This window comes from Chiloscyllium plagiosum, unplaced genomic scaffold (genome assembly GCF_037043375.1).
Source record: "Chiloscyllium plagiosum isolate Xiang-an unplaced genomic scaffold, Cpla_swu_hap1 HiC_scaffold_15, whole genome shotgun sequence".
Lineage (NCBI taxonomy): Eukaryota > Metazoa > Chordata > Chondrichthyes > Orectolobiformes > Hemiscylliidae > Chiloscyllium > Chiloscyllium plagiosum.
Window position 1 is genome coordinate 70,620,219 of NW_028270153.1, and position 102,607 is coordinate 70,722,825.

The 102,607-nt window shown below is 45.8% G+C and overlaps 1 protein-coding gene across 1 annotated transcript; it reads right to left on the minus strand.

The window, feature by feature from the left end:
• Positions 1 to 19,966: 19,966 nt before the first annotated feature.
• On the minus strand, positions 19,967 to 102,311 carry LOC122547152 (RNA-binding protein 38-like). Its single transcript, XM_087995021.1, has 4 exons — positions 102,024 to 102,311; positions 92,840 to 92,963; positions 86,884 to 86,938; positions 19,967 to 21,643 (listed from the first exon to the last, which is right to left on the minus strand). Exons 1-4 carry the CDS (start codon positions 102,222 to 102,224, stop codon positions 21,352 to 21,354), a joined length of 672 nt encoding a protein of 223 aa, XP_087851147.1. The 5' UTR covers positions 102,225 to 102,311; the 3' UTR covers positions 19,967 to 21,351.
• Between the last annotated feature and the right edge of the window lie 296 nt (positions 102,312 to 102,607).

A 102,607-nucleotide genomic window follows, 5' to 3' on the forward strand; every position in this document is an offset into this window, starting at 1 on the left:
AAAGCCCCGCTCCACTGTCAACTCAGAGACCCACTCCACTATCAACTCAGAGACCCACTCCACTATCAACTCAGAGACTCGCTCCACTATCAACTCAGAGACTCGCTCCACTATCAACTCAGAGACTCGCTCCACTGTCAGCTCAGAGACTCGCTCCACTGTCAACACAGAGCCCCGCTCCACTGGCAACACAAAGCCCCGCTCCACTATCAAATCAGAGACTCGCTCCACTGTCAACTCAGAGACTCGCTCCACTGTCAACTCAGAGACTCGCTCCACTGTCAACACAGAGACCCGCTCCACTGGTAACACAAAGCCCTGCTCCACTATCAACACAAAGCCCCACTCCACTATCAACTCAGAGACCCGCTCCACTATCAACTCAGAGACTCGCTCCACTGTCAACATAGAGCCCTGCTCCACTGTCAACCCAGAGCCCCGCTCCACTGTCAACCTAGAGCCCCGCTCCACTGTCAACACAGAGCCCTGCTCCACTGTCAACCCAGAGCCCCGCTCCACTGTCAACCCAGAGCCCTGTTCCACTGTCAACCCAGAGCCCTGATCCACTGTCAACCCAGAGCCCCGCTCCACTGTCAACCCAGAGCCCTGATCCACTGTCAACCCAGAGGCCTGCTCCACTGTCAACCCAGAGCCCTGTTCCACTGTCAACCCAAAGCCCTGCTCCACTATCAACCCAGAGGCCTGCTCCACTGTCAACCCAAAGCCCTGCTCCACTGTCAGCTCAGAGCCCCGCTCCACTGTCAACCCAGAGCCCTGTTCCACTGTCAACCCAGAGCCCTGATCCACTGTCAACCCAGAGCCCCGCTCCACTGTCAACCCAGAGCCCTGATCCACTGTCAACCCAGAGGCCTGCTCCACTGTCAACCCAGAGCCCTGTTCCACTGTCAACCCAAAGCCCTGCTCCACTATCAACCCAGAGCCCCGCTCCACTATCAACCCAGAGGCCTGCTCCACTCTCAACCCAAAGCCCTGCTCCACTGTCAACTCAGAGCCATGTTCCACTGTTAACACAGAGCCCTGCTCCACTGTCAACCCAGAGCCCTTCTCCACTGTTAGCACAGAGCTCTATTCCACTGTTAACACAGAGCTCTACTCCACTGTCAACACAGAGCCATACTCCACTGTCAACACAGAGCCCTGCTCCACTGTCAACCCAGAGCCCCACTCCACTATCAACTCAGAGCCCCACTCCACTGTCAACCCAGAGCCCGTTCCACTGTCAACCTAGAGCCCTGCTCCACTGTCAACCCAGAGCCAGCTCCACTGTCAAGCCAGAGCCCTGTTCCACTGTCAACCCAGAGCCCCACTCCACTGTTGACCCAGAGCCCTGCTTGACTGTCAATACAGAGCCCTGCTCCACTGTCAACACAGAGCCCCGCTCCATTGTCAACTCAGAGCCCGGTTCCACTGTTAACCCAGAGCCCTGATCCACTGTCAACCCAGAGCCCTGCTCCACTTTCAACACAGAGCCCTGCTCCACTGTCAACCCAGCGCCCGCTCCACTGTCAACCCAGAGCCCTGTTCCACTGTCAACCCAGAGCTCAGCTCCACTGTCAACCCAGATACCCATTCCACTTTCAACACAGAGCCCTGTTCCACTCTCAACTCAGAGCCATCCTCCACTGTTAATCCAGAATCCCATTCCATTGTTAACCCAGAACCCCATTCCACTGCCAACACAGAGTCCCGCTCCACTGACAACACAGAGTATTGTCCACAGACAACACAACAATCCATGTTGTGCCAGACTGGCATGTACCTTGAGTTTCAAATCCCTGCATACTTGAGTACCAGATGATCAGATACAACAGTACTGGATTAAACAAGATTGAGATAATTACAAAGTGGCTGTGTAGACAATAGACTCCCGATCAATTACAAATCCACCCAGTCCCACGCTCACTGTTAGACTGTTTGGGATGTGTTAACACAGAGAGTCTTTTCAAAGACTCCCTCAATATCCTATTATCTCAGGGATGTCTGTTTGAAGACTGTTAACTCTATTATGGATCAAGAGAATCCACTTCCATTTCCATTCTTGAGTTGGGCCAAATAGTTTGCGGAGAATGTGGGTTCAACTGGCCACAGCTCAGGGAACCTGACTGGTGTTACATCCCACACTAAAGAGAAAGAAAAGATTTATCGCTGACTCTCTGGTTCTGATTTCTCTGACATCTTGTCTGGCCTTTAGTGGCAGGTTTGAGTGTGGGCTGATGTCATCCAGCAGCATTTCAAGTCCTTAAAAGGAAAGTCAAAGCCCTTAGCAACCACTTTGATCCTTTGTTCATTGGGAAGGATGCTCAGATCAACATGGGGGAAGGCAGGCAGTGTTCTCTATATTACTGTCATGGATTCAACACCTCAGTTAATTAACCCTTTCTGAGCCAGATAAGAATATTGGAATCTGTCAGGGAGCCTGTTCTGAACTGGCACCTTATGTGCATTCCATCCAGAACTATGAAAGGAATACAAGTTTTCAAATGCAATATGTTTGAAAATTGAGTGAAACTTATTTACTACAACTGCTTTTGTAAACTTGCTCAGCGAATGAGGATTTTTAAAGCACTGAAGGCTTTTTCATTCTACATTGTTTCACATCATTGGTTACAAATTGGAATCCATTCGAATGGTTTTTGAGTTTTAAAAACATTATCAGCAGCATTGTTATCTGAAAAATGTTCCAGTATTCCTGAAAACTGGAAGAAAGTCACTGTTTTAGAATGAAACAACTCTTTTCCTTCAATATACTAGGCCTCGTTCCTAACCTAAGCTAAAAGGCTTCACAAAAGTTATAATAATTCATATTTAGCTGTAAGATTGATGGTGAAACTAACAGTGCTCACTGTGATTAGATGCTCTCTTTGCCAAGGGATCAGGACCAGTCTAACATGGAAATCAAGAAGTTACAAAGTCTCCACAGGCACTTTCCAAAAACAGCAAACCACCATCTGATTCACCCTTCGAATGTATTAGAAGGTGTCATAGATGAAACATTACCACTTTTTGGTTTCAATGATAAGTTCCAGTTACTGACAATTTCTCTCACACTTTCACAAGTATCATAGAACCTCGACAGTGTGGAATCAGGCCTTTTGGCCCATTGAGCCCACACTATGATCCAGCCCCCTACTCTATCCCTACATTTCCCATGGCCAATCCACATAACCTGCATATCTTTGGATTGAGGGAGGAAACTGGAGCACCTGGAGATAACTCATGCAAACACAGGGAGAATGTTCAAACTCCACACAGACATTCACCCAAGGGTGGAATCAAACCTGGGACCCTGGCGCTGTGAGGCAGCAGTGCCAACCACTGAGCTATGGTGCCAACGTATGGTATCTCATTCTTTCAGATTTTAATTAGTGTAGGAAACTCTTTCAAATTTTATATAAGCACAATGTCTCATTGCTCCAGCATTGAATTATTGGTTGAAGATTCTATTAGGATGACGTTTTGTTTAATTTGATCTTTGTGCTTATTTTATCTTTGTCCCTTGATTTAATTTTTTTAACCCTCTTTGCTGTTTTGCTTTCAGCATTTGATTTGAGAATGAATTTTAAAATAACTGAAATTTCTTGGCTTTGACTCTGCAAAGCTCATTTACAATTCTTCAATTGGATTGTATCAGCAGATTCAGTGTTGCTGCCCTGTTCACATGGTCATAGATACCCTGAACAGTGTGGATGTTGGACCGACAGAAATTTGGTAGGGCCACCTTTGGAGTTCAGTGTTCAGCTCTGATGACCATACCATCGGAAGGACATTTCAGTGATTGTAATCAGCCAAGTGGACCTCACAGAATATGAGTTCCCTGATTGGAGCTGTTAATCTGGTCCAGTCATGGAGCCCTGACTGACAGATCAAAACAGGAGTGTCAAACATCTTGTTCACTCTGAGAGCTGGCTCTGAGGGAGCTGGATCAGTGTCAAGGACTTCCCGCTTGTAAATGAAAGGTGACTCGATGACAGGATGCCAGCCTCTGTGGAGTTATTTCACATATTATTAAATTGGAAAGGGTGCAGAAAAGATTCACAAGGATGTTACCAGGATAGGGTGGTTTGAGTTATAAGGTAAAAATAATGACTGCAGATGCTGGAAACCAGATTCTGGATTAGAGTGGTGCTGGAAAAGCATAGCAGTTCAGACAGTATCCAAGGGTTTGAGTTATAAGGAGAGGTTGGATAGGCTGGGATTATATTCATTGGAAGTTAGAAGAATGAGCGGGGAGTCTTCTAGAAACATAAAATTATGAAGGGAATAGATAAGATAAAAGTAGAGAGGGTGTTTCCACTGGAAGGTGAAACTAGGACAAGAGGGCACAGCCTCAAGATTAGGGACAGCAGGTTTAGTACTCAATTGAAAAGAAACTTCTTCATCTAGAGGGTTGTGAATCTATGGAATTCCCTGCCCAGTGAAGTGGTTGAGGCTTCCTCGGTAAATGTGTTTAAAGCTAAGATAGATAATTTGTTGAACAGTAAAGGGATTAAGGGCCATGGTGAGAGGGCGGGTAAGTGGAACTGAGTCCATGAAACGATCAGCCATGATCTTCTTGAATGGCAGAGCAGACTCGAAGGGCCAGATGGCCCACTCCTGCTCCTAGTTCTTATGTTCTGATGATCTTCCTTCCCTGCAATACCGGAGGCTGAGGGGTGACCTTATAGAAGTTAATAAAATTGTGAGAGACATAAGAAGGGGAATAACCAAGGTCTTTTCCCCAGGGTAGGGGAGTCCAAAACTAAAGGTCATAGGTCAGGGTGAGAGGGGAAGGATTTAAAAAAGACCCGAGGGACATCGTTTTCACGGAGACGATGGTTCGTATGAACTGCCAAAGGAAGTGGTAGATGCAGCTACATCTCCAACATTTAAAAAAACATTTGAACAGGCACATGAATTGGAAACATTTGGAGGGATATGGGCCAAATAGGATTAGTTTACTTTGGAAACCTGGTCAGCATTGAACCAAAGGGTCAGTGTCTGTGCTGTATGGCTCTAGATGCTGTGCAAATGTTTAGATTAGATTCCCTACAGTGTGGAAACAGGTCCTACGGCCCAATAAGTCCACACTGACCCTCTGAAGAGTAACCCACCCAGTACCATTTCCCTCTGACTAATGGGCAATTTAGCATGGCCAATTCGCCTGACCTGCACATCTTTGGACTGTGGGAGGAAACCCATGCAGACACAGGGAGAATGTGTAAACTCCACACAGACAGTAGCCCCAGGCTGGAATCAAACCTGGGACCCTGGTGCTGTGAGGCAGCAGTGTTAACCACTGAGCCACCATAAAGGCTTACCTAAATGACCTGCATCTCATGAGATTGGTTTCAAGTCCCTTTTCCTGCTGTTTGCTCTGAAAGTTTTGCCTATTTCTCCTTTCATTTCACACTACCTATTAATTTTCTAACAACAGACCAAACCCCTTCCTGAATTCCTTTTGGCTGCTTTTGTCAAGTCTTTGAGAGATTTGGTTGGAACCCTCATCAATACCCTTGAACAACATCACAAAACTAAATTACCCGGTTGTCATTATAGACGTTTGAATCGAGCTGGTCAGGAACACCTCCAGGGCAGGTGGCACTTGAACCTTAACCATCCAGGCCAGAGATAGGTATACTACCGCTGTTTATTACAGGCTGTTTGTGGGAGCATACTGTGTGCAAATTGGCTATTGTGTCTCTTAAATTGTCAGAGAGACAACACTTTAAAATACTTAATTGTTAAGAAAGTGGTTTGGAACTTCTTAAGATCTTTTGAACACAATGTTCTCTCTCCAGAGATGTCAGTGAGATCGATGACCCACCATCTCCAACAAGGGATCTGCGATGATGCTGTAGAGACCAGCAAGAAAGCCTGTGAAGAACACCCTCTGGCACAATATTTTCCTCGTCCTGAATTATTTCAGAAGTAGTCTTGCAGCATGCTTTACTAGATTCACGGGTTTCTGGAACAGATTTGAATGCCTGAGAAAATAAAACACAGCAAATGTTGGAAATCCAGTGAAACACAGAGTTAACATTGGTCAATGACCTTTTATCAGCCGTGGAAAACATTAGAAATATGATTGTCCTTATCGAGATAAAAACTAGGAAGATGGAGAAAAAAAGAACAAAGGAGAAGGTCTCTTTGAGGGCAAAAGTTGGGGGGGAGCATGGCCTAGTGGTATTATTGCAAGACTATTAATCCAGAAACTCAGGGAATGTTCCAGGGATCCAGGTTCGAATCCCACTGCAGCAGATGATGGAATTTGAATTCAATAAAATACCTGGGTTTAAGAATCAACTGATGACCTCATGCCCATTGCCCATTGTCGGGAAAACCCATCTGGCTCACTAATGTCTTTCAAGGAAGGAAACAGCCATCCTTACATGGTTAGGCCAAACATGACTCCTGACCCACAGCAATGTGATTGGCTTTCAGTTACCCTCTGAAATGGCCTAATAAGTCATTCAGTTGTATCAATTATTGTGCAATCTCAAGAAAGAAATGAAACTGGATGGGCCATCAGTATTGACCTAGGCACCAGGATAGACAATAGAAAAAACAGCTCTGACACTGCAAAGTCCTCTTCATTAACACCTGGGGCTATTGCCAAAATTGGGAGAGCTGTCTCACAGACTAGTCAACCAAATGCCTGACATAGTCATTCTCATGGAATCATACCTTACAGATAATGTCCCAGATACCACCACCGCCATTCCTGGATATGTTCAGGGCTCAAAATGCACTCTGGGTTGAGGATTTCAATGTCCACCACTAAGAGTGGCTCAGCAGCTGGGGTGATTGAGTCCTAACGGACATAGCTGCTAGACTTGGTATGAAACAGGTGGTGAGGGAACCAACAAGAGGGAAAAACATACTTATACCTTATCCTTACCAATCTGCCAGCTGCAGATGCATCTGTCCATGACGGTATCACTAAGAGTGACAACACACATTACTTGTGGAGACACAGTCCCACCTTCACATCGAGAATACTCTCCATTGTGTTTAGATGCACTAGTACCATGCTTAATGGGACAAACTTTGAACAGGAGAAAGTGAGGACTGCAGATGCTGGAGAGTCAGCGACAAGAAGTGTGGCATTGGAAAAACACAGCAAGTCAGGCAGCATCCAAGGAACAGGAGAATTGCTGTTTCCGGAATGAGCCCTTCATCAGAAATGTTGGAGGGGTGGGGCTTAAGGAGGCTGAAAGATAAATAGGATGGGGGGTGGGGCTGGGGGGAAGGTAGCTGGGAAGGTGATAGGTAGATGCAAGTGAGGGTGATTGTGATAGGTCAATGGGGATGGTGGAGCAGATAGATGGGAAGGAAGATGGATGAGTAGGTTGAGTCAAGAGGGCAGTGTCAAGTTGCAGGGTTGAATCTGGGATGAGGTGGGCAGAGGGGAGATTTGGAAACTGGTAAAGTTGATGTTGATCCTGTGTGTTTGCAGGGTCCTAAGGCAGAAGATGAGATGTTCTTCCTCCAGGCCACAGGGCAGTGGGGTTGTTTGCAGTGCCCACTGCCCTGTGTCCTACCACTTCAACTCCCCCACCCACTCCGCCATGGACATGCAAGTCCTGAGCCGCCTCCACTACCAAATCCAAACCACCCGATGCCTTGAGGAAAAATGTCTCATCTTCCACTTTCTGACCCTCCAACCACATGGCATTAACATCAACTTTACCAGTTACCAAATCTCCCCTCTGATCACCTCATCCCAGATTCAACCCTTCAACTTGACACTGCCCTCTTGACCTGTCCTACCCATCCATCTTCCTTTCCATCTATCTGCTCCACCCTCCCCACCGACCTATCACCATCACCCCCCACCTGCATCTTATCTAGCGCCTTTCCAGCTACCTTCCACCCAACCCTTCCCCCTCCCTTCTATTTATCTGTCATCCCCCTGCCCACATTCCTGTTATAAGGCCTTATGCCTGTAACGTCAACTCTCCTGCTCATCGGATGCTGCCTGACCTGCTATGCATTTCCAGCGCCACACTTTTCGACACAAACCGCAAACAAATCTAGCAACTCAAGATTGGGCATCCATGAGGCACTGTGAGTTCTCAACAGCAGGAGAATTGTGCTCCAGCACGATCTCTAACTGCATGGCCTGGCATATCCCCTACTTAACCATTACCATCAGGCCAGAGGATCAACCCTGGTTCAATGGTGATTGCATGCCAGGAGCAGCACCAAGCAAACCTGAAGATGAGATGTCAACCTGATGAAGCTACCAAACAGGACTACTTGCATTCCAAACAGCATAAGCAGCAAGTGATAGACAGAGCTAAGCAATCTCGCAACCCTGCCAGATCCAGTCACGAATGGTGGTGGACAATTAAATTATTCAATGACAGGGGAAGGTCCACAAATAATTTCATCCTCAATGATTGCCCAGCTATGTCCTACACAAAAAGCAGGACAAATCCAACCTGGCATCACCGCTGCATCACTTGATCATCAGTAAAATGATGGAGGGTGTATCAAGCAGCATCTGCTCAGCAATAACCTGGTCAGTGACGCCCAGTTTGGGTTCCGCCAGGACTACTCAGCTCCTGACCTCATTACAGCCTTGGTTCAAACATGGACAAAAGAGCTGAATTCCAGAGGGGAGGGGAGAGTGACAGCCCTTGACATCAAGGCTGCATTCAACTGAGCGTAGGATCAAGAAACGTGGAATCAATTGGCCACAGAGGGCAAACTTTCTGCTGGTTAGTCATACCTGGCATATAGGAAGATAGTTGTGGTTGTTGGGAGTCAGTCATCTCAGCTCTAGGACATCTCTCCAGGAGTTCCTCAGAGGAGTGTCCTAGGACCAACAATCTTCATCCATCAATGGCCTTCTCTTCATCATAAGGTCAGAAGTGGGGATATTCACCGATGATTGCACAATGTTCAGCACCATTTGTGACTCCTCAGAAGCAGTCCATTATCAAATGCAACAAGATCTGGTCAGAATCCAGACTTGTGTTGACAAGTGGTTGTAACACTTGCACCACATAAATGCCAGGCAATGACCATCTCCAATAAGAGACAAATTAACCACTGCCATTTAACATTCAAATGTGCCACCATCCCTGTATTCCCTCCTATCAACATCCTGGGAGTTACCACTGACCAGAAACCCAACTGGACTCACCAAATAAATACAATAGCTGCAAGATCAGGTCAGTGAAGTACAGTGGCAAATAACACACCCCTGATTCCCAAAACCTACCCACCGTCTAAAAGGTAAAAGTCAGGAATGTGATGGAATACTCCTCACTGGCCTGGATGAGTGCAGATCCAGTTGATGTGGTTTACATGGACTTCATTAAGGCCTTTGACAAGGTCCCAGTTGGAAGGCTGGTCCAAAGATATGAACCTATGGGATCCAAAGCAAGTTGATAAACTGGATGTAAAATTGACTTGCAAATGAGAGGCAAAGGATGATGGTGGAGGGTTGTTTTTGTGATTGGAAGCCTGTGACCAGTGGTATACCACAGAGATCAATGCTGGGACCCTTGCAATTATGCTCATTAATAACGTTCAACAAGGTTCCATATAATAGTCTTGTTAGTAAGGTTAGATCACACAGAATCCAAGGGGAGCTAGCTAAAAGGATACAAAATTGGCTTAAAGGTAGGAGACAGAGGGTGGTAGTATAGATTGTTTTTTGGACAGGAGGCCTGTGACCAATGGTATGTTGCAAGGTTTGGCGCTGGGTCCACTGCTTTTCGTCACTGATATAAATGATTTGGATGTGAGCATAAGGAGGTATGGTTAGTAAATTTGCAGATGACACCAAAATTGGTGGTGTAGTGGGCAGTGAAGAAGGCTGTCTCAGAGTACAATGGAACCTTGATCAGATGGCCCCATGAGCTGAACAATGGCAGATGGAGTTTAATTTAGATAAATGTAAGATGTTGCATTTTTGAAAGACAAATCAGGGCAAGACTTATACAGTTAATGGTAGGGCCCTGGGGAGTGTTGCTGAACAGAGACATAGGGATGCAGGTCTTGAAAGTGGAGTCACAGGTATAAATTTGTGGGCATTTGGTATGCTTGCCTTCATTGGTCAGAACATTGAGTTTTGGAGTTCTGATGTCATGTTGCAACTCTACAGGACACTGGTAAGGCCACTTTTAAATACTGAATTTATCGCTGGTCTCACTGCTATAGAAAAGATATTAAACTTGAAAAGGTCAGAAAATATTTACAAGGATATTGCCAAGGTTGGAGGGTTTGAGCTATACGGACAGCCTGAATAGACTATTTTCCCTGGAGCGTCAGAGGCTGAGGGGTGAACTTATGGAGGTTTATAAGGGGCATGGAGAAGGTGAAAAGCCAAGGTCCTTTTCCAAGAGTAGGGGAGTCCAAAAGTTTAAGGTGAGACAGGAAAGATTTATAAGAGACCTGAAGTGCAACATTTTCATGCAGTGGGTGGTGCGTGTATGGAACAAACTGACAGAGGAAACCATGGAGGCTGGTGCAATTACATTTAAAAGGCATCTGGATGGCTACATGATTAGGAAGGGTTAAGAGGGATATGGGCTAAATGGGACAGGATCATTTTCGGATATCTGGTCAGCAAGGATGAGTTGGACAGAAGGGTCTGTATCCATGCTGTCTAACTCTATGATTCTATGATCTTGATGTAAACGTTTAAGATATAATTAGTAAGTCTGCAGATGATCCAGAAATTGGTAGTGGTGTTGATACTGTGGAGGATGGTCTCAGACAATTGTCTGATATTATTCAGCTGGTAAATTGAGCAGAGAAATGGCAGATGGAATTTATCTTGATAAATGTAAGGTGATGCATGTGGGGAGGGTGTAACAGGGGAAAGGTGCACACAATGAATGGTAGGTCCTGAGGAATAAAAGGATCTCAGCGTACAACCCCATAGATCCCTGATGGCATTAGCACAGGTAGACATGGTGGTGAAAAGGTATACAGAATGCTTGCCTTCATTAGCTAAGGCATATAATACAGAAGTAAAGAAGTCTAGTTACAACTTTATAAAACATTGGTTGGCCACAGCTGCAATACTGTGTTCAGCTCTGCTCACAACACTATCAGAAGGTGTTGTTTGCACTGAAGAGGTTGCAGATTCACCGGGATGTTGCTGAGGATGCAGTCTGCTCCAATCTGTGATCTTGACCCTGTGAGCAAAGCATTCTGCAGCAGTTTTTCTGTGTTAGTTGCCAGTGTATCCTGCTGTTAAAATCTGTACAAGTGTATCAGAGAGGTGCCAAGGGTGTGTGGAGATTCAATTAACAGTGAATCGTTGATGTTCTGTGGATTATTGCCTAGTTATCGACGATGAAGGCCTTCTGCCTGCCTACAATAATACGATTGGATCCTAATGAAACTGAACAGTTCGGGGCTGTCAACAAGATCAGGAGAGCGCTTCAGATCTCCAGAAGCCCAGGAGCTTGCTCTGTTATCTGCAGCAAATAGAAGTGTGAAGGGAATCAGTTTACTTTTCCTTGAGAAGTTGGTGTAAGATATGACTTTTAACTGTTAAATCAGAAACTTCAGTAAATGTGAACCAGTTACTCTGTGCCTCCTGCAAATCAGTGGAAACACCCAGAGAAGGAAGATCAAGCAGCGTTCTGATTAGCAGAAGACCATCTCAGTAGACCCCATGAATAGGAACCACTGTCAGTCTGTCCCTCCATCCATAACACCCTTATTTTTTAATATGTGTGTATGTGTGCATGTGCACTGTTATAGGTCGAGGGGGTGCTAATAAGGGAGCTAGATTTGTAACTAGTAGAATTATACGTCAAAGGTTTATAGTGAGAGTCTATTTATTTTTTATCAATAATGATTCTTGTCAAGGTCAGAAACCTGGTCTATACTTTCTGAGTCTAAACATCAAGAGAATTGGAATATTCCAGTTACAGTTAAACATCCATATCTTCTGTTATGGTTCCGGGAACAGTGAGGCTTGATCTTCACTGTGCTACCCCAGTGAGGGATAATAACAACCAGACTCATGCCATAAGTGTATATGTGGTAGCTGCCCTCGACTGAGTAAGTGACATATGGCTTTGAGTGTGTAACAGATACATGGTGCCCATTGAATGTGGCTCATACCAAATCTATGGTTCATGTACAGTTTTTAGGTTTGGGAATTAAAACTTTAGGTGTAGAAAATGGGTTCAGTTGAATTAAAGCAAAATTGTTGTCTATTACACTTCAAAGACTGACATTTAGCAAGGTATGATCATCAAACAATAGGAGGCTATTTGGCTGAACGACTGGAGACATAATACCTGCAATGCTGGCAGACCTGAGAGATTAATTTAGTTCTAACTCCCAGAACAAAGATAAGATGTTTAATGAAATCTGAAGCATTGTAAAATCAATTTACTTGCAACAGATTAAAAGAAAAAAAATGTAGAATAGCTAATTTAAAGATCATTTGAGGACAATTGAGAATCGGCTACCCATTGGGAATGGGTCATACTTTTCTTTAAATGTATTCATTTGTGGGAGGTGGGCATTGCTGGGTGACTAGCATTTATTGGCCATCCCTAGTTGCCCTTGAGAAGATGATGGTAAGCTGCCTTCTTGAATAGACCTGCTGTGGGTTGACCCACAATGCCATTAGGGAGGGAATTTCAGGCATTTGACACAGCGACAATGAAGGAACGGCGAAATATTTCCAAGTTAGGATGGTGACTGACTTGGAGGGGAACTTGAAAGTGGTGGCGTTCCCATATATCTGCTGCCCTTGTCCTTCTAGATGGAAGTGGTTGTGGGTTTGGAAGGTGCTGTCTGAGGATCTTTAGTGAACTTGAGAGTTCTCTGATTTCAGTTTATCTAGCTATGTGCTAGTTAGTTGTAGTTTGGATCTTGTGTAATTTTCACCTCACTGAGAGAAGACAGTCAGTGTAAATGACAGTTAGTTAGATTTGCATTTTAAGCAAATTAAAGCACTAGCATCATCATTGATCCTGTGAAAAGTGGATGAGGTTTAATCTCAGTTTGACTATTTTAAGGAAGGAATAGCTGGAATATTGTCTACTTTGAAACTGATGGAAGAATCTATCAGAGTGAACTCGAGAGTCTTAGGAAACAAAAATAATCTGCGTATTACCTGAGATATTGGAAAAACAACCAGAAATAGGAACTGAGTCCTCCATAGTCAAAATAAAGTAAATCAAAGTTTATCTCTGAGAACAGCTGTAGGTGAGGAGAAGTCTCCAGGAGACCATAGCATGTCAAGGTAGAAGTAAATAACTCTGAGTCTGATGTGAATTATGTGAGGGAAGTGTGAAGTTAAACTGAGTACAACATCATTATGAACTATTTAAAGCAAATCGTGATCGTCTTGTTTAATGCAACAGGTTTTTGTTAAGAAATGCAACAGGTTTTTGTTAAGAAATGCAACAGGTTTTTGTTAAGAAATGATATCTTGTGACATGGTTCTCCTGGTTACTACAAGGATGTTGAGATTCCTTTTTAAATGCTCTCAGTCCTCAACCAGGTTGTAATCGTGTACCGAATGCATGTCCTCGAGTGGATAAACAGACAGCTGGCCTTGTGTGTAGCCATCGACTCAAGTTTGTAACAAATACGTGGTCTCAAATGTGTAACATCCTCTCAAGCCTGTACCAGAACCAAGACTTTGATTGTGTAGCAGAGACACAGCTTTGAGTGTGGAATGAACAAGCAGCTCTGAGTATGCAACTGACAAATGATGTCACTTGTGTAAGACACGAGGCCACAAGTGCATCGGGCGCACAGCCTGGAGTTGCAGCAGCTTTGTGTTGTAACAGTCACACTGCCCCAAGTGGGTAAAGATGCACAGGCTCAAGTGTACAATCAACACATGGCCTTGTGTGTGTGTTTGAGACACACATCCTCAAGTGTGTAACTGATGCATGATCTCCAGTGGGTAAACAGTAGGATGGTTCTGAGTGTTGACTTTTGAATGTAAAATTTATTGTGAGTCCTACCCACCTTCTCAATTGGAAGTCAAAAGCCCCTGGGCATTATTTAAAGAAGAGCAGGGAGAATCAAGCCTGGTGTTCTGACAAATATATATCCGCTAACCAAGGCCACAAAAACAGATCACATTGCTGTTTGCGGAATCTTGCTGAGTGCAAATTGTTTGTCACATTTTCCTACTTCACAACGGACCGCACACAAAAGTACCACATTGGCTGTAAAACACTTTGGTATTGTGAAAAGCACTATATAAATGCAGGTCTCTCTCAGGCATACTTAATCCAAAAAAAAATGAGGGGGCTTCTCCCAAAACCCCAATCAATATTTCTATCTTAACCTACCAAAAACACATTGCACAGTCAGTACCTCATTGCTGTTTCTGGGCACTTGTTGCACTTAAACTGGCCTTCTCATTTCAAACCTAAGAGCAAGAACTCCATTTAAAATGGACATCATTGGCTGTTTGAGGATTCAGGACATCCTGTTGGATTGTGTTAGGTGAAACTCAAATGTAAGTTCTTTCTTGTCCCTAATGTCTGGTGTTAGTTCTTTCATCAACGTGAAATTGATGCAGAACTCGACAGAATGACAAAATACACAGGTAACAACATGTAACTGTTACTGAAATGGGTCTAGTCACAAAGTAAATTGCTCACATAACTCTGGAAAGATGTCATCAGGTAACAAGCTTCCTGTCTAATCAAAAGTATTTAAGCCATCAACTGCCGCCAAGGCGCAGTGGGGAAAGACCACCGTGTAACGTCTGCCTGCCTAAGCACAGGGAGCCCACGTAGTAAGGGGACTCAGCTGACCCCCCTGCTAAATATGTGGATAGTAATCGTACAGACCTGTATATATGAATGATTACTCTGTCTCTGTATGCAAACAAATGGAATGTTTATGTATGTATGGCATGACCAATTGTACAGATCATCAAAATATTTTATGAATAAAGTACATTTTTGAAATAAAAAAAATTTAAAGCCATCAACTTAGATGAATGACCTTCTCAGAACAAGTGCAACCAGAACTTGAAACTCCACTTTCATCGATTCTTCCAATGTCAGTTTGGAAGGTCACTGGCCATATGGAGTCACTCTCCAACACAGATGTGGAGCTAACTTAAAGAGACACATTTTAAAATGGACTGCTCTCATGTAACAGGACTTACAGTAAATGCAAGAGTGGTCTGCTGCTCAGAGGGCTCTTGTGGTGCAGTGATCATGTCCCTGAGCCAGGAGGGCCTGGGTTCAAGTTCCACCTACACCCTGGGTGTGGAATAACATCTCTGACCAAGTCGATTGGAAAAATAGACATCCACAGATGCTCAAGGCTGTGCGATGTCATATTGTTGGAGAAATGCTTTAGGATTATTCACTCAATGATCACCAGCTTATTGGTGCCAGGAGTATGTGCCATTTTGTCAGTGGTCTCTCCTAGCAGCAATATGTCCTGATGGAAGCTGAGGTGTAATACTCCCTTTCCTCAGCCCACAATGGGGATGATTCGTCAAATCCTTACCATCTCTTCCAACTTGCCATTGAGCCTAAACATGGTTGCCAAGGTCTATTCTTGCTGTCTCTGATTCACACATCCACACACCAACATTGAAGTCCTGAATAGCAAGTCAGGATTAGGAAAACCTTCACCCTCCAACTCAGGGCATGGAGACCACATTAGGTACACACTAAGATGGATAATGTTTGCTTGCCGAACACAGACACGGACACATCCTGATCCATCCTCTAGAAATAAAGGAATACGTGCAGACGTGCTTTGTTTTTGCATCACCCAGGAGCTTGGGGCAGTGATAGTTATCTATTAGTTTCTCTATGGCAATAACATAACCAGAGTTGACTTGGCAACCAATCAGCTCTTTATTCTACAGTACAAATGGTTGTGTAGGGTTGAAATTTGACTTTCTTGCATTTACCCTGAGGAGCTGTAAGACACGACTCTTCAACAATACATCTCTCTTCCTGGCAATATAGATCCATAATCTAAAATATTCTTGGCAGGAAGGTCCAGTAGAAAGAACACGCATCAACAAGCATCCCACCTTCCTGATATTGCAGTTTCTTACACCAGTAGATTATTTGTGATTGTCGTAATGTAGCAGAATAGTCACTTTATACACAGTGCAATGAGAGGAGGCCTTATTGAAACATACATGATTCTTAGAGACTTGACAGGGTCAATACAGAGAGGTGGTTTTCTCTTGTGGGAGAGTAGGATCAGAGGGCACCATCTCAGAATGAGAGATCCCCCATTTAGGACAGAGATGAGGAGGAATTTCTTCCCTCTGGAGGGCAGTGAATCTGTGGAAGTCTTTATCACAGGGTGCTGTCAAGTTTAGGACATTAAGTATATTCAAGGCTGAGACAGATTTTTAATCAGGAAGGGAATCGAGGGTTATGGGGAAAGGGCAGGTAAGTGAAGTTGAGGATCATCAGGTCAGTCACGATCTCACTGAATAGTGAAGTAGGCCCAATGGTTTACTTCTGCTCCTACATTTTATAGCCTTACGGACAGTGAGGGAATGGTGATTGTACTTTGAAGGGCAGCAGGGGAGCTTGCCCTATTGAGGACCAATACGTACTCCTCAGTCAAATGCACTAAAAACAGATTTTTCAGTCATCAGGACATTGTTATTTGTGATGTAGGAATTAAGCACATAACTTCATGTAGCACATACTCCATTGGCTAGAATGCACTTTGGGACACAGGAGAGGCTGGACCAGCCGCTATCTCTGGACGAGCTGACCAAGGCCCTCGAGTCCTTCGAAAAGAATAAAACTCCCGGAAGCGACGGCTTACCGGTCAAGCTCTATTCCACTCTGTGGGACTTGATTGGCCAGGACCTGCTGGAGGTGTATGTCAGTATGCTTCTGGCAGGTACCATGAGTGAATCCATGAGGAAAGGCATCATCACCCTCATCTATAAGCAGAAGGGGAAGAGGGAGGAAATCAGAAACTGGAGACCAATCTCACTATTGAATGCGGATTACAAAATTTTGTCAAAGATAATTGCCAACCGGGTCAGGTCTGCTCTGGAGTCGGTGATTCACCCTGACCAAACCTATGCTGTACCGGGCAGGAAGATCGCTGAGAGTCGCACACTCCTCAGGGATACGATCGCCTACGTGCAGGACAGGGGGTTGGACACCTGCCTGATCAGCCTGGACCAGGAGAAAGCCTTTGACAGGATATCACACAGGTATATGAGAGATGTTCTCTCCTAAATGGGCTTCGGGGAGGGAATCTGCAATTGGATTAAACTGCTCTACACCAACATTGTCAGTGTAGTCTCAATCAATGGGCGGGAATCAGATAGCTTCCCAGTCAGATCTGGAGTCAGGCAGTGCTGCCCTCTCTATCCTGCCTTGTTTGTGTGTTGCATAGAGCCATTTGCCAAGTCCATCAGGAAGGATGCGAGCATGAGACGGGTGACTATTCCTGGCAGCGGGGGCCTGCAGGTTAAGGCCTTCCTGTACATGGATGACGTCGCCGTTTTCTGCTCGGATCCGCTGTCCGTGCACAGACTCATGTACATTTGTGACCAGTTCGAACGGGCCTTGGGGGCCAAGGTAAACCGAGGCAAGTGCGAAGCCATGCTCTTCGGGAACTGGGCCGACCAATCCTCTATCCCCTTCACCGTCAGGACCACCAACCTGAAGGTGCTAGGTATTTGGTACGGGGGGGGGGGGGGGGGGGGGGGGGTGCTGGGGCGTGCGCCAAGTCTTGGGAGGAATGTATCAGCAAAGTGAGGCAGAAACTGGGCAGATGGAAACTACGGTCGCTCTCCATCACGGGAAAAAACCTGGTCATCAGGTGTGAGGCACTGTCATTGCTGTTATACGTGGCACACGTCTGGCCTATTCCCAGAACCTGTGCCGCTGCAGTCACCCGGGCCATCTTCCATTTTATATGGAGATCAAAGATGTACCAGGTCCATAAGGGGCTCGATTTATAAAGATCTGGGCAATGGGGGAAAAAAACACACCCAATACCACCCAACGTGTGTGGCTGCATCAAGCTGTGCGTGGATCCCTGGTACGCAAACACCAAGTGTCACTACGTACTGAGGTTCTACCTGTCCCCAGTGTTGCGAAGGATGGGCCTGGCCTCGCTGCCGCGGAACGCTCCGAGTAGTTGGACCGTTCCGTATCACCTGTCCTTCATGCAGAAATTTATGAAGAAAAACACCTTTGACCACAAGTCCATCAGGAAGTGGTCAGCACGTAGTGTCCTTGAGACCCTTCGGGTAAAGGAGAGGGCGGATCCTATCAAGTGGTTCCCTGAGCAGACTGTCAAAGCCATTTGGCAGAATGCCTCATCGCCAGAACTTTCCAACAAGCACCAAGACATGGCTTGGCTGGTGGTGAGAAGGGCTCTGCCTGTGAGATCCTTTATGCACGCCCGGACTCTCAGCCGCACCGCACGCTGCCCTCGAAGCGGCTGCGGGGGGGACGAGACTGTCACACACCTCCTTCTGGAATGTGCCTACGCAGAGGAAGTCTGGAGAGGAATGCAGTGGTGTTTGTCGAGCAGCTCCGTGACGCGGGACTCCGTGCTCTACGGCCTGTTCCCCGGGACGCACACCGAGACGAACATCAACTGTGCCTGGAGGGTCATCAACTCGGTGAAGGACGCTCTCTGGGTGGTCCGAAACCTGCTGATCTTCCAGCTGAAGGAGTTGACCCCGACTGAGTGTTGCAGACTGGCACATTCCAAGGTCCAGGACTACGTGTTGAGGGATGCACTGAAGCTTGGGGCAGCTGCCGCCAAGGCACGATGGGGAAAGACCACCGTGTAACATCTGCCTGCCTAAGAAGAACAGGGGGCCCACGCAGTCATTTGGGCTCCGCTGATGCCTCAGCAGAAGAGCTGGATAGTAAATGTACAGACTTGTGTGTATGAAAAATAAACTTCGATATCTGTATGTAAAGCAATGTAATGTGTGCACAAGAATGGCATGACCGATTGTTTAGAGATCCAAATAATTTTATGAATAAAGTATATTTTTGAAATTAAAAAAAATGCACTTTGGGACATGGTGAGGTTTGGAATGTGTCTTCGAAACACCTTCACATAGTCACCGTCCCAGAAAGATATTCCTGAGGCAATACACAGAGTGAAAATAAAATTTTCCTTGCAAAATGGGTAACATAACATTGGAAAACATGCCTGCTCATTCTCCTTTACCATTGCAGCTGTGCTTTACGGATCTTAAAAGCAACTAGCAAATATTTGCTTTTACATTGAAGTCAGATCATGGGAATAAGTTAAACAAGGGCTTCTCAAAGTAGAGATCAAGGTCAGACTTGCTCTCATTGGACTCTGGTCCCCTGCCTTCATAGGTCTCCCTGCCCCTTACCAATATCCCCACCCACACCACACCTTTTAGCTGTTACTCAGGGGCAGCACGGTGGCTGAGTGGTTAGCACTGCTGCCTCACGGTGCCAGAGATTCGGGTTCGATTCCAGCCACGACAGGCTGTTGGTGTGGAGTTTGCACGTTCTCCCCGTGTCTACGTGGGTTTCCTTCAGGTGCTCCGGTTTCTTCCCACGTCCAAGAATGTGCAGGTCAGGTGGATTGGCCATGCTAAATTGCCCGTAGTGGTGAGCGATGTGCAGGCTAGGATTATTCATGAGAAATGCAGGGTTACAGGGATGGGGTGGGATGCTCCTCTTCAGAGAGTCGCGATGAACCGAATGGCCTATTTCCACATTGTGGAGGTTGTATGACGTCATTACAATTCACAATGGGGGGAAATGTTTGGTGGATGCACCAAGTTAAACCCCCCGTTAAGTAGAGGGATCCATAATCGGCAGAGCAGACCAACAGGAACTCAAACACTAATCTCTGATCTGTGGGTCAAGTGGACAATTAACAGGCAGCCCTCCTTCCATCATCTCATGGTCTCTGGGACCTCAATGTTTCATGGCACCTCCTAGTTAGTTATAAAGCACCGCAGTGTTAGCTGGAAACAGACCACAAACAGGCAAACTTTCATATTTAAGTTCCTTTAATACAACATTGAAAATAAGTTTCTCAGTACCTGCTACAGTCTGATAGGAATGCTGTTTAATGTAATTGCAGCCTTTTGCGTCTAAAATGTTTTTGCTTCTTTTTAAAAAATTATTTTAAAAATTGCATTTGTACCCTAAAATGTCTCCTTCATTTCAGCTGGGTATAAAATATTTGGTATCCAAATCTAACAGGCATTCAGTAGCAGGTTTCTTTCAAAACAATGAGGAAATTCCTGGACATTAAAAGGGTATTAGATAGAATGCGGAGATGAATACTGCATCATTAAGTTGATAAAAATTACCCTTGGTTCATATACAATTAGCTTTCTTTAAACAAAAAGCTCTCTTTTAAAAAATATATACCCAAGTTGAGATGATCTTAAGATTAATTATAAAATTAAGAAAATAGATCAGTGTTCTGACTACAGAAATTTTGCTTCCCTTCCAAAGTTCTCTTTTTGCATATCAAAATTAATTAGCAACCTATTAATTTTTAATCTACTTATAATAATTTATGCATTGGTAGCTGAACAACTAATTTTTCTCTTTCCCCTGTTGCAACTCACAGCTCATCGCAATAAATATTAAAAAGTAGTCACAAATTCTTTTTTTTCTTCCGTAAGGCATTGATAAATAATAGAGGTTTTTATACAACAAAAATAGCGTTTTTGTGTGTGTTCTTATATGTCACTGCAGCATTTCTGTTGCAGTTCGTACCTTACCATAAACAGTCTCTTACTCTTCATTCCGACAGGTGGTAATAGGGAGAGAATATATTGTATAACTGGGGGAAAGAGGCAGAAGTGGGTATTGATAACAAGACTTACCGAGGGACAGAGAGAGGAATAGAGAGAGCGAGAAAGGAGGGTTGAGACTGACAAAAAAAGACTGATAGTATGATGGAGAGAGAAACACAGAGACAGACAGTAATGGAGAGTGACAGACAGAGCTGTCTGCCACTCTGGCTTGGGATTAATGTTCAGTTTCTGATTGGAGGCAATTCTTTCTGAGCAGGTAACCTGATAGAGATGACTAGTCGTGGAGAAGCGCAGCAGGTCAGGCAGCATCAAAGATGCTCCTTGGATGCTGCCTGACCTGCTGCGCTTTTCCAGCAACACATTTTTCAGCTCTGATCTCCAGCATCTGCAGTCCTCACTTTCTCCTAGTCGTGGAGAAGCCCAGTCCCCCGGTGCTTCTATCTGCTCCCATTAATACTTCAAACAACTCTCCATCGTCACCCAGAGATCTGACAGCAACATCCCATGAATCGCTTATGTGTCTTTTCACCTTAGAATAACAGCCCCCTGCAAGTGAATGGGAGCGAGGTCCTTTTATCACTGAACGCTCCTTCCTCAGTTTGGCTCTACTGCATGCGGTCAGGTTGCAGAGGTTGAGAGGGATACTGAACAAAAGCTGCTGTAGCTGCGGTGGTGGGACTCCCACCCATTACAGGCTGCTGCAGAGTGGAATAGCCAAATCCAAGGTAGCCAGCAGCAGGTGAAGCGGCATATGGATACTGATCGTAGGCAGCATACTGTGCGTAGGTAGCAGATGCTGTATAGTCAATGAAAGGCGAGGTCACCGACTGCAGCTGGGATGGAAGGATGACTCCAGGCTGTACAATCGCTTGTGGGTACACATACTGTGTGGTGAGCCTGAAAAATAGAGAGGTGTATGTTAGAAAATCATGCAGGCACTGGCAGAATAGGTACAGGGGGCTGGTGACAGAGTTACGAGTCTAGTAATCTGGAATGCCAGCCTAATGCTCAGGAGTTCAAATCTATCAGGACAGCCGCTGGAATTTAATTAAAAGGACGAACATAAAGCTAGTCTCGGCGATAACAACCTGCATTTTACCAGCAATTCCTGTTTTCAGAAAAAATCTCATCTGGTTCACTAATGCAATTGAGCAAAGGAAATCTGCCGTCCTTACCTGGTCTGGCTTACATGTAACTCCAGAGGGAAGGAGGAGAGGGGGTGGGGGAAGAGGGAGAGGGGAAGAGGGTGAGGGGGGAGAGGGGAAGAGGGAGCAGATAAGGGCAAGAGGGAAGAAGGGCAGGGGAAGGGGGGAGAAGGGAAGAGGGAGAAGGGCAGGGCAAGGGCGGAAAAGGGAAGGGGAACGGGGAGAAGGGAAGGGGAAGGGGAACGGGGAGAAGGGAAGGGGAAGGGGGAGAAGGGAAGGGGAAGGGGGAGAAGGGAAGGGGAAGGGGGAGAAGGGAAGGGGGAGAAGGGCAAGAGAAGGGGAAGGGGGGAGAAGGGAAGAGGGAGAAGGGCAGGGCAAGGGCGGAAAAGGGAAGGGGAACGGGGAGAAGGGAAGGGGAAAGGGGAGAAGGGAAGGGAAAGGGGATAAGGGCAGGGGAAGGGGATAAGGGCAGGGGAAGGGGATAAGGGCAGGGGAAGGGGATAAGGGCAGGGGAAGGGGATAAGGGCAGGGGTAGGGGGAGAAGGGAAGGGGAAGGGGGAGAAGGGAAGGGGAAGGGGGAGGGGGAGAAGGGAAGGGGAAGGGGGAGAAGGGAAGGGGAAGGGGGAGAAGGGAAGGGGGAGCAGGGCAAGAGAAGGGGAAGGGGGGAGAAGGGCTGGGAAGGGGAAGGAGGGAGAAGGGGGGAGAAGGGAAGGGGGGAGAAGGGAAGGGAATTGGGGGAAAGGGTATTGTGGAGAAGGGTATTGTGGAGAAGGGAATTGTGGAGAAGGGAATTGTGGAGAAGGGAATTGTGGAGAAGGGAATTGTGGAGAAGGGAATTGTGGAGAAGGGAATTAGGGAGAAGGGAATTAGGGAGAAGGGAATTAGGGAGAAGGGAATTAGGGAGAAGGGAAGGGGGAGAAGGGAAGGGGGAGAAGGGAAAGGGGGAGAAGGGAAAGGGGGAGAAGGGAAAGGGGGAGAAGGGAAAGGGGGAGAAGGGAAAGGGGGAGAAGGGAATTGGTGGGGAAGGGAATTTGGGGGAAGGGAAGGGGAGGAGGGAAGGGGAAGAAGGGAAGGGGAAGAAGGGAAGGGGAAGAAGGGAAGGGGAAGAAGGGAAAGGGAAGGGGGAGAAGGGAAGGGGAAGGGGGAGAAGGGAAGGGGAAGGGGGAGAAGGGAAGGGGAAGGGGGAGAAGGGAAGGAGAAGGGGGAGAAGGGAAGGGGAAGGGGGAGAAGGGGAAGGGGAAGGGGGAGAAGGGGAAGGGGGGAGAAGGGCGGGGAAGGGGAATGGAGGGAGAAGGGAAGAGGGGAGAAGGGAAGGGAATTGGGGGAAGGGAATTGTGGAGAAGGGAATTGTGGAGAAGGGAATTGTGGAGAAGGGAATTGTGGAGAAGGGAATTGTGGAGAAGGGAATTGGGGAGAAGGGAAGGGGGGAGAAGGGAAGGGGGGAGAAGGGAAGGGGGGAGAAGGGAAGGGGGGAGAAGGGAAGGGGGGAGAAAGGAAGGGGGGAGAAAGGAAGGGGGGAGAAAGGAAGGGGGGAGAAGGGAATTTGGGGGGAGGGAAGGGGAGGAGGGAAGGGGAAGGGGAGAAGGGAAGGGGAAGGGGGAGAAGGAAAGGGGAAGGGGAGAAGGGCAGGGGAAGGGGGAGAAGGGAATGGGGAGAAGGGGAAGGGGAGGGAAGGGCGGGGAAGGGGAACGGAGGGAGAGGGGGGAGAAGGGAAGGGGGGAGAAGGGAAGGGGGGAGGAGGGAAGGGGAAGAAGGGAAGGGGAAGAAGGGAATGGGAAGGGGGAGAAGGGAAGGGGAAGGGGAGAAGGGCAGGGGAAGGAGGAGAAGGTTAGGGGAAGGGGGAGAAGGGCAGGAGAAGGGGAAGGGGGAGAAGGGCGGGGAAGGGGAACGGAGGGAGAAGGGGGGAGAAGGGAAGGGGGGAGAAGGGAAGGGGGGAGAAGGGAAGGGGGGAGAAGGGAAGGGGGGAGAAGGGAAGGGGGGAGAAGGGAAGGGAAGGGGGGAGAAGGGAAAGGGGGAGAAGGGAAAGGGGGAGAAGGGAAGGGAAGGGAATTGGTGGGGAAGGGAATTTGGGGGAAGGGAAGGGAAGGAGGGAAGGGGAGGAGGGAAGGGGAAGAAGGGAAGGGGAAGAGGGGAAGAAGGGAAGGGGAAGAAGGGAAGGGGAAGGGGAAGAAGGGAAGGGGAAGGGGGAGAAGGGAAGGGAAGGGAAGGGGAGAAGGGAAGGGGAGAGAAGGGAAGGGCAGGGGAAGTGGGAGAAGGGAAGATGGGAGATGGGAAGGGGAGGAAAGGGGAGAGAAAGGGGGAGAAGGGGGGAGAAGGGTAGGGAATTGGGGAGAAGTGAATTGGGGAGAAGGGAATTAGGGAGAAGGGAATTAGGGAGAAGGGAATTAGGGAGAAGGGAATTAGGGAGAAGGGAATTAGGGAGAAGGGAAGGGAAAGAGAGAGAAGGGAAGGAGGGAGAAGGGAAGGAGGGAGAAGGAATTGGGGGGAGGGTATTGGGGGGGAGGGAATTGGGGGGGAGGGAATTGGGGGGGGGAGGGGAATTGGGGGGGAGGGGAATTGGGGGGAGGGAATTGGGGGGGGAGGGAATTGGGGGGGAAGGGAATTGGGGGGGAAGGGAATTGGGGGGGAAGGGAATTGGGGGGAAGGGAATTGGGGGGAAGGGAATTGGGGGGGAAGGGCATTGGGGGGGGAGGGAATTGGGGGGAAGGATATTGGGGGGGAAGGGAATTGGGGGGAGGGAAAGGGGAAGGGAATTGGGGGGGAAGGGAATTGGGGGGGGGGGAGGGAATTGGGGGGGGAGGGAATTGGGGGGGGAGGGGGGAGGGAATTGGGGGGAAAGGGAATTGGGGGGGGAAGGGAATTGGGGGGGGAAGGGAATTGGGGGGGGAAGGGAATTGGGGGGGGGAAGGGAATTGGGGGGAAGGGCATTGGGGGTGGAAGGGCATTGGGGGTGAGGGAATTAGGGGGGAAGGGAATTAGGGGGGAGGGAAAGGGGAAGGGAATTGGGGGGGAAGGGAATTGGGGGGGGAAGGGAATTGGGGGGGGGGAGGGAATTGGGGGGGGAAGGGAATTGGGGGGGGGGGGAAGGGAATTGGGGGGGGAAGGGAATTGGGGGGGGGAAGGGAAATGGGGGGGGGGGAAGGGAAATGGGGGGGGAGGGAAATGGGGAGGGAAATGGCGGGGGGAGGGAAGGGAAATGGGGGTGGGAAGGGAATTGGGGGGGGAAGGGAATTGGGGGGGAAAGGGAATTGGGGGGGAAAGGGAAATGGGGGGGGGGGAAGGGAAATGGGGGGGGAGGGAAATGGGGGGGGGGAAGGGAAATGGGGGGGGAGGGAAATGGGGGGGGAGGGAAATGGCGTGGGGAAGGGAATTGGGGGGGAAGGGATTTGGGGGGGGGAGGGAATTGGGGGGGGAGGGAATTGGGGGGAAGGGAATTGGGGGGAGGGAATTCGGGGTGGAAGGGAATTGGGCTGGAAGGGAATTGGGGGGGGAAGGGAATTGGGGGGGGAAGGGAATTGGGGGGGGGAAGGGAATTGGGAGGGGGGAAGGGAATTGGGGGGGGAAGGGAATTGGGGGGGAAGGGAATTGGGGGGGGAAGGGAATTGGGGGGGAAGGGAATTGGGGGGGGGAAGGGAATTGGGGGGGGAAGGGAATTGGGGGGGGAAGGGAATTGGGGGGGAAGGGAATTGGGGGGGAAGGGATTTGGGGGGGAAGGGATTTGGGGGGGGGAAGGGAATTGGGGGTGGAAGGGAATTGGGGGGGAAGGGAATTGGGGGTGGAAGGGAATTGGGGGTGGAAGGGAATTGGGTGGGGGAATGGGGGGGAGGGAATGGTGGGGAGGGAATTGGGGGGGGAAGGGAATTGGGGGGGAAGGGAATTGGGGGGGGAAGGGAATTGGGGGGGGGAAAGGGAATTGGGGGGGAAAGGGAATTGGGGGGGAAGGGAATTGGGGGGGGAAGGGAATTGGGGGGGAAGGGAATTGGGGGGGAAGGGAATTGGGGGGGGAAGGGAATTGGGGGGGAAGGGAATTGGGGGGGGGAAGGGAATTGGGGGGGGAAGGGAATTGGGGGGGAAGGGAATTGGGGGGGAAGGGATTTGGGGGGGGGGAAGGGAATTGGGGGGGGAAGGGAATTGGGGGGGAAGGGATTTGGGGGGGGGGAAGGGAATTGGGGGTGGAAGGGAATTGGGGGGGAAGGGAATTGGGGGTGGAAGGGAATTGGGGGTGGAAGGGAATTGGGGGTGGAAGGGAATTGGGTGGGGGAATGGGGGGGAGGGAATGGTGGGGAGGGAATTGGGGGGGAAGGGAATTGGGGGTGAAGGGAATTGGGGGGGGAAGGGAATTGGGGGGGGGAAGGGAATTGGGGGGGAAAGGGAATTGGGGGGGAAGGGAATTGGGCGGGGAAGGGAATTGGGGGGGGGTAGGGAATTGGGGGGGGAAGGGAATTGGGGGGGAAGGGAATTGGGGGGGGGGAAGGGAATTGGGGGGGGAAGGGAATTGGGGGGGAAGGGAATTGGGGGGGAAGGGATTTGGGGGGGGGGAAGGGAATTGGGGGGGGAAGGGAATTGGGGGGGGAAGGGAATTGGGGGGGGAATGGGGAGGGGAGGGAATTGTGGGGGAAGTGAATTGGGGGGGAAGGGAATTGGGGGGGAGGGAATTGGGGGGGAAAGGGAATTGGGGGGGAAAGGGAATTGGGGGGGAAAGGGAATTGGGGGGGAAAGGGAATTGGGGGGGAAAGGGAATTGGGGGGGAAAGGGAATTGGGGGGGAAAGGGAATTGTGGGGGGAGGGAATTGGGGGGGAGGGAATTGGGGGGGAGGGAATTGGGGGGGGAAGGGAATTGGGGGGGGGAGGGAATTGGGGGGGGAAGGGAATTGGGGGGGAAGGGAATTGGGGGGGAAGGGAATTGGGGGGAAGGGAATTGGGGGAAGGGAATTGGGGGGGAGGGAATTGGGGGGAAGGGAAGGGAGAAGAAGGGAAGGGGAAGGGGAGAAGGGAAGGGCAGGGGAAGGGGAGGAGAAGGGAAGGGCAGGGGAAGGGGGGAGAAGCTAAGGAGAAGGGGGAGAAGAGAAGGGGGAGAAGGGAAGGGCAGTGGGGAGAAGGGAAGGGCAGGGGAAGGGGAGAAGGGAAGGGATGGGGGGAGAAGGGAAGGGAAGAAGGGAGGAAGGGAAGGGGGGAAGGGAAGAGGGGGAAGGAAAGGGGGGAAGGGAAGGGGGGGGAAGGGAAGGGGGGAAGGGAATTGTGGTGGGGGGAAGGGAATTGGGGGGGAAGGGAATTGGGGGGGGGAGAAGGGAATTGGGGGGGAAAGGGAATTGGGGGGGGAAGGGAAGGGAGAAGAAGGGAAGGGAAAAGAAGGGAAGGGAAAAGAAGGGAAGGGGAAGGGAAGGGGGGGAGGGAAGGGGGGAAGGGAATGGGGGGAGGGAAGGGGGGGTGGGAAGGGGGGTGGGAAGGGGTGGAGGGAAGGGGTGGAGGGAAGGGGTGGAGGGAAGGGGTGGAGGGAAGGGGTGGAGGGAAGGGGTGGAGGGAAGGGGTGGAGGGAAGGGGGGAAGGGAAGGGGGGAAGGGAAGGGGGGAAGGGAAGGGGGAAGGGGGGAAGGGAAGGGGGGAGGGAAAGGAAGGGGGGAGGGAAAGGAAGGGAGGGGGGAAAGGAAGGGAGAATGGGGGAGAAGGGAATGGGAAGGGGGAGAAGGGAAGGGGAAGGGGGAGAAGGGAAGGGAGCAGGGAATGGAGAAGGGAAGGGGAAGGGGGGAGAAGGGAAGGGGAAGGGGGGAAAGGGGGGGGGTGAAGGGGGGGAAGGGGGGTGAAGGGGGGTGGAGGGGGGGAAGGGGGAGAAGGGAAGGGGGGGGAAGGGAAGGGAGGAGAAGGGGGAAGGGGATGAGGGACAGGTAGGGGTGAGGAGGAAGGGGAGGGGAACATGACAGTGATGTCATAGTGGTGATGTGACCAGTCTACTAATTCAGACCTCAGGCCAATATTCTTGGAACATGGGTTCAAATCCCAACATGGTACATGGTGAAATTTGGATTCAGTGACATCTGGAAGAGACAGCTGGCCTAAGGAAAACCATTGTCAATCTTTGTAAAAACCCACCTGATTCACTAAGTGAAAGGAAATCTGCCATCTTTATTTGGTCTGACCTCCACGTGACTCTCGACCCACAGCAATGTCATTGATTCTTAACTATTGTCCGGGCAATTAGCAATAACTGGCAGTTAAGCCAGTTTCCCCCACATCCCATTAATAAATAACAAATAAGATGCACACAAATGTGATTAAATCCAACTTGCCCGATGGATGGGCAACATATGTTGATCTTGTCAATGATGCCCACACAATAGAACAAATGGAACAAAAGTATAAATTTCAGGACAACATATATTTCTATCACACCTTTCAAGAGCTCAGTATAGGTTAAAGCAAATGAAATATTATTCAAGTATTGGAGGCAAGGCAGCAGCCAACCTGTGTACAGCAAGATCCCACAGCAATACAAGTCATGAGCGATTGATTTATTTTTCTTGGTGCTGCAGCAAGCTGAAGGATGAGTACTGTCCAAGACAATGGTGACTACTCTGCAACTCTTCTTCCACATGATGCAGTGCATGTTCCCCAAAATGGCAGATTTATGTCTCATCCAAAAAGTGGGACCAACCCCCCCCCAGCAATGTCAGCCTGAATTCTGTGCTTGGGTCTCTAGCAGGAAGCTGGAAAATACAGCATTCTGATAGCGAGCAGGCAGCAACAGGAGAAGAACAGCTGGAAGCCAGATAGGGGTGGGAGCTCACTCAACATTGCTGCATTTATGCCAATTGCAAAAAAAAAAGAAATTGCTTCACAGCTACAATATACCATACAGCAAGGCACATAGCTGGGGGAAAGGCAATTATGATGCGATTAGGCAAGATTTAGGTTGCATAGGATGGGGAAGGAAACTGCAGGGGATGGGCACAATTGAAATGTGGAACTTGTTCAAGGAACAGCTACTGTATATCCTTGATAAGTATGTACCTGTCAGGCAGGGAGGAAGGGGTCGAGCAAGGGAACCATGGTTTACTAAGGAAGTTGAGTCTCTTGTCAAGAGAAAGAAGAAGGCTTATGTTAGGATGCAATGTGAAGGCTCAGTTAGGGCAAACCAGGAATGATCTAAAGAAAGAGCGAAGACGAGCCAGGAGAGGACATGAGAAGTCATTGGCGGATAGGATCAAGGAAAACCCTAAAGCTTTCTATAGGTATATCAGGAATAAAAGAATGACTAGAGTAAAATCAGGGCCAATCACGGATAGTAGTGGGAAGTTGTGCGTGGAATCAGAGGAGATAGGGGAAGTGCTAAATGTATATTTTTCGTCAGCATTCACACTAGAAAAAGACAATGTTGAACTAGATGGGATTGAGGTTCACAAGGAGGAGGTGTTAGCATTTCTGGATGGCATAAAAATAGAAGGGCTTATGCCCGAAACGTCGATTCTCCTGTTCCCTGGATGCTGCCTGACCTGCTGCGCTTTTCCAGCAACACATTTTCAGCTCTGATCGCCAGCATCTGCAGTCCTCACTTTCTCCATAAAAATAGGTAAGTCCCCTCGGCTAGATGGGATTTATCTGAGGATTCTCTGGGAAGCCAGGGAGGAGTTGGCAAGCTTTTGGCTTTGATCTTTATGTTGTCATTGTCTACAGGAATAGTGTCACAAGACTGGAGGATAGCAAATGTTGTCCCCTTGTTCAAGAAGGGGAGTAGACACAACCCTGGTAATTATAGACAGTGAGCCTTACTTCGGTTGTGGGTAAAGTGTTGGAAAAGGTTATAAGAGGCAGGATTTATAATCATCTAGAGAGGAATAGGTTGATTACAGATAGTCAACACAGTTTTGTGAAGGGTGGGTCATACCTCATCAACCTCATTAATTTCTTTGAGAAGGTGACCACACAGATGGATGAGGGTAAAGCGGTTGATGTGGTGTATATGGATTTCAGTAAGGCATTTGATAAGGTTCCCCATGGTGGGCTGTTGCACAAAATACAAAGGCATGGGATTGAGGGTGATTTAGTGGTTTGGATCAGAGATTGGCTAGCTGAAAGAAGCTGAAAGTGGTGGTTGATGGGAAATGTTCATCCTGGAGTTCAGTTACTAGCGGTGGACCACAAGGATCTGTTTTGGGTCTACTGCTACTTGTCATTTTTATAAATGACCTGGATAGGAACGTGGACGGGTGGGTTAGGAAATTTGCGAATGACACTAAGGTTGGTATTAGTTGTGGATAGTACAGAAGGATGTTGTAGGTTACAGAGGGGCATAGATAAGCTGCAGAGCTGGGCTGAGAGGTGGCAAATGGAGTTTAATGTGGAAACGTGTGAGGTGATTCACTTTGGAAGGAGTACCAGGAATGCAGAGTATTGGGCTAATGGTAAGATTCTTGGTAGTGTAGATGAGCAGCGAGATCTCAGTGTCCATGTACATATATAGCTGAAAGTTGCCACCCAGGTTGATAGGGTTGTTAAGAAGACATAGTGCGTTAGTTTTTATTAGTAGTGGGATTGTGTTTCGGAACCATGAGATCATGCTGCAGCTGTACAAAACTCTAATGCAGCCACACTTGGAGCATTGCATACAATTCTGGTCATCACATTATAGGAAGGATGTGGAAACACTGGAAATGGTTCAGAGGAGATTTACCAGGATGCTGCCTAGTGTGGAGGGAAGGTCTTACGAGGAAAGGCTAAGGGACTTGAGGCTGTTTTTGTTAGAGAGAAGAAGGTTGAGAGGTATATATTTGAGATATATAAGATAATCAGAGGGTTAGCAGAGTGGACAGTGAGAGCCTTTTCCCCAGATGGTGATGGCTAGCACGAGGGGACGTAGCTTTAAATTGAGGGATGATAGATATAGGACAGATTTCAGAGGTAGTTTCTTTACTCAGAGTAGTAGGGTCTTGGAATATACTGCCTGCAACAGTAATAGACTCGCCAATTTTAAGGGTGTTTAAATGGTCATTGGATAGACATATGGACGAGAATGGAATAGTGTAGGTTAGATGGGCTTCAGATTGGTTTCACAGGTCAGCACAAAATCGAGGGCCAAATGGCCTGCATTGTGCTGTATTGTTCTATGTTCTAAGCTGGACACGAAGGCAAATGGATTTTTGTTTGAGTGAAATCTCATGCAGCCCAACAAAATCGGCCTCAATGAACATCCCCCTATTGCATCGTCAGCTACCTTCCCCACACACCCATCCCCTTCCCATTTATCTCTCAGCCCCCTTGGGCCACCCACTCATTCCTGATGAAAAGCTTATGTTTGAAACGTTGATTCTCCTGCTCTTCGGGTGCTGCCTGACCAGCTGTGCTTTTCCAGCACCACACTCTTCGTCCCTCATTCAAAGAGGTCCGTGGTGATAATGGACATCAATTAGGTTGGCCTGTGGCCATTGGCTTCTGCAAAGTGGCTAACCTAGAGATTCCCTTCCCCTACCACCCACCATTAAGGGCGCTGCGAGGAGTTACAAGTTGACAATTAACCCTTGTGTCCATATATGGCATGGCCATCTAGTGTAGAATGGGACTTGAACCCACAGCTTCTGCCCTAGGGGTAGGGAAGCTACACATTGCACTGCAAAAATTGTACTTGAGTGTTCCCTTCACACTTTAAATCTTTCTCTGCAGAAGCTTGGCCCATTGTGCGTTGCTGGTTAGTAACTTATGTAACCCTTCCACAATTCCATTCTACTTTGGTGAAAAGCTATCTTCTTGGACTTTCTATTTTTTTTCTCCGCACTCCACAGCTGTGGGTTCAAGTCCCTGCTCTTTCCACTGAAAATATAATTTAATTTGGACAGAATTCAATGTCTCCCTCAGCGACTCCGAGAGAAGGCTGAGCTCCCCCTGTTCCTGGTCTGCGGTACTGCAATGTTGAAAAGACTAAGCCCAGTCAGGTGAGCATCTTCCCTTCCCCCGATCCCCCACTTAATCTCTTTGCCACAATCAATCATTAATTTAGGATGTAGAAATCACAATGCGCTTGAGGGTGCAGCAAGAAAGTTCAAATACTACATCTCCCAAAGTTAGAAAGAACGGGGCTGCAACACAATGCCAGTGAGCATCACATGGCCCAATGAGCATCACATGGCCCAGTGAGCATCACATGGCCCAGTGAGCAAGGTTGACAGTAGCAGCCTTGAGAGAACCTGAATGGAGTGATGCTTTTCCCTTACCTCAAACATCAACAGCTGAGTCAAAAGCCAGTAACAAACAACCACCAGCAATAAATAAGAGTTATACACTACTGGAGTATGAAAACACACCAGATTTATCCATTTATAGTTTTGTTGGAATGAACATAGAGATGTACAGCACGGAAACAGACCCTTCAGTCCAACTCATTATGCCGACTAAGTTAATCGAGTCCCATTTACCTGCATTTGGCCATGTTGTGATGGTGCCTCTCGCTTATACAAGATCACATCCACCTCATCACAATGCAATAAGCCGTGTGCACACTGAGCTGAGCTATGATCCCCCAAAATCTCATTCACCAACAAGCTGGGGATTTGGGTGGGGAGATGAACCCCTTTCACTTTTGATGAAGGGTCAAACAAAAACATTAAATTTCAAACTTGCCAGCCACCTTGGATAGCTAATCTTTCAGTGTTTCCATTGCTTTTCTCATGCAGCTGGCCTTCATTTTACTGTCGGACCAACCTCTTCTCGAGGCCATTGTCAAACTCCTCAAAAACAGCAGGAACAGCAGAATAAACGAGTCTCTCAGAGTGATCACGATGGTCTAGCAGCAATGTGGGAAAACTACATGACAAAGCAAGTACTGTACCCCAATGTTATACAGAGACAGACCCGACCCCACCAGTGCTGTACCCCAGTGTTATACAGTGACAGACCCGACCCCACCAGTACTGTATCCCAGTGTTATACAGAGACAGACCCGACCCCACCAGTACTGTACCCCAGTGTTATACAGAGACAGACCCGACCCCACCAGTGCTGTACCCCAGTGTTACACAGTGACAAACCCGACCCCACCAGTACTGTACCCCAGTGTTATACAGAGACAGACCCGACCCCACCAGTGCTGTACCCCAGTGTTATACAGAGACAGACCTGACCCCACCAGTACTGTACCCCAGTGTTATACACTGACAGGCCTGACCCCACCAGTGCTGTACCCCAATGTAAAACAGTGACAGACCCGACCCCACCAGTGCTGTACCCCAGTGTTATACAGTGACAGGCCTGACCCCACCAGTGCTGTACCCCAGTGTTATACAGTGACAGACCCGTCCCCACCAGTACTGTACCCCAGTGTTATACAGAGACAGACCTGACCCCACCAGTACTGTACCCCAGTGTTATACAGTGACAGACCCGACCCCACCAGTGCTGTACCCCAGTGTTATACAGTGACAGGCCTGACCCCACCAGTACTGTACCCCAGTGTTATACAGTGACAGACCTGTCCCCACCAGTGCTGTACCCCAATGTTATACAGTGACAGACCTGTCCCCACCAGTACTGTACCCCAGTGTTATACAGTGACAGACCTGACCCCACCAGTACTGTACCCCAGTGTTATACAGTGACAGACCTGTCCCCACCAGTACTGTACCCCAGTGTTATACAGTGACAGACCTGACCCCACCAGTACTGTACCCCAGTGTTATACAGTGACAGACCTGTCCCCACCAGTACTGTACCCCAGTGTTATACAGTGACAGACCTGACCCCACCAGTACTGTACCCCAGTGTTATACAGTGACAGGCCTGACCCCACCAGTACTGTACCCCAGTGTTATACAGTGACAGACCTGTCCCCACCAGTACTGTACCCTAGTGTTATACAATGACAGACCTGTCTCCACCAGTACTGTATTCTGGATTAGTGGTGCTGGAAGAGCACAGCAGTTCAGGCAGCATCCAAGGAGCAGCGAAATCGCCATTTCGGGCAAAAGCCCTTCATCAGGAATAAACCCGAAACGTCAATTTCGCTGCTCCTTTGTTGCTGCCTGAACTGCTGTGCTCTTCCAGCACCACTAATCCAGAATCTGGTTTCCAGCATCTGCAGTCATTGTTTTTACCTCCACCAGTACTGTACCCTAGTGTTATACAATGACAGACCCATCCCCATCACTACTGTACCCTAGTGTTATACAATGACAGACCTGTCTCCACCAGTACTGTACCCTAGTGTTATACAATGACAGACCTGTCCCATCACTACTGTACCCTAGTGTTATACAATGACAGATCTGTCCCCATCAGTACGGTAGTTCAGTTTTATGCAGTGAAGTGGAGGATTTGAGGTGATATTGCAATACCTGACTACAGGAGTGTGCGGGGGTGTCTCTGGCCCTCCAGCTTCATCGTGTCATTAATGATGGAACTAAATAAATCAGAGTTAAAAGTCACACAATACCAGGTTATAGTCCAACAGGTTTATTTGGAAGTACTAGCTTTTGGAGTGCTGCTCCTTTGTCAGGTTGCTAGTAGGGCAGGATCATAAGGTAGAATTTATAGCACAAGATCACAATGTCACACATGTAACTGATATGATATATTGAACAAACCTAGATTGCTGTTAAGTCTTTCAGCTTTCAGAATGGGTTGCAGGTTTTGATTCATTTTTCAAGTCACATTCCCGAAATAACTGAAGGTCTTATTAAATAAAGGTGACATCTCAGCTCAGACAATGTATTAAAGGTGTGAGATTAGAGTCTTGAGTCATTCTGCTTCTATTTCCAAAGTAGGAATTTATAAAATGTCACATGGATTGATTGCCTGTAATATCTGCTTGCAGATATAATCTATTTTGCTCAAAAAGCATACAATCTGCAGGCAGTCAATCACCTTTTTAAATATAAAACCTTAAGTTATCTCAGGAATGTGACTTGAAAGAAGTTATGGGATTTACATATTAATCAATCAAAACATCGCAACCTATTCTAAAAGATGAAAATTCAAACAGCAATCTAGATTTGTTCAATAGATCGTATCAGTTGCATGACTCTGTGATCCTTTGCTATAAATTCGGTGTCTTATGATCCTGCCCTACTAACTACCTGACGAAGGAGGAGTGCTCTGAAAGTGTGTGCTTCCAAATAAACCTGTTGGCCTATAGCCTGGTGTTGTGTGAGTTTTAACTTTGTCCACCCAAGTCCAACACTGGCACCTCCACATCATAAATCAATCAGAGCTTGCTGCAGCAGAGGTTTGCTCAGACTGCAGGGACTACAGTCTGACCACCCCACCCACAAAGGAGGACAGAAAATTACCACAAATTGTATGTATTTACAAGGCAGGCATTATGTAACAAGGGGTGCCAAGAGTGTATCCTTCGATCTGAGAACCTTGCGTGCCCTCGTGTTGTAAATAATATCAGACTTCTCACTGGGTTTTATTTTGGCTGTGAGCAAGAGCCTGTTGTTTTGGAAAGTTGTGGACGTAGCCAATGACCCCAATCTGTCAACAGCATCCTTAAACAGTGAGTTCTAAAAAAAGGTCACTGGACCCAAAACATTAACTCAGGCTTCTCTCCACAAATGCTGCCAGACCTGCTGGGCTTCTCCAGCAATTTCTGTACTTTCGAGTCCCTAAACAACAGCATTATCTTGGGGAAGATGATGAAATAGAGAGGAAAGGTTCACGTCATCTGCTGGGGGGCTCTGAAACACTCACGTTGCCTGCAGGTTCCCCTCCAAGCCACTCACCATCCTGACTTGGAAATACATCACCGTTCCTTCAGCATGGATGGTTAAAACCCTGCCAATTCCCTCCCTCAGGGCATTCTGGGTTTACACAAAGCAGCTCACACCAGCTTCTCAAGGGGATGGACTGTAAATGCTGACTAAGCCAGCCACACCCACATCCACATCCCAGGACAGAAGGTGAAAGGCTTTCAGTTCACTGCTGATCGAGCCATCAAGACAAAAACTCTTCAATTTGAAAACAACAGTTCTGAAATGAAATGCTGAAATGAGCATGTCGGTGACGGCTTGAATCTGGCCACACCACCTGCAGCAGCTTTTATTTTATCTGAGTGGGAGGTCGGGCACACCTTATCCAGGCACAAGCTCTCCCCAGTCACTCCCTGCTGCTGACTCTGTAATCTCCTTCCCTCCCACTCTCTCACCAAACTACTGCGAGCTGAAAAGCAACTTGGTCTTGTTCAGGGGAGCGACATGACCTTGGTGAGCTGTGCTCAATGTGAGAGAGGCCTCCCACCACACCAGCTTCTATTTACAGGCGTGTTTCGAAAGACTGCTCTCCGAGGCAGTCACTATCACGTTTGCCCTGTTCTCTATCACAGCCCGGGCTGCTCGATTCTGAAGTGTGTCAGCCTTTGTGACTATACAAGGCTCTGTAAAACACAGAGGATCAACAGCTGGCTGGCTCCGCAAAAGAGATTTTAAACAGGGGAGGGGAGAAAAAAAAGCTCTCTCTCCATTAGGATTGATGAGAGGATTAAATCAGATTTAAGAGGGCAGCTGCTCATCCTGCATTCAGTAGAGTGTGTGAGAGAGAGAGAAAAACACAAAGAAAGAGAGAGAGAGAGAGAGAGAAATACGAGAACGAGAGAGAAAACAAAACAAAGAAAAACCCCACACAATGAAGACAAACATAAAAATAGAGAGGAGGTCAGGTAAATAAATTGGAGAACGAGTGAGAGAGACGGTGACAGGAAAAGACAGGTATACACAACTGAGATAGGAGCAAGTGTGCACACGTGTGTGAGACAGAAAGGGGGAGAGCAAGAGAGATACGTAAATGACGACTGGGAGAGTGTGCGCATATCAGACCAAGATATCAAGTGGTGACAGTTATATGGAAATGTGCGCATACTTTGTGCAGTTTTGGTCTCCTTACTTGAGAAAGGATGTACTGGCACTGGAGGGGGTGCAGAGGAGGTTCACTGGGTTGATTCTGTAATGGAGGGGGTTGGCTTAGAAGGAGAGACTGAGTAGACTGGGACTACGTTCATTGGAATTTAGAAAAATGAGGGTGGGGTGGATCTTATAGAAACTTGTAAAATTATGAAGGCAATAGATAAGAAGCAGGGAGGTTGTTTCCACTGTCAGGGGGAGCAGATATAGGCCTGAGTTGAGGCAGAACTTCTTCACCCAAAGGGTTGTGAATCTGTGGAATTCCCTGCCCAGTTGAGGCTCTCTTGTGGAATGTTGTTAAAGCAAAGATAGCTGGATTTTTGAACAATAAAGGAATTAAGGGTTATGGAGAGCAGGTGGGTAAGTGAAGCTGAGTCCACAAAAAGATCAGTCATGATCTTAGAAAATGATGGAGTAGGCTCGATGGGCCAGATGGCCCACTCCTGCTCCTAGTTCTTATGTATGAGGGAGAGGGAGAGGGACAGAGAGAGAGAGGGACAGAGAGAGAGAGGAACAGAGAGAGAGAGAGAGAGAGAGAGAGAGAGAGAGAGAGAGAAAGAGAGAGAAAGAGACCATGGTGACAGAGAGAGAGAGAATATTCATGTGGAGTGACAGGGAGAGACAGACAGACAATGTCTTAGTTGGACATATGATGCCAGGGGGTTGGCTGTGTTAGAAAAACTATTGTCGTTTTTTTTTAAACACGATATTTAAAGACAAGTAATTGCCAAGCCATTCCCTAATTCCAAAGAAAGAGACGTTGATCGAGAAAAGGGTATTTTAGTTTGTTCTGTTTCTTTTAAAAGTCACCATGGTTACTTTACCATGAGTGTGAAGGATAAGGGCCAACCAATGAAACAAAGCCACCAAAATTTGGCATTCTGTCAGAGCTCTCCCTGCTACTGATTCCCATTTACGGAGTTTTCCACACAGTTACTCTCCAGAGAAAGGAACAACAATTATTTGCCCAGAAGATGGAAATAATTAGTTAAACTGAAAGTCAACACTTCAGTTTATTGTAGCAAATCAGTGAGAATAGACCATGCTCCTTCCCCTGCCACCGCAGGAATTGCAATATCTGCACCCACACCTCCCCCACCTCACCTCCGTCAAAGGCCCCAAACGAGACTTCCACATCCATCAGAGTTCTACCTGCATTTCCACACATCATTTACTGTATCCATTGCTCCCGATGCAGTCACCTCTACACTGGGGAGACTGGACGCCTCCTCGCAGAGTGCTTCAGGGAACATCTCCGGGACATCCGCACCAATCAACCACACCATCTTGTGGCAGAACACTTCAATTCCCCCTCCCACTCCGCCAAGGACATGCAGGTCCTGGGCCTCCTCAATCGCCTAACCACCCAACACCTGGAGGAAGAACGCCTCATCTTCTGCCTCAGGACTCTCCAACCCCACAGCATCAATGTGGATTTCACCAGTTTCCTCATTTCCCCTTCCCCCACCTTATCCCAGTTCCAACTTTCCAACTCAGCACCGCCCTCATGACCTGTCCTATCTGTCCATCTTCCTTACTACCTATCCGCTCCAGCTTCCTCTCTGACCTATCACCATTACCCCCATTTCTATCCACCTATTGCATGCTCAGCTACTTCCCCCCAGCCCCACAGTTCTCCCATTTATCTCTCCACCCTTGAGGCTCCCAGCCTCATTCCTGATAAAGGGCTTTTGCTCCTGCTCCTGGGATGCTGCCTGACCGACTGTGCTTTTCCAGCACCACACTCTCAACGTGTGCAGGAGAAATGTAGCGACCGTCCACTGTACCGAGGAGTTACCATTAGGGTCATTAGGATCCCTCACCAAACAAATTATTGACAATTGCAACTGTACAATATATCACAATTCAAGTACCAGGAAACTTTAAACCATTTTGGTTAGGTTAGTCTGATCTTAGTATAGGATAAAAGGCTGGCACAATATCGAGGACTGAAGGAACTGTACTGTGCTATGTTCTTTCCTCCATGCTTCACTTTTCTACTTCAATGATTGGAATATGTTTTTGAGATGTCTGGGAGGTTGAGAAAGGTGTTATATAAATGTAGGTCTTTTCTTTCTTGCGTGCTCAAGTGCATTGCAAAAGTCATCATTTTCTAATTGGCATCGTTTTCACTGGACATCAACAGAAACCCAAAGGTATCAACTGTGAGCAACTAGTGACCAATAGGGTCATGGCAAATAAAGAAAGGTGATGTTGGAATTGTTTTTCAAATATTTTATTGAAGGAGTTGTCAGTTTGGAGGGAATGATAGGGCATTCTATTTTTTCGGGCATAAGCCCTGAAGAAGGGCTTATGCCCGAAACGTCGATTCTCCTGTTCCCTGGATGCTGCATGACCTGCTGCGCTTTTCCAGCAACACATTTTCAGCTCTGATCTCCATCATCTGCAGACCTCACTTTCTCCTCCATTCTATTTTATAACACCATGATTTGCAACTAACTTGATAGATCACTGAGTTTTTCACCATCTGCAGCATCTACATACAGGTGAGTGAGAGTCAGTGCCATTTCCATGGGGACATAGCTCCTTTAAGTCTCTCATCTTAACCTTCCATTGAAAAAGTGCTTTGTGAGCTTAATGTGGAGTAGAAACAGTTAGAGAAGAGGAGACGGACATAAAGGTAAGGTGTAACTGAGAGAGGAAATGAAGAAAAGAGAGCAGGTGAAGATGGGGAAGAAGAAAGAGCAACTGAAGGGGATAAGACAGAAGGATGTCTGTACATCTACAGTCACATAGATTGCCAATGTTGCCTATTGAATGTTTCCATCGTAAGAATGGTCAATTGAACAGAGCCTATGAAACTATAACCCGTCAGGAACTCAAGTGCAGAACATGATGTGTCAAACATGGGGGGGAATAATGTAGTTGTAAAGGCTTCTTGTGCTGCAATGGTAGTGTCCCTACCTCTGAGTTCCAGAGGTGTCAACATGCCTGAGCTGTTCAATAATAAACATCTTCAATGCAACTTTGGTGCATATCAATGTTAGAATGGTGGTAGTGTCCCTACCACTCAGCCAAGAGTCATGGGTTCCAGTCTTGATGCATATCGATGGTAGAATGATAGTTCGTGGGGTCACTGCCCCATCCTGAGCCGTCTCCTCTTCTCTAGCTGTTTCTATTCCACATTAAGCTCGCAAAGCACTTCCTCAATGGAAGGTTAAGATGAGAGACTTAAAGGAATTATGTCCCCATGGAAATGGTCTAAATACTGACTCTCATTCACCTTCCCATTCCTTCTCTGTATGTAGATGCTGCAGAGTGTGAAAAAGTCAGTGATCTATCAAGTTAGTTGCGAACCGTGGTGTTATAAACTAGAATGCCCATCATTCCCTCCAAACATACAACTGTAATAGATTAGATTAGATTAGATTACTTACAGTGTGGAAACAGGCCCTTCGGCCCAACAAGTCCACACCGACCCGCCGAAGCATAACCCACCCAGACCCATTCTCCTACATTTACCCCTTCACCTAACACTATGGGTAATTTAGCATGGCCAATTCACCTAACCTGCACATTTTTGGACTGTGGAAGGAAACCGGAGCACCCGGAGGAAACCCACGCAGACACGGGGAGAATGTGCAAACTCCACACAGAGAGTCGCCTGAGGCAGGAATTGAACCCGGGTCTCTGGTGCTGTGAGGCAGCAGTGCTAACCACTGTACCACCGTGCTAATCTAATCTAATCTAATCTAAAAAAAACCTCTTTCAATAAAATATTTGTTAAACAATTCCAACAGCTCCCCAACCCAATGCATGCTGCATATCTCCAGCACATACACTGACCTACAGAACACACCATTGTTCTCCCCAAACAGAACAACAGGCCTCTTTAAGAAGAATAAAGGACTGTTACAACCTGCAGATGTATGTGGGGCATCATTGCAGTATGAAAGAGAATCACATTGGTCTGAGTGCTCCTGCAGCTCAATCACAGTAACATGAAAAGCCTGAGACAAGACTCAGGCATGTGTACAGCCACACATGAGTCTTCCACGTACATAAAGGCTCATTACATCAATACCAATATTCCCACAAGTTATAGAGATGCACAAACTGCTACTCAAACGGAGGATATTCAAACATGACACGTTTTTGAAATTAAGTTAACTTGCAGTTGAGCTGAACATCACTATTGCTTCACCAGAAAGATCAACTGTATCATAAAATCCCTACAGTACGAAAGCAGGCCATTTGGCCCATCGGGTCCACATCAACCCTCTGAAGAGAATCCTAACCAGACCCACCCATTCCTATCCTATCCCTGTAACCCCACATTTCCCATAGCTAATCCACCTCGCCTGCACATCCATGGACACTATGGGCAAGCCACATAATCTTTGGACTGTGGGGGGAATCTGGAGCACCTGGAGGAAACCCATGCAAACACAGAGAGAATGTGCAAACTCTAAACCGACAGTCGCCTAAGGGTGGAATCGAACCTGGATCCCTGTGAGGCAGTGGTGCTAACCACTGAGCCACCATGCCTCCTTGGACTGTACTGGGGGGTTTGGGTTCAGGAATTGGAGGCCAGATGGTGTTGCTGTATCATCAACAGTGGAGTCAGAGCTCAGCTCACTACGGGACTGCTTTCCTCATCTCCATTGTGAACAATGAATGGCATGTTGGGGGTGGGGGAGGGGAAATTCCTGTCCTAGAAGTGAGGAAATAAAAAGTTGCAGAGAAAGAGTGTGGGTTGGAAGATGCCAGACTGGTTTGTCCTCCTCCAAGTTCCCAATGTGACTCAGAACAAAGAAATCATAGTTGCTCAGATCGGAATGAGCAAAGCAAGAAATCCTCCCTCACAACAAGAATGGTTCCTGTCAGAACCACACCACTCTTCATCATCACGTCAAAGTCACAGTTGATAGGATCCTGCTCTTGTCGAGCCTGCGATAGTTCAGATGCTCATCAACAAACAAAACCTGGAACATTGTGTAGGACTTTGCTTTGAAAATTGGCCCAATGACCCCAACAATCTTCTCTCTGGCCCAAGACTTTGGTATAAAAACTAATGGACGGTTGATCTCGACTGGGAAGAGGGAAGGGGCCAAGAGTCAACAGGACATTTCCCCAGTTTGAAGCCATTGGCTCCTAATAGACATGCACATCCTGGCTGTACACACAGAGGCAGTGTTCAGAGGAAGCTGTAACAAGGTTAAGAAGAAAAATGAACTCTCAAACATTCAAAGGGGCATCAATGCAGATAAAGTTCACAAAAGATTAGTTCAAGTCCAAAGGAAGAGAAGAGGACAGTTTGTCAGCTATAGGCCAACATTCTCCCTCAACCAATCAACTCTTCATCTCGACAAATCAAAACAAAGTACACATGGTGGAAACTTTGTTTCACGTTGTGGGCCAAACTTGATGTTTACTGCATCAAACTGTCCCCTATATGGAAAAGGAGCTCCAAGTAGCTGTATAATACATAGTAATGGATGACTGATTTGTGGAAAGAAAAGAGTGCTCTCAGTGCTCTGGCCAACAATCCTCCCTCAGATATCATCGAGAACACAGAGCAAATGGTAAGGCACATAGCTGCAAGCTGGAGTTAGCTGTGTGCTTACTGGCTGTGAATGCCTCTATTACAGTGACTGCATTTCGAAAGAATTTATTACAGGACAAACATTTTGAGTTGTTTCCAGGATCAGTGATAAAACTCTGCACAAATCCAAAAATCTGTCTCTCTTTTCACAATGTCATGACAGTTTGAGTGAAAGATAGACTAAACCTCTGGTGGCAGATCAGAATGAGAACTGTGTTCTTGATGAGTTGTTCATTGACATGGTTTAATTAGTAATTTCCCAGCAAAACAAGATGGACAGTCACCAATAAAAACAGATGAATCATGTTGGATTACCTCAAGCGATTGGGGGGGATTACTCTGTGATCATGTTAGCTCCCATCTTGTATTGAGAGGGGCCAGGAGCACTGGTCACCAGGTTCGTCTACAACTTTAGCACATTAACCAGCTGGCACTCAGGTAGACTGGGAGATACAAGGAAGCAAGTCAAGGAGATGAAAAGTCCATCCATGCCCATTCACCTTGGTTATCGTAACTCCAAATAGCTGTTGTTGTGTGCTGTAATCCTGTCTCCAACAGTAAAGGGCCCAAACTGTTAAGGCCATTAGTTTTAGACATAAGAGTCTATAACCCAGCTGGCTGTGGCTCAGCACATTCTCCTCAGAAGTGAATGATTCAGAGTTCACAATCCTACTCCGAGGACTTGAGCACAAACCCAGGGCTGCCGTTCCAGGCAATGCTGTAAGGGTGCTGCACTGTTGGCAGTGACATTATCACCACACTTCTAGTCAGTATTGAGTCTTGATCACCAATGAATTCAGGAGTTAGAGAAGTTGGAATAAAAAACTGGTTCTCAGGTTGCGAAAATGAAGCTACCAGACTGTTTGAAAAACCCATCTGGTTCACGAATGTCCTGGAAGGAAGAAAATACACCATTTGTACCCAGTCCAGCCTATATGTGACTCCAGATCCACAGCTATTTGCAGAATGTTAAATGCCTTTAAACAGTTTAGCCAGCCATCAGTCTCAGGCAGTTGGGTAATAAACATTGACCTTGCCAGTGATGCCCACGTTCTATAAATGAATATAGAGAAGCCAAATATATCAACTTAATAGAGTCATGGAGTGACAGCATGCAGAAGGAGGCTATTTGGTCTACTATATCTATGCTGGCTCTTTGAAATAACACATCCATAAGCCTGCAAAGATCCTAGCTTTAACATTTATCCAATTCCCTTTCAAAAGCTGCTATTGAATCTGCTTCCATTGTCCATACAGGGCTATGCAATCCATATCAGTCAGTATGCTACTTAAAGGAAATAGGCTTTCCTCCTCCAACCTCTGGTTCTTTTAACAACTAGCTTAACTTTGTTCAGCTAACAGAGATTGACTGTTTGCCAGGGGAGAAAACAACAAAATCCCCTTTCAATTCTCAGCACTTGTATCAGAACTCCCCGCAATATTCTGTGGTGCAGGAAAACAACCTCAGTATTTGCACATAACTGTCATTGCCTCACTCGATGTCACCAGTGTACATGCAGAAACAAAAAGGTTCCTATTTCTGGAAAGTGTGCAACAACGGCAAAAGCCAGTTAACAGTGACAGAAAGAGAGAGAGAGAGAGACAGACAGAGAGACACAGCTCCAGGACAGCAATGAGGCTCAGGCAAAGCTAGAGCTGCGACATTCTGACCTCAAACACCTAACTAGGTGCAGACACACCCAGAATAGAAAACCTCAAATTACTTAGTCTCCGTCCCGTTGCATTCGTGGTCAGAAAGCGTTGCACAATGACCCAGTTCATTGATTACAAAATGGAGGAGGGGCTCCAGATGGAAATCGAGCTTCGTGCTGCCCCTGGACAAAGAGGAAAATGGGAGCAGGAGTAGGCCACTCCATCTCTCGAGCTCCTCTGCCATTTTAGATCCTTCCTGTATTCCCACATTATCCCATTATCTCAGCAGAAATCCATTGACCTCCAACTTGATCTCCACAGCCCCTGGAGTAGGGAATTCTAAAGAATGCATGGTGGCATATGGAAGATATCACCATAAGACAGAGGAGTACAAGGGGGCCATCACATTTGCTCTGCTATTCAATGAGATCATGGCTGATCTGATAACCTACAACTCCATTTTCCTATCTTTTCCCCTTGTTTCCCTTCTCGATGAAAAATCTGATTGCCTTAGCCTTGAATACACTTACCAACCCAACCTCTACAGCCCTCTGTGGTAAAGAATTCACCACCCTCTAGGAGAAGAGATTTCTCCTCATCTGTATCCTAACTGGGTGATCCCTCACCCTAAGACATTGCCCTCTGGTCCTAAACTCTCCACAAGGGGAAACAACATCGCCACATCTTCCCTGTCAAATTCCCTGAACAATCTTGTACGTTTCAATGAAATCATCTCTCATTCTTCTCAACTCAAGTGAGTACAGGCCCAAGCTTCTTAACATCTCCTCATAAGACAGTCCCTCCATATCCAGTATTAGCCTAGTGAACATTCTCTGGACTGCCTCCAATGCTAGTATGTCTTTTCTTAGATAAAGGACCCAAAATGGTTCTCAGTATTCCAACTGCGGCCTGGTTAGTGTCTTGTATAGTTTAGCAAAACCTCCCGACTTTGATACTCCATTCCCTTTGAATTAAATCCCATTTGCCCTCCCTATTACCCGCTGAACCTGGATGCTGGTTTTTATGATTCATGAATGAGGACTCACAAATTCCACTGACCTGAAGCTTTCTGCAGTCCTTCCCAATTTATATAATATTCAGACCTCTGCTTCCTTACCAAAGTGCATTTTCCCACATTATACTCTATCTGTCCACACAGTTTCACCTGTCTGTAGCCCCCTGTGTCATTCTCAACACTTGCCTTCCCTTCTGTTTTAGTGTCATCTACAAATTTGGTGATTCACTTTTCTTATCCAAGTCATTAATATATATTGTAAATAATTGTGGCCCCACCCCCACCCCCACACATGATCCCTCTATCATTCCCCAAGTTACACACAGGCTGCCATACTGAAAATGCCCCCTTATCTCAATTCTGACTTCTAATAGTTACCTCACCTGCAGATCAAATCTAGGCTGGGCACTGCTAACTAACTGACTGCATTCAAGGATTTTTCTTTATTCTTTCAGGTGGGAGACATTCACAAGTCCAGCATTTGTTGCTCATCCTTAATTGCCCTTGAATTCAATGGCTTGCCCAGAGGTTAATGAAGAGTGGGCATACATAGAGCAGGTAAGGATGGTACATATCCTTCCATATAAGACGTGACAATTGATTATGGTCTCATAGACATTGTCACTAAGTCTAGCCTTCAATTCAATACTTTTTTGCTTAAAAAAAATTACTAATATCACCATACTCCCGCTCTCTCATCAGAGAGACTGGTGATGGTTTAACCTGAGGGTTACCACCTCAGGCAAGAGGGAGAGGTTGAGGAGAGTCCTTCATGGTAACGTCAGCTGGTGTTGGAATTGAACCCATGCTGTTGCTATCAAACTGCATCACAAGCTGGCCACCCAGCCTAGCAGTATTAGTGAAAATTAATATTAATCACTGTGGATCAGGGAAATGAAGAGTCGGTGCTCAAGTGAATTTTACAACCTAAAGATATCTATTCCCCCCCACCAAGCCTCTTCCTTACAGTCCCTGGAGCTGCAGCTGTATTATAGGGAATACTCATAACCGCACTCGCATCTAAATCCATACCCCAGCAGCTCATTAAATCAGGAATCAGGAATCGGCCAAAACCATGGCACACAGGGAACTGTCAATGGTTATCTCACATATTCTGCCTCCAGTTTGGTCTCTTAATCAGACAAAGATGTTTGATGTTGGAAGAAAGTCAGATGGAGTTGAGGAGGTTTTAGCATTAGTGTTAGGGTTAATATTGGGGAGTAGTGTTAGGGTTAGGGTCAGCATTAGGGTTCAGGTCAGTGCTACAGTCAGAGCCAGTATTCGGGTCAGGGTAAGTGTTAGAGGTAGTAATAGCATTGGGCTAGCCTCAGGGCTAGTGTTAGGGTTGGGGTAATGTTAGAGTCTGTGGTCGTTTAGGGGTAAGGTTCAGGCTAGCATTAGAAATAGGGTTAAGGTTAGGGTCAGGATTAATTTGTGATAACATTACAAAAATTAGGGTTCAGGGTAAGGGTTAAGGCTAAAGTTAGAGTTAGAGGTGGCATTAGGGGTTAGGTTGGGTTAGGGTTAATTACGACAAGGTTAGGGTGCAGGGTAAGTGTTAGGGTTAGAGTTAGGAATGGCGTTAGGGGTTGGGACAGTCATTTGGCGTCAGGATTGGAGATAGCAATATTGTTAGGGGTTGCACATTGAGGCACTTTGGTGCAAATAAAAATGATAGCTTTGGTCTCATTGATCAGGAAGTGCTTGAAGCTGGGTCCAAGTGAATGAGCAGTTCCGTCATTCCAACTAAAACTTGCATTTTCTTCTATACTAAAGGTGCTAACACAACATTGAAAGGCACTTCACTGGAGTGTGATCACATAAACAATGGAGACACAATCAAACGAAGGGAATAAAATACATGATCAAAGAGATAGGTTTTAATTGAAGTGTTTTAAGAGAAGAGAGAAGTTTAAGGACAAAGTTCTGGTACTTTAAGGAGTGGGGGCAATTGAGAGGGGCAAGTGGGAGTCAGACAGCTGTTCACATAGGCACTGATGATGCTGCAAGATGCAGGTGAATAATGAAGTGAGTAATGGAACTCTCTGGATGTGTTGTCACATTGGGGATAGAGAAATATAAAGCCATGCCCACGCTTAATCACAAAGTAACAATGTAGGTCAGAGACCAGGAGCCAAGGTCGGTCAAAGAACTCAGAGGTGGATAGGTCATGATGCCGTTAGCAATATCCCGGGTAAGCTGGATCTGATGGAATATAAGGGGTCAAACTGAGAAATAATAAGGTAAGGGTGAAGGGTTTCAGCAGTGAACTGGCCAAAATATTGGAATGGATAGGTGAGGGTAAGGAAGGCGATAGGTAAGACTACAGAGGATGAAATAGCTGGCTTAGTGATGGACACTACATGGGATCAGAAGTTCCCCTTGGGATTAACTCTGACACTACGGTTACAAACATAGTTCAACTCAAGACAGTCTGATTAATGACCCATGCCAGTGGAGTTTTAACATTAAAAATATCCTCTACATCGTGATTCGCCAAACATTACTGCCCTCTGGTGGCTGGGAGCCCATGTGGTGGCACAGCCATTTTGTATTGCTCCATTTAGTGGCTGTATGCAAGTTAGATACTGTCATCTAAACTAGATCACAATGTCTAATGTTTATGAGCCAATCCAAAGTAAATACTCTGTTTTCACAGCCCCATTGAGGAAACTAGTGGGTTTGTGTGACACACACACAATTCACACACATGCACATCCACTGAGGCTGCAGTATTAACTCTCAGTAACACAAGGAACTATGGCAGACACTCACTGGGCACGAATACACTGAAGCCTAGGGAAGATCAAGACAGACCATTCATTCGACTTTTCAATTCAGTCTACACTTTGAATGCAGAACAGGGCTAATTAGAGTCAGAGGTCACAAATTCTCCTAAGAAAATGAACCAAATACCAACCATGTCCATAGGTTTAGAGGGGCAGAGGATGATGGGATGTCTCAAGGACTTACTGCCCAACAAACAGTGAACTTACTGGACCCAATACTACAGTGGCTGGTGAATTATTATTTTGATGAATTAGTGTATTTTCTATCAGAACACACCATTGCTAAAGCATCAATGTCCCTTGTTTCAATATGACAGACTGCCTGCCTCCATTATGATTTCCAGGTGAGGAGGCCCTACCTGTTAGAGCTGGCAGGTTGCAGTCAGATGGAAGGCATGGGGATCTGGATGACTGTCCGATGGCTGCCTTTCAGGAGAACCTCTTGCTGAACTGACATCACGATTGAGCTCTTGATGAGGATGGGGAGATGCCAACCTCACTGGGGAAAGATGGTAGTCTTACATTGACTATAACCCATTGGTAGCAAGTTTTGAGAAGATTTGTAGCTCAGGTTGAGGGTTTGGATGTAGGTTTGCTCACTGAGCTGGAAGGTTCATTTCCAGATGTTTCGTTACCTTACTAGGTAACATCTTCAGTGGGCCTCAGGCAAAGCATTGCTGAAAATTCCTGCTTTCTATTTATATGTTTGGGTTTCTTTGGGTTGGTGATGTCATTTCCTGTGGTGAAGTCGCTTCCTGTTCCTTTTCTCAGGGGCTGGTAGATGGGGTCTTACTCGATGTGTTTGTTGATAGAGTTCCGGTTGGAATGCCATGCTTCTAGGAATTCTCATGCGTGTCTTTGTTTGGCTTGTCCTAAGATGGATGTGTTGTCCCAGTCAAAGTGGTGTCCTTCCTTATCCGTATGTGAGGATACTAGTGAGAGAGGGTCATGTATATTTGTGGCTAGTTGGTGTTCATGTATCCTGGTGGCTAGTTTTATGATACATGAACACCAACTAGCCACAAAAATACATGACCCTCTCTCACTAGTATCCTCACATATGGATAAGGAAGGACACCACTTCAACTGGGACAACACATCCATCCTAGGACAAGCCAAACAAAGACACGCATGAGAATTCCTAGAAGCATGGCATTCCAACCGGAACTCTATCAACAAACACATCGAGTAAGACCCCATCTACCACCCCCTGAGAAAAGGAACAGGAAGCGACTTCACCACAGGAAATGACATCACCAACCCAAAGAAACCCAAACATATAAATAGAAAGCAGGAATTTTCAGCATTGCTTTGCCTGAGGCCCACTGAAGATGTTACCTAGTAGGGTAACGAAACATCTGGAAAGAACCTTCTAGCTCAGCGAGCAAACTTATATCCATAACCCATCCAGCTCCTCCAGTCATCCACAAACTTATTAATCAGGCCACCTATATTCTCCTGCCATTGAGTTCAGGTCACACACCGCAGCATCAATGATATCAGAGCTCGGACAGGCTGTTCAATGTAACTCTCAAGATTTATTGAGGCCATTGCCTGCTTTCAGGAGCCATTTCACCCTCACTTAACAACAAAGAACAGTACAGCATATATATACGCCCTTTGATCTACCAAGACTGCACCTACACCTACTCTTTCTAAATTAAAATCCTTTTGTCTCTACATGGTCTGTATCCCTGTATTTGTCAAGATGCCTGTTAAACATTGCTATTGTATCTGTCTTCACCACCTCCTCTGGCAGTATATTCCATGCACTTACCACCTTCTGTGTAAACACCTGACTCTCAAATCTCCTTTAAACTTACCACCTTTCACCTTAAACCTACATCCCCTAGTAATTGGTATTTCTATCCTGGGGAAAAAGACTTTAATATTCATTTAATCCATGTCACTCATAATTTTGTAAACATCTATCGGGTCATCCCTCAGCCTTTGATGTTTAAGTGAAAACAAGTTTGTCCAATCTCTTCTCATAGTTAATACCCTCCAAACCAGGCAACATCCTCTCCAAAGCCTCTGCATCCTTTTTGCAGTGTGGCGACCAGAACTGTTCACAGTATTTCAAATGTAGCCTCAAGTTCTGTACAGCTGCAGCATGACTTGCCAATTTTTAATACTCTATGTCCTGATCACTGAAGGCAAGCATACCATTTACCTGCTTGACTTCCCTCTCCACTTATGTTGCTACTTTCAGGAACTGTGGACCTGTACACTGAGATCCCTCTGTATGTTCGATTAAATCTATGCATTTGACCTTCCAAAATGCATCACCCCAAGCTGTTTTGGTTTAAACTCCATCTGTTATTTCTCTGCCCAAGTCTCCAGCCTGTCTATGTCCTGCTGTATCCTCTGGCAATGCTCCTCACTATCTCCAGCTCCTCCAGTCATCCACAAACTTATTAATCAGGCCACCTATATTCTCCTACAAATCATTTACATATATTACAAACAGGGATCCCAGCATTGATCCCTGTGGAACATCACTGGTCACAGATCTCGAGTCAGAAAAGCACCCTTCCACCGCAACTCTCTGTCTTCTCTGACTAAGCCAATTCTGCATCCATCTGACCAACTTATCATGGATTCTAGGTGACTTCACCTTTTCCTTCAGCCTGCCATGAGGGAACTTTCAAAGGCTTTGCTAAAGTCCATATAGACAGCATCCACCACTCTGCCCTCAATTAACTGTTACTTCCACAAAACATTCAGATTTGAAAGCCATGTACTTCCCTGCACAAAGCTTCGCTGCTTATCACTAACAAGTCCATTTGTTTTTAACCACGAGTAAATCCTACCCCCAAGAAATTTCTCCATTAGTTTCTCTACCATTGACTTAAGGCTTACCGGCCAGTAATTTCCCTACTGTCCTTCTTAAACAAAGGGACACTGTTGGCTATTCTCCAATCCTGGGGATCTCTCCTGTGACGAAAGAGGAAACAAAGATTTTGGACAAGGCCCCAGCAATTTTTTCACCTGCCTCCCTCAGCATTCTGGGATACATGTCATTGGATCCTGGGGACATGTCTATCTTAATGTTTTCAAAATACCCAACACCACCTCCTTTTGTTATACTGACATGCCTTAGAATATCAACATACTCCTCTCTAGCCTCACCATCCATCAAGTCCCTCTCCTTTGTTAAGACCGATGCAAAGTAATCTTTTAGGACCCCACTTCCTCCTGTTCTACACGTAGGTTTTCTCCTTTGTCTTTGAGTGGAGCTACCCTTTTCCTAGCTACCCGATTGCTCATCATATATGTATAAAATGCCTTAATCCTGTTTGTTCAAGACTTTTCATGGCCCCTTTTAGCTCTCCTAATTCCTTGTTTGGAGTCCTTTCCTGCTATCTTTGTATTTTTTGAGGGTTCTGTCAGTTTTCAGTTTCCTAAACTGTGCGTATGCCTCATTTTTATTTTTGACTAAGCTCTCAATTTCTCTTGTCATCCAAGATTCCCGAATCTTGCCATCCTTATCCTTCATTTTGACTGGAACATGCTGGTCCTGAACTCTAACCAACTGGTCTTTAAAAAGGTTCCCACATGCCAGATGTGGGTTTATCCTCAAACAGCCGCCCCCAGTATACATTCCCTAATTCCTGCCTAATATTGTGGTGGTTATCAGTTTAGTACTTTCACCCAAGCTCCATAAGTAACTTAAAATTTACAATTAAAAGCCACTGTTAAGAAAGGATATAAATGAATTGGAGGCAGTTTACCAGACTTATACCTATTATGGGTAGATTTTTTACGAGGAAGGGTTGGACAGACTGGGCTAGTACTTGTTTGAGAGAAAGTGAGGGCTGCAGATGCTGGAGATCAGAGCTGAAAATGTGTTGCTGGAAAAGCACAGCAGGTCAGGCAGCATCCAAGAAACAGGAGAATCGACGTTTCGGGCATAAGCCCTTCTTCAGGAATGAGCAAAGTGTGTCCAGCAGGCTAAGATACAAGGTAGGGAGGAGGGACTTGGGGGAAGGGCTTTGGAAATGCGATAGGTGGAGGGAGGTCAAGGTGAGGGTGATAGGCCGGAGTGGGGTGGGGGCGGAGTGGTCAGGAAGATGATTGCAGGTTAGGAAGGCGGTGCTTAGTTCGAGGGATTTGACAGAGACAAGGTGGGGGGGGGGGGGGGGGGGGAGGGGAAATGAGGAAACTGGAGAAATCTGAGTTCATCCCTTGTGGTTGGAGGGTTCCCAAGCAGAAGATGAGGCGCTCTTCCTCCAACCGTCGTGTTGCCATGGTCTGGCGATGGAGGAGTCCAAGGACCTGCATGTCCTTGGTGGAGTTGGAGGGGGAGTTAAAGTGTTGGGCTACGGGGTGGTTGGGTTGGTTGGTCCGGGTGTCCCAGAGGTGTTCTCTGAAACGTTCCGCAAGTAGGCGGCCTGTCTCCCCAATATAGAGGAGGCCACATCGGGTGCAGCGGATGCAGTAAATGATGTGTGTGGAGGTGCAGGTGAATTTGTGGTGGATATGGAAGTGTCCCTTGGGGCCTTGGAGGGAAGAAAGGGGGGAGGTGTGGGCGCACGTTTTGCATTTCTTGCGGTTGCAGGGGAAGGTTCATCCGCCGTCATTTCCGCCACCTCCAAACGGACCCCACCACCAGTGATATATTTCCCTCCCCTCCCCTATCAGCGTTCCGAAAAGACCACTCCCTCCGTGACTCCCTCATCAGGTCCACACCCCCACCAACCCAACCTCCACTCCCGGCACATTCCCCTGCAACCGCAAGAAATGCAAAACTTGCGCCCACACCTCTCCCCTTACTTCCCTCCAAGGGCCCAAGGGACACTTCCATATCCGCCACAAATTCACATGCACCTCCACACACATCATCTATTGCATCCGCTGCACCCGATGTGGCCTCCTCTATATTGGGGAGACAGGCCGCCTACTTGCGGAACGGTTCAGAGAACACCTCTGGGACACCCGGACCAACCAACCCAACCACCCCGTGGCTCAACACTTTAACTCCCCCTCCCACTCCACCAAGGATATGCAGGTCCTTGGACTCCTCCATCGCCAGACCATGGCAACACGACGGTTGGAGGAAGAGCGCCTCATCTTCTGCCTGGGAACCCTCCAACCACAAGGGATGAACTCGGATTTCACCAGTTTCCTCATTTCCCCTCCCCCCACCTTGTCTCAGTCAAATCCTTCGAACTCAGCACCACCTTCCTAACCTGCAATCTTCTTCCTGATCTCTCCGCCCCCACCCCACTCCGGCCTATTACCCTCACCTTGACCTCCCTCCACCTATCGCATTCCCAACGCCCATCCCCCAAGTTCCTCCTCCCTACCTTTTATCTTAGCTTGCTGGACACACCTTCCTCATTCCTGAAGAAGGGCTTATGCCCGAAACATCGATTCTCCTGCTCCTTGGATGCTGCCTGACCTGCTGCGCTTTTCCAGCAACACATTTTCAGCTAGTACTTGTTTGAGTTTAGAAGAGTGAGAGGTGACATGATTGAAAATAGATTTATTGAAGTCCTACAGTGTGTAAGCAGGCCATTTGGCCATCAAGTCCACAACACATCCCCTCCTCTCCCCTCCTCCCCCCGCTCCCCACAAAGAGCATTCCACCCAGACCCATTCTCCCCTATCCTATCCTTGTAACCCTGCATTTCCCATGGCTAATCCACCTGGCCTGCACACCCCTGAATACTATGGACAATTTAGCATGGCCAATCCACCTAAACTGCACATATTTGGAGGAAACTGGAGCACCCAGAGTAAACCCACACAGACATGAGAAAACATACAAACTCCACACAGACAAACATAGAAGATCCTGAAGAGTCCCGACAGTGCGGATACAGGTTGGATGTTTCCTATTGTGGGAGAATCTAGAACTAGGGATCACTGTTTCAAAATCAGTGATTACCCAGTTCACTCAGAGACGACGTCAACTTTTCCTGATAGAACGCCAAGTGTCTTTGGAACTGTCCTCATGAAAAGGCTGCAAAATCACAGTCTTTGAATATTTTTAAGGCAAAAGTAGATTGATTCTTGTGAAGCAAGGGGTGGAGGTACAGGTTATCTAGGGTGGGCGGGAACCAGATAATTCATCTATTGTTGCACTGAATGATGGATCAGGCTCACGGGACCAAATAACTATTTGTGATTCCTCTATTTGTGTGTCGAGGAGATATATTCAGTTTGTCACAATTCACGTGCATGTGTCCGACTTGTCTTTTGTAAAGACTGTTTGTTTCTTCTACACTCTTTAGTCGCGCATGTGTATTTGAGAGTGAGCATTGATGGTAAGGAACGGTTTGCATGTACTGTGTTCACCTTGGTGATATTTTTGCATTAATAGTTAATACAATAAGGGAAATTGATGGACAGAATGGATAGAACAAGTCGCCACCCCCTCAAACCCCCACCCTGGGGAGCCTGGTTTCCTGAGGTGGCAGCCATTTTGTATCGTTACATTCAGCGTGGCATTGTCACTGAAGTGCAGTTTATATCGTGATCCAGGCTGCCAGTTATGAAAGTAAGCAGAGGCCACTGGTGGAGTTTGGCTCACTTGATTAAGTCACCACTTTCTCTGAAAATAACCCTATATGGGAATGAATCTGTTGAGTAACTTACGCTCTTACAAATCACATATCTCACCTGACCTTCTGAACTGATCGCTGCACGTTGGGGTGCACGTAGTACAGTCCCTGCCTATGGTCTGACAACACCCCATGATGCACCACTCCCTCCCAATCCCAGGATGGATGTGCCCCCCCCTCCACCACTGAAGCTAGGGTGGAATACCTGGCCACAGTTGATGCCAGGTCCTTTTCCCTCTGTTGGTTTCAGTTGGAACAGGAGGCTGGCACACTCTCTGGAGGAGGAGGTGGTGGTGGGGCGAGGTCACCTCCTGTCGAGCAGCAAGGGGACTTGACCAGTGAATATGAAGAGGATGCTCTCTCTTGTGGCAGAATCAAGAATGAGGGGCCCCTTTTTAGAAATCAGGGGATATCCATTGAAGACAGAGATGAGGAAACCTTTTTTCCTCGCATAGGGTTGTAAATCTTTATAGTTTCCCTCCTCAAAAAGCAGTGGATGCAAAATGTTTAAAATTTTTTGAAGGCAGGGGTAGATAGATGACAAGGGGTGGAGGGGGTGGGAGTTGATATTCAGGGATATGCAAGAATGTGGAGTTCAGGTTAAAATCATATTAGCCATCATCTTATTGATGGGCTGAGTGGCCTACTTTAGTTCAGAGGTTGATAAAACCATGTGATTTCTTCCTCCATAACCCCCAACTGCCACATACTGAAACATGGAGTCAGCCAAAGTTGAGAGGAGGGCAAAGGCAAAGGAATATGAGTAGTCCATTCAGCCCCTCAAGCCTGCTCCTATCCTGCTGCCTTTTCTTCAGTTACACTCACATGCAGTCATTGATCTGACATTAACATTATTCCTTTGGAATCCTAAAGCTCCCTTCCACAACCAAAGCAAATCACTCTTCATGTGCTGCTTACACCAGACTGGATGGAAACATCTGATGACAGGGTGGATGGACACACTGAGTGGGCTGGGGGCATTGAGTAATGGGTAGGTGGTAACATGTTGGGGCCACTGCTGTTTGTCATTTTTATAAATGATCTGGATATGGGCAAAGAAGGATGGGTTAGTAAATGTGCAGATAATACTAAGGTAGGCAGAGGTGTGGATAGTGCAGAAGGATGTTACAGGTTACAGAGGGACATAGATAAGCTGCAGGGCTGGGCTGAGAGTTGGCAAATGGAGTTTAATGCAGAAAGGTTGAGGTAGTTCACTTTGAAAAAAATAACAGGAATGCAATGTACGGGGCTAATGGTAAAATTATGGGTAGTGTCGATGAACAGAGAGCTCTCAGTGTCCAGGTGCGCAAATCCCTGAAAGTTGCCACGCAGGTCGATAGCGTTAAGAAGGCAGATGGTGTGTTGATGGATCTTGGTAGGGGGATTGAGTTTTGGAGCCATGAGTTCATCCTTCAGCTGTACAAGACACTGGTAAGGCCACACCTGGAGTATTGTGTACAGTTCTGGTCACTGCATTATAGGAAGAATATGGAAGCTTTGGAAAGGGCCCAGAGGAGATTTATTAGGATGTTGCCTGGTATGGAGGGAAGGTCTTAGGAGGAAAGGCTGAGGGAACTGAGGCTGTTTTCATTAGAGAGAAGGTGGTTGAGAGATGACTTAGTTGAGATGTATAAGCTAATCAGAACGTTAGATAGGATAGACAGTCAAAGCCTTTTTCCTTGGATGGTGAAGGCTAACACCCTTGTAATTCTCTCTAAGACTTTGCCCACAACAGAAGTGAGACTCACCGGCCTATAGTTACTAGGGTTATCCCTCTTCCCCTTCTTGAACAAGGGAACCACATTTGCTAGCCTCCAATCTTCTGGCACTACTCCTGTAGACAACGAGGACATAAACATCAAGGCCAATGGCTCTGCAATCTCCTCCCTTGCTTCCCAGAGAATCCTAGGATAAATGCCATCAGGCCCAGGGGACTTATCTATTTTCACCCTTCCCAGAATTTCCAACACCTCATCTCTACATACCTCAAAGCCATCCATTCTACTTAATTGTGACTCCGTATTCACATCGACAACAATGTCCTGTTCCTGAGTGAATACTGACGAAAAGTATTCATTCAGTGTCTCCCCAATCTCTTCAGCCTCCACACGCAACTTCCCACTACTATCCTTGACTGGACTTATTCCTACCCTAGTCATTCTTTTATTCCTGACATACCTATAGAAAGCCTTAGGGTTTTCCCTAATCCTACCAACTAAGGACCTTTCATGTCCCCTCCTTGCTGCTCTTAGCTCTCTCTTCAGGTCCTTCCTGGCTACCTTATAACTCTCAATCGCCCCAATTGAACCTTCACGCCTCATCTTCACATAGGCTGCCCTCTTCCATTTAACAAGGGATTCCAATTCCTTATTAAGACTCTGGTGCGGCCACATCTGGAGTATCGTGTGCAGTTTTGGTCACCATACTATAGGAAGGATGTGGAGGCACTGGAACGGGTGCAGAGGAGGTTTACCAGGATGTTGCCTGGTATGGTAGGAAGATCGTATGAGGAAAGGCTGAGGCACTTGGGGTTGTTTTCATTGGAGAAAAGAAGGTTTAGGGGTGACTTGACAGAGGTGTACAAGATGATTAGGGGTTTAGATAGGGTTGACCGTGAGAACCTTTTTCCACATATGGAGTCAGCTATTATAAGGGGGCATAGCTTTAAATTAAGGAGGGTAGGTATAGGACAGATGTTAGGGGTAGGTTCTTTACTCAGCGAGTCGTGAGTTCATGGAATGCCCTGCCAGTAGCAGTGGTGGACTGTCCCTCATTATGGGCATTTAAGCAGACATTGGATAGGCATATGGAGGATAGTGGGCTAGTGTAGGTTAGGTGGGCTTGGATCGGCGCAACATCGAGGGCCGAAGGGCCTGTACTGCGCTGTATTCTTCTATGTTCTATGTTCTATGTAACACGAGGAGACATAGCTTTAAATTGAGGGATGATAGATTTAGGACAGATGTCAGGGGTATTTTCTTCACTCAGAGAGTAGTAGGGGCATGGAACTGCCTGCCTGCAACAGTTGTAGACTCGCTGACGTTAAGGGCATTTAAATGGGCATTGGACATACATATGGATAATAATGGAACAGTGTAGGTTAGATGGGCATCAGATTAATTTCAAAGGTCTACATAACATCGAGGGCTGAAGGGCCTGTACTGCGCTGTAATGTTCTGTATTAGTGGCAAAGAATGGAGGATAGAACTCTCCCTTTGCTGATGTTCCTGGCACTGAGGCAAAATGGCTGCTCCAGGAACATTTCCAGCTGATTGAACCATTAACCCTGAGACAGTAAGGGGCAACTCAATCCCTCTCTCAATTCCGACTGATAATAAATAAACAGTCGTAGCCTTCGCTGAGATAAATTGGTGATGAATATATTGGACAACGGGAGTGAATGCACAATAATCAGGCCCAAACCATCTCAGATCCAGGATCTTTGTTAAAAGGTCAAAGGGACCTCAGAAAGAAAAGGCTGGAATGGTTTTCTAATCCTCTCAGGACAAAGCCTGATGGTGCCGAATGCCATAAACAGCAGGTGCCTCTGAAACCGGGGTGGGGAGGGGAATTCCTGTCAGACTGGCAGGTCCAGTCCCCTGGCGCTATGCCAATGCACCAGGCAGGAGAGGGCAGTGCGCACAAGTTGCCACTCAGTTCAAGCAATGACAGAAGAAGGATAGACAGACAGCACAGGGCTAAGGGGTGGATAGGAAAAGGAGGAAGTGGGGTGAGGGTGTGGTAGCAAGGGAAAAGACAGAAAGATGAGGGAAGAGGAGAGAGAGAAAAATAAACAGGGAGAGAGAGGGAACAGACAATAGGGCAAAAGAAAAGGGAGAGGGTGAGAGACAGCTAGAGAGAGAAGGGTGAGAGAGAGGTAAAAAGAAGGGGGTTTAGAGAGAGAGAAAGAAAAGGGAAAGAGACAGCACGGTGTGAAAGAGAGGGGAAAGGAGGGCAGAGAGAGATAGACAGAGAGAGAAATGGCGGGGGGGGGGGGGGGAGAGGGAGAGAGACACAAAGACAAAAGGAGGAGAGAGAAAGATAGAGAAGGCAGCAATAATGCAGAACTGATAGAGAAGGAGGCAGTAGAGCAGGAAGGGTATGAGGGGGAGGAGGGTGAAGTGAGAACAGCAGCTGTGAGACCTGTAGAGGAGTTAGGCTTGAATTGTGACCCCGGACTATAAAGGGGAGGATGGAAACACCTCATGGCCTTTTGCAGGAGCAAAATCTGAGCAAATTTGAACTACTGCAGGCCCACGCTATAAACAGAACTATCTGCAGAGCTGTGTCGATGAATCTTAAACACTTGTGCACAAGATTTGCATAACCGTCTCTGCAGAGAGATTCAGGCAGCACGGGCCTGGGAGTGAAGTCAAACGGGGTCAGTGAGTTCAGCTTAAAGGGACTGTACAGACACACAAGGTAGCAATCCCAGGCCAGATTCCCAACAACACTGATACTGCCCCTCGACAGGATGGCATCACCATCCCTGTGCCAGGAGTGCCAGCAGCATTTAATTGGGTGAATCAGAAAGAACAAACATTTCTGTAGCAACTTTCCTAATCTCAAACCATCCCAGAATGTTTGACAGCTAGTGACGTCCTTTGCAGCCACTGTTGTAATAGAAAGGATAAATGCCCAGACCTTTTGTTTTTAGCGATGTTGCTAAAGGGATCCTCATTGGGCTGGGTAACAGGGAGTGCTGCTCTTTGACACTTAGGCTGTATAACCTTTAATGTCCACTCATGGGGAAGCAGACTGACAGCACCTTGGTTTAACATTGTACAGCACTGCCTCAGGAGAGCATTGGAGAGTCAGGTCAGAATTTGAAATCATGTCTTTGGCATGGGCACTTTACTGACCTAGTTAGGCTAAACAGCCATTAAGCAGTTTAAAGGGAGCGGAGCCTGACCCGGTTTTTGGGTCAATGATGATCTCAACAAGATTGACCATATCGTAGTGACTGGCATGAACACCACAACACAGAGCCTGGCTGGTATTTTTACTTAGAAATCAGAAAGGAAATCTCAACTCAAGGGTGAGTCAGGAGCCTTAAAAATAGAACAGCAGTGAAGGCATGCTCTAACTGCCAACAGTAAGACTGGTTATAATCTGCTCAAACATTTCCCACCCACTGTAAGGTGCTGAAGCCATGTCCCTGTGAACTGACGGGCCTGATACTGCAGAGGTGAGACTCTGGATTCAAATGAATAAATCCCAGGGCAGGGAGAATAGATTCCTCAGCAGTGCTGCATCATGTTTCACAGAAGTGGAAAATACTCAAGAGGGGAGAGGAGAGGGGTGGATGAAGATGGCTACACGGTGGCTCAGTGGTTAGCACTGCTGCCTCAGAGCACCAGGGTCCCAGGTTCAATTTCAGCCTCAGGTGACTGTCTGTGTGGAGTTTGCACATTCTCCCCATGTCTGCGTGGGTTTCCTCCCACAGTCCAAAGATGTGCAGTTCAGGTGAATTGGCCATGCTAAATTACTGTTAGGTGCATTAGTCAGAGGGAAATGGGTCTGGGTGGTTACTTTTCAGAGGGTTGGTGTGGAGTTGTTGGGCTGAAGGGCCTGTTTCCACACTGTAGGGAATTGAATCTAATCATATCACTGGCCTGAAAGTGGAGTGAACAGCTAGGGCAACTCTGAAGACAAAGACGCATAACCCAAGCCAGAGAACCATCCATCCATTTCACATCTCTTTCTGGATTACTTTGAGGGGATATTACTATGGCTTTAAGGGGTGCATTTTATCTGTTTTTTTTGGAAGAGAGGCTTTAAGACAGAGATCTCGAACTGTATATTGAGAGCCCAGAAAGAAACAACTTGTAGAGCCTTGGGATTTTTTTTTTTAAGTTGGAACAATAGAAACCACCTGAACGGATGAGGTCAAGCTCCCATTGAACCAGGATTTTTAGTTTTAGTTTTTCAGTAGCAGTTACTGCTGGGTCCTTGAGGCTGGGTGTGGAAGCTCTTATTCCTGCCTCTGTTATAGTTAAAAGCTGCAGCTCTCTTCCTGCTGCAAGAATTGCATGAGAGACAATCTGTTTCACAAAATTTGCTTTTGCCAAAGGTGTGTTTATGGGTGGTTATTACATTGGAACAGTAACTGGTTTGTACCTGTTATTCTGTTACGTTTTCCAATACAATTAAATTAATCCAATTTCTTCTTTCTTTTGTTGTATTTTAACTAGTTAAAATAAACTGTATGAATAAAGATGTTTTGCTTGAAATCTGGTAGCTTGACCAATTGAATTGCATCTGAAACGCAATGCCTGACACTTGCGTTTAAAATAAGAAAATGTCTCCTTCATATATTTTGACAGGGATTGGTCTGGTCCATAATAGCTAGGCAAAAGTGAGGTCTGCAGATGCTGGAAACCAGCATGGTACTGGAAAAGCACAGCATCCGAGCAGGGAAATTGACGTTTTGGGCAAAAGTCCTTCATCAGGAATAGAGGCAGGAGCCTCCAGGGTGGAGATCTCAGGCGCATGTCCTTCTAACATAAGGAGGTACAAACGTTATAACTCTCTCCACCATGTGTTCCGTCACTCCCCAGACCTTACTTACACTCCCCTTGCCTCGTGGTTTTTAAAATCAGGCACATGTTCAATTCAGATTCTGTCAGTCACCCTCTGCATTTGAAAATGTTAAATGCAGCTGAGAGGGCCCCAGATCCTGAGGGGCTCGACACTGTGTTACACTGACACTAGTGATCCTATCTCCATTTTGCTGGGTAGATTGGGAGCAGGGTATATCCTGCCCTGGATATTCTTCTAGAATATTGGAGTTGAAACTTTATTGCTGGAACAGCACAGCAGGTCAGGCAGCATCCAGGGAACAGGAGATTCGACGTTTCGGGCACAGGCCCTTCTTCAGGAATGAGCAGAGAGTGTTCAGCAGGAGAAGATAAAAGGTAGGGAGGAGGGACTTGGAGGAGGGGCGTTGGAAATGTGATAGGTGGAAAGAGGTCAAGGTGAGGGTGATAGGTCGGAGTAGGATGGAGGCGGAGAGGTCAAGAAGAAGACTGCAGGTCAGGAAGGCGGTGCCGGGCTGGAGGGATCTGGCTGAGACAAGTGGGGGGAGGGGGGATGAAGAAACTGGTGAAGTCCAAGTTCATCCCCTGTGGTTGGAGGGTTCCCAGTCGGAAGATAAGACGCTCCTCCTCCGACCGTCGGGTTGTTGTGGTTTGGCGGTGGATGAGTCCAATGACCTGCATATCCTCGGTGGAGTGGGAGAGGGAGTTGAAATGCTGTCCCTCCAGCCCGGCACCGCCTTCCTGACCTGCAGTCTTCTTCTTGACCTCTCCGCCTCCATCCTACTCCGACCTATCACCCTCACCTTGACCTCTTTCCACCTATCACATTTCCAACGCCCCTCCTCCAAGTCCCTCCTCCCTACCTTTTATCTTCTCCTGCTGAACACTCTCTGCTCATTCCTGAAGAAGGGCCTGTGCCCGAAACGTCGAATCTCCTGTTCCCTGGATGCTGCCTGACCTGCTGTGCTGTTCCAGCAATAAAGTTTCAACTTTGATCTCCAGCATCTGCAGACCTCACTTTCTCCTCTAGAATATTGGAGCCAGGTCCAGCATCGGGGGTGGGGGGAATATACCTTCCAAGGGTTGTGATTACAATCATGTCTGTACAAGTCAGCAGAAAGCAAGAACCAGAACATTAAAATTTTACGTCCAGAATCTGCCGTCAACACTATCAAAGATGGGATAGAAACAGACCATTCAGTCACCATTCTTCAGCAGGTTCCATCACTCTCTCCCTTCTCCCTTATTTCAGATTCTGGGATGGTGATGGAGGCTGGAAACCTTATAATCTTTAAAAAATATTTGCACTAGTACTTCAAATATTGTTACATTCAAAGGTATAGGACAAGTGCAGAAAATTGGGATTAGTGCACTTTTGGTAGTAGTTATATTGGGGCAGACTCAATGGGCCGAAGGGCCTTTCCTTTTTGAATCTATGATAATTTTTCCATTCTTCCAATTAATACAATGATGTTAGTTTTCTCACACACTCTGATGGAGAGGTGTGTTCCAGTATGAAGTCTCGGTCCGGCTTAATCCTCACTGAGTGTTTCCGGCTCAGTGTTTCAAAGTCACTTTTCTTGCGTGGACGGTGGATCCAATGTCCCAGCAGTTTAAGGGGCATTCTTGGTGGCGGTTTTCTTCAGAGGCTTTCGGCCCAGTGGAGTGGCATCCTGGCATTTCGGCTTTTGTTCCAGAGTGCTGCTCTCATTGCGGATGATCTGGCTATGTGTATGGTCTCTTGATCAGCTTTTTTGACACCAGGAGCCTTTGAATGGACTTTAATGGACTTAGTCTTAAATTTACATTTTTTGTAACTTATGATTTTACTTTGCTGACTTCTGTCAATAACATAGGCAGCATGGTAGGGCAACATATAATACTTTTCATTGTTTTTTTTTGTAAAAGTAAATAATTCTATCCGGAATCAGCCTTGCACGTTTTTGCAAAATGAAAGCATTTACAGAAGTCATTTACATTTACACCACACTAAATGCAGTGAAATAAATACCAGTCTGTTTTACACTTACTTTGGAATTGGAAAATGGAGCAAAGATTTACACTCAGTTATTTGAAAACTCCAGTCTGTTGGGTCTAATCCTTGTTCACCTTATCCCTACAATTCCCAATATCCAACCTAACTCTTCACATCCACTTTTAAGGCCAGGATTACCCTGTTCCAGTATGGGATGCATCAAGTGAGGCTACAGAGGAAGAAAATATCTGTGATTGCTACTATCCCAGCAATGTGAGCGAGGTTAATGGCTCTTGTCTCAAATCACAGAGAGAAAGATCTCAGTCACACGTCCTTCTAACATAAGGAGGTACAAATGTTATAACTGACCCAAGATGACCACACTGGTCATCCTCTGGATCCAGGGCATTCCCAATTTGCATGAGACACAGTGCCTGACCAGAGGCGCCAGTCAGAGGGATAAGCCAATATGGGACAATAACTTTAGTAGTTCCCAAACTTGATGGCACACAGAGCAGCAGACACACAAAATCACAGAATCTCTACACACTGTGGAAGTAGGCCATTCGAGACCTCCCACCCAGACCCATTCCTTACCGTCTCTCTGTAACCCTGCTTTTCCACAGCTAATCCAATTAAGCATGGCTAATCCACCTAACCTACACATCTTTGGACCGTGGGAGGAAGCCAGAGCACTGAAGAAGCCCATGCAGACACAGGGAGAATGTGCAAACTCCACATTGACAGATGCCTGTGGCTACAACCAAACCCAGGTCCCTGGCACTGTGAGACAGGGGTGCTAACCATTGAGCCACCTTGGCACCTCTGGAGGGATGGAAGCCTGCCATCTTCCCTCTTCTGATTCCATGTCATTTTAATCCCACAGTGTGGTTAACTCTAAACTCATCTGGTAGAATACCTCAATTATATCAAATTAATTATCTCCTGGAAAGGAAAGAATTGAAGGAGTTTTGGGGAAAGCACGGGGTAGTGGGACCGATTGGAAAGCTCATTCAGAGAGCTATTGCAAATAGGAAGGGCTGAATAGCCTCCTTCTTTCTTGTTTCATTCTGTGACAGCTCTGAACTAGCAATGGCTGTCAATAGTTGTGACGCCCACATCCTGAGAACAACTTTCTTTAAAAACAACTCGGTTGAGAGCGATGATCCCCTACAAACTGAAACAAAGACACCTACACACACACACACAATGCAACAAATTCCTAGTTACAAAAAAAATACAGCCGTTGTAAGCAGCAACAGGAGCCCTTCCCCCCCCCCAGCCACCTACTCACACTGTTTCGGTTAACATTGTGTTTCCTTGTATTCCGGCTGCCACATGACAGAGCAAAGAGTGAGAGATTCAAGAAGGGAATCCAGAGCAAGGAGGAGAGGAAGGGAAAATGGAGGATTCAAATGAAAAGGTTTCCACATGAACAGACACACAAAGAGCTTTCAATCCAATTACCCAAAAACGTGATGCAGATAATCTATTAATGCAGCAGCAATATTTAGGGTTTTACCGAGTCAATGGTAAATATAATTTGTTTTGTGTGATCTACTATAGGAAGGATATTAATGAATTTAATCCAACAGCATGATATTAAGACACCAAACTATAGAGAGAAGGAAATATTAGAATTAATTAATTCACTCATGGGATGATGGTCAAGAGGCGATTTAATGGCTGTTTTTAGAACTTAGAACATCACAGCACAGTACAGGCCCTTCAGCCCTGTATGCTGTGCTGACTGTGAAACCAATCTGAAGCCCATCTAACCGACACAATTCCATTATTGTCCATATGTTTACCCTATGATCACTTAAATGCCATTAAAGTTGACACGTGTACTATTGCTGCACGCAGTCCGTTCCACGCCCTTACTACTCTGAGTAAAGAACCTACTGCTGACATCTGTCCTGTATCTATCACCCTTCAATTTAAAGCCATGTCCCCTCATGCTAGCCACCACCATCTGAGGAAAAAGGCTCTAACTGTCCACCCTATCTAATCCTCTGATCATCTTGTATGTCTCGATTAAGTCACCTCTCAACTTCCTTCTCTCTAATTAAAACAGCCTCAAGTCCCTCAGTCTTTCCTCATAAGACCTTCCCTCCATACCAGCCAACGTCCCAGTAAATCTCATCTGAACCCTTTCCAAAGCTTCCTCATCCTTCCAATAATGCAGTGACCAGAACTATACACAATATTCCAAGTGTGGCCGCACCAGAGTTTTGCACAGCTGCAACATGACCTCATGGCTCCAAAACTCAATCCCTCTACCAATAAAGGCTAACACGCCATATGCCTTCTTAATAACCCTATCAATCTGGGTGGAAACTTTCAGAGATCTGTGCACATGGACACTGAGATCTCTCTGCTCATCTACACTACCAAGCATCTTATCATTAGCCCAGTACTCTATTCCTGTTACTCCTTCCAAAGTGAGTCACCTCACACTTTTCCACATTAAACTCCATTTGCCATCTCTCAGCCCAGCTCTGCAGCTTATCTATGTCCCTCTGTAACCTACAACATCCTTCAGCACTGTCCACAACTCCAAATTTATTAACCCATCCTTCTAGGCCCTCGTTCACGTCATTTATAAAAATGACAAACAACAGTGGACCAAAAACAGATCCTTGTGGTACCCCACTAGTAACTGAACTCCAGGATGAACATTTCCCATCAACTACCATCCTTTGTCTTCTTTCAGCTAGCCAATTTCTGATCCAAACTGCTAAATCACTCTCAATCACATGCCTCCATATTTTCTGCAACAGCCTACCATTGGGAATCTAATCAAATGCCTTACTGAAATCCATATACACCACATCAACCGCTTTACCCTCATCCACCTTCTCAAAAGAACTCAGTAAGGTTTGTGAGGCTTGACCTACCTTCACAAAACTGTATTGACTATCCCTAATCAAATTATTCCTTTCTAGATGATTATAAATCCTCTCTCTTATAATCCTTTCCAACACTTTACCCGTAACTGAAGTAAGGCTCATTGGTCTATAATTTCCAGGGTTGTCTCTACTCCCCTTCTTGAACAAGGGAACAACATTTACTATCCTCCAGTCTTCTGGCACTATTCTTGTAGACAATGACGACATAAAGATCAAAGCCAAAGACTCTGCAATCTTCTCCCTGGTTTCCCAGAGAATCCTAGGATAATCCCATCTGGCCCAGGGGAATTATCTATTTTCACACTTTCCAGAATTGCTAACACTTCCTCCTTATGAACCTCAATCCCTTCTAGTCGAAAGCCTGTATCTCAGTATTCTCCTCGACAACATTGTCTTTTTCCAGTGTGAACACTGACAAAAAATATTCATTTAGCACCTCTCCTACTTCCTTGGAGTCCACACACAACTTCCCACTACTGTCCTTGACTGGCCTTAATCTTACTCTAGTCAGTCTTTTATTCTTGAGCCTTCACATCTCATCTTTACTAAGCCTCCTTCTTCCTCTTGACAAGAGATTCAACTTCTTTTGTAAACCACAGTTCCCTCGCTCAACCACTTCCTCCCTGCCTGACAGGTACATACTTATCAAAGGTCCTGCAGTAGCGGTTCCTTGATTTCAATTGTGACCATCCCATGCAGTTTCTTTCCCCATCCTATGTATCCTAAATCTTGCTAAAACGCATCATAATTGCCTTTCCCCCAGTTATAACTCTTGCCCTGCAGTATATCTTGCCCTTTCCGTCACTAAAGTAAATATAATCAAATTGTGGTCACTATCACTGAAGTGCTCACCTACCTTCAAATCTGACATCTGGCCTGGTTCATTATCCAGTACCAAATCTAATGTTGGCCTGTCTACATACTGTGTCAGGAAATCCTCCTGCACACATTGGACAAAAATTGATCCATCTAAAGTACAAGAACTATAGAGTTTCCAGTCTATAATTGGAAAGTTAAAGACCCCCATTACAACTACCCTGCTACTTTCGATCCTATCCAGAATCATCTTTGCTATCCTTTCCTCTAAATCTCTGGAACTATTCGGAGGTCTATAGAAAACTCCCAACAGGGCGACCTCTCCTTTCCTGTTTCTAACCTCAGCCCCATACTACCTCAGTCAAACGTTCTTTCTGCCACCATAATAATGTCCTTGACTAACAGTGCCATACCTTTCCCTCTTTTACCACCTTCTCTGTTCTTACTGAAACATCTAAACCCAGGACCTGCAACATCCATTCCTGTCCCTGCTCTAGCCATGTCTCCAAAATGGCCACAGCATCGAAGTCCCAGGTACCAACCCATGTTGCACATTCACCCATCTTATTCTGGATGTTTCTGGCATTGAAGTTGACACACTTCAAACCACCTTCCTGCCTGCTGGTACACTCTTGCAAAGTTGAAACCTTATTTATTACCTCACTACTCTCAATCCCCTGTACATTGGAGCTACAATTCAGGTTCCCATCTCCCTGCTGAATTTGTTTAAACTCTCCTGAAGAGCATTAACAAATTCCACCCTCCAGGATATTGGTACCCCTCTGGTTCAAGTTGTCACAAAGTTGGTCTGATACAAGATAACTTTACCCTTGAGTTTTTTTTTTCCCAGAGATGGGATAATTGGCCAGGCTCCTTCATGTCTGATGTTTGAATAGTTCATTGGAGTCTTGTTGCTTACCCTAACAGACAGCGCTTCTGACCAAAAGCTTGAAAGGTCTTTTGAGAAACTGATCAAGTCAAGAGGGTATGGCCAGCTCTCTAGCTGTGCAGTGTAGTTCAGTTCAATTCAGGAGTGAGTTGAATAAAAGTCACAGGGAAACTGAAAGCCTTCTTTCTGTCCTCTGCCCTTATGAGTTTGAATTGTAAGTTGCCGGTGTCATAGTTTACTGTTGGAGCCAAGGGATGTGTGTATTGGGGCAGTTGCAAGTATTTTCAGAACAGCATCATTAAGTCGGGTTTAGATAAGGTAAGTAATCCAGTATTCTTGTTTTTTGTTCTTTGTGTTTCATTCTGTAATTTTCTAAATAATTTTTGCTCGTGTAAAATGTGGCAGTTGACCCAGCTAATTTACACTATATACCTAGCTAAACAAATGGCAAAGTTACGGTCTCAGCTATCTGCTTAAAAATGTTTTGATGGGTCCGGCCTAGTCCACAACAAGGTGAAGACTATCCTACTTGTAGAGATCCCACCTATCCCAGAATGAGCCCTAATTATTAGAGCCCTAATTACCTGAATCCCTCCCTTCTGAACCATCCCTGTAGCCATGTGTTCAACTGCTGTCTCTCCCTATTCCTCGCCTCGCTAGCACATGGCCTGGGTAACTAATCAGAGATAACAACTCTATTTGTTCGAGCTCTAAGCTTCCACCCTAGTTCCCTGAATTTCTGCCTTACATCCCCAGCCCTTTGCCTACCTATGCCATTGGTTCTTATGTGGACCATGACTTGGGCCTGCTCTCTCTCCCTTAAGGATCCTGAAAGCACGATCAGAGATATCACGGTTCCTGGCAACTGGGAGGCAACACACCAACCAGGAGTCTCTTTTGTTCACACAGAACCTCCTATCTGTCCCCCTAACTATGGAGTTCCAAATGACTCATTTCCCCTCTTCCCTTCTGAGCAACAGGGACAGACTTCGTGCCAAAGACCTGTACCCTATGGCTTACCCCTGGCAACTCATTTTCCCCCCCAACAGTATGGAAAACGATATACCTGTTATTGAGGGGAATGACCACAGGGGATCCCTGCAGTGCCTGCCGGTTCCCTTTCCGTACTGTGACTGTAACCCATCTTCCTTTTTTCTGTACCTCATGAGGTACAGAAAACTACCTGTATTGTAACTCCTCCCTGTACCTCCCTGGGTAGTTACAGGGTGTGACTACCTCCCTGTAACTCCTCTCAATTATTCCCCTCAGCCTCTCGAATGATCTAAAGTTCATCCAGCTCCAGCTCCTAACGCTGTTTCCAAGGAGCTGGAGTTGGGTGCACTTCCTGCAGATGAAGTCAGTGGGGGCACATTCTACAGGAGGAACATTCAACTGCCCTAACATCCAATCCTACTGTTCTGAATTCCCAAAGAGACTATTGAAAAACAAACTAGTAACCTTACCAATCTGGCGCACAGAACCTTTTTTGGTTAGAGGAGTGGGAGACACTACCTAAGTAGTGTTTCGGGTAAAGCAACCGCCCAAGTATATTCCCTTGCTTACCCCGCAGTCCTGTGTCCTGTCCTGCTCAGTGTGCGCTCCACCTATACATGAGGTAAGTGATTAAAGGATTAATTTACCTTCCTGGCACCCCCTTGGCCCTCACTCTCGCTGCTCCTGACGATAATGTGGAGGTGCCGATGTTGGACTGGGGTCGACAAAGTTAAAAATCACACTACTCTAGGTTATCGTCCAACAGATTTATCTGGTTAACCTCTCACTTTTAATACATTGCCTGAGCTGAGATGTCACTTTTTTTAAAAAACCTTAAGTTACCTCGAGAATGTGATTTGAAAGAAGTTCTGGGATTTACATATTAATGAATTGAAACCCCTACAACCTATTCTAAAAAAGAAAGACTCAACAGCAATCTAGGTTTGTTCAATATATCGTATCAGTCGCATCACCTATAATCTTTTGCCTATAAATTCTGTGTCTTACGATCTTATACTCCACGACCATTTCATGAAGGAGCAGCGCTCCAAATGTTAGTACTTCCAAATAAACCTGTTGGACCATAACCTGGTATTGTGTGATTTTTAAGTTTTTAAAATGATGCAGAGCATTGTTTGAGTGAATACACAAAGATTGTTCTGTCTGGTTGGGAGTCAGTGACAAGGAAGCATCAATTTAAAAATGATGACAGAGTGGAGAGAGAACTTATCCAAAATGTCTTGAGACAGACCACAGTTGGGGATGGGGGGAGGTGGGATGCTTTGCCACAGGAGGTTTACGAGACAGAGACCATTGCATCTTTTAAAAAGGGAAAAATTGGGTCATGAGGACCGAATGGTGCAGTTAATTTGGCTTGCTCTCCCAAAGAGATAGCACAGACAATTCAGGCCAAATGGCACCCTGTATGTAAAGGTGTCTGGCAAGTTAATGTAAGGAACTCCATCTTTAGGAGCTATTCATTTAAAGGTAGGGAACATGGAAAAGAAAACAAATACTCATTATAGCTTCCTGTTTTGTCATGGAAACTGTAAACAATATCACATATCAGAGAAGGCGGCACAGAGAAAACCAAATCATTGTTGTTCATTCAGAAATGAATATAAAACCAACTAACAATAACACAGAGTATTTGGAAAGCTACGTTACAGCGGTTGCGTCCTGGGGATCAGGATCATTGCTTCAAACTACTCCACAGGACTTAGAACAAGTGCATCACATTCAAAAAGAGACATCTGAAAGGAATTCTGATGAAAAAGCATGGAGTTCAGTGTCTGCCAGACCCTACAAAGATCCCTCCCATCTCACTACACGTAGTACGTACATAATCTCAGGGCATTTTGGTTCATTTCCATTGCAATTGTGTTCCTTTGGCCTGGGCCAGTGCAGTTCAAAACTTCCTTCTGTGCTTTTGGATGTCTTACACAATGGGATCCAAGACCCTACTGGAACACAGATAAAAGCTAGGGCTGATTTACTTTCTAAGGGGAGAGCCCTCATCTTTCTGTCACCCATCATTAACTCCTCCTTCCTTCAGACTTTATTTGTTTGTCTCTTGCTTCCTGGGAGTGTTTCTATTCCAACCAATTCCAATTCTAACAAAGGACACTCCTCAGATATTTACTGCAGCAACCCAGCGTGTTACTACTTCCTATAAAAACTCCAATTGCTTTCTCCTATCTCCTTGGTTACATCTACATGCACGGTTCCATTTTCCAGTCCAGAGCTTCTGAACAGCTCCCTAAACTTAACCCAGCCCACATCAACTTACACTATCTTTTCTTTTTAATTTCAAAAATATATCTTATCGATAAAAAAAAGCCTACATAATAGTCACTAACGCAGTCAGTTCTGCACAGTAGCATATGAAGAAAATAAACATTGGAGTTTGACTCTATCCAACAAACAAACGCCACTTCTTACTTAAACAAGACAATATTACATGCATGTGAGGTACTGACAGGCTCCAATAACTGAACAGACCCCCATTTAACTTCAGCAGAAAGACCTCAGACAGTGGTCTTTCCCCACTGCCTCTTGGTGACAACTGCCTCAAGCTTTAGTGGGTCCCTCAGCACGTAGTCCTGGACCTTGGAATGTGCCAGTCTTCAACACTTGCTCAGGGTCAACTCCTTGTTCTGGAAGACCAGCAAGTTTTGGGCGGACCAAAGAGCATCACTCACCAAGCTGATAGTACTCTAGGTGCGATCGCTGTGTGTGTGTCTGTGTGTGTCCCAGCAAAGAGACCTGTAGAGTACAGAGTCCTACATCACACAGCCGCTTAGGGCAAACCTCGACAAAAACCACTGCAGCTCTCTCCAGAAGTATGTATGCGATACGTCCAGCCCCGCACAGCCAGTTAACCATGATCACACACCGTAAGAAATGACAGGCTAGCATTACCCCTCTGATGTGCTAAAATACTTCACAGCCACTGAAATACCTTTAAAGTGGTGCTGTTGTAAATAGGAAAGGCCCCTTCCAGCTAATTTCACATTTAGCGAGAACACAGCTTTGGGGCTACAATCATTTGCAAGGTATGTGATTAACTTGGATAGGGAAAGTGAATGTAGTCTAGCCAAGTTTGAAGATGACTCAGCTAGATAGGAAGACAAGCTGTGAGGATGAACAAAGAGTCTGCAGAGAGATATTTACAGGTTAAATGGGTGGGCCAAAACTTGGTAGATGGAATATAATGTGGGAAAACATGAAGTTGTGTACTTTGACAGGAAGATTAGCGGGACAGAATATAAGTTAAATGGAGGAAGACTGCAAAAAGCTACAGAAGAGAGGGATTTGGGAGTCCTCACTCATTAAAGTTCAGCAGGTAATAGGGAAGGCAAATGGAAAGTTAGCCTTTATTTCAAGGGAATGGATTATAAAAGTAGGGAGATGTTGCAAAACTATAACAAGGCACTAATCAGACCACAGCTGGAATACTGCGTACAGTTTTGGACACCTTACCTGAGGATTTTAGCAAGGCGTTTCATAAGGTTTCAATGGTAGGCTCATTCAGAAAGTAAGGAGGCATGGGATACAGGGAAATTTGGCTGTCTGGAAATTTGGCTGGCCCACAGTAGACAGAGGGTAGTAGCAGATGGAAAGTACTCAGCCTAGAGCTCGGTGACCAGTGGTGTTCCACAGGGATCTGTTCTGGGACCTCTGCTCTTTGTGATTTTTTATAAATGACTTGGATGAGGAAGTGGAATGGTGGGTTAGTAAGTTTGCCGATGACATGAAGGTTGGTGAAGTGGATAGTGTGGAGGGCTGTTGTAGGTTACAACGGGACATTGACAGGATGCAGCACTGGGCTGAGAAGTGGCAGATGGAGTTCAATCTGGAAGTGTGTGAAGTCATTCATTTTGGAAGGTCGAATTTGAACGCAGTTTACAGGGTTAAAGGCAGGATTCTTGGCAAAGTGGAGGAATAGAGGGATTTTGGGGTCCACATCCAAAGATCCCTCAAAGTTGCCATCCAAGTTGGTAGGATTGTTAAGAAGGCGTATGGTGTGTTGGCTTTCATTAGCAGGGGGTTTGAGTTTAAGAGCTGTGAGGTTATATTGCAGCTCTGTAAAGCCCTGGACCACACTTGGAATATGGTGTTCTGCTGTGGTCGCTTCTAGCCATGTAGCCAACACAGTAAATTTGGGTGGGGTGGAAAGGAATAATAGTGTGAAGTTGTGTGAATGAGTGTGTGGGGCGAGGGAGATAAGGGATTAGAGTCATAGAGATATACAGCATGGAAACAGACCCTTCAGTCCAACCCGTCCATGCCGACCAGATAGCCCAACCCAATCTAGTCCCACCGGCCAGCACTCGGCCCATATCCCTGATGGAAGTGAGGGGAGTGAGTAGGGATGATTGAGGTTTGAAGGTAGGTAAGAGCTAATGAGCAGGGTGAGGGTCGGGTGAATGCAGTGGGTGAGAATTGTAGTGAGAGTGAGGTGATGGTGACAGTTGGTGAGAAACATTAAAGGGTGGGATTGGTGGGGTAGTGTGGGTGAATGAAGAGAAGGGAAGGGTTGAATATGCTGATGGAAAGAGGATTATTTGTTGGTGAGGGTGAGGGTGTTTGGTGATGTGGTGATTGTGCGATTGAGGGGCTGGACTGGCAAGGTAGAGGACTGACTTTACGCTGGGGAGGGGATAGAAGGTGTTATGGTGGGTGATGAGCATATTGGTGAGACTGAGGCATTGAGGGGTAAGTGAGAAAGGAATGATATTGGGGACATGGGCCAAATGTAGGCAAGTGGGACTAGTTTAGTTTGGGAAACTTGGTTGGCATCGCTGAGTTGGACTGAAGGGTCTGTTTCCAAACTGCATGACTATGATCAGCAGATGGGTGCCAGGGTGAGAGTGCTATCAGGGTGGATTAGGTGAATCAGGTTAAGTGGGTGGGCGGGGGAAGATGCTGGGATATGGGATGATGAGGGGAGCAAAGGTGTTTGTGACTGAGTTGGGTGATAGAATGAGGAGTGTGTTTTGGGTTTGAATTTGAGGAGTAAGTTGGGGTTTGGGTGGGCTGTTTGAGCTAAGTGGGCATGTCGGTGACTTGGGTATGGAAGAGAGGAGTTGGGCTGTATAAGGGGGAAATAGAAGGGGTAGCTTTGGGGTTGGAGGCATGAAGTGGTGGGGGTATGGGACATGTTAGAGTGTGAAGGTGAAATTAGCAGTAGTAGATTTGAGTGGGGGAAGAGGTGGTTTAATGGTCCTGGGTTATTGGGGATGGGTGGAGTTGGGAGGAGGGATGATAGGGAATGTGAGGGGTCAGTGGGAGTTGGTGGGTTGTGATGGAGGTTTGTGGTAATGGTGTGAGTTGGTGGATTTTGGTGGGGTGTGAAGGGGTGCAGATCATGGCGATGTGAGGGCACTGGTGAATGTGAGGTTGGTTGTGAAGGGTGGAATGTTTTAATGGGGGATGTGAGGGGACTGGGGTTGACAGTATGAGAGGTTGTGTGTGAGGGGGTAGGATGATAGGGGGCTTGTTGCATTTGATGGGTGATGATGTTGGGGGCGTGTTAATATGTGTTGGGGATAGGCAATGGTGTAGGCCTGTGAGAGGGTTATCAGGGTGTGAGTGAGTGTGGCAGTGAACGCTGTGCGGTTAGAAATGGTGGCATTGTGGGGTGGTATTATGGGTAACTGTGACGATGGAAGTTTAGTGGGCTGTGAGGAGTTTAGTGGTAATGGAGTGCTGCATAGTGAATTTCAGGAGGAGGGGTGGGGATTGTGAAGTGGTTCAGGGTGAAGTAAGGGTGATGGTTGGGTAGTGATGAAATTGAGGGTGAGGTAGTGATGGTGGGGTTGGTGATGTATGTGGGGATATTGAGGTAGTGTGGGAATGGTGATGGTGGGGGTGAAGTTGGGTCTCGGGGTGGGAGTTATGAGGGTAGATTTCTTCATTGTAGGAAGGATAGACAGAAACTTTTTCCCAGGGTGGAAATGGCTATCACGAAGGGGGCATAATTTTATGTGACTGGATGAAGGTTTAGTGGAGATGTCAGAGGTAGGTTCATTACACAGAGAGTGGTGGGTGTGTGGAATACTCTGCCAGCAGTAATAATAGAGCCCGATACATTAGCGACATTTAAGCAACTCTTGGATAGGTACATGGATGACGGTAAAATGAAGGGTACGTAGGTTAGTTTGTTCTTAGCTTAAGATAGAAACATTGAGGGCTGAAGGGCCTGTACTGTACTGTACTGTTCTGTGTTCCATTAAAAATATACTGGTCTTGGAGGCAGTCCAGAGAAGGTTCATTAGACTGATTCCAGGTGTAGACAGATTCTAGATTAGAGTGGTGCTGGAAAAGCACAGCAGTTCAGGCAGCATCTGAGGCCTTTTCCACCTATCCACTCCCCCCTCCTCCCTAGCCTGTCACCTTCATCCCCTCCCCCACTCACCTATTGTACTCTATGCTACTTTCTCCCCATCCCCACCCTCCCCTCACTTATCTCTCCACCCTTCAGGCTCTCTGCCCGTATTCCTGATGAAGGGCTTTTGCCCGAAACGTCGATTTTCCTGCTCCTCGGATGCTGCCTGAACTGCTGTGCTTTTCCAGCACCACTCTAATCTAGACTCTGGTTTCCAGCATCTGCAGTCATTGTTTTTACCTAGGTGTAGATAGATTGTCTTTTGAGAAGTTGAGTGGGGGCTGTACTCACTGGAATGGAAAAGAATAAGAGGCAACTTTATTGTGGATTCTCAGGGGACTTGACAGGATGGATGCTGAGACAGGGTTAATGGTCACTGATGTACCAGTGCCAGGGACCTAGGTTTGATTCCAGCCTTGGGCGACCTTCTCTGGGAAGTTTGCACATTCTCCCCAAAACAGCGTGGGTTTGCTCTGGATTCCTCCCACAATCCAAAGTTGTGCAGGTTAGGTGGATTGGCCACGGGAAATGCAGGGTTACAGGGGATGGGAGGGTTGGACCTGGGGTGCTTGCTCTTTGGAGAGTTGGTGTGAACCCGATTGATTGAATGGCCTGCTTCCATATTCTAGGGATTCAAAGTTGTTTCCCTGTGGGGGAGTCTAGGACCAGATGGCATCATTTCAGAATATGGGGCCACACATTGAAGACAAAGATGACAAGGGCAGGACTCGTACACTTAACGGTATAGTCCTGGAGGGTGTCGCCGAACAGAGAGCCTTGGGTGCAGGTTTATAGTTCCATGAAAGTGCAGCCGCAGGTAGACTAAATAGTGAAGAATACGTTTGGTAAGCTTGCCTTTATTGGTTAGTGCATTGAGTATAGGAGTTGGGAAGTCATGTTGTGGCTGTACAGGGCATTGGTTAGGACACTTTTGAAATAATGCATGCAATTCTGGTCTCCCTGCTATAGGGCAAATGTGAAACTGGAATGAGTTCACAAAAGATTTACAAAGAGGACTGGATGGTTTGTGCTATAGGGAGAGGATGACTAGGCCGAGGCTATTTTCCCTACAGTGTCAGAGGCTGAGGGGTGACTTATCAAAGTTTATAAAATTATGAGCAGCATGGATAACATGAGTAGCCAAGGTCTTTTCTCTGGGTAGGGAAGTCCAAAACTAGAAGGCATAGGTTTAAGGTGAGAGGGGAAAGATTTAAAAAGGAACCGAAGCGGGTGGTGTGTGTATGGAATGAGCCGCCAGAAAAGGTAGTGGATGGTGGTACAATTCCAACATGAGGAAGATGGTCAGATCAGCCATGATCTCACTCAATGGGGAGGCATACTCGATGGGCCATATGGCCTACTTTTGTTCCCATGTCTTTATGCACTTCAAGTCGTAGAGTCACGACTATTCACGGAAACAGACCAGATATTCTACATTAATCTAGTCTCATTTGACCTATATCCCTCCAGACCCTTCCTATTCATACACCCATCCAGATACCTTTTAAATGTTGGAATTGTACCAGCCTCCACCACTTCCTCTGGCAGCCCATTCCATACACGTACCACCCTCTGCATGAAAATGTTGCCCCTTAGATCCCTTTTAAATCTTTCCCCTCTTACCTTAAACCCATGTTTTAGACTTCCTCACCCCTAGAAAAAAAGATTTTGTCTATTTACCCTATCCATGCCCCTCATGATTTCATAAACCACTATAAGGTCACCCCTCAGCCTCCAACACTTCAGGGAAAACAGCCCCAGTCTATTCAGCCTCTCAAAAGCCTCCAAGCTTGGAAACATTCTTGTAAATTTTTTTATGAACCCTTTCAAGTTTTACAGCATCCTTCCTGTAGCAGGGAGACCAGAATTGCATGCAGTACTCCAATAGTGGCCTAACTAATGTCCTGTACTCCTAACTCCTATACTCAATGCACTGACCAATAAAGGCAAGCATACACATGTCTTCCTCACTATCCTACCTACCTGGGACTCCACTTATAGATTGTTTTTAGTGAAGGCCATGACATGTTGATGCAGTCCCCTTCTCTTTTTCAAAAGAGACACAAAAGATTCCATTGCACTATCTGCAACATTAGGCAGGACCTTAGTTTCACATCACATGCAAAAATAAACAGCACATAGTGTTGTGTAGCACTCTCTCATTACTGCACTGGAGAGACAGCTTGAGAGTGTGCGCTCAGGCCTCTGAGATGTGACTTGAATCTTGAACTTCCTGATTCAGAGAGTAGAGTGCTATCAAGTGAGCCAAGGAGGAGATCAGGAACAAGGTCCTTTCAGGAGAATTGAAATTGCAGGAAGTGAAAACAATTCTTTACAAATCTGAATCCAGTAACATTAGTACTAACAAGCTAGCAATTACAATGCAAGTTACACACTCTTTTGACAGCATCTGAGTCAACCAATTACTTCTGAAGCACAAAAACTGGAGAAAAATTGCTGAAGAAACACAGCAGGACTGGCAGCATCAATGGGAAGAAAGCAGGACCGATATTAGTTAGCATAAAGTGGTAATTATGCTGAAGTCAAATTGGAGGTTGGTGGGGGAGGGGAGGGGTGAGCAGCTAGATGGAGATGGAACCCAGAGACAGAGACGGAGCTATATGAAAGGAGGAGGTAAGGATGTAGTTCTGAAACAAATTCATTTGCTCCCAGGAAGTGAAAAGAAGCAGCAATGAGATAAGCATGTTCAACCCCTCATTTATTAGATAGCCCCTGGGACTGCAGCTTGCCACCTGTACTGCACTGGTCTGACAACCTGGATACTATGCTTAAGAATTCAACCACCTGAGTCAAGTTCAAACTTGGATCATTTTGATCAAAGCACTTTCAGTAAATGATTAGATCTGGGGCTCTGATTATTTATTCAGGGTCACTCCAAAGTGCTGTCGCCCTATCAGATTCTGCAACACTTGATTCCGCACTGGATAAACCTCCATTTAAAAATCCTAATGTTTTCAATCGAAAATAATCAAGTGCACAATTGGACTTTGAACTAGAGATTGTCACACTTTAATCTGGTGTATCCAGGTAAACTGTTTGATGACTGACTGAACAAAACATAACAAGGGAGAGAATAGGGTCCCTCAATGATCAGCAAGGCAGCCTATGTGTGGACCTGCAGGAGATGGCGGGGGGGAGATACTAAACAAGTATTTTCCATCAGTGTTTACTGTGGAGAAGAACATGGAAGTGATAGAATGTTGGGAATTAGATGGTGACATCTTGAAAAATGTCCAAATTACACAATAGGAAATGCTGGATGTCTTAAAGCGCATAAAAGTGGATAAATCCCTTGGACCTGATCAGGTGTACCCTAGATCTCTGTGGGAAGCTAGGGAAGTGATTGCTGGGCCTCTTGCTGAGATATTTGTATCATCCATAGTCACAGGTGAGGTGCCGGAAGATGAAGTTGGCAAACATGGTGCCACTATTTAAGAAAGAGGGTAAGGACAAGCCAGGGAACTGTAGACCGGTGAGCCTGACGTTGGTGGTGGGCAAGTTGTTGCAGGGAATCCTAAGGGACAGGATGTACATGTATTTGGAAAGGCAAGGACTGACTAGGTATAGTCAACATGGCTTTGTGCATAAGAAATCATGTCTTACAAAACTGATTGCGTTTTTGAAGAAGTAACAAAGAGGATTGATGAGGGCAGAGCGGTGGATGTGATCTAACTGTACCTCTTATGCTCACATCCAAATTATTTATATAAATGACAAAAAGTAAAGGACCCAGCACCGATCCTTGTGGCACTCCACTGGTCACAGGCCTCCAGTCTGAAAAACAACCCTCCACCACCACCCTCTGTCTTCTACCTTTGAGCCAGTTCTATAAATAAATGGCTAGTTCTCCCTGTATTCTATGAGGTCTAACCTTGCGGTGTAGGTGGGTGGCACGGCGGCACAGTGGTTAGCACTGCTGCCTCACAGCGCCAGAGACCTGGGTTCAATTCCCGACTCAGGCGACTGACTGTGTGGAGTTTGCACGTTCTCCCCGTGTCTGCGTGGGTTTCCTCCGGGTGCTCCGGTTTCCTCCCACAGTCCAAAGATGTGCAGGTCAGGTGAATTGGCCATGCTAAATTGCCCGTAGTGTTCGGTAAAAGGGGTAAATGTAGGGGAATGGGTGGGTTGCGCTTCGGCGGGTCGGTGTGGACTTGTTGGGCCGAAGGGCCTGTTTCCACACTGTAAGTAATCTAATCTAATCTCTACGGACTTCAGGAAGGCCCTCAACAAAGTTCCTCATGGGAGACTGGTTAGCAAGGTTAGATCTCATAGAATACAGGGAGAACTAGCCATTTATTTATAGAACTGGCTCAAAGGTAGAAGACAGAGGGTGGTGGTGGAGGGTTGTTTTTCAGACTGGAGGCCTGTGACCAGTGGAGTGCCACAAGGATCGGTGCTGGGTCCTTTACTTTTTGTCATTTATATAAATAATTTGGATGTGAGCATAAGAGGTACAGTTAGGAAGTTTGCAGATGACACCAAAATTGGAGGTGTAGTGGACAGCGAAGAGGGTTACCTCAGATTACAATGGGATCTTGATCACATAGGCCAATGGGCTGAGGAGTGGCAGATGGAGTTTAATTCAGATAAATGCGAGGTGCTGCATTTTGGGAAAGCAAATCTTAGCAGAACTTACACACTTAATGGTAAGGTCCTAGGGAGTGTTGCTGAACAAAGAGACCTTGAAGTGCAGGTTCATTGCTCCTTGAAAGTGGAGTCGTTGGTAGATAGGATAGTGAAGAAGGCATTTGACATGCTTTCTTTTATTGGCCAGAATATTGATTACAGGATGTCGGAAGGATGTTGTGATACTTGAAAGGGTTCAGAAAAGATTTATAAGGATGTTGCTAGGGTTGGAGGATTTGAGCTATAGGGAAAGGTTGAAAAGGCCAGGGCTGTATTCCATGGTGGAGCATCGGAGGCTCAGGGGTGATCTTATAGAGGTTTATAAAATCACAAGGGGCTTGGATAGGATAAATAGACAAAGTCTTTTCCCTGGGGTCAGGGAGTCCAGAACTAGATGGCACAGGTTTAGGGCGAGAGGGGAAAGATATAAAAGAGACTGAAGGGGCAACGTTTTCATACAGAGGGTGATACATGTATGGAATGAGCTGCCAGAGGAAGTGGTGGAGGCTGGTACAATTCCAACATTTAAAAGGTATCTGGATGGGTATATGAACAGGAAGGGTTTGGAGGGATATGGGCCGGGTGCTGGCAGGTGGGACTAGATTGGGTTGGGATATCTGGTCGGATGAACGAGTTGGACCAAAGGGTCAGTTTCCATGCTGTACATCTCTATGACTCTAACTACTGATGTGGTACTGAATTCTTCAACTGAGATGTGTAACCCTCAGCGCAGGTCCAGATATTCTTCAATCTTCCTCCCAGCAGCAGCAGCAATGTATTCACAAGCAGCTCATGTTCCATTTTCCAGAATCAAAGTTTAGTTTGAAAATGATAATACAAAGGGTTCTGGTTTCAGGTAAAGTAACCATGGAGTGGTCTGATTGTTAGAAAAACCCAACACGTTAATGAATGACTGTTCCAGAAGGTCATTCTATCTTTTTATGGTCTGGCCTATGTGTGACTCAAGTCCAACAAGTTCATGCCAAACGCACAGAGTCGTTACGGGCATTTCTATAATATCACACTTTCCACAGTGCAATTCCTGCCTCACTCATTATATTTTTAAAATAATAACCTCCAGATGTGCTCCTAGGCCTGGCAAAGTTGGCTGTTAATAGGTCCAGGCTACGGGCTGTGGAGGGGTTCATTTCTGCCAAATGCCTGTCCCTGTTCAGTGGTTACATGCTCGTTTGGGTGTCCCTGGAAAAGAAGCATGCAGTGTCCATCAGCATTCTCACTGCCTTTACGAGGAGACGGGCACCATGGGGAGTGGGCTGTTTTATTTCCCCCCCAACTCTATTTTAATTTGATCCCTACCCTCCCCATTTTCATGTAAGCATTACTCTCACCAAGCTTTGCTTGTTACTGGTTCCTTGGCCACATAGGTGTTTTCCTGGTGGTGGAAACAATTAACAAAATTATTTTGCACGTAGTGTTTTTATTGATTCCAATAAATACAGATTAGTATGTAACCGTGGAAGGGGGACAGGCAGTTGGCAGAAATGAGCCCCTCCACAGCCCGTGGCCTGGACCTATTAACAGCCAACTTTGCCAGGCCTAGGAGCACATCTGGAGGTTATTATTTTAAAAAATATAATGATTGAGGCAGGAATTGCAATGTGGAAAGTGTGACATTGTAGACATGTCATTTACACACACACACACACACACACACACACACACACACAGTGGGGAAGAATAAGCACTATGGCTAAAGAAAGAAAAAAGAAAAAAAAACTACAGGACTTATTTTTAATAACTATTTCTTCTTAAAGTTGGCATTTATTACTCATCCCTGAAAAATGAATAGAATTGAAGAATCAACCATGTTTGCGTTGGACTGGAGTCACATATAGGCCAGACCATAAAAAGATAGAAGATTTCCTTCTGCAACGGTCATTCATTAACGTGTTGGGTTTTTCTAACAGTCAGACAGCTCCATGGTTACTTTACCTGAAGCCAGAGCCCTTTGTGTTATCATGTTCAAACTGAACTTAGATTCTGGAAAATGGAATTTATCACAGATCAGCTATGATCTTATTGAATTAATTAAGTAGGTTATTAGGTTTACCAAAATGATCCCTGTATGAAGACAGACTGGATTGGTTAGAATTAGATTCACTGGAATTTCTCAGAAAGAGCAGCATCTCATAAAAACCTATAAAATTCTAACAGGGCGAGACAAGTTAAATGCAGGAAAGATATTTTCAATGATGGGGCAGTCCATATCTAAGGATCACATTTTCAGAAGCTGGGGTAGACCACTTAGGACTGAGATGAGAAGAAATGCATTCACCCAGAGAGTGGGGAGCCTGTGGATTCTCTGACACAAAATGTTTTCAAGAAGAAGTTAGATATAGTTAAAGGGATCAAAGGGTATGTGGAGAAAGCGGGAACAGTGTGGAACGATCAGACATTATCATATTGAATGGTGGAACAGGCTGGAAGGGCTGAACAGCCAATCCTGTTCCTATTTGCTATGTTTCTAGGAATGGCAGAACAGGTTCAAAGGGTTAAATGGCCTCCCTCCTGTTCCAAGCTCACATTCTCTGAATGGTAAGTCCAAGCCTCTGAAACACTAGTGCAGTTACAGAAACACTGCACTACACTACACCCATGTAATCCTTTAATCTGTCCTTCACTACACATCATCATTCAAATCAGATGCAAAGCTAGAAATGATTAAACATTTCTGTTATCAATTTAGAAGTTCCTGACACTAGAATTCCACATATACAGAATTATTGAAGAAAATGTTGGCAGAGAGCTCCCTCATTCAAAATGTAAACACTGTCCTCTCTAAAAACATACATACACATTACCTAGTGTTCCCTAGACACAGAAGCCCAAAGGTCCTGCCAGTACAAAGGTTCAATAACTGATACTACGCCAGGATACCATGAAGAAGACCTCTGGGGCACATTGACAGATGTTATACAATTCTCAGAAGATTGGCAACACTGGTAAGGCTAGCATCTATTCTTCATCCTCCAAAGCCTAAAATTGTGACTCTACTGGTTCATCATCATGGTAGTCTTTGGCCACCCACATGGTTACACTGAGCACTGGACTTTCTTTTGAAACCATCCAAAACTAAAACTTTGGTATGGTTTGCACTATCAACATATTTCTATCTGATCATCTAATGGTCACTGTACAGGTCTAACAACCACAAGACAAAGAGTTCAAATCCCACTAAGGGTAAGTTGAACAATTAAGGACAGGCATAAAGCACCAATACTGTCCCTCTAACAGTCTCCATCAGGACGATAGGAACTAGCTGCTCCTTGCCTAATCTGACCGATACAAGATCAGAACCTCAGACCAACTCATGAGCTGAACTGATCACTTAGATTACAAGAGTAACTTTTTTGGAATACATTCTTAAGATTATTGATTATGCAGGAAAAATATTCTCATATTAGAGTTGATCTTTCTCTGTAATCGTAATACTACATTCTGTTCGATTACTCTGACATACGTAAGAAATGATTTGTCTGGATAGCACACAAAGTAATACTTTTCAGTGTATCTTGGTAAATGTAACACTAATAATCAAATCAAATACAAGAATAACTCCTTAAACAGGGATCATAAATACAGAGTGAGATTACAAAAACTGGAGAGAGCAGTTAGATGGAAATGCAGCAATGGTTCTCCATAAAACTGCCTTTGGATGTTAAGCAGGATCCCAGGTCCAGGGTTCTTTCACGAGGGACATCTGCTGTTCCTACCTGGTCTGGCTTACATGTGACTCCAGACCCACAGCAGCATGGTTGACTCTTAAGTGCCCTCTGATATAGCCAAGAATGCTACTCAGCTCAAGGGCTTTCAGGGATGGGGCAACAAATGCTGGCATTGTCTATAATGCCCAAATCCCTTGAAAAAAAAATAAAACAAGTCATAAAAGGGAGGCCCAGCTGTAAACTCAGTTCCTCCTGGAGTTTTAAAAGACTGACTCAAAAACGATTTTACATTCAAAGTCACTAGATTTCTCGACTGAACCAAAACTGTTTCCAATCAAATAAGTGGAGCTGCAGGTCAAAAAAATCTTAAAATTCAGTCCAATAGTTGTGAACAAAATGATGACAGCTTAGTTTTTGCAAAAAAAAAATCACTGTTTCCGAATGTAATCTGCAATAGCTGTCCTACTTGGAAATTTAAATCATTCAAATCAAGTTAAATGTGCCAACTCCACTGTGAGCAACATTTCCCTGGAATTCAAGCACAGACTAGTACGCTGCTGTGAGAAACTCCAGTCAGATTAGCCAGCTGCTCAGTGAGGAGAATCTCTAGCTCGCACACATAGGACCCAAGGTTTCCCAAGGACGCATTCATGGGACAATTAAGTGACTGGCTGAAATCTAATGGGGCAGAACAAGCCAAGCTTGAGGGGGCAAGAATGACACAGAGAAACCTCAGTGGCTGACCCTGTAAGGTAAAGAGCTGTTGAGTGCAGGGAGAAGGAATACAATCCTGACACATTTTACTATTACCCTTGTTTCAGTTGGGAGCAACCCCCATCGGAGTCTGAAGATCAAGGGTTCAAGTTGGACCTTTGTTTTTTTAAAAATAATAAACCTGTTCAGAGATGTTTAGATTAGATTACATTACAGTGTGGAAACAGGCCCTTCAGCCCAACAAGTCCACACCGACCCGCCGAAGCGTAACCCACCCATACCCCTAACCTAACACTACGGGCAAATTAGCATGGCCAATTCACCTGACCTGCACATCTTTGGACTGTGGGAGGAAACCGGAGCACCCGGAGGAAACCCACGCAGACATGGGGAGAATGTGCAACCTCCACACAGTCAGTCGCCTGAGGCAGGAATTGAACCCGGGTCTCTGGCGCTGTGAAGCAGCAGTGCTAACCACTGTGCCAGGTGGACCTGGGGGGAGAAAATGGAGAAATTGTGGGTGACAAGGCTAAAGAGTTTCAGCAGCTGGCCCTCCTCACACTTTGAGCCTCCAATTTCCTCCAATTGGCGCAAATGGATCCTCTCAAAACCCCAGTAGACAGGCTATCCTAGTTCACCTGTCAGAAAATCAGCAGTCACTTTTCCCACCTGCCAGGTTAACTGTGTAATGAGGCCATTGGCAGAGCAAGGCACTCCCCTGATCACCCAAAGGCAGTGGGTCAGCAAGGTCACAACAAACCAACATGCCCCATTATTTGCTTCGCTGTCTGCATCTGAGGCAAGGGAGATCTGGCTCCAGTCAGCAGCTACCATGTCACCATCGTAATGGAGCCCAAACTTCATCAACATTTCAGTCAGAGTCAGGGGTCATCATCAGGGGCAAGAACATTGGCTGCTCTCCCCCCCTCTCATCATGGCATTGCCTCTGACCTGAACATCCCAGGGAATGACGGCCTCACAGTATGGCTCAACACTCCATAGCCCAATGTACTAAACGTCAGAAGTTGTGCCAAGTAAAAGCTGGGAGCAACTGTGAAGGGAGTCTCCACCTCTGAGAAACAGCACAATATGAAAAGGAAAGGAAGATTGATTTAACAAACACACAACAGAATTCAGTCCGCACATTCTTTCTGCCTGAATACTTAATGCAATGTGAAAGGTTCAGTTTAGAGTGAATTCATCCGAAACATACTCAAAAACAAAGGATTATCCAGCTCCTTTGGGAATAGGAAGGTTGTGTACTCGGTGCTAATAAAACTGAGTAACAATTTCCCATCAAAATTAAGGACAGAGAGAAAACAAGAGAGAGAGAGAGAGGAAAATAAACATTCAGTCCTATCTGTGACCAATATTACTGAGGTAAGGGACACGTCAAGATTGATAGAAAGACAAACTCCTCTGGTGTGATTCCTAAATGAAAGAGGCCACAACTTTATAATTGGGGCAATTATTCAGAAGTGCTGTCTGAAAAGCGTTTGTAGAATCTAGAACTCTCTCCTGCAGAAAGCTGTGACATTAGGTTAATTGAAAACATCATATGGAGATTGAATGAATTTTGTTAGGCAAGTGGATGGAGGGTTTTTGTCGCTACCTCTTAATCAGGAGACTTGGGTTCAGGCCCTGTGTGTAATTAAATTTCTGAACAGGTGGATTAGAAAATACCGGAGCCAAATGCATTCCAAAATGGGGAATTAAGGCTCGCAGAGAGAGTTAAGATACTGAGCTGCCATCTCGGAATTAAATGGAGTGCAGGCTCAGTGGCAATTTCTGTTCCTGTATCCCAATGGTTTACCTTGGTCCTCCTGATTCAGCGGATGTTAACTGCGACGTAGTGTGTAGTACTCTCATATCCGAGTCAGAAGGATGAGAGTTCAATGCCCCCTCCACAGACTTTGGTGTTGCACAGAGAGATTTTGGAACCTGGGGCAAGCTTACAATGATGTCATGGAGCTGCATCCCACTGGACATACATAGCACAGTGTGGACACTGTCAGATTGCTGGAAGAAATACGGAGTTGACAGAAGATTCTCTTGACAGTGTAGCAGTAAGATTTCAGGGTGGCCAATCTTACATGAGCATGTAGAAGGATAGTTGGTGTTATTGTACAAGGCTGTAATTATGCCTTCTCTTTGTCTTTAAACTAAATCTTTGATTAATGCATAAAAACCACACAAAAGAATTCACAGAATCCCTAAGTATAGAGACAGGCCATTTGGCCCAACAGGTCCACACCGACCCTCCGAAGAGTATCCCACCCAAACCCATTCCCGATAACTCTACATTTAACCCTGACTAACGCAACTGGACAATTTAGCGTTGCCAATTCACCTAGCCTGCGCATCTTTTAGATTGTGGGAGGAAACCGGAATGCCCCACAGTCACGGGGAGAACATGTAAACTCCACGCAGACAATCGCTCGAGGCTGGGATCAAACCCAGGTCTCTGGCACTGTGAGGAAGCAGTGCTAACCACTGAGCCACCATGCCACCCATAAGCATTAGATTCAGCACACTGCCAGAGTGCTGCATTGCTGGAGGTGCCATCTTTTAGATGAGATGTCAAGTTGAGGCCCTGTTACGTGTTTTCTTCTTGGGCATTGCGGTAAAGGGCAGCATTTATTGCTCCCCCTAAGTGGTGGTGTATCATGCAGGCATGTAGAGGATCCCACAGTGCTATTTGAACATCAGTTATTTCCTGTACCCTGGCCCATATTTACCCCTCAAGTTAACATCACCAAAACAGATTCCTGCATCGATTACAGTTTGTGGAATCTTACTGTGCAAATTGGGCTGCTGCATTTCTTACATTTCAGCAGAAATTACAGAATGCCTCTTTGGCTGTAGTGTGCTTTGGGGCAACTTGAAATGGTGAGAGATGCTACAGAAATGCACAACCTTCTGGGTACAGAGCCACTTGTATGACAAAGGTTTCTCTCTCTTACCCGAGGGGACGTTGGATCAGAGCCGGGTGTATCTGTTGGACGCCCAAAGCAAATCCTGAAAACAAAACAGATTAGATTAAATAAAATGACTTCAGGAGGGACAAGTGCACTGGGGGCTTTTGTGGTACAGCAGTGGTGTTTCTACCTCTTAACCGGAAGGCTTGGGTTCAGGCCCTGTGTGTAATTACATTTCTGAACAGGTGGATTAGAAAATACCAGAGCCAAATGCATTCCAAAATGGGGAATTAAGGCTCGCAGAAAGAGTTAAGATACCAAGCTGCCATCTCGGAATTAAATGGAGTGCAGGCTCAGTGGCAATTTCTGTTCCTGTATCCTGATGGTTTACGTTGGTCCACCTGATTCAGCACATGTTAACTGCGACGTAGTGTGTCGCACATCTCACCTCCAAGTCAGAAGGTTAAGAGTTCAATGCCCACTCCAGACATTTCAGTGTTGGATAAAGAGATTTTGGAACCTGGGGCAAACTTACGATGCTGTCATGGAGCTGCACCCCACTGGGCGGCACGGTGGCTCAGTGGTTAGCACTGCTGCCTCACAGCACCAGGAACTCTGGTTCGATTCCTGCCTCGGGTGACTGTGTGGTGTTTGCACGTTCTCCCAGTGTCTGCGTGGGTTTCCTCTGGGTGGTCCGGTTTCCTCCCACAGTCCAAAAAGTGTGCAGGTTAGGGGGATTGGCCATGCTAAATTACCCAAAGTGTCCAGGGATATGTCACTAGGGTGCATTAGTCATGGGTAAATATTGGGTAGGGGAATGGGTGTGGGCGGGTTACTCTTCAGAGCGTTGGTGTGGACTTGTTGGGCCGAGGGGCCTGTTTCCATACTGTATGGATTCTATAAAATGAAGGTAGAATCCCAAGTTAGAGCCAGGAGAGGACAGGAGAAGTCATTGTCAGATAGGATCAAGGAAACCTTAAGGCTTTCTGTAGGTATATCAGGAATAAAAGAATGACTAGAGTAAGATTAGGGCTAATCAAGCATTGTAGTGGGAGGTTGTGTGTGGAGTCAAAAGAGAGAGGGGAAACACTAAATGAATACCCTTTGTCAGTATTCACACTAGAAAAAGACACTTCAGTCAAGGAGAATACGGAGATACAGGCGACTAGACTAGATGGGATTGAGTTGCATAAGGAGGAGGTGATAGCAATTCTGGAAAGTGTAAAAATAGACAAGTCCTCTGGGCCAGATGGGATTTATCCAAAGATTCTCTGGGAAGCTAGGGAGGAGATTGCCAAGCCATTGATTTTGATCTTTATGTCGTCATTGTCTACAGGAATAGTGCCAGAAGACTGGAGGATTGCAAATTTTGTTCCCTTGTTCAAGAAGGGGAGTAGAGATAACCCTGGTAATTATACACCAGTGAGCCTTACTTCGGTTGTGGGTAAAGTGTTGGAAAGGGTTATAAGAGAGGGGATATATACTCATCTAGAAAGGAATAAGTTGATTAGGGATAGTCAACACAGTTTTGTGAAGGTAGGTCATGCTTCACAAACCTTATTGGGTTCTTTGAGCAGGTGACCAAACAGGTGGATGAGGGTAAAGCAGTTGATGTGCTGTACATGATTTCAGTAAAGCGTTTGTTAAGGTTCCACCACGATTGACTATTGCATAAAATATGGAGGCATGGGATTGAGAGTGATTTAGCAGTTTGGATCAGAAATTGGCTAGCTGAAAGAAGACAGAGGGTGGTAGTTGATGGGAAATGTTCATCCTGGAGTTCAGTTACTAGTGGGGTACCACAAAGATCTGTTTTGGGGCCACTGCTGTTTGTCATTTTTATAAATGATGTGGACGAGGGCATAGAAGGATGGTTTAGTAAATTTGGAGTTTTGGACAGTGCGGAAGGATGTTGCAGGTTACAAAGGGACATAGATAAGCTGCAGAGCTGGGCTGAGAGATGGCAAATGGAGTTTAATGTGGAAAAGTGTGAGGTGACTCACTTTGGAAGGAGTAACAGGAATACAGAGTACTGGGCTAATGGTAAGATGCTTGGTAATGTGGATGAGCAGAGAAATCTCAGTGTCCATGTGCATAGATCCCTGAAAGTTGCCACCCAAGTTGATAGGGTTATTAAGGAGGCATACAGTGTGCTAGCTTTTATTGGTAGAGGGATTGAGTTTTGGAGCCATGAGATCAGGTTATCCCTGTACAAAACTCTGGCGTGGGCACACTTGGAGTATTGTGTACAGTTCTGGTCACTGCACTATAGGAAAGATGTGGAAGCTTTGGAAAGTGTTCAGAGGAGATTTAGAATAGTTTAGATTAGATTACTTACAGTGTGGAAACAGGCCCTTTGGCCCAACAAGTCCACACTGACCCACCGAAGCGCAACCCACCCAGACCCATTCCCTTACATATACCCCTTCACCTAACACTACGGGCAATTTAGCATGACCAATTCACCTAACCTGCACATCTTTGGATTGTGGGAGGAAACCGGAGCACCCAGAGGAAACCCACGCAGACACGGGGAGAATGACTGTGTGGAGTTTGCACAGTCACCTGAAGCGGGAACTGAACCTGGGTCTCTGGCGCTGGGAGGCAGCAGTGCTAACCACTGTGCCACCGTGCCACCCACATAGGATGTTGCCTAGTATGGAGAGAAGGTTGAGACATAGAAGATAATCAGAGGGTTAGATAGGGTGGATAGTGAGAGCCTTTATTCTCGGATGGTGATGACTAGCACGAGGGGACATAGATTTAAATTGAGGGGGGATAGATATGTGACACATGTCAGAGGTAGTTTCTTTACTCAGAGTAGTAGGGGCATGGAATGCACTTCCTGCAACAGTTGTAGACTCACCAACTTTAAGGGCATTTGAATGGTCATTGGATAGGTATGTGGACGAGAATGGAATAGTGTAGGATAGATGGGCTTCAGATTGGTTCCACAGGTTGGCGCAACATCAAGGATCGAAGGGCCTGTTCTGTGCTGTAATGTTCTGTGTTCTATTATTAATTAGACAGTGAGGGATGTTTAATTCAAACACAACTGGAATCTCAGGTGAAGATCTTCCTATTCTGCCTTCAAGGTAATTTTGTTTTAATTCACCCATGGGATGTGGGTATGATAGGCTGGACCAGTATTTATTGCTCCATCCCTAGTTGCCCTCAAGAATGAGTTGGTGAGCTGCTTTCTTGAACTGCTGCATTCCATGTGCTGTAGGTAGACCACTGTGCCTTCAGGGTGGGAATTCCAGGATTTTGACCCAGCAACACTGATGGAACAGTGATGTATTTCCAAGTCAGGACAGTGAGTGGATTGGAGACAGTGGCATTCCCAAGCACCCTAGACCCAACCATCTTCAGCTGTTACATCAAAGACCTTCCCCCAAGAAATGGAATGTGTGCAATCAAAGTGTTCAGCATGACTCAACTCCTCAGACACTGAAGTAGGCCATGCCAATGTGTGGTAAGACCTGGACAACATTCAGATCCTTGTCCTTCTGGATGGCAGATTTCACAGGTTAAAAAATAGCAGCTCAAGTGATGAGTTGTTGTTGTACATCTTCTCTTGATGCTGACATTGGGAGCCAATCAAACAGGCTACTTTGCTCTGGATGGTGTCGAGCTCCTGGAGTGTTGTTGGAACTGCACTCATCCGGGCAAGTGGAGAGTATTTCATCACGCTCCTAGCTTGTCAATGGTAGACAGGCTTTAGGGAGTCAGGAGGTGATGAAATCTTCCCCACTTTCCCAGATGAATGCAGCTCCTGCAACACTTAAGGAGCTCGACACCATTCAGGACAAAGCAGCCTGTTTAATTGGCACCTCATACATCAACGTCATGATCCAAGGAAAACATACAACAGCAACGCATCACTTCAACTGCAGAATTTCTAGCCTCTGACATGATCTTCGAGCCACAGTATTTATGTGGCGAGTCCATTCAGTTTTGGGTCAATGGTAACCCCAGAATGTTGATGGGGGGTATTTAGAGATGGTACCACCATGCAGTGTCCAAAGATGATGATTAGATTCTCTTGTGTGGTGATGGTCATTGCCTGGCAATTGTGTAGCACCAATGTTACTTGATACACATAACCCAAGCCAGGATATCGTACAGATCTTGTTATATTTGAATATGGACTGCTTCAGTATCTAAGGAGTCGAGAATGGTGCTGAACATTGTACACTCATTGGTGAACATTCCCACTTCTGACCATATGACGGTCATTGATGAAGCAGCTGAAGATGGTTGGGCCTAGGACAAGATCCTGAGGAACTCCTGCAGAGATGTCCTGCATGTTACAGAATTACTGAAATCTCTGCTCCATTAATAGTGTGTTTTTTGAAATGGAAAAGGTGTATGTCTCTTAACCAGAGGGTGTGGATTGTTAAATAACCAGCAGCAAGCTCTTTGTGAGGTTAAAAGAAAAGATTATTATTAATAGAAAATAAGTTATTGTTCTCCCAGTCGCGTGGAAGCACATACACAAATTTTAGAGGAAAGTTGTATATAAAGAGAATAGTGCACGTTTTCAAGCTATTAAGTAAATAAATAGTTAGTAAAAGAATTCAGAAACCAAAATAGGTTTATCATGAGACCTTGCAATATTCACTTGAAAACATGGGACTTTCTGCAGGTTGCAAAGTCTGTTACCTTATCTCTTATTAGCTGGAGGTCAGTTTGCTGTATTAGTGAACGTGAAGAGGTACAGATTAGAAATTTTATTGACTGCAGATGTTGCTGCCCTGTCCAGAGATAGCAATCAACAGAAGCTTTTAAAAAGGGACAAACTGTTTCCTTTATCATGTGGTTTCCCATGGTTCCCTTTGCCAAGTATAGTGTTGGGTTAGTCACAGCCTGGGTTATTGTTTGCAGTCATTCACCTTGGTGTGAGAGACCATCACCAGCTTTGCTTCAGAATGACCCATTCTAGTCAAGAAATACCTTTTGGGTCCTTTCTGGAGATGGGCAGTGTTCAAATGGTGTTCATTTTCAAACAGAATAGTTCATTCCAGACGATTCTGTATGGAGTACCATTTATGTTTTAAAAGGTATGAATAGGACATGCCTTGACCGGCTATGATATGGAGCGGAAATGATGGATCTTGCCAGGTACAACTCCAACCAGAGGAGAGTTTGCCCCCGATTTCCATTGATTCCAGTTTTACTAGAGCTCCTTAATGCCACAGGCTGTCAAATGTAGCCTTGGTGTTGAAGGCTGTCATTCTCATCTCACCTCCAGAGTTCAGCTCTTTTGTCCAGGTTTGAAACAAGGCGCTGACTATTTCTGGCAAAACCCAAACTGAGCATCAGTGAGCAGGCTATCGGTCTGAAAGTGGCGTTTGGTAGCACTGTTGATGACATCACCTTTTTGATGGATAGGTCCTTCTGTAAGGTCCTTCCATGCGCCGTCTCCAGATCAACTACCGTAACAGTTCTGAGCTAAGCTGCAAATAGCCTTTTGGCAGAGAACTGCACCCACAGGAGACGGGAACAAAACTGTCCCAGGGACCCTGCTCACCTGACACTCTATCCTGACAAGAACTGAAAGGCTGAGGTGAGAGATAGGAAGTTTAAAGATGTGCAAGGCCAGTTTCTTTTTGGTGGGTGGTGCCTGGAACATGCTGCCAGGGGAGGTTGTCAAAGCAAATCAGAGGTCTTTACATAGACAAGTGAACAGGCAGAAAATAGAAGGATGCAGACTATGTGCAGGCAGATGGGATTAGTTTAGAGTGGCATAATGGCCGGTACAGACATGGTGGGCCAAAGCAGTTGTATGTTCTAAAGGAAGGAAATCTGCCATCCTTATCCAGTCTAGCCTACTTGTGACTCCAGACCCACACCAGACTTAATCTCCAATAGAAAGGCCTAGCCTGCTACTCAGTTCAATGGCAACTAGCAATGGTTAGAAATGCTGGCAGTGTCCACATGCCATTCAAGAATGAAGAAATACAGGACACCAGGCTCTGCAAAGAAGTTGGTTACATACCAGTTTGTATGGCTCTTGGTTTTGCCCCCAGGTAGGCTAGATTGACATTGGCTTTTCTACCATCGATGATGGGATTGGGATCTTTACATGCTCGATCCGCTGCAACCCTGTCTGCCATGGTGACCTGCAGCAAGAAGGAAAATGGACCAAACTGTCAGTCATTAAAGTGAACCAGCACATGCAGCTCGCACATTGATGCAAAGATAAAAAGGTATCCGCAAAGTGAACAAGTCAGACCAGTAAAGGCCTGGACTGAACTGCTAACCTGAGCCATGGGAGATATATCACAACCTAACTTACAGATCTCAGGCTCACTAGCCTACTACAGCTCAGTGTATAGAAACTTACATAGAGAGAAAGGACAACATTCAGCCTCCATGCATTTAGGGAGCATGTTGGCCAAGTGACGTTATCATTAGACTATTAATCCAAAAACTCAGCTGATCTGAGGACCTGGGTTGGAATCTCACCATGACAGATGGTGGAATTTTGTTTTTTAAAAATCAGGAACTAAAAGTCTAAATGATGAGCATGAACCATTGCCAATTGTTGGAAAAAAACATCTGGTTCACTAACATCCTTCAGGGAAAGAAATCTGGCACCCTCACCCGATCTGGCCTTCATGTGACGGCACAGTGGCACAGTGGTTAGCACTGCTGCCTCGCAGTGCCAGAGACCCGGGTTCAATTCCCGCCTCAGGCAACTGTCTGTGTGGAGTTTGCACGTTCTCCCTGTGTCTGCGTGGGTTTCCTCCGGGTGCTCCGGTTTCTTCCCACAATCCAAAAATGTGCAGGTTAGGTGAATTGTCCATGCTAAATTGCCCGTAGTGTTAGGTGAAGGGGTAAATGTAGGAGAATGGGTCTGGGTGGGTTACGCTTCGGCGGGTTGGTGTGGACTTGTTGGGCCGAAGGGCCTGTTTCCACACTGTAGGGAATCTAATCTAATCTATGTGGTTGATGCTTAACTGCCCTCTGAAATGGCCAGTCAGTTCAAGGGCAGCTAGGGACAGGCAATAAATGCTGGCCAACCAGTGACACCCAGGCCCCAGGAGTGAATAAAAGGTCCTGGCACACAGGTTAGGACAGTCTGAGGACAAAGTAAACTTAAATCATCATATTTAGAGAAGGAATCTTCTAGACACTTGAGGATGTCCCAATCCAAGTCACAGCCAAAGTGTCATCGATCAAATGGATGGATATACTGTCAAAGTGATGGGGTTAGGGTTGACTGAGGGATAAATGTTGGACAAGGAACCAGAGAGAACTTCCCTGCTCTGCTCCTGGTAGGATTTTGAGATCTCTTACACCAGCACGAGACCAAGCATGGCCTCTGGTCAGACAGCACCTCGCTCTCAAAACTGCAGGGCAATATTAATGAACAGTAAACAATCAGCCTCTGGAGTGGAGCATAAGCCTATAGCTTACAACTCAAAGTGAAAACACAAGCACTGAGCCAAACACTCCCAAGTTATATAAATTTTCAAGGAGTGTTTGATAAGGGCTTGTATAACAGACTTACGGCAAAGATAACGACAAGCGAAATTCAAGGGAATGTGACTATCTGATAAGAGAGGTGGATGAAGCAAAGAGATGGAAGGGTGAAGATATTTTTTAAAAACTTGCAATTAATTCTAAGGCACATTTTACAATCTTAAAACTTCCTAAGGCATTTGACAACCAAATAAGTTTAAAGTACAACTACTACAGTGAAAAATCACAGCAGCCTGTGTGCACGGCAAAATCCCAAATCACAACAACTCAGCAATATTTCTTCCAATGGTGCTGGTCATGTTGTGGTTCAGTGGTCATGTCCCTCCCTCGGACCAGATACCCTGGTTCAAGTTCCCACCTGCTCCAGATATGTGTAATAACATCTCTAAACAAGTTGATTAGAAAAATAGGTTAAATAGTAAAAAGGAACTCAAACAAGCCTAGATTTTATTACACTTAAATGGTAGCATGTTCATCCTGAAAGATCAATGCTAGAAGTATCAAACTTAAACAACGAACGACCCCATCTCTGATCTTGTGCACAAGTCAGAAGTTCCACAATTATCTATTTTATTGAAGCAATTTTGTACAATGTTTCCACAGCAAAGGAAATTAAGAGCAGGTTGTAAATAGTTCCTTAACTGGGCTAGCAATTCTGGAGGGAGGCTTATCACATCAATTAGAAGTAGAGATTATTCACAAGGGTTACAGAATCAGGGTCATGTTGAAAGTAATTTACTTGCATTTCAGATTGCAGCATCCAAAAACATCCCCAAATGTCATGAGTATGGTATACAATATGGAGCTTTGGTTAGGATGTTCTTTTTTTGTTAATTTATCAATATATAGAACAGAGAGACCTCATGATTCAAATACATAATTCCTAGAAGTTTGCGCCACATATAGATGGGTTGTTAAGAAGGTGCTTGCCTTCAGTGCTCAGACCTTTCAATGTAACAGTTGGGTCGTCATGTTGAGATTGTACAGGACGTTGGTGAGGCCTCTTCTGGAATACTGTGTTCAGTTCCATTTAGCCTGTTATAGGAAGGATATTATTAAGCGGAGGTGGTTCAAAAGAGATTTACCAGGATGTTGTCAGGAATGGAGCATTTAAGTTCTAAGATGAGGCTGGACAGGCCGGGACTTCTTTCACTGGACTTTAGAAGGTTGAGGGGTGAACTTTATAGAGGTTTATAAAATCATGAGGAATATAGATAGGGTGAATGGCAGCTGCCTTTTCCCTAGGATGCAGGATTTCAAGACTATGGGCATATTGTTAAGGTGAGAGGAGAAAGATTTAAAAAAAGGCATGACAGGCAATTTCTTTTTTAGAAACGTAGAGAGAGTGGTTCGTGTGTGTAATGAACTTCCAGAGGAAGTGGTGGAAACAGGTTCAGTTACAATGTTTAAATGACGTTTGGATAAGATCATGAATAAGAAATGTTTGGAGGGATATTGACCAAGTGTAGACAGGTGGGACTAGTTTAGTTTGGGATTATGGTCAGCATGGACTGGTTGGACCGAAGGATCTTTTTCCAGGCAGTATGATTATTTATTTGCTGACAGGAGTAGGCATTTCAGTTTTAATTACATGAGGGAAAGGCAGTTTGAAGGTTTGTTCTAGCTTGCAGCTAGAGGTAGACTTCTAACATGGTGCTCACAGACCTTTTTGGCAGAAGTTGCAAACACTGAAAAGGCAATTCAATATTGATTGGTCCCTGAACAAGGAATTGATGGACCCATACCAGTGAGGTCTATAAAGGAAATGATGGAGGATAGTGTCATCAAAAGGCTTATGGAGAAACTCCAATGGGTCTAAGCTCATAGCAATAGCTGGTATAGTAAGGAGGGCTAAAATAAACTCCAAAAGGCTGTAGCATACTTTGGGCTTGGTCCTAGGGAAAAACCTTTGAGACTTTGTAAGATAAAGTAAATTCAGAGGGTGGGGAGTAAGATGTAGATCTGAATTAAAAGCGTAATTCTTTATAAGCTACTGTGTTAACAGTTCTTACTTTGTTTAACATTTTTTGATACATAGTGAATTTTAAGTTTCAAAATGGGATATCTTGAGGCATAATTCCATCTGCTAATTTCCAGGTACCCAAATTTCTTCTTCAAATGTTAACCAGGTTGTAGTGGTGGTGGGATAAACATTTCCAAGAATCAAAAGAAATTTCCCTACTTTTCTTCAACAAAAAGTTCTGCAGGATCGGTTATCTCCAGTAGAGAAAACAGGAGCGCTGGTGCAACATCTCACCTCTGACAATGAAACACCTTCTCAGCACTGCAGTGCAATGCCAGTCTGGATGACAAGCTCAAATCTCCAGAGGGTATAACCCTGCACTCAAACAAGAGAGGGAGGTCTGGTGTAGGCCCATGGCTGTTTGTCAGAATGGAAATGAATGGGAAGTATGATGTTCCACAAGAGGCTGCTGAGAAGCAATTTTAAAGATACAGCAAAACGATAGCAAATTTGAGCGGTGAACCAACTACGAAAGACCAAAGGAAGGCAGCATTGGCTGGGATAATGGGCAGGTTGGACCAAATATCTGCATTGTGCTCCCAGGGTCACTAAATTGACAGCATAAGATCTCCCTCCATATGGGTATGGCACCATTAATAAGCCAATCTCACACAAGGTCCAACCAAGTGAAAGAAAGCAGTAGATATAGATCAGGGTCTAATATCTGTGATCAAAATCATTCAGTTTGCATCCTACAGTGCACTATAATCACAGAATGTTTTACACACACGATACATATACAGCTCAACATTTTAATTTTAAAAAAAAGAAAAACACAGGGAGAAATGCACAAAGGAAGAATGGATAGAAACCAGTTGAGGTTGGAGATAATAGCTCATTACCACTGAAAGCACATATTGTAACAAGGGCACAACCTTGAGATAATCAGATGGAGGAAAGTGACAAGTATTTAATACAGAGGGTCTTTACAATGTAAATATTGTCTCCTCAAACCATTGCAGAAAAGACTCCATACGTTATTGTAGAAGAGAATGAGGAAGTTGGTTGAAAGAGAGGAATATTATCTGATACATGAAGGGAGAGATTAGAGGAGTTAAGTCATATGAAGGAAACCACCACAAGCTGAATAGCTTGTTTTTGTTCTGCAATATTCTATGATTTCACAAACACATATCATGCTGTCTTTCCCCACAGAATGTCCCTCAGTGCGCAGTCAGACCCTATCAGTCTGACTGTTTTCCACACCTTGATCAGAGGAGCTATTTTTTAAAAACTTAGTCACTCATGCAATGTAAGAGTCACTGATTGGTCTGCATTTATTGCTCATCCCTCGTTGCCCTTGAGGTGATGGTAGTGGTAAGCTGCCTTCTTAAACTGCTGCAGTCCTTGTGCTGTTACTGAGGAGAATTCCAGAATGTTGACGCAGTGATATTGAATGAACAGCGATATATTTCCAAATCAGGATGGTGAGTGGCTGAGAGAGTAGAACGTGTAGGTGGTAGTGTTCCCATGTGTCTGCTGTCCCTTGTCCTTCTGGATGGAAATGGTTGTAGATTTGGAAGGTTCTTTCTAAGGAGCATCGATTATTTTCTGCACTGCATCTTCTAGATAGTACACACTGCTGTGACAGCGCATTGATGGTGGAAGGACTGGATGTTTGTGGATGTGGTTCTAATAAAGCGGGCTGCTTTGTCCTCGATGGTGTCAAATTCTGGAGTGTTGTTGGAGCTGTACCCATCCAGGCAAGTGGGGAGTATTGCATCACTGTCCTGACTGATGCCTTGTAGATGCTGGACCAACTTTGGGGAGTCAGGGGGTGAGTTACTCACTGCAGTATTCCTAGCCTCTGACCTGCTCTTTTAGCCACTGTGTTTATGTGGTGAGTTCATTTGAGTTTCTGGTCAATGGTCATCCTCAGGATATTGAAAATAGGGGATAGTGATGGTAATGAACATCAAGAGGTGTTCTTTTTGTCTCTTACTGATGATGGTTATTGCCTGGCATTTATGTGATATGAATGTTACTTGCCAGTTGTCAGCCCAAGCCTGGATATTGTCCAGATCTTGTTGATTTGAACATTGACTGCTTCAGTGTCGGAGGAGTCGCGAGTGGTGCTTAACATTGCACAATCAGCGAACATCCCACTTCTGACCTTATGATGGAGGGAAGGTCATTGATAAAGCAGCTGAAGATGGTTGGGCCTGGGTCATACAGTGTCCAGTATTGTTCCTCATGCTTTCCATAACCTGTGGGAGCCATTGGGAACAGACACTGAACAATTAAAACGTTGTTGTTATTGGCAATGTCCTTTGGTGCTCTTGAAATGGAACTTCTCGGCTTTATTTTCAAAATCTATCAGTTGATTGGACATTGTTTCTGTTTTTTTATTAAGTGGTGTCACTTCCGTCAATGGAGACTCAGGCAACTCAACACTGAAAGGTGACTGACCTCCAGCATCTGAAAATAACTACATTGCACACTCCAAGTGCTGCTGTTTTATTGAAAAGTCATGCTTACGTCAGTCAAATAGCAGCCCCAAACAGCCTAGTAACTGAGCTGAGGAGAGTGCTGCTTGGGATATAACAAGCCCTTTCTGTTCAGACCTGATAAAAAGCCACAGCTAACACCCAAAATGCAGCCTGCCTGGGTTTACACCACAACCTGATCGCTGTAACAAAAAAAAGTGTGCAGCACAAAGTGACACAACCACCCGATGAAGAGGCAGTGCCTCGAAAGCCAGTGCCTCCAAATAAACCTGTTGGACTATAACCTGGTGTTGTGGGATTTTTAAACTTTGTCCCCTCCAAGCTGGGCAGACTCCAATTTCTGAAGTGTAGTATTGTTTTAAGTGTAGGGGGGGACAAAACCAACAAGATTTACAGATAGGAAGTTCCCTCCGGTGAACAATGAGAAGTTTTAAAACATTGTTACATTCTTCTTTAACTTCTCCCATGGCTGTTGTAAAATCCAAGAATTGTGTTTCGGCATGTATGACTTTCAGATACACTCTGAAGTAGATGACCTCCCAAAAAAACAAAAGCTGCTATTTCTGGAAGCTTTTTGTGCACAAATTGATTGTCGTGTTCTCAACATTGCAGCAATGAAAATGCCTCAAAAGTACTTCGCTGGCTATAAAAGGAAATTTCTAGGGCAGTCAGAGGTTGAGACAGGTGCTAAATGAATGCAAACTATTTCCAAAACAGTTCCCGACGCAGGGAGCCTGCATCATGGGACTGAAGTATCTAACATCTGCAGCAAGGACCTGGTACCTGGGAAGACATGGTGTGAGAAGATGGCAAGACAGGCTTCCATACATTAGTTCAGTCAATTAACTTTCAATGCTGAAAAAAAACTAACTCTGGCCCTGTGCCCAACTTGGGCCTACAGATAATTAACTACTGAAGCTCCCCTAATGGAGTATTTTTATTGAGTTTTTAATCTTGAATATTTTTTAAAAATGGTACTTTGGATATCAAGTATTGCTGACGAAAACAATACTTTATATCTGCACGACATTTTTGTGACTTTACATTTGAACAGAAACCAAAAAACATAAGAGCTATCAGAATGGAGCAATTTAAGGAAGCAATAGAAATATAGATATAGTTAACTACAAACACCAAGTAAATCACTTCTGGTGACTCCAGTTCTCATGTACTAACTCCTAGCCTACCCAGACTATCTCTCCACATTAATCCAGTGCTATACTCAGCCAGCTCCTCCCAGTCCCTTCTCTGGAAACATGACTTAAAAAGGAGATCGCTGGAGTATTTTGTCAATCCCCATCTGCAATTATTTATTCTATTTGAAGCTACTAATGGATATGTTTGCTCAGTATGATTGGAGGCAGAGGTGCTATGGTTAGCTGATTAAATCTCACTTTGACTCAACCGAAACAGCACATCTGAAATAAAGTGCTTGGCAAAGCTTCAAGCAGTGTGACACATTCTCCTCTCTAAATGATATTCTCACACCCTCCAGCTCCCCAATAAAGCATATTACTGCAGGGGTTGAAAGAAATTCTGAAGGCAGGGGTACATTTGCCTGGACAGTTACCACCACAGAGATGCAGAAGAGAGGCCTGGTAAACTTGAAAAGTTAACTCTCTCTCCACAGTCCTGCTGAGTTTCTGTAGCATTCTCTGTTTTTACTTTGGATCGCCAGCATCTGCAGTGTTTGCTTTTACAAGAACAGGCTAATCCACAGTAAGGGCATCCCCAATTGTGCTCCCCAGACAAAATTTGCAACAGACACTTTTCAGAAGGAAAACTGCTGAATAACCATTTGGAGCAAGAGTTGTTGGTCTCTTCTATTCCTACCGCACCCCCTCCAAATCCTATTGAACCCATGGGTGTTGAGGTCAACATGAACACCCCTGTTGCTGGGCAGGGCACAGTGTATTAGGCTCAAGGCAGACCAGATATTTCCTGTTCTCTGGTACTCTTAACCCTCAAGTCGAGAAAGTAAACTCGACTGTTCTCCAAGTGCTTCGAAGACCCAATAGTTCCAAAGTCACCAAACATGGAGAGCAGTTCCATTTAATGTGAGTGAGGTTGGATCTGTCTGGGTGAAGTATATCAAAGGATGAAAACAGGTGGGCTATTGTACAAGCACTCCCTCCAATCTTCAGATGGCCTTTTGTGGGAGCAATGGGTCGACTAATAATTAATTCCTTAAGCTTCCATAATAATTACATCGAGAATTTGCATTGCATTTCTAATCATGATTTTTTTTTTAAAAATGAAACTCTCGCTGATGTAAACAATACCCTTTTACCTGCATGACTTTTTTGTGATTTTGTTTGAACATCAGAAATAGGAAAACATAAGGGAGGCTGAGGTACCAGAATGGAGCTGTTACTCTGGTCAATTTAAGGAAGATATAGGAAGGTTCGGGGTAGGGACGCCTAAACCAGCAGCTAACCTTGAACCCTCTCCTCTACCATAGATACAGGCAGCCTCGTATTAATGAAGTTGTACTTTCAGTTGTGATTAGTCCCCAACCCCCCATAATCTCAGATCTGCTGTTTCTCTTCACCACATGGCAAGAACACAATAAGGTGAAACACAGGGAGGGTCACTGTCAAAGAAGAAATGCTACAAGGAACAACATTCTAGATAGAATTTGGGGGGGGGAGAAAGAGATGGAATAAGCAAATTTTAAACCAGGAGACGGGACTTATGTTGCAATTTGGAAGTCAGCCTAATGGTGTGCTCTCTCTCTCTCTATCTGGTTCAGACTTTAACTGTACAAAGCACCTGCTGTATTCTCCCAGGACCCGTTGAGAGGCACAAGTGATTTCGCAGCTCTTTCCTAACCTCAGTCCTGTTTCCTGACCAGCTAACAGGTTTTTAAATATATATATGGATCACTGGCGACAGTAGGTTTTCAAAATAAATATCACATCGGGTAAGATTCAACCGCGCTACTTCTGCATTTTTTTGGAGGGAGAAAAAAAGGGTAGAGTTTTTTTTTATTTCCAGTCCCAAGTTGTTAACTGGAGTAAGTCTCGAACCTAGGCTTGTTTTTCACTGTTGCTGTCTAACAAACAGTCCTTTTCCTCCCCCCCACCGAACCCTGTCCCCATTTGCAAACCGACTGCTCGAGTTTTAATTCCCTAACAGCAGGGAAGAAGAGAACGCTCATTGACCCAGGTAGGCGTCAGCTAAATGCAACCTCAACCCCCCACCAACTCTCCGCCAGTACTCACAAAGCCGTAGCCCCTGGATTTCCCGGTCTGCCGGTCAGTAATGACCACCGCCTCCTCGATGTCCCCAAACACCTCGAAATATTTCCGTAAGGACGAGTCGTTAGTGTGATAGGGCAAACCGCCCACAAAGATCTTGGTGAAGGTAGTGTCCTTCTGAAGACTGTGCATGGTGTCAAGGTCAGTGCAAGCTTGAGAAAGCATTGAGCAGAGGGGCAGGAGTCCGGGGTTGGGAACACTTTCAGTCCCCACTACTCAGCACACACAGCCCAGACTGCAGCCCCTGCGCTTATAGCCTGAGCTAAGCTCCACCTTGCTGCTCACAGACTGTAGGAAATGTAGTTCCTTATTTGTAGAGAGAGAGAGAGAAACTAGGGGTCGTGCGTTGCTGCAAGCTTAGTTTGTGCTGTTCAAGCACAGGGTTCCGGAAACCTCTTTGCTGCGAGTTTAACTTAACTCTTTACAGGGATACAGCATGGAAAGATACCCTTCGCCCATGCCGACCAGATTCCTAAATCAATCTAGTCCCATTTGTCAGAAATTTCCCTCGAAACCCTCCTTATTCATGTACCCATCCAGATGCCTTT

Excerpts from the sequence above, each read along its gene's own strand:
- LOC122547152 (XM_087995021.1), bottom strand. The coding sequence starts at position 102,224 with ATGCTTTCTCAAGCTTGCACTGACCTTGACACCATGCACAGTCTTCAG. Across the intron at positions 86,939-92,839 it reads ACCAAGAGCCATACAAACTG|GATTTGCTTTGGGCGTCCAA; the intron begins GTATGTAACCAA and ends TTTTGTTTTCAG. Across the intron at positions 21,644-86,883 it reads CTGATCCAACGTCCCCTCGG|GCTCACCACACAGTATGTGT; the intron begins GTAAGAGAGAGA and ends TCTATTTTTCAG.